Consider the following 123,574-nt stretch of genomic DNA (forward strand, 5'->3'; position numbering starts at 1 on the left):
CAGCATCTTGGTAAAAATGAAATGTCCAGTCACCATATTGTAAATTTAATTCCAACCAATTTTTATTAAGCCTTTTGGGGCTGGAGGACATGGGGATATAAACATTTTAAAACTCGGCTGCTCTCCAAGAGCCAGCACTCTAAAATGCAGCAGTTCTCTTTCCAATTGCAGGAAGGATAATGTCCTATTTTAGTCACATTTAAGTAACTTTAATTGAGCCATTAACTCCTTATTAGCTAGTTTTTCAATCAGGTAAAATCAAGATCTGTACAGGTATTTAAAACAACGGCTCCATTTTTGCTGAGTGTTGTTAGCCTTGCTTGATCATGAAACAGGATCCTCATAAAACAACAGCCCTTAGTTTAGGTCTCTGTACAAAGTAGACCACCAAAAAACATTATTGTTAAGGGATCAAGTTGAAATTCCAACATACTGCAAAGCCAACTTGAATTAAGGAAAATAATTAACATTTGTACACTGGAAAAATGTTAAGTCCTTAGCACTTCCATTATTATCATATAAGCCCCATTTTACCAGTGAGGAATCTGAGATTCACAGAGTTTAATTTGCTCAAGATCACATTTTCATGGCATCAATATTCCTCTACCTTGAACTTTAAATTCTGTGATTTTTTTGAAAGACCTGATGAAGTTAGATAACATGTAACCACAGATAACTGTATATAGATGTTGGCTTAAGCATGCAAGATTTCATGTACATAGAGGAATACGTTCAAGAGATCTGTTATACAGTTTGATGGCTAATAATGCATAGTATAATTGAAAAGTTCTGCAAGTAGATTTCAATAATTTTTTTAAATTTGTTTTATTTATTTGAAAGGCACAGAGACAGAGACAGAGATATAGAGATCTCCCTCTCTATATCTATATTTGGATTCCCTCCCTAGATGCCCACAACCGCCAGGGGCTGGGCCAGACTGAGGCCAGAAGTCAGGAACTCAATCCAGGTCTCCCATATGGTTGGCTGGGACACAAATACTTGAGCCATTACCTGTTGCTTCCCAGGGTGTTCATTTGCAGGAAGCTGGAATGGAGAGTGGAGCTGGGACTCAAACCCAAGAAATCTATGGGATGTGGGCTTCCCAAGTGGCGTCCTAACGGCTATACCAAATGCCCTCTTCCAAGAGTAGATTTTAAATGTTTCTATCACAAAAACAGTGAATCTGTGACATAATGAATGTTAATAGTCATTCTACAATGTATACAAAACATGTTGTATACCATAAATAAATAAACAGAGAATTTCTCCTAATAGCTTGTCATCCTTTGGAGGCAAAGAAACACAATTTATTTTCTGATTTTATTCTCCCCACCCTTTTCTAGGTGTTCATAGATCTTGGTTGTATGCACTGAGCTTTCCAAATATCAGACCCATGCATAAATTTAAGAAAAAGGCAAAAAGACACAACTGTAAAAATAGTTGAAATCCTTCAGTCCTTAAAGATTCCTTCTGGTGCCCAATGGGTGCTGACCGGACTTCTTAACTAGGGCTGGCACTGGCCTGTTTTTTATTTCCCTCTACTGCTATCTGCTGGCAGTAGATCTGCATACAGTGTTGTTCAGAACACAGTCCATGTAGCCACTCATGTTTCTCCATTCTGACTCTTTGCAGAAGTTAAATCAGTGCTTCTCAACGCTGGCTACATATTTGAATTAAATAGGACACTTTCTAAAGTCCTGATGCCCAGGTCTCACCCCTAGAGATTCTGATTCTATTTGATCTGAGAAGGGTCCTCATTTTTTTTTTTTTTAATAAACTCATCATAGAACTCTAATATGTAGCCAGAGTTGAAAAACACTGACCTAAGCAATAAAATCTCACCAGCACAGATAACAGGAAGGTTCATGTAACAGAAGAATCTGGATTCAATTTTGTTGTATCTATACAGTTCTCCAATTCATTTCATTCCTTCAGTACAACTCACTTGAACTTTATATGATTTTTATGGATTAAGAAAAATTGAAATCAATTATTTTCTCTGAAAACTGAGGATTTTCCTCAAGACTAAACAGGAATCCAGCCCAAAATAAGTCAGCTTTATTATTTCATCACATTTCTCATTAGAAGCTGTGATAGAAATGGATACTAAAAATAACATAAGTTATGAAAAATGTATAATTTGGAAAGAAGCAGGCTTGCATATCATATTAATGATACTGTAAACTCAGCATTCCTTTATCATGAGTTCTGTGTTAGACTAAGAAATTGGAGGCCTGCTTGCTTTCATAAGCAGGTTGATTGAAAAGACAATTTAGTTGAGGTTGAATTTCTGCCCAGTCATGAGGAAAAACTGAAAATTTACAGGAGAAAATAATATAAGCTTCACACACACACATGAACAGGCGCATGCATCATGTACAGATCTTATGTGTTTTCACATATGACAAATGGGTGGGAATAAAGGTTTGATTTTCTTGGAAGTGAGGTTAGCAAATGGTCCAAGGAACATCCGTTCAAATCAGCACATATCAATCCTGCACTCCCAGTAGATATTTTAGGTCTGCTGGTCAGTAAGCTCCTCCATTCCCCAGCAAACCCCAGATGAAAATGTGGCATGCTTATTCTTCCAGAGTATTTATTGGATGCTTGCTGTCTTGTGGTCACAGAACGTCAGTCTTTTTATCATCAGCTGTCCCTGACTGGTCCTGAACCTCTGACCGCTAGACCCTTTGGAATGAGAGAAACTGCAACTGTGGTGTGTTTATCTTAATTTTATGAGCTCTCTGAAAAAACGAAAAGTGATCAGCCAAAGGGGGGAAAAAACCACCTAGTATCTTTGGACTTCTAGACCTTTTCTTAGCTTTAAAGATTTTTAGAAACACTTGAAAAATGTACTATGATGTCATAGTCTAATGAGGGCGAACTGTCACAGTCTCAGTGTCAATTCTGTTGTGGGGTGGGGGGAATTAATAATGGAATATAACCCATCCCTCAGCAAAGTGGATCTGAAATTTTTACTGAAAACTTTTCCAATAAATACAATTCTTACAAAAATTAAAGAAATGTGAAAGAGAGAGTAAACTCAGTTATTTTTCATCTTATTTTCTGAGTCCAACCTGATCTAAGTTCTGGAAATATTGTGCAATCATTTACTTTCAGGGTTGAAGAAATGAGTTACAAAACTAGGGAAATCTGATCTTGAAATAATTTGAAAACAACCCACTTGCCCAGCTCTAACCCTCATTTTATCTAGAAGATTAAATTACTATCCTGTGACTCCCAATCTTTTACTTTTGGATTTAGCCAAGATTCCAATTCTGATTATTCAGAGCAGATCCTGGGTGGATAACATGATTTAGAAGTTTCTGTTTAAATTATCTTGCACATGGAAGGAAATCATTCCAGTGCCCTCTGATACTGAAAAGTAAGCATCCAGTTCTAAATTCCTGAGATCAGTGTCAGTAGCAACCAAAATGTTATCAACTATAGTGAATTTTTGCACCTGGTTCTATTTAAAACTAAGTGGGATTACTCACAGAGAACCAGTGGACTAGATGTAAACACTGTGAAATTGTTTGGGAGGGGAAACTCATTATTTGGAGGTCAGATGTAGGTTTCAAATGGAGAGAAGGTGGGGACCAAGAGAACTTACCTAGTTACGGCTTGATGACTTCAGTGAGTCAATGGTGAGGGTTGGGCTAAATCCAGATGTTTTGCTGATCGTCAACACCCCCACTGCCTTGGGAACCCCACTGTTGAATTCACTGGTGGCAGTCCGTTCTTTTTAGTTTTTTTGATAAATGCAAATGCCCACTTTTTATTTTTGCCAATTTCTTACCTTTTCCAAACAGTGCACTTTATCACTTGAATGTTAAAATCCAGAGCTTTTTATGTCTAAAAGATGTTGCTAGGGAATGTCTGAGCCATTCCAACTACCTTGCAGAAATGCAACAAATTTATGAAGTGAAAAATATTTGGGGCCTTTACAAGGGTGCACATGTGGGATTGCTATTTCTCAGGACAAAAACAAGTTATTCAAGAGATTACATTTGTCAGAAAGAGAAAGCCAAGATTATGTGAGGCAGCAGATACCATAACCCAGCAGGATTTTAGGAATAACAGAAAATCCACAAAAAGATTGTGATGTTGCCAGCATGTTAAGTATATTTAAGATATTTAAATGGTTAATTGAAAATATATGTACTTAATACACAGCATAGTTATACTTAATTTTAGTATAAGTACATTATTCATTTTTCAACTAAAGGTATAATTAACTTAAGTGGTAACCAGAACACATAATATTTTAATTTCAATACATACGTCAGTCAAAAAGAATCCCCTTAAAAGAACTGGCAGAAAATATATAGTCTCTAACATATAGTCTCTTACAGAAAGCAGATCTATTATCATAACTTGATGTTGAAAGTAATTTTTTTATCCAAATGTAAGCCCCTTGAGATCAGCAACTTTTGCTTCTTTGGTCTGGTGCTATCACACTGGTGCCCTGAAAAATACATGGAATGAAATGGTGCTAGAACTCCAAAGGGCTTCAAAAAGTTCGTGGGAAATAGAAATAAAAGATTTTTATATTGGTGTAAAATATTTTGAAAGCCAGGCATAGTTTTTTCATAATATACATTTTTACAAAGATCCCCTCATTCTCAAGAAGGTACAAATTGACTAGCAAGTAGATAAAACCAAAACTTTGTAGGGTTTACTAAAGTTAAAACGTCTGCTGTTCCGATCTTAGTCCCACTTGCAGGAGGAGGTTGGTTATTGGTTTGCGAGTAAGAAAGAGAGACTAGCTTTGGCCTTGATTTGTTATTTTCTAAATCTTTGACCCAAGTGTTAGCAGCCTCCTAATCACATTGACAGTTGGCAGTGCCAGAGTGACAACAGAGGGAAGGGTTATATTTAACCCATTTTTTGTGTCTGCATCTTTTTTTTTTTTTTTTTTTAACACCGTGAGTATTTAATGCATGCTGACGGAGTTACACTGGAATAGGCAAGTCCAGTGTTAAGTGTAGCTTTCTATTTTTCTGAGCAAATGTTAGTCTGGGAACTCATAACATAAGGACTCAACACATAGACATGTTGTTATCCAGCCCTTCCACAGTGATTAAATCTGGTTTCATTTCCAGATCTGAAATGGAAAAGCAGTTAACATATGGAAAAAATGCTCCACAATTCCTCTCCACCTGCCAGTCAGTTTCAAAGAAAGTGTTATTTGCATAGTTTTCCATGTGTTTTTACAGTGGAGGTGTATGTTGTTTTAAGATACTGTGGTTACTAAGTAATTCAACATGAGGTCTCTCCAGGTAGGGTGACACTTATGGGCTAAGCTTGCTCTGCACTGCCCCCGTCTAAGCAGGATTCACCTCCTGCCTGGCTGAACGTTCACTGAAGTTCACCACAGGGAGATGGGCACGCAAGGGGGAGGCACAGAGAATATGTCCCCACCGCCTCACTACACCTTCCTCTGTCAGTCCACGTTCTTCAGGGCAAACGCAGTGATTATTATTGAATGCTGATTTTCATCACACGTTGCTTCCTTTCTAAAGGGTAATCTTCATGTCTAGAGCAGGAAAGACTTCTGCTTTTGCTGGGATTTGCTTTAGTTTTTAACATTTGGCATCCCAAGAGAATCAATGCAGTATATCACCACAGCAGTTTCACCTGTTGATCCCTGAATCTTTAGGGACTGCTGGGGGCCCCACCTTGAAGGTCCAACATTTGTGCCATGAAGTTGGGTGACATGTGTACTGACTGTGTGCCATTATGGATGGACAAAACCAAGGTGGCTGCTTCAAGCACTGATGGTCATCTAAAGAATAGTTCTTTCTGGCCGGCGCCGCGGCTCACTAGGCTAATTCTTCACCTGCGGTGCTGGCACCCCGGGTTCTAGTCCCGGTCGGGGTGCCGGATTCTGTCCCGGTTGCTCCTCTTCCAGGCCAGCTCTCTGCAGTGGCCCGGGAGCTGGCCTCTTCCAGGCCAGCTCTCTGCAGTGGAGGATGGCCCAAGTGCTTGGGCCCTGCACCCACATGGGAGACCAGGAGAAGCACCTGGCTCCTGGCTTTGGATCAGCGTGGTACACCGGCCGCAGCAGCCATCGGGGGTGGTGGGGGTGGGGGTGAACCAACGGAAAAGGAAGACCTTTCTCTCTGTCTCTCTCTCTCTCACTGTCCATTCTGCCTGTCAAAAAAAATAGTTCTTTCCGACCCTTAATGACTCAGTTGACCAGAACTGGCTAATTTGAAGCCTGATCACATCTTACCAAACTCAACCTGTCACAGTGTTGGATTGTTGCATTTGTGGAGGTCAGTGAGGAAGTGACTTCTTCGTTCATGTATGTCATTTCTATAGAAGGCGTGTAGTTTTAAATTCTTGAACTGCTTAGAACACAAGGACTGACTATGGGACAGAATCAAAGCTTAGAAATGAAAGAATTGTATTGGTTGAAGGGCTCAAAGAGATGAGCAACAGGTTCAAAACCAGGGTGAATGATACAGAGGGGAGAAATATTAATAGGCACAAGAGAAAATTAGTCTAGAATAGTAATAAGAGAATTTGGAATTCTTTGTTAAGCATAATGAAACTAAAAGAACTATAGACTACAAATCAAAGAGTTGAGGAACTCTTCCGCTTAAGAATCCCCAGGAAATGTGTCTCTGGAAAGTACTCTGTGTACTTTCATGTGGCTGCAACCTATCAGCTGAAATTAAGGAAGTAAATCTTTGTATTCATTGACCAGCCAAGCTCTCATTATTGTTCTTTCAACATGGAAAAATGATAAATGATTAAGTTAAAAAGTTATCAGTTATTAATTTTAAGAAGAGAAGAAAGGTTAATTCACAAAACAGGAAGAAAAATAGGGACTGGAAACCACCTTGACTATGTTGGCACTGAGATATAACAAACAAAACAGGAAATCTATTGACACTGGCAAAAATGAAATGATGTGGCAAATACCCAAGAAAGGTCAAGTTAAATGGGATGGATATGTTGTTTCAACCAAGGACAGGAGCAGTTTTAGGAATCTGGGGCGGTGTATTTAAGCCATTGCATCTCTGAACATTTTGTGGAGAAAATTAGTTCACATAGACTGATGGTCCTAGTGACTTCTGAGGCCTCCTGGCTTTCCATACTCCTGTCTAAGTTCTCTCCAATGTGTGGCAATTTTCCTACTTAGTCAAGAGCATATTTTCAAACCTTAGTTCTACATCTTAGTAACTGTATGCCCCTGGCCGAATCGTGTTACCACTCTGAGACTTAGTTTTCCCATCATTAAAATGGAAATAATCCAACATAAAAATTGTTGGGAGGATTAAATGACGCAGTGCTAATGAAGCACTTGTCACGCTTCCTGCTGTACAGTCAGTACTCACTGGATGGTATTCGTCATCATCTTTAGATAAAGTGATGTCTTCACTGTCCTGCTCACTCTAAACTCTTCTCCCTTGCTCATTCTGCTCTCTCTCTTGCCTTTCCAAATGCTATTCACTTTTAGTTAGAACTTAAGTCCTGTCTGTTCTAAGGAACTCTCTGAGTACATTAGTTTGAATGCATGTTCTCTTCCTCTGAATCCCTGCATGACTTAATGGTTTATATAGATTTTGGCTCTTCAGTACTTCTTTCTTATTTTCCACAATACTTGTTTCTTTCAATTTAAAAAAATTATTTATTTACTTATTTGAAAGGCAGAAATATAGCGAAGGGAAGAGAGAAAGAGAGAGAGAGAGGAAGGAAGGAAGGAAGGAAGGAAGGAAGGAAGGAAGGAAGGAAGGAAGGAAGATCTTAATGGTTTATATAGCAGATTTTGGCACTTAAGTACTTCTTTCTTATTTTCCACAATACTTATTTCTTTCATTTAAAAAATATTTATTTATTTATTTGAAAGGCAGAAATACAGAGAAGGGGAGAGAGAGAGAGAGAGAGAAAGAGATCTGAATGGTTTATATAGTAGATTTTGGCATTTAAGTACTTCTTTCTAATTTTCCACAATACTTGCTTCTTTATCTTTTTTAAAGATTTATTTGAAAGGCAGAAATACAGAGAAAGGAAGAGAAAGAGAGAGATCTTCCATCTGCTGGTTCACTCCCCAGATGGCCACAATGTCAGGGGTAGGCCCTGCCAAAGCCAGGAGCTAGGAGCTTCCTCCGGGTCTCCAAAATGGGTGCAGGGGTCTAAGAGTTTGGGCCATCTTTTGCTGCTTTCCCAGGCATATTTGCAGCAAGCTGGACTGGAAGTAAAGCAGCCAGGACTTGAACTGGTGCCCATATGGGATGCCGACACTGCAGGCAGAGGCTTAACCTTCTACACCACAGTGCTGATCCTAGTACTCATTTCATGATAACTGGTCATACCTCCCTGACTGAGGGTTACAAGAGTTCCCTAAAATATTATCATTGTCAAAAAAATCCCATTTTACAAATGCAGTAATTGAGGCTCAAAGAGGTGAAATGAATTTACCAGGCCCAAGATCAAACTGCAACTAAGTAGTAGGTCAGGAGGGCTCCAAAGACCGTGCCTTATGTGGTGGTGCATGGACACTGGAGGCTGGCCAAGCTGACTTTGACTTTGTCACTTTGAGACAGTTTTATTGCCTCTCTGGGATTTATTTTTCTCACCTGTAGTTGATGTATGTATGTATTTGATGGTTCTTACCATTAGAATTGTTGAGAAGACTAAATGGAATAATATACATAGAGCTCTTGGGATAGTGCCTGCCACTGTTGAGTAGATGCTCCATTCGTTTCAACATCTTCAAGGAGAAAGAAGGTGTCTGGGATGGCTTACAACTTTGAACCTGAATGAAGCAGCACTGCACAAATGCTTGTGCTGTTGAGTCAGGAGCAACGTGGAGGACTTTTGCCAGTGGCAAAGGCTACAACTCCATTACCTCTAGAGTCTCAGAACCATACAGCTCTAAGAATTCATCTCTATGACCAATGCCCAGTGGAGGCTTAATGTGCCTCTGGGCATCATTGTGGCACTTGGGGGAAGGATTGGCGTTGTGAGATTGTGACCTTGTATTTCACTTTAATTTGATGTGCATTACTATTCTGGGCATTCTGAATGACTCATAAATATAAAAGTGACCAAAATAGGGCTTTGCCCACAAATGATCCTCAGACCTGTGGGGGATAACAGATACACTGGCAGATGACCTTAATAGAGTTGTGTGCTACAGGGGGAATGGATACAAAGTCATCTGAAAGCATAAGTAGGGCCCTCAATTTTGCCCCAAAGGAGAAGCTCGAAGAGTGGTAGAGAAGGGTGACATTTGAGCTGGATCCTGTGCGTTCAATGTCTTCCAAGGAAATAAACATTACATTAAGAGTGCTTACAGCATTGCGATTTGCTGCCCCCTTAGTTGTCCTATAATTCCTATATCAGAGAGAGGGAATCAGGCAATTCGGATATGCCTTGAATGGTGTGGGTGGTCTCCACTCTGAATTCCAGCAAATGGAGAAGGGAGTGTGATTGCAGGGGAGGAGGTTTGTGGACATGAAACCACGGTGAGGAAAATGAATCATGGGCAGATGCCCCGCAGCCAACAGAAGACCAAATGAAGGGAAGCCTCTCTCCTCAACCGCCGGTGACATAGTATCAAGTCTATTTATATTGCTCAGTAAATAAATACTGCATTAAAAATGTCCACAGCACTGCCTAATAAATCTACGGCCCCGCTCAAGTGTGGCTTATGTAAGCTGGGAGGAATTCTGGAGTTCTTTGCAGTTTCGCCCACTTTCCTTGGAAGCGTGAGATATTAATTAGAGAGAAGCTGGGTTACAGCATCCAGGCTGACTGGGGCTGGTAGCATCCTGCTGGTTATCTGTAATTGGTGAAGACTGATTTTTTTTTTTTTTTTTTTTCAAAATCTTTCCTCTTTGTGAGTTTGAACCCTAGGCCTCTCCCACTAAGTTTATTGCTGGAGCATCTGGTCTCCTCGCTAGGAATTTGGTCATGATTGAGACTTTTCCAAGACCATTTTTACTGCAGTGTTAAATTTTGTGTGGCAAGATAATGGGATTGATTACAAGACAGCCTATGAGAAATCAGGGTTGGATTAGCCTGTAAGACAAACACACTTGCGTGCATGTGTGCGCGCGCGCACACACACACACAAATCTGATCAAGGATTTAAACTTTCCTTAGAGCACAGGAGAATACTACCAGTCCTAAATATGCAAGAGTAGCCCCCATGTTTTCTCAATAGTTCCTGAAGGAGGAGGGGGTGTAGCTTCCAGCTAAAAAGATAGCTGTTGCTAAGTTGAGAAATGTGTTTATTGTCTTGTTGCTTTATTGATGTCTTTCCTGTTTGTCTACTTTCTTTCTGTGCACGCCCTGCCCTTCTAGGTGCTGAGTGCCTCCATCTCCTCTCTTGTCATCCTTTCACTCGAAGTTCAGGCATGTATAGTCATTTATACCTTAGTATAAATGAATCTTTAAGTAGAATCTCTAGTCGTTGGAAGTAATCTCATTTTGAGTGATGATTATAAGAATTATCATTTGTTGAAAGTTAAAGAGTCTCATTAGCAGTCAACTGCTTTCTTACACAGGGGTACACTTCCAGGTTCACCTCAAGGAATGTTTTAGAAAAGGCTAACTTAGAAAGGTAGCTGCTGTCTTTAGTCTTAGCCAACTGTGAATGAAGCTCAACTCCAAGGCTGAGGGGATGCCTTGATATCTAGTTTCTCTACCTGTTCCAATTTAGAGTCTAGTCCATGAAGAAAATTTGCCTTTTGTGTTTACTTGATATTTAATTTACATGCCATGAAATCCACCCTTGTAAAGTACACAACTCAATTGCTTTTAGAATTTCACAGTTATACATCCATCACCACCATCTAATTTCAGAACATTTTAATCATCCCAAAAGAAGCCATTAACACATTCTCTCCTTCCCTACTGCCAGCAGCCATTAATCTGCTTCCTGTCTCCATGGAATTTGTCTGTTCTATACATTTCATGTAGACAGGATCATACACTATGTGACCTTTTATGTCTCTTACTTAGGAGAGTGTTTTCAAGGTTCATCCACGTTACCGCATGTATCGGTACTTCATTCCTTTTTATGGCTAAATGATATTCCATTATATGAATATATAACATTTTATTTATTCATCATTTTCTGGACATTTCTACTCAGGCTATTATGAATAATGTTTCTATGAACATTCATGTACAAATTTTTATGTGGACATGTATTTCAATTTCATAAGGGAGAGTTTTACAACTACAATATTTTTACCTTCACATGCTTAACTAAACTAATCTCCTTTATGAGGAACGTGTTGTATTCTTGCTAATATCACCAGTGCTTGGCATGTGCCCTGATCCCATATGCTCAAAAAGTGCTGATGGGGACAACTGGAAGGAGTGAATGAGTTCTACAGGGTCCTTGAGAAATTTGACCCCTTCACTGAAGGTCTCTGAAAGCTGTGCACTATGGGGTTGGCCTGTTCTAGACTATCAAGCAAATTTTGTTCATCTTCCAAATGTAAGCTTCCCTCCCAACACTCCCTCCAAATTTGCTCCTCCCATGAAGTTTTTTCCAAACTTCCCAGCTAGGATTAGTCTTACTGTAAATCCTTTATGGTTGTAATTCTGAGGACTTCAGATAATCAGAGTTGTCTTATAGTTATCAGTGTGTGTGTTTGTATTACTCCCACTTGATGGGAAGGTTTACAAAGTCAGGGATTCTTTATAACTCATTTCCCATGCAGAGAACCAGCCTAACACCTTCATTATGCTTTGATTGTTCCTAAACTTGAATGCCATGTAGTGCCTCCTAAAAGGAAGGGTAGAAAACATCCTAATCAGTCACAACAGGAACGTCTGCAGAATTCCCCTGGTTCTTGGAGTATGAGGTGTGGACTTTTGTGGTTCTCCTGGGCGAGAGGCCCAGAGGGGAACGCACATCCCTGAAACTGGAGAGGCGTGAAAACGCTGAGTCATTCCCTACCTTCCTTGTTCTTCCTTGGAAAGTGCAGTCCGGCCTTGCTCCTGTCTTTGCCACTGTCCCTTGTTGGATTATTTTCTTCCAGAGCACAACTTCACCTCCCCTTCCAGAAGGGTGGGGTAGGAAGGTCTTGTGGGCTCCAAAGCCAGCCTGTCCAGTAGGAGTTCTGGCTGTGTCCTCCACTTGCCATATCCTTGAAGAAGTAGTTTTGCTTCTCTGTGCTCTGGTTTCCCATGCAGAAGTTGGGGGTGGTAACAGTCTTGGTCTCACAGGGTTGTTGCCGTATTCAGTAGTGTCTGATTCAAGCCTGGCACACAGAAGGTGCAGTATTAGTCATGAAAAGCTTTGCGCTCCATCATTATCTCTTTCCTTCCTGACCTCCCCTGTCACCGGTTTGGTAGTTAATTGTTCTCTAATTTTTCCTAGAGGATAATTTTAATTAGTCCCCAGGCATATTTCTGATGGTCTCATCTGTCCAGAGCACACATGAGAAACTAGAGGCAAGCAAACAACAGAGCTACCACCACTATCACCAAGCACCACAAATCGGTGTCGCAGAAGCTCTGTATTAAATTTTGAATGTCCTTTACTCATAAAATAAAACCTCTTGCCCGCAGGTGCACAGCCCTTCAACTCAGCATGTCCATGGTTAGAACATGCTGCATCGCCTGCTTCCTGAGCTCCTGGAGTAAGCAGAAGCATTCCAGGGCCAGTTGGCAAGGGGGAAGATGTCAGGACTCCTTAGGAAGTACTTAGAGCATGGTGAATACTGGAATGCTCAGAAGCATGGAGTTCAAGGATGCAAGAAAATGTTAACAAATTCTAGAAAGATTATGATTGACATAATTTAAAAATTCAACTTACAGAGTGGCACCTTCCCAGATGGCATCAGGTCAACAAAATATCACCAGAAGGTCATTTTTCCTTCCCATGTGCCAAGCTCTTTGTTAGAGAGCTTTAGACCTTATATTTCTTTTGTATCCTCATAACAGTTCCCAAGTGTATTGACTACATCACAGAAACTTGGTATTGTAGAGAAAACAGTTTACATTAAAAATGCCCAGGAGGAGGCAGTTGGTACACAGATAAAACACTGCCTGGGAACCTCACAGCCTGTACGAGAGTTTCTGGTTTGAGTCCTGGCTCTGCTTCTGCTTCCAGCTTCCTGCTAATGTGCATGCTGGGAGGCAGCAGACAATGGCCCAAGTATGTGGATCTCTGCCACCCACATGGGAGACCTACACTGAGTTCCCAACTCCTAGCTTCAGCCTGGCCTAGCCCTGGCCATTGTGGGCATTTCAGAAGTCACCAGCAGTCACTCTGTCTCTGTGTCTCTTTGCCTTTCAAATAAAGAGAAATAAATAGATAGGTTTGAAGGGCCAATACTTTGGATGGATCTGGGGGCTGATGCATCACTCACTTGGTTAATCCCCCACCTGTGGCATTGGCATCCCGTATGGGCACTGGGTTCTAGTCCCGGTTGCTCCTCTTCCAGTCCAGCTCTCTGCTGTGGCCCGGGAAGGCAGAGGAGGATGACCCAGGTGCTTGGGCCCCTGCACCTGCATGGGAGACCAGGAAGAAACACCTGACTCCTGGCTTCGGATCGGCACAGCTCTGGCTGTTGCGGCTATTTGGGGAGTGAACCAATTAAAGGAAGACTTTCTCTCTCTCTCTCTGTCTATATCTCTACCTGTCAAATAAAAAAAAAATGGATATGACCCCAGACTCTATTTCCCCCTGCTGCCAAATATGTTACCAGTCACTGATATGAATATTTTATCTGAAAACATTATCAAACTAGAATAATATTTATGAATCAATATTTAACACAAGTTTTAGTGATTCCTTTTCTCAGTATGTATTTATTGAGTGTTTGCTGTGATTTCTTCCTCATTGTATTTACGTGCTAGGAATATGGTAGTGATTTGTGAAATTATTTCCTTTTGGGGCTTGGGACTCCACAGCAAAGCTGTGTACTGGAATTTTCTATGACGATGGACATATTCCATATCTATGCTGCCCAACATGGTAGCCTCTTGCCACACAGAGCTATTGGACACTTCAAATGTAATCAGTGCCACTGAGAAGTTGAGTTTTTAAGTATTAGTTCATTTAAATTAGTATAAAGTTAAATAGCCACATGTGACTAGTGGAGGAGCAGTGCAGCCCAGAGATCAATACTCTGAGTGCAAGTTTTGCTTAAACCCTTAGTTTTCTAGAACCATTCAGCCAGCGCTGATACGGAACATGGCCCCCAAATCCAACTGGATCCTTGATCATTAGACAAAGATCTCGTAACCTCAGACATTTTAAAAAGCTTTTTCAATACAGCACATTTCTTGCATATCTGCAAATCCAGCTGAAGAACTTCTGAGTTAATCCATCTGAATCCAAAAGCCTGCTCCTTATGGGGCTGTTTAAAATGCTTGAAATTGTTAACATCCCAAATGTACGTCACTTGGCTCAGGTTCTGAAGAGAAAGGGGACATTGTGGGGTGGGGGAATCGTGAGACTTCTGGTTCTCGCTTATAAAAGAATTATTGTGACTCCCTATCTGTCTTCTCTGCCCCCCAGTATAGATTTAGGCATTCCTAATTCTACGGTGGAATACATATGCGTGTATGCTCACACACACAGGAGCATCCATTCAAGTGAGCAGTGGTTCACTGTGGAAACACGGGTGCCTTCTTGGGATCCCCATGCCACGTTGGTACCATTAAGTGAGAATGGATGTGGCCCCATGCATTCCTTCCCTAGCTGCCTTTTAGGTTTCACTCTGAATAGCTTGCATACTCAGTTGAGAGATCACTGTAGAAACTGTAATACAGACTCCCTCCAAGGCCTGTCCTAGAGACAAGAGGAAGCCTTAGGGAGAAGAAGCAGGCGAGGGAGGTGGAGCCTCCATACACCTTGCAGAAAATCACCAAGTGCAGAAATGGTGCTGGCCTGGGAGCTGGAGGCCTGGCATGGAGTAAGAGGTGCCCAGGGAAGTGTCTGCACATTTCTCAGCTCTGCATTCTTCTCCAGCAAGACTGAAGAGCTGCACCTGATTTGGGCTGAGTGTATGATGGCCAAGAATAGCTATTGTTCATTTTCATCACCTCCTTTCTTCCAGAACTAGGCCCATAGGAGAGCCAGGCCTCCCCGGGGGCAGCTGGGCCAGGCACTCTGCAGTCTCTACCCTCAGTGTGGCCGGAGGAGCATCAAGGGCAGCTCTGACCTGGGGACGGTCACGGACCCCTGCGCCGAGGCTGGGTGAGGCTGAGCTGCAGGTGCGTGGAGTGTGAGGAGCCATCCCGCCCTCAGCACTGGTGAACTGATGCACACACATGGAGGCATCAGTAGTGTTTCAGGGCCAACCTGCAGATCTTCTCCCAACTGCGTAGCCTCAGCCGGGTAACAGAGGAGGGCTCTGGGACAAAGGCTTGGCTACTGGTGGCCAGTTCTGTGAGGAACCATTGTTAGAAGAAAGAAGTTGTATCTTAGAGAAGTGTGGCAACCTCTGGTTCTGGAAAAAGGGGAGCACAAGGGACGATGAGGACCTAGACAAGGAGGCTCGCAGGCAGAGGCGACCTTGCCCAAAGCCTGAGCTGCAGGACACTCTACTGTCCAGCAGCTGGGGCGGCGGCCAGTCCAGGCAGGGCTGCTTCTCCCAGGACCTGGTTGCACTGTTCTCCAAGCTGCAGACAGACAGCCTGGAGCAGAAATTAAGCTTCTTCCTGGAGAACTGAGTTATTTTGGGAGTTGGGGAGGGGATGATGGTCGTTAGCCTGTTATAGAACCACTGAAACCAAAGGGTCACTCCACAAAGGACTTGTGTGCCCCTCCACAGACCCCCAGGCACGAGTTCACTCACAATGTCTATTCCCCAGTCCTCTAGTGGTGACTGTTAGGATGCAGATTCTAGGGCCCCACACTGGAGCTACCAAATCAGAATCTTTGGGCTTGGGGGCCATTAGCACCTGCCCTGAGATTTCCTCTTAGGAACGAACCCCACCCCCCCATGGGAGAAGCCCCCAGAGCAGACTCCTCCTCACAAATACCCTGGCTGGTTCTGCTGCGAGTGGAAAGTTCTGGGATCAGGAGAAGGTGGAGAGGAGCAGGCCGACTGCCCTCCCCGGGGTGTGCTGGGAAGAGCAAGGGGCGGGAGCCGGGAGTTCTGCGACCTTGTTCCAGCTCTTTAAGCCCCAGGCTCTTCTTTGCCCCAGAGAGGGGGTGGAAGGCCCCGATGACTGAGGTTTGTCCCCCATTTCCATTTAGCTTTTATTTGCATCGCAGTGTATTCTTCTGAGTATACCAGGGGAGGGATCTTTGGGCTTCAAAGTGGTGTATCCACGCATGATTGGCTCTCAAGTGGTTTTACCGCAATACTTTAAAAATTAACTAACTTTTTAAATTAACTAGACAGCCAGAGGGAGAGAGAGGTCTCATCTGTGGCTTCACTCCCCAAACACCTGTAACAGCCCAGGGGAAGCCAGGAGCCAAGAACTCAATCCAGGTCTCCCACATGGGGGGCAAGAGCCCAGTTACATGAGCCATCACCTGCTGCTTCCCAGGGTCTGCAATAGCAGGAAACTGGGGTCAGGAGCCAGAGCCAGGAATCAAACCCATGCACTCCAATGTGGGACGTGGGCGTCTTCACCACTAGGCCAGACACCTGCTCCCCTTGACATTTTTTTAATTCTTTCATTGAGGTAGCTTGATCTCTTGCTTATGAAGGTTTTGAAATACACACACACACACTTGTTTTATGTTTGTATATTTTTTATTATTAAAGTGACATGCTCATTGCAAAAAAAAAAATCAAAAATCACAGAAATGCCTCTCTTCTTCCATAGCCAACCCTTATCAAATTCCTGAGAGATAATTCCTAAACCCCTAAAGATGCATTATTCTACACGAAGAAAGAAAAGGATGTCAGAGCAGCAGCAGCACAAGTAATCCTGACTGTTAGGACATGGCAGGCGATGTATTTATTTATTTTTAAAAGTTTATGGCCGGCGCCGTGGCTCACTAGGCTAATCCTCTGCCTTGCGGCGCCAGCACACCGGGTTCTAGTTCCAGTCGAGGCACCGGATTCTGTCCCGGTTGCCCCTCTTTCAGGCCAGCTCTCTGCTGTGGCCCGGGAGTGCAGTGGAGGATGGCCCAAGTGCTTGGGCCCTGCACCCCATGGGAGACCAGGATAAGCACTTGGCTCCTGCCTTTGGATCAGCGTGGTGCGCCGGCCGCAGTGCACCACCCGTGGCGACCATTGGAGGGTGAACCAACGGCAAAAGGAAGACCTTTCTCTTTGTCTCTCTCTCTCACTATCCACTCTGCCTGTCAAAAAAAAAAAAAAAAAAGTTTATTTATTTGAAAGTCAGAGTTACACAGAGAGAGGAGGAGAGGCAGAGAGAGAGAGCTTCCACCTGCTGGTTCACTCCTCTTTGGCCTCAGTGGCTAGAGCTGTACCAATTCGAAGCCAGGAGCCAGGAGCCAGGAGCTTCTTCCAGGTCTCCCACGTGGGTGCAGGGGCCCAAGGATTTGGGTCATGTTCTACTGTTTTCCCAGGCCATAGCAGAGAGCTGGATTAGAAGTGGAGCAGCCAAGACTTGAACCGGTGCCCATATGGGATGCCAGCACTGCAGGTGGCAGCTTTACCTGCTATGGCACAGAGTTGGCCACGGACAATGTATTTAAACTTTACAACTGCCCTGTAAGGGATCTCTTTCCCTCATGGTGGTGGGGGAAATTTTATGAACATATTTACATTCAAGGGTACTTCAAAAAATTCATGGCAAGTTTGGTGGGCGTTTAGCCTAGTTTTTAAGACACCTATATCCTACATTGTGGTGCTTGGGTTCAGTTCCCAGCTCTGGTTCCTGATTTTAGGTTCCTGCCAATGGAGATCCTGGGAGGGCCTGGTGGTGGCAGAAGTGATCAGCTCACTGCCACCCACGGGGAGACCTGGATTGAGTTCCTGATTCCTGACTCTAGCCCAGCCCAGACCCTGCTTTGCCGGCATTTGGGGAGTGAGCCAGCAGTTGACAGCTGGTTCTGTCTGCCTCTCAAAAAAAAAAAAAAAAAAAAAAAAGAATAAAAATAAGTTTATTTTCATGCAAAAAAATTAGTATGAAATGCAGTTTTCCATAATACACATTTTTCATGAACTTTTTGAAAACCTTATATATTCATGGATTTCAATTATTTTTGCTACCAAATACATTTATCTTTTAATTCCATTTCCACCAATTTTCAGAAGCACCCTTGTATATACAAACACCAAAAATTTATTTTTTTATTTTATTTAAGTTATACAAGTTTCATGTATTACATATACAGAGATTTAGAAACATAATGCTACTTCCCACCCACCCACGCTCCAACCCTTCTTCCTCCTCCCTCTCCCATTCCCACTCATCATTTTTACAAAGATCTATTTTCAGTTTACTTAAGGTCTTAAAGTTAACACTATACTAAGTAAAAGAGATCAACAAACAGTATGAAGAAAAAAAAAAACAGTTCCTCAATGGAAGAGACAAGGGCTGTAAACAATCATCAGATCTTACAATGTCCATTCCACTCCAGTGCATTACATTTTAGGTACTCTATTAGTTACCTCAGATCAGGGAAAACATATGTCTTTTTGGGACTGGCTTATTTCACTAAGTATAATGGATTTTTATAAAAATAGGATAAAGCTATAACTATTGTACTGCAAATTCCTTTTTTAGTCTTAATATATCATGATGATTTTTTCCACAACTGTACATGTCAAATTTTTTAACATCTGTGGTGTTCAATTATATGAAATCATAATTAAGCAAAAGACATTTATAGAAATAATGTTACAAATAATGCCACAGTGCTGTACAGTACACTTTTTTTAGGTATCTTTGCATCATTGGATGAGCGTTTCTATTGCATACATTTTTAGAAGCATTCTTAGAGTACAGTAGGTTCAATAGAGCATGTCCGTGAGAATGTTGTACAATTTAGATGACAATGAACTACATTTGAGTGTCCCTTCTAAGTGCTGAAGGACTCTGCAAATCCAAATTGAAACACCTGATGAAGTTCAGGACGTTTGTTTCCTACAGCTGGCTTTAGATTCTCGGTTTTGCCCCTCCAAAACTCTGAAACTTGGAACTACCAGGAGGGCACATCACTCAACGTTGGGGGCCTTGATTTCTTCCGGGTGAAATGACAACACGGTAATTCACGCTCTCCAGGCTCAACCGCCCCCTGCTTTCGCTCTTTGCTTTTGCTCTCCTCCTTATGGAAAATGATCTGGTTCCCTTGGCCTGCCAGGATCCATTTGTTAATGCATCAGTGAGTTAAGAACTCCCCAACCTAGAGATGCTAAGTAATTTTCCTGTTACTTGGAAAGCAAGCAGGTCTTAGCAGGTTATGACCCAAAATGCTTAAACTTCTCAAACAGCGACTGGGTCTTTAAGAAAACCAGATCTTTCCTGATTCCAAGAGGCCACTTGGTGTCAGCATCCTGGCCCCTGGGGATGATAAGTCACAGGAGGGGTTTGAGAAGGCTGACAGGGTATCACATCCCTCTGGGGAATCTTGCTTTCCCGGAATGAGTACTTCCAACTGTACGGGCCCTGACAAAGAAAGGATTGTGTGGACCACGATCTGACAGAGCACGTAGCATGGATTAATCAGATGAGGGGCTGTACCCAATCTGTCAGTCGTGTTTGGGACAATGTCTTAGATAATAAGGCTTTCCATTTCCATGGTGTTCCCGAGTCATTATCCCACTTGACCCTCTCAACATCCCTGTTGCAACGGCCAGAAAGGGGATGGCCATACGCACTGTGGAGATGCAGACATGGGATTCAGGGAGATGTGCTGGCTTGTCTCACATCCCAGGGCAGCGCGTGGCCGAGGCAGGCACACAAGCTAGACTCCAGCCTGGTTCTGCCACAGTGGGTCCTTGGCAGGCTAATCTTCAGCTCCTTTTTGCTGGCCCTTTTTCAGGGCTGGACTCCTCTTTAGGATCCTTTCCAGATCAGACTTCTGTTGAAGAGCTGCAACTCCTTGGTATTTGAGGGAGCAGGTGCAGGCTAGACCATGAAATTTCTCGGAATTTGGGATCCGGCCGATGGTGAGTTTTACTTTCTAAAACATAAGAAGCAAGAAAACTAAATGATGCAAGATTGTCCCCAGGGTTTCTGTGTCTTGATCTGTCCTCAATGACACCCCTTGAAGATGTTTTGGAAGAAACTCCTTTAACGGATTCCAATATCCGGGCCTGAGGAGGCTGGGGTGACTTGCATATTCAGGTGGAAGATGGGTATTTATTTTTCTGCATCCACTGGGCTGAGTGTTTCGGGAAGATCCAGAGAGCATAGGTGGTGCTCTGAGAGGCTGACGGGCACCAGGATTAAAAGGGCCTCTTTTTTTTTTTTTAAATTTTTTTTGACAGGAAGAGTGGACAGTGAGAGAGAGAGATAGAGAGACAGAGAGCAAGGTCTTCCTTTACCGTTGGTTCACCCTCCAATGGCCGTTGTGGCCAGTGCACCACGCTGATCCGAAGCCAGGAGCCAGGTGCTTCTCCTGGTCTCCCATGGGGTGCAGGGCCCAAGCACTTGGGCCATCCTCCACTGCACTCCCTGGCCACAGCAGAGAGCTGGACTGGAAGAGGGGCAACCGGGACAGAATCTGGTGCCCTGATCGGGACTAGAACCCGGTGTGCCGGTGCCACAGGTGGAGGCTTAGCCTAGTGAGCCGCGGCGCTGGCCAAAAGGGCCTCTTGAAACCAGCAAAGAGACTACAAGGAGCAGCTCCAGATACAATGAGAGGAAATGGAAGTTGGCTGAATTTCTCCTGCTGTCTGGCAGGTCCTCCTTCACACCTACACCTGCCCCCTGCCTGTTCACGTCTGCCCCGTCTCCCTTCACTGTCTGCCCTTCAGCCCCACGCCAGCTCCGCATCCTTCTCAGCTGTGGCCCAAAGGAAGGGAAGGAAACCTCATGGACTCAGGTGCTGCTGAACATTAGGGATGATGGGCGCCCTCCTGTCCTCTACTCCCTCTTCCAGCCTCTGTTCCCTTCCCAGGACCAGGGGTCTGAATCTTAGAAGAGGGTTGAGTATCCATTTTAACACTAAGAAGTGAGCAAGGATGGTGGAGGGGACAGAGGGCCACTTCCTGATTTTCCAGCTGACCAAGTAGCGGAATCCCCCATCCCCCTTTATTTCTCCCTAACATCCAGTTAAAATTTCTTTTATTAATAAATTCTCCCTCCCCTGAAAACTTTCTCCCCGAAATAAATATTCCCTCCCTCTTTGGGGGCTGAGGAGATCTGAGTCTTAGAGCCAGCCCGCGTAGAAGGTCAGCCCCCTAGTGTTACCAGCAGGCTCCCTAACCCCCCAGGCTGGGGACTCCCCATGGTGGAATTTGAGGACATCAGAGTGGCTGGGGCCTAGGGCATTAGGGGAAGGGGGAGGCCCCCTTGTGCGAATGCTGCTTTTTCTTGCATCAGCAGTTTCCGTGAGCCACCAGGAGGCTGCTTTGCTGCAGGCCCTGTTTTCTCATTGAAAGAGGGGGGAGGTAGAATGAGCCAGCAGAAATGCCGGCGCCTCCTCCCCCTGCCTGTGACTAGAGAGGCAACCATGACAAAGTGCAGTCGTGAGCCCTCAGGTAGGGTTCCTGGATCTGCTATTCCCAGGCAAAACCTCTTCTCTTGGCTTCTGAGCCAATGGCTGGATCTCTGAGTCTGAGTATCACTTGCGAAATTTCAGAAGAGTACAAATGATGATGTTGACCGCTTGATTCCAATGTGAGTCCTTGGCTGAGGAAATGTATTACGGTTTCCAGCTGGTTGGATTGTGTCCCTAAAAGGTACTCCCTTTTCCCCACATAAACTCCTCTCCAGTCTTCAAAACCTAAGACAAACACCACCCCTCTGACACCTTTTTGACCTCTCAAATAGACCTCTCTCTTCATTCTTCCTCTCTGTTGTCTGCCACTTACTAGTTATGTGTCTTTGGTAACTCCCTCATCCTTACTGGTTTACCCACTTAGATAATATGAATAGTAAGTTTAATCCAACCCATAGGGATATTGTGTACTGGAGAGGAGATAAGACATATAGGCAGTATACACTTGACACTATGCATAAACCCTCAGAGCCAGAAGAAATCTGGGAGCCCATTCAGTTTAGTGGTTTTCCAAAAGTTTAAGCCAAGGAGCAGTTTCTTCAAGGAAGGCTAACAGGATAGAGCAGTATTGGAGGCTTATCCTTTCAAAGAAATGTGAATGATAAAGGTGGACTTCTCAAGTTGAATCCTTAGCACACTGTCTTCTTGTCCTCTCTCCCACCCCTAGCCCAGGGCTCCAAGAAGTACAGTTTGAAAATCAGCCCCTCACTTTAAAGAGAAGAAACTGAGACCCAGAAAAAGGCAGTGATTTTCCCATGACAGTGGGGCCCATGACAAATAAAATTAGATGAATGAAGGAAGAAGATGGAGACTGTCTCACTAGGCAAGATCATGACAAGCCTCCCCCCTTTTTAGATTTATTTTTTTATTTGAAAGGCAGAGCTAGAGAGAGAGAGAGAGAGAGAGAGAGAGAGGTCTTCCATCCTCTGGTTTGCTATCCAAATGGCTGCAATGGCTGGAACTGGGCCAGTCTGAAGCTAGGAGCAAGAGCTTCTTCTGGGTCTCCCACTTGGACTTGGGCCATACCCCACTGCTTTCTCAGGTGCATAAACAGAGAAATGAATCAGAAGTGGAGCAGCCAGGATTCGAACTGGCATGTATATGGGACACCATCATAGCAGGTGGCAGCTTTACCTGCTGTACCACAACATTGGCCCTGTGACAAGCCCTTTAAAAACATACACACCCAGGACATACCCACGTATTATAGCTGTGAACTCTCAGAGGAACATATGGCTATGTTGACTTCTTAGGAGAGGAAATGGGGGCTTGAAAAGGTGAACCTGTCCAAATTCCAGGACCTACAGAAATTGAAGTAAAAGTAGGGTGGATGCTGTGGCACAGCAGGATACTTGCATCCCACATGGCGTGCCTGGAATTGAGTCCTGCCCCTATTTCTGATCCAGCTTCCTGCTAATGTACACTTGGGAGGCAGCAGGTGATGGTTCAAGTATTTGGGTGTCTGCCACCAAGGAAGGAGTTCCCGCCTCCTGGTTTGACACTGGCTCAGGCTCAGTGGTTGTGGGCATCTGGGAAGTAAGCCAGTTGATGGAAGGGCTCTGGCCCCCCCACCCCACCCCCTTTCTTTCTCACTGTCACTCTACCTTTCAAATAAATAAACTCTACAAAAAGAATTAGAAGTGAAAATAATAGTAACTGTACCAAGCACCTAATACATGCCAGTCACTATTGTAAGCACATTACACGTATCATCTCATTTAATTCTCCAACAACTGGTACTGTTATCATCTCTAATTTCACATAAGAGAAAACTGAAGCGCGATTGACTAAAGGAGTCAATTTGGTTTGCAAACCCTGAGCCATTCTGAGTCTATGAAAGCCCTGTTTGCCACCTTGTGCTACTTCTGAGGTCCCAGACCCAGGTGCGCTCTCTCTCCTAGCCTGGTTCTTGTTCTAAATCTACTTGATAGGAAAGAATTTTGGAAGAGTACTAAAAGAACATCCCCAGTTATTCACACTTGATGGCAGAAGAAGGACAAGCCTCATCTGTATTCTGATACCTTTCAGGCTCAGTGTAAGACCTTGCTCTTGTTCCTCCTGGCATAGACCTACCTTGGCCAGAGTAGATCAGTAGGACTCACCTCCTTCTGGATGGAACGGGTGAGAAACAAGGAGACCTCCTCCAGGCTCTGGGGCTTCAGGTCATTCACTGCCAAAATATGATCTCCGTGGCAGAATAAGCACCCCAGGTGCGGGGGGCCTTCCCACCGAGCCACGCTGCAGAGGGAATACAGTGACCAACACCAGTGTGAGACCAAGCTCCCTGGGAGGGCAGGGCATAGGTGGGGCCTGGAGCCCAGCTATGTCTGTTTTCTACTCAGACTCGCTATTCCTCTCTCACTATGGCTGGAGCTTACCCTTTCTTCCAAGTCCAGATCAAATCACACCACCTCTACAAAGTCCTATGTTCCATTTCCTTTTCTATAATGAACCACCCCTGTCCTTGAATCTATTGTATTGTGGACATACCTCATTGTATTTATTTACATATATATATATGTCTTATATATCTTTATATATATATATATATCTTTACCTCTCTGTCTCTGTCTCTCTCTCTCTCTGTCTCTCTCTCTCTCTCTCTCTCTCTCTCTCTCTCTCTATATATATATATATATATATATATATGTCTTTAAATGCATTGCCAGACTATGTGATCCCAGAGGTATGGTATCACCTTTTTTTTTTTTTTTAATAAACCCGTAGTTCCAAATAAACAGATGGTACTCAGTAAGTGTTTGTTGGGAATTAGTACATAATGATTACACAATAAATACCTAATAATCAAATAAATGAACTAATGAAAGCCGAGCTCAGTGACAGAGAAGTCCACAGTCTTGGTCAAGCATTGATTGAGCCTTAGATTATGGGAAATTTGTAAACATGGAAGGTTGTGGTTCCTACTCACTTAGAATTGATAAGACAACTCATGTGTGGTATTTCCTCCCTTATGAAAGGGTAACCTCCCATCCAAAGGAATTGGAAAGTCATTTTTAAAATGTGATTTCCTTAATGATTAAGGAAATTCTCTGCCACATGACCTCTGCATCTGAGTCACCTGCCAGCAGATGTTTAGCTGGTATCTGGAAATCTGAGTCACTGGTAGGCCTGTTTCTGTTGGCCCTTTGATTCTCATTTCCCCCACTCTTGCTCATCATCGTGCCATGAGTGGGAGTGACGTCCTTGAACCATGTGTACTCCCTGCTATTCTTCCTTACCTTTGAGAAATCAGAATTCTGTTTCTTGGACTTTTGGGTCCTCTTCCACCCACTCACCTCCCAAACAACTCTCTGTGCAATACCCTTCCTTTTGCTTCCATCAAAGATTTGTGACAACAAAACACAACAGTCCAAGTTCCGTGGTCAGTCTTGTCAAACACAGTATTCCGAGCTGTAACTGATCTCTTTCTGTCCATAAAGCCCATTTATAAGCAGTAACAACCAGAACTCTGACCTACCATATTCGTCCTGCAGCTTCTATGAGAGCAAGATAGTTTATGATATCAGGAGGAGAAAGGAACACGTTCAGTTTCTCCACTTGGCTTTCATCAGGGATGTTACTATGAGACAAAACATTTGTAAAAGTCATATCAGGCAAATGGTCCCTGGCTCTGACCTGCACTTTCTGAGAAGACTTTTGGCCTCCGATTTCTGAAATGATATTTTCCAGTTCAATGTTGTCTGAAACATATTTGTAAGAAAATATGAATTCAACTCATCAACAAGTAATCACTGAAGTCCTCCCCCACCCCCTGGAGAGCCGTAGTGGATGACAGGCAATGGAAGGGAGGCAAAAACGGGCTCAATTGGTCAGTTTGCATATTTCTCTGATAGCAGTGATTCCAAGGAAGAAGGGACAGAGAAGAGCACCCCCCCCCAGTCTACACCCCAACCTCCTGTGACTTGCATACCTGTAATTGTGCTAATGTAAAACGTGGGTGATAGGCCATTCAGATGAGTGTATGTCCAAAGATACAGTACCCTAAAGACTAGCCAGGGAAATTTTTTTAAAATACCACCCCCAGCCCAGGGGACTGCTCTGCTTCTAGTTCTGCTAACTTCCTTGGCCACAGCATCAGTGACAGGGAAAAGCTGGTCAGATTTTTGGCTCGCCAGGAAATTTTTAGGAACTATTTTAAAATTTAAAAAAAAAAAAAAAAGGAAGACTGTCTTGCTCTTAGGGGCCATACAGTTTTAGAAAGAAGAGCTTTACTTGATTAAGATAGACAACTGCACAACAGTGAGTGAGGCCAACCCCTTTTTGTCATTTGTGGTCTGTGCTTCTGTATTGGCAGGTGTAAGACACGAGTCACTTCCCAAGCCTTGTTCCTGCAGGTGAAGTCCCCTGTCCTGGGTCTCTGGAAGAATCTGGAACTCCTTTTGGTTTTCAGCAGACTCCTGGGGTGTTTCCTCGAAAAAACTGGAGTATAAAAAGTTAAACCCCTTTTTTTTTTAGCATATCTACTTACAAAATTCTGTTGTGTGTGTCATTTAAGTAGCTAACAGCCATGTGAAAACTAACAAGGGCTTGAAGTATGTCCAACTATCAAAATCACAGCCACAGTTAGAATCAAATCCAATAAACTTTCCTTCTAAAAATGGATATGGACTCAAAATAACCCTTTGTAAGGTTTAGAGGACAGAGTGAAAGTGTGGGAGACAGAAATGCAAAATAGCAAACAGCTTCCCCAGATGGAGAATGTCCTGAATTTGTCACCAGCGGTTTTCTGTGGGTAGAAAAATCATTCCCACATTTTCTTGTTTTGAGAGTACAGGTTGAGCATTCCTAATCCACAAAGCTAAAATGCTTCAAAATCCAAAAGCTTTTCAGCACTGATATATCACCACAAATAGAAAATTCCACCTCTGATCTCATGCGACCAGGGTCGCAGTCAAAATGCAGGAGCATCCGGCGCCATAGCTCACTAGGCTAATCCTCTGCCTTGCGGCGCCAGCACACCAGGTTCTAGTCCCGGTCAGGGCGCCGGATTCTGTCCCAGTTGCCCCTCTTCCAGGCCAGCTCTCTGCTGTGGCCAGGGAGTGCAGTGGAGGATGGCCCAAGTGCTTGGGCCCTGCACCCCATGGGAGACCAGGAAAAGCTCCTGGCTCCTGCCATCGGATCAGCGCGGTGCACCGGCCGCAACGCGCTGGCCACAACGGCCATTGGAGGGTGAACCAACGGCAAAGGAAGACCTTTCTCTCTGTCTCTCTCTCTCACTGTCCACTCTGCCTGTCAAAAAATTTAAAAAAAAAATGCAGGAGCACTAAAGATTTGTATAAAATTACCTTCAGCCTATATGGAAAAGGGGTAAATAAACCATAAAGGAATTTGTTTTTAGACTTGGATCCCATCCCCAATATATCTCATTATGTATGTGGAAACATTCCAAAGTCCAAAACCTGAAATATTTCTGGTCCCAAGCAGTTCAGATCAGTGATACTCAGCCTATACTGAATAATGTCTCGAGCTTGGTCTGTGGTAATGTTTTGCATTTGTTTATCACCTACTAAAATGAATTGGCAGTAATTATTCCATCATAATAGATGAGTTAAATCTATTTTTAAGATGGCAGTTTTACTTACCAGGATTTCATTGACATGTAATGATGCTCAGATCTCATGGAGACCTGTTTTGGACAACCAGGTTTGATAGAGTCATCCGAACCAGCAGAATCAATATTGTCCAACTGAACAAGAGAAGCAGACGTAAGTAAGGGTTCAGGTCAGCCAGTCAGGCAGGCGCCTTCCTACCCTAACATTGTGGCTCTTGACTATGAAATAGGAAGTACGTCCACCACTGGGTGAACAGCGGTTCTCTTCCGGGGAGTACCAGCCAACCTTACCCACACTGGACAGACCAGCAAAGCCTCTGGCTGACCCAGAGTCCATTTTCTCCTCCTGGGTTCCCCCATGCTCCTGATAAAAGTCTTGTGTTGGGCTGAACTGCTGTTTTCCCCTTTGTCACTAGGCATTTCATGGCTTAAATGCTTTCACCCCATCAGTTATGCTACTGAATCACAGAACCTGGCTGTGTCAGAGACCCAGTGACGTTGCAGAGCTGGTCCCTGGGTACTGTGCTCATAAGTGCTTTAAATTCCTTCAGGAGGCTGTGAGAACCCCAGAAATGATTGCCTTTGGGAGGTACTCATCAACTCCTTAGAACCAAGAGGCATTTGCAGCAATGGTTGCTTAAAACCCCCAGGACCTGCCTACCAAGCTCATCATTAAGCCAATAACTGGACCAAACTTCCAGTCATGCACATCTTCCCCTACAGATGGTGCCCCTCTTGTCTCCGCATCCATGCTATTTCCTTCACTGGAATGCCCTTTACTCGTTTGCCAACTGAAATTGTTTGACTGAAGTGTCACAGCCGCCTCCGATCTACTTAGCCACACTGATCTTTCCTTGCTCTAAATTTCCATTGCTATTTTGTACTTTTTCCTTTTGTTCCTTAAGTTAGTTTTGTCTGCCTTGCTGGACTTTGCATTCTATAAAGTACCTAGCAAGCACCAGGCTTAGAACTGATGCTGAATATACATCTGTACCATTAAACTATACCTGAATATACATCTGTACCTGGAACCTAGTTGTTCCAGGGAACACTAGGAGGAAAATATTTTTGATAAAAGGAGGATTCTATATGCAAATGAGCATGGGGAATGCTGTATCTTGGACCTCTCTTAGCTGTTTGTAATACACCACTGTATACTAAAAGCTGTGAAAATTCTGCTGGTAAGAAGCATGTTGAACTCATTTTAACTTGTGTTTCCAGAACTTATGTGACTCAGAATACTTTTTGTGTGTGAACACAGTAGAAAGCCCCATTTTGGGGAATGATATACCTCCCTTCCCATTCTGCCTTCCTATCTCCCACTTCCAGTCTCTTCTTTCTAGACCACTGCGGACATAGGTACTGTGTTAATAATGACTGAAAGATAATCAGGGTTTTCCTGTGACAGAGTAACCACTGCCCCTGCACTGCCCACAGAATGAAGTCAACCCGGCATGCAAGACCTATCATGGGCTGGCGCTCTCTCTGTTTTATTTCCTACTGTGTGATTTACACACTCCAAGCTGCAGCCTAACTGAAGTATTCTTGCACATACCAAAGGCCATTCCATCTCTGAAGCCTTCTCTGGCTTCAGTGGAGAGAGAGAATCTGTCCCTTTCCTATTGCTTCCAGAGCACTTTGCGCATGCCCCATGTAGCATTATCGTATGGTAATGGAGAAGACTTGGAGCTCAGAGAGCAGGGAATGTCAGGTTCATTATTGCAGAGACCATGTAGATGCCTAACACCCAGAAGGAACTCAATAAGGGCCTCCAATTGATCCATAATAGACTAATCAATGAATACTACACAATTTATCACCCAAGCTCCTTTGCTTCTATTTTTCATTCTGTGAGAATGCATCCTGTTGACTCCCAGAGTCAGCCCTAAGTCCAAATTTTACCCAGCAAGGAAGATCAAGTATCATATACTCCATGAAACTTTCCATGGTCATCTTTATGGAAGTCAGCTCCCCCTTATCCCGCCCCTTATGCACTTCTGGGCATTGTATAAACATCTTCTGTTTAGCACGGAGCCATTTCTTTCCTGGACTCTGGTTACTCCTTTATGAGTGTCAGCGTCATGAGCTCATCAGCTATGTCTGATTTGCCTGTTCCCACTGACCCGGCATAGTGTCTCAGGAGTAGTGCGTGGCAGGTCTCAGTAGGCATGAGTGACTAATGGATGGAAGGGGTTACCTCTAAACGAATACTTCGAGGACTGAGGTAATAATTTTCTTCTTCTGCATCTTCTGTGGTCTTCGAGGAGAAATCATGTGATGGATAACTTTGCCTGTATCCTGGAGAACTGTTTTCCGTTAAATGCTAAATAGAAGAGATATTGAAGAAGGAGTTAGTGTTTTCTTTTTCTTTGCAAAAGAATCAAACCACATACTTTCTGGAAAAGCTATCTTAGATTAGATGAGTTGAAAAGATCAGAGGATCTGCCAGAGTTATATCCATGAAGCCCATTGAACTGATTCAGACCTTCTTCTCTACCACTCGGAGCTGGAACTTAGAGCACCTGGTTTCCTCCTGTGGGTGGGAGGCTAAGTCACCCAGCTGTGTTGTTGCGTCTTCTACCCTCATCTTTCTTCAGTTCCCACCCAGTGCCATCTGAGAAGATAATTGACCCAGAGTTAGGGCCCTGCACCTTTCCCCTCCCTGCTCGGTGTTCTTCAGTGTTTTGCTCACATGCTTCTGTTGTTTCCATAGCAATGCAATTAGGTAGTGTTGACCGTGTGACAGTATGAATTATAGGCTTCAAGGTTATCTAGGTTCAAGCAGTTATTGCCTTCCTTCCCCCAACAGGCACACGTGACACTACTAAAGTAGTAGTTGGAAGGAAAATCGTTATAAGTAAAACTTAAGTCTTCCAAAAACAATGCCTCAGGGGATAGAGTTTTCAAAAGACCCTGAATGGTCTCTAGTGAGTCCTTGAAGGAGGGGATTACAAATATCTGTGCGCAAATAATCTCTGACTTGTCAGAGTTCAGACGATGACATTTTGACTTTATGATGGTGTGAAAGTGATACACATTCAGTAGAAATCGTATTTCAAATTTTGACTTTCAATTTTTTAAAAAAAAATTATTTATTTATTTGAAAGGCAGAGTAACAGAGAGGCAGAGGCAGAGAAAGAGATCTTCCATCCTCTGGTTCACTCCCCAAATGGCCACAATGGCTGGAGCTGGGCTCATCTGAAGCCAGGAGCCAGAAGCTTCTGCCAGGTTTTCCACACAGGTGTAGGGGCTCAAGCACTTAGGCCATCTTCTACTGCTTTCCCAGGCCACAGCAAAGAGCTGGATTGGAAGTGGAGCAGCCAGGTCTCGAACTGGCACCCATTTAGAATGCTGGCACTGCAGGCAGAGGCTTTACCTACTATACCACAATGCTGGACACTGAGTTTTTATTTTTTCCCCCAGGTTAGCGAAATGTGGTATATTACTCTCTCATGATGCTGAGCTGTGGCTGTAAGGGGCATTTCCCAATTATTCCGACAGTCATACGGGTAAACACCTGGGACTCTAAAATGTTCTGTGCTGCTAAATGGGAATGCTAATAGGCTATATTCCATGAATTTTCAGTTTACCATATTTTCGATTTACAGTGGGTTTATTGGGACATAGACCAATTGTAAGTTGAGCAGCATCTGTATTTAAGTTGTATTTGTTTTTCTATTTCTAACCTTATTGCTGTGTTTTTTTGAATGCCACTTCTGAAACTCACACTGGAATTGCCATTTTAAGTTGAGGAGCACCTGTATTTAAGTTGTGTCTGTTCTTCTAGTTCTAAACTCATTGCTCTTTTGGCTGTCTCCTGCAAAACTCATGTGGAAATTTAATTGCCATTGTTACAGCATTAGATGAGGAGGTTGTGGGGGTTCTGCCCTCATGGATGGTAGAATGCCACTAACACAAGGGTGAGTTAGTTATCGAAGGGGTATGTTGAGTTCACCTGACGTCCTCTCTGTGTATGTAGCATTGGCTCAGCTGCCCTTCTGCCAAGTTAAGATTTAGCAAGGCCTTTGCCTATTGCAGCCTCTCAATCTTGGATATCCAGCCTCCAGACTTTGAGAGATAAATTCCTTTTCCTTATAAATTACCCAGTCTGTGGTATTCTATTGCAACAGCAGAAAATAGACTAAGACACTCTTAGAGCCAGATCAGCTGACTTGGGGTACAGAAAGGCATCTACTTCATTCAAACAGTAATGATATCAACACCCAGCAAGGCAAATGCTACTCTCAAACTGGTTGAAAACTCACTGGATGTGGATACATTGTGTGAAAAGACAGAATGACTAGTTCAATCTCTGGGGGCCAAAGGATATCATCAATGAAAATCTAGAGGCATTTGCTGAACACAGGCAGCCTTTCTAACCCTTTGTCATACCACTGTTTCTACTCACTGTATGAATAATGGGGATGAGGCGTTTGGCCCTGTGAATTTGATATGCTACAAAAAGCTCCACTTCTTTTTTCTTTTCTTTTCTTTTCTTTTTTTTTTTTTTTACAGGCAGAGTGGACAGTGAGACAGAGAGAAAGGTCCTCCTTTGCCGTTGGTTCACCCTCCAATGGCCGCCATGGCTGGTGCACCGCGCTGATCCGATGGCAGGAGCCAGGTACTTATCCTGGTCTCCCATGGGGTACAGGGCCCAAGCACTTGGGCCATCCTCCACTGCACTCCCTGGCCACAGCAGAGAGCTGGCCTGGAAGAGGGGCAACCGGGACAGAATCTGGCGCCCTGATCGGGACTAGAACCCGGTGTACCGGCGCCGCAAGGCGGAGGATTAGCCTAGTGAGCCACAGCGCTGGCCAAAGCTCCACTTCTGATCCAGCTCCCTGCCATGGGTCTGGGAAAGCAGTAGGAGGTGGCCCAAGTCCTTGGGCCCCTGCACCCGCGTGGGAGACCCCGAGGAGGCTCCTGGCTCCTGATGGCTTTGGATCGGCGTAGCTCTGGCCATTGCAGCCAACTGGAGAGTGAAGCAGTGGATGGGAGACCTCTCTCTCTCTGCCTCTCCTTCTCTCTCTGTGTAACTCTGACTTTCAAATAAATAAATAAATCTTTAAAAAAAAAGAAAAGCTTTTAAAATACTTGAAGAGCTACCAACTAGACAAAATAAACCAAGTCTTATTAACTGTGCTTGGTACCCACAGAGAGGGGAAAGTCAGTGACTATGTCTCTACCAGATGAACTAGTGTCTGTGCAGGAGAACAAAACCACTCAGACTGTTTGCTATTGATATCCAAAGCTGGAAACACCAGAAATCCAAGAAAAATGCAGTATACAAATATAAATCTTTTTTAAGAGGCAGATGTGTTGTATCCTACATCCTCAAATTACAAAGGAAGATGTAGTGATACGCAAGAGGACTTTAAAAAGTTCACGGAGAGATCGTTGCTGTGGCATAGAAGACTAAGCCTCTGCCTGCAGCTCGGCATCCCATGTGGGCACCAGTTTGAGTCCTGGCTGTTCCCCTTCCAATCCAACTCCCTGCTAATGAGCTTGGGAAAGCAGTGGAAGATGGCCCAACTACCTGGGCCCTGCCCCAATGTGGGAGCCTGGATGAAGCTGCTGGCTCCTGGCTTTGGCCTGACCGAGCCCCAGCCGTTGCATTGTGGCCATTTGGAGAGTAACCACCAGATGGAAGATCTCTCTCTCTCTCTCTCTCTCTCTCTCTCTTTCTCTAGCTCTGCATTCTGCATTTCAAATAAATAAATAATCTCTTTTTTAAAGTTCATGGAAAAATGTATTAAAAGATGCTTATTTTGATGAAAAGGAAGGTTTTGAAATCCACGCACAGTTCTTTTTCATAATACACATTTTCCATGAACATATTGAAAATCCTTATATTGAAGATATGATGAGAAGCAAGACGGATCAGGATAAATGAAGGAAATGAATAAGGGACTTGCCTTTGCCTGAGGAGTACAGACAGTGTGGCAGGAAATCAAATAGTGTTTGGGGATCCCTCTACAGAGGTCTCTGTGCCTTGTGTGTGAAAGGAAGGAAAACAGTGCCAGCCTGACTTAGCCTCGCACATGCAGACACACATCCAGAGAATCCAGAATGAATGAAAATGTTCAGAGATAGGCAGGGCAAGCAATAAGGTTCAACTGTGGTTTGGGAGACAAACTACATATAGGGTAAATATCAGGGCTGGTGCATTCTTATAGTGTATTACGCTTTGAGGAAGATAGGCAATGTCAAATCCAGCTGCTCCTTGGTAAGATTTTGAAGCATCAGCTGCCTCCCAGACATGGCGTTCCTGAGAAGGGAAGAAGTGAGTCTGATTACCATGCCTGGAAGGCTTTTCCTGGACGAGGTGGAGCCGACAGCATGCAGTGTGCTGGGAAGACCAAGGAGAGGGCTGGGGTCTGAAGTGGGCCTTTTCTCACCCATTGGGAGTTTCCTCTGCTTAGGAGAAAGGAGTGGTGTCATCAGGCATGGTTGATCTCTTGTCTGGAATGAAGCAACAGTCTCTCCTCTGGGTGTCCGTGCCTCTAGTCCCTCCCCACCCCAGCGTTTTCCCCACAGCACTAACGCTTGTGCTGCCAGCAAGCCAGTGTCATCTCTATAAGGCAAGAGCTGGTCTGGGCTCTCTCCTGTTCCCAAACCTTTGAGGAAGCTTGGCCTGGCCTTCAAAGATGCCAAGTTTCCCTCAGCCTGTCTTCTCGACTCTATCTCCATCTGCACTCCTTCCCTCTGCTCTCACCATTTGCATCTACGCTGGACATGCCTTGCTTTCTCCCTGGATTTTGCTTTTGCTGTAAGCATAGAAAAACCTAGAAAACTAGTCCAAAAAGATGCCTAGAGACCAAAGTTCCATTTCCAAAGATCCCCCTGGGAAAGGACTTAAAAGGGTAAATTAACAAAGGATCTCATGAGATCAACTAGAAATGTAAAGCTACTAGCACTGGCATGAAAAAGACATATTAAAAATTCAAGATAGTTGAAACAAATTGTATAGAAACTTCCCTAGAGTTAGTCACTGAAAAGGAAGCTTGTTATGCACCTTGAATAATAATGATGAAAAATACAGTAATTGTAGCTACTACGAAAAAACGCTACAGTTAACTTTCACTCCCCTACCACAGTGATGGGAAGCTGCAGTGACTGTATTTTAGCTCTTTTATAAAACATTAAAGTTTTTTTTTCTATTGTTAATCGTAAAAAATAACAAGGACATACTTTTCTCACTTATTTATTCCTTGTATTAAAACCAGTTGCTAAGGAGGGGGGAAGAAAAGAGCTACCATTATTTCCTGTTGAAAGAGGGTTGTGTTCAGGCGCCCTGTTATTTTATTAGTGATCATCACCTCTGCTCTCTGATGTGTGGCTTTTATATCCCGGCAAAATGATGACATGAAGGAGACCCAGTCTTTAATCTTCTCCCTGTTGGTAGGAGTAAACTTTCAGCTGGCATGTGGCAGCAATAGCATCTGCACTCCATTTGCTTCAGAGAAGGACTCTTTTATTAAGGTTAGAACAGCAGTGGGAGCAGGTACCAGGGAAATTAGGACCCACTGGCCCTCGCCACCTCCACATTTGCACACTAGAATTAACCCCGAGGCCACCTCTGTGAGGAAAGCGCAGAGGAACAGGAAGAAAAGTAGAAAGGCAGAGTCTTAATCACAGGGTTTAGGGCCCTTGACTTTGACACTGATTGCCTTTGTGTACTTAAGTGAGCCCCCTAACCTGTCACTGCATTTTTGTGCAAGTATCCCAGGTGTGCCTCCCCTTGGGGAATGGCTGCGTTGGCAAAGAGAGTGCTTGAATGAATTTGCATAAACCACACCTTCTTTTCTGTTGGCTCACAAGGTAAAAGAAAATTCTAGCTGAGGTTGATGTGAAGCAGATCAAGGTTCTCCATACTCTGGCTTTAGCATTTGCAGCCTTTGCTGCGTGGCCTCCATAGGTGGTCTCCCCACCATAGGTGGTACCCCCTCAACCAGAGCAACCTCTCGGTGCCTTTGCTGGCACCTGGTGCCCCTCTTAAAAACTGAAGTCTCCTTTAGGGTGAACTTAGTCCCTTCCGGACATATGTGTAGATGCTGCATTTGTACAGGTGTTGTGTATTGAGTTCTTTCGCATGGAATCCATCTAGGGTGACAGTGACTATTGTGGGTGAATTGTGTCCCTCCCAACATTCACTTATTCCAGTCCCAGATCCCAGTACCTCAGTGTGACCTTATCTGGAAATACTGTTGTGATTCCTTAAGATGAGGTCATAGTAGAGAGGGCTCCTGATCCAGTATGGCTGAATCCTTACAAAAAGGGTGATGTATGGACAGAGAGAGAGGACACAAGGAGAACATCGTGTGTAGACTGGAGTTCTGCTGCTGCGAACCAAGAAGCCACCAGAAGTTAGAAGAGTGGCTTGGAAAAGTCCTTTTCTAGCATGGAGAGAGAGAGAGTGTGGCCTTGCCAACTGCTAGCCTCAAGAACAGTGACACAATTGATTTCCTTGGTTTTAAGCCACTCAGCCCGAGGAAACTCATACAGGGACTTTTCAAGGTATTTTAACAAGTAATGAAGACTGGCAAGGTATGAGAGTGTGGCCCTCGGTTCCTGCTGAGTGTGTTTATCTGGTCACTGGTTTGCAGTATATCATTCTGGGTTGGTTTCTGTCTTGTGCATGGGAGATGGGCTGTGTTATCTCACTTCTCACCTGCTACTGCCGATGAGGAAGTATTCCCTATTTGTGGTTCTGATGGACATTACTTCATCAGGGTGGCACTTAAACATTTTCTGCACAGATTGCATCTTTTCCTGGCTGCTTATGCCAACTTCGACACTGGAATTTCTGTTAGATATAGACAGAAAGTATGAACACAGCATACACGCAGCATCAAGAAGACAAGTGACTGATGTTTTCTATTACGATTCAAATGGCATCAAGCTTTAGACATGCTTGATCCACGTTTTGAAGATTTTCCAATAATTTTAGAAAATAAGTTTGGATTTTGGATCTGGCTCATCATCAGTTGAAAATGCTTTGTTCAGCCTGACATTTAATTCCAAAATTCTGATTTCAGATGGATTCTTGTTTCCACAAGTCATGATCTTTTCCAATTTGAGGGGTACATAATTTCTTTAAGAGAAGACCAAAAAAAATCCAATTTAAATAATTTCTAAAAACCTGTCTTGATTTAATAAAAGAGTGATTTCAACTCATCTTTCTTGCCCATGAATTAAAGGACTCCAAATTCTTCTTAACTGAATGCTTGTTATTAATTAAAGATTTATAGACTGTACCATACACTGTGAGCTAAGGAACTGTCTTTTACTCAAAGTGCTCGCTATTTTAGCTCCTGTTCAGTTCCAAGTATCATGAATTTGAAGCCTTTCACTCTTCAAATCAATGATTCGAATTTCAGTTTGCATGCAACTTGTTAGCCTTTGACTTTACAGCATTTGTTGTTAGAAAAGTTTTCTTGCTTGGATACACACCGATCAAGTTCAATGGCACCACGACGATGATGGTCTTTGTAATAGGAAAGACTAAAGCCCTTTTCCCCACTCTTTGACAGGATGAAAAGCCGTTTCTTCCAAGAGGGCTGAAAAATGAAAAGGTTTTGCATCTCAGTTAAATCTCAGAGGATGAGAAAGGATTTTCAAAGAGCTCAGGAGGCTGGTGGGAGGCTTGTTAAATCCTTGTGAATCCTTACCACGGAGAAGAAAAGCTGAGGAGGTGGTGATTTGATAAAGTAGTCTTGTTTGTAGACTTCATTTTCATAATAAAATGTTAATTGTTTTCCTAATAAAAGAAAGTGAACAGAACTCAGTTTGTTCCCCCATAAATTTCTGACAAGAACTGCTTCCATTGGAAAACATTGTTCATCTCGGGAAGGGTCTGCTTCAGTTATTGAAAAGAGCATTTATAATAGCCCAAGAAAACAAAGGAGCAAGTGTGCGGTTCTTACTCATCCATCAGGGAGGCCTTCCTTCCGTGACATTTAGAAGCACCTGTATTCAGCTCACACTTGCTGCCTCGCTATTTCTGGAGTGTGTTGTTGACTCTGGATGTGTGCAGTGGGTTCTCTCCTTTCCCACTGCAGGAACAAGGAATTCCTCACTCACTGCCTTTGACTTAACAAACAAATGCAAAAGTACCTGCCATTAAAATGAGGTGACAGAGGTCTAGCACACCACTTGGGACGTCTGTATCCCGTACTGGAGTGCATGGGTTTAAGTCGTGGCTCTGCTTCCAATTCCACCTTCCTGCTAGTGCACATCCTTGAAAGTGGCAAGTGATGACTCAAGTAGTTGTGGGCACGTGGGCAGTGAACCTGCACATGGAAGATCTCTGCCTGTCTATCTTGCTTGTCTTTCTCTCTCTCTCTCTCTTAAATGAATAAAAGTAAAATAAATAGAAATTTAAAAATAAGTAAAATAAGGTGATAAGGCATTTGGGGGAAGGGCAAGGGGCAGGTGGAGTTGCTGGGGAAAGAGGGAAGGTAAGAAGAGCTAGAATTACTAGAATTTGCTAGAATTACTAGACCCTGACATAATTGATCCCAGCAGTTTTGCTATCAAATCTTGATTCTAATTTCACTTAATATAAAGAAAGTCTACTTTCCCTTTCCATCCCCCCCTCCCTCTCCTCCCCTCCCCTGCCCTACTCTGCCCTTCCCTTCTTTCCCCTTCCCATCCCATTCGAAAGGCAGAGAGACAGGGTAGCGGGGTGGAGAGAGAGAGATCTTCCATCTGCAGGTTCATTTCCCAAATGCCTGCAACAGTCCAGGGTAGACCAGGTCAAATTCAGGAGCCAGGAACTCAGTCTGGGTCTTCCATGTGGTTGATGGAGTCAAGTACTTGAGTGACACGAGCTGTCTCCTAAGGTGTGTGTTAGCAGAAGCTGGATCAGAATTGCAGTCAGGCCTTGAACAAGCTCTCTGATACGGGATGTGTGTGACCTAGTCAGTGACATAACCACTGTGTCATACACTGGCCTGGGAGCTCTAATTCTTTAGTAAAGGGAACCATTTCCAAAAAAAAGGACAAATTAGACCTAAAGCCTGAATGTGAAAACGAAGCAAACTCTTTTTTTAAAAATAAACTTTATTTTAATCGCATTAATTATTTTATTTCTAAATAACAAAGGTAGTAAATATTTCTTAGAGACAGTTTTGAAAATATGGAAAAGACTGGCTGGCGCTGCGGCTCACTAGGCTAATCCTCCACCTTGCGGTGCCGGCACACCGCATTCTAGTCCTGGTCAGGGCGCCGGATTCTGTTCTGGTTGCCCCTCTTCCAGGCCAGCTCTCTGCTATGGCCCGGGAGTGCAGTGGAGGATGGCCCAAGTGCTTGGGCCCTGTACCCCATGGGAGACCAGGAGAAGTACCTGGCTCCTGCCATCGGATCAGCGCGGTATGCTGGCCGCAGCGCGCCGGCCGCGCCGGCCATTGGAGGGTGAACCAATGGCAAAGGAAGACCTTTCTCTCTGTCTCTCTCACTGTCCACTCTGCCTGTCAAAAAAAAAAAAAAATATGGAAAAGACTAAAACTCCCTGTAATTCTAACACAAAGAAGCAGTTATCATTTGGGAAAATTCTCTTGAACACTTTTGCCATTTCATTTTCAATAGCATGTGGTTTTGCTTTTGTTTGCTAAGCCAAAGAGCCGTATATGCAACCACCTTCAGGTATTCAAAAATATTGATCAACAATATATATGTGTGCTGAAATTACCTGAGGTCAGAGAAATAACCATTAGAAAATATTAGAGAGAACTGTATTTAGTGTTTGCACAAGGCCAGAAAAAGTGCCTGTTCCCTCCAGCCGGACTGGAACCACTTATAATTTACAGGACATCAGGGAGAGTCTGTGTCAGTCATGAGGGATGGTAGGCCCTAGACGCAGACTGCTCCAGATCCACCTAACAAATCATAAAGGCAAAGCTTGAAAGAATCAAATTGTTTCCCAGAAACTGAACTGTATCCCAGAACAAAGCTCAAGATCATTAGGAATGCAAAAGTATCTGGCACTCAATAAGGTAAAATTGGCAAAGTCTGGTAATCAATTTAAGATGATCAGGCATGCAGTGAGCAGGAAAACAGGCCATATAATGAGGAGAACAATCAATCAACCAGGACAAATCTAGAACTGCCCAGATGTTAGAATTGGCAGAGAAAGTTATTGAAACAGTGATTATCACTGTATCTTAAAGAAATTAGATGAAGATATAGAAAGGAATCAAAGTGAATCATTATAGATGAAAACTAGTGTTATAGAGAAACAGGAGTAATGAGAGGTTCAGTATTGCAGTGGAAAAGATTCATTGCACTTGAAGACATAACAATAGGGATGTTCAAAATAAACAGAGAGTGAAAAATGAATTAAGGAGCAAAAAGAGTGCCAGGAGACTGTGGGCAATTGCCATATGAAAATAACTGGAATCCTTGAAGTGGGAGAAAGAGACAGAAACAATATCTGAAGAAATAAAAATTTTACAAATTTATAAACCCAAAGGTCCAAGACTTTCAATGAACCTCAAACACAGATCTGTGAAGAGAAGTGCACCAAGACACGTCATAATCAAATTGCTCAAAACCAGCCAGTGGGGAAAAAAATAGATACGTGCAGAACACAGATAGTGACAATGGTATTGATGTCTTGTCAGAAATGCACACAAGAAAAAGTGAAGTCATATATTTAAGATACTGAAGAAAACTATTATTCAGAATTCTGCATGGAGTAAAAAGTTTCTTTCAGAAATGAAGGCAATTTCAAGACATTTTCAGACATGCAGAAGTTGAAAGCGTTCATCATCTTGAAGCTTGCACTAAAGGAAGTCTTGGCCGGTGCTGCGGCTCACTAGGCTAATCCTCTGCCTGCGGCACCAGTACTCTGGGTTCTAGTCCTGGTTGGGGCGCCGGTTCTGTCCCAGTTGCTCCTCTTCCAGTCTAGCTCTCTGCTGTGGCCCGGGAAGGTAGTGGAGGATGGCCCAAGTGCTTGGGCCCTGCACCCCATGGGAGACCAGGAGGAAGCACCTGGCTCCTGGCTTCGGATTGGCGCAGTGTGCCGGCCATAGTGTCCATTTGGGGGATGAACCAATGGAAAAAAGGAAGACCTTTCTCTCTGTCTCTCTCTTTCACTGTCTAACTCTGCCTGTAAAAAAAAATTTAATAAAAAAAAGGAAGTCCTTTAGGCAGGAGGCAAGTGATGCCAGATGGAAACCTGAATTTATAAAAGGAATGAAAAACACTGAAATTGCAACTACATGTATAAATGTATCAGATATTTTTCTTATTATTTAAAACATTAAAGGGACCAGCGTTGTGGCGCAGCAGATAAAGCCACCGCCTGCAGTACCGGCTTCCCATATGGTGCCGGTTGAAGACCAGGATGCCCTACTTCTGATCCAGCTCTCTGCTATGGCCTGGGAAAGCAGTAGAAGATGGCACAAGTCCTTGGGCTCCTGTACCTGCATAGGAGACCTGAAGAAGCTCCTGTCTCCTGGCTTTGGATTGGCCCAGCTCCAGCTGTCGCGACCATTTGGGGAGTGAACCAGTGGGTGGAAGATCTCTCTGCCTCTGCCCCTGCCCCTCTGTAACTCTTCCTTTCAAATAAATAAATAAACTTTTTTTAAAAAAGAATTAAAAATGTTGATCAAGCAAAAATAATGACAGTGTATTGTGCAGATGATAACAGGTTTATAAATAAGATGATTTCTAACAGTAACATAGTGTGCAGGAGAGGAAAATGGAGATATATTTTTGTAAATATATTATATGTGAAATAATATAATATCACTGGAAGTTAGACTTTAATATGTTAATCTTTAACATCTATATAAACGCTAAGGCAATGATTAAAATAACAAAACAGAGTTAGAACTAAAAGCCAACAAGGAAGATAACATGAACTTATTTTAAAAACTGAATTACTTCAAAAGAAGGCAGAAACATTGGAAAGGAGGAGCAGATAACAAGTGAGACCACAGGACACAAATAACAATATGATACATTCAAACCTGACCATAGCAGTCATCACATTAAATATAAATGGTATGAACACTCCCAACTAAAAAGCAGAGATTGTCAGCTGGACAAAATACAAAAGCCAACTCTATGCTGCCTACAAGAAAAACACTTTAAATATAAAGACACAAATAGTTTAAAAGTAAAAGTTTAGAAAAAAAGATACATTATGCTAACACTAATCACAAGAAAGCTGGAATGGCTGCATTAACATAAATGTAGATTTCAAAGCAAAGAATATTACCGGGGGTAAGGAAGCTCTTTTCATAATAATAAAGAGATCCATTGATTCTAAGAAGCCATAGCGGTCCTAAATATACATGCACCTAATGACAGACCTTTAAAATATGTAAGGCAAAAACTAATAGAACTGCATGGAGAAATGGACAATCCACAATTACAACCAGAGATTTAAATACCTCTCTCTCAGTAACTAACAGAAAACATAGGTAGAAAATCAATGAGGATTTAGTAGACTTGAGCAAAACTATCAACAAACTTGACTTGATATTTCTAGAATAATCCATTTAATAGCAAGAGAATATACATCCTCTCAAAGAGACATGCAGCATTTATCAAGATAGGCCATATTCTGGACCATAATAACAAGTCTTAATAAATTAAAAGAAACTCAAGTCATATAAAGAATTTTGTCAGAGAATAATTTCAAGTCTAATTAAAAATCAATAATAAGGTTCCCTGCGGAGGAAAAATTTGTGAGATAAATGAATGCTGAATGAAAGAGGAAATTCAGGGGCCAGCACTGTAGAGTAGTAGGCTAAGACTCTGCTTGCGGCAGCAGAATCCCATATACGTGCTGGTTCATGTCCCGGCTGATCCACCTTCCAATCCAGCTCTCTGCTTATAGCCTGGGAAAGCAGCAGAAGATGGCCCAAGTGCTAGGGCTCCTGCACCCATGTGGAGACCTGGAAAAAGCTCCTGGCTTTGGATAGGCCTGGCTCCAGGCCATTTGACCATTTGGGGAGTGAACCAGCAAATGGAAGACCTCTCCCTGTCTCTCCCTCTCCGTAACTCTGCCTCTCATATAAATGAATACCAGGGGATTCCAATTCAATCCCATCAAGGTGGCATGTACCAATGCCATCTCACTAGTCCCAGTGATCAATTTCTGTTCACAATTGATCATAATGATAGGACTAAGAACCAAAGGGATCACAGAAACAAGACTAGTGTCTGCAAATACTAGCTGATAGAATCAAAAAGGGAGAGAATGATCCAACATGGGAAGTGAGATACACAGCAGACCCATAGAATGGCAGATGTCCTAAACAACACTCTGGCCTCAGAATCAGCCCTTAAGGCATGCGGATCCGGCTGAAAAGCCCATGAGAGTATTTCAGGCATGGAAAGCCAAGACACTCTGGGGAAAAAAAAAAAAAACCTAAATGAAAGATCTCCACGAGTGAGATCCCAGTGGAAAGAACGGGTCATCAAAGAAGGAGGTACCTTTCTCTGAAGGGAGGAGATAACTTCCACTTTGACCATGGCCTTGTCTAAATATGATCAGAGTCAGTGAACTCAGGGGGCTTCCATAGCCTTGACAGCTCATGACAAGAGCCTAGGGTGATTACTGATGCCATAAACAAGAGTGTCAATTTGTTAAGTCAACAACAGGAGTCACTGTGCACTTACTCCTCATGTAGGATCTTCGTCCTTAGTGTGCTGTACATTGAGATTTAATGCTATAACTAGTACTCAAACAGTATTTTTCACTTTATGTTTCTGTGTGGGAGCAAACTGTTGAAATCTTTACTTAATGTATGCTAAACTGATCTTCTGTATATAAAGAGAAACGAAAATGAATCTTGATGTGAATGGAAGGGGAGAGGGAGTGGGAAAGGGGAGGGTTGCGGGTGGGAGGGACGTTATGGGGGGGAAGCCATTGTAATCCATAAGCTGTACTTTGGAAATTTATATTCATTAAATAAAAGTTTGAAAGCAAAAAAAAAAAAAAAAAAGCAAAAAAAAAAAATGAATACATATATAAAAAAAGAAAGAAAAAACTCAAAGATAAATTAGAAAGTTATTCAAACTGGATGAAAACTAAAACCACAACATATAGGAACATGTTAGGCTGCAGGGCTTGAGAACTGTTTTTTTCTACCAAAGGCCATTTGAATATTTATAACATCATTCATGGGCCATGCAAAGTTATTAACTTCAACATTAGCCTGCTATATATTGAATTTCAAGTCCCACCTGTGGTTGCCTTGGAAGAGCCAGACCAGTTGATTTTGCAAGCATTATGGCCCTCAGGCTGGTTTTCCACCCCTGATAGAGGGAAATTTATTGTACTAAATGCCTATGTTGGAAAAGAAACAAGATTTTCAATCAGTTACCTCAACTTCCACCTTAAGGAACTGGAGAAAAAAGCAAATTAAATCTGAAATATAGAGGATATGAAATAACAGTAACTAAAGTGGAAGTCAATGAAATATAAAAGAGAAAAGCACTAGAGGAAAATCAATCAAACCAAACTTGATCCTTTGAAGAGACCAATAAAATTAATAAACCTCTATCTAGCCATACAGATTGGGAAAAATGAAAAGAAGACACAATTTTCCAATATTAGGAGACGCAGACAACTACCAATTCTATTGCTATTAAAAACTGTATTAATAATCTTGTTCCAATAAATTTATCTGCTTAGGTGAAATTGAAAGATTCCTTGAAATATACAAACTAACAGAGATCACTGAAGAAGAAATAGATAATTTGCATAGCCCCCTTAAACTACTAAAGAAATTGGAATTGTAGATAAAAATCTTCACATAGGGAAAGAAATGAAAATTATCTCTATTTAGAGAACATAATCCTACATATACAAAATCCTGAAGAATTCATAAAAAACTATTAGAGCTAGTAAACAAATTCAGCATCATACAGGATCAACATATAAACATTAGTCATATGTCTATGAGCCAGCAACAAATAATACAAAAATTAAATTAACAGTTCCCTTTAAAACAACACCCAAAGAATAAAATACCTAGGGATAAATTAAACCAAGGCAAAGTACACTGGAAACTACAAAAACATTACTGAAGAAATTAAAATAAAATAGAAAAAATATAACCCATAAATATTCATAGGTTGTAAAACTATTTTCAGATGTCAAAAGTACCTCAAACAATCTATAGCCTCTATATAATTTCTATCAAAATCCCAATAACTTCCTTGAAGAAATGGAAAATTCAAATTCATATAGAATTCCAAGGAAACCTTGTAATTGTAAGGAATAGCCAAAACAATCTTGAAGAACAAAAGTAAAATATTCAACACTTCTCAATTCTAAACCTTACTGCAAAGGTTCAATAACCAAGAATGTGATTCTATTATAAGGATAGAAAGATACATAGACTAATGGAATAGAATTTAAACCCATACATCAATGAACAAGGCCATTTAATGAAGAAAGGATAGTTGTTTCCAACAAGTAGTTCTGAGACCACAGAGTAGTTGCAGGTAAAGAATTGAAGTTGAACCCCTGCACCATACTGTATAAAAAAGTTAAGTCAAAATGAATCAGTGACCTTAATAGAAGAGCTAAAACAATACAACTCTTAGTAGAAAAACAGGGGCACAGTTTCATGATCCTGGATTTGACACGAATTTTTGGATTTGACAACAAAACACCACCACCAACAGCAACAAAAAATTAGGTATATTGGAGTCCATCAAAATTTAAAAGTTTGTGTATTAAAGGACATTATTTAAAAAGTGAAAAATAACCTACAGAGTGGGAAAAATATTTGTAAGTCCTGTATCTGACAGGGGCCTTGTATCCAGAATATGTAAAGAACTCTTACCATGTAATAACAAGAAGTCAAACAAAAAAGGACAAGGACTTGAGTAGACATTTTTCCAAAGGTATAAAAGTGGCCATTGAGCACGTGAAAAGTTGTACAACACCATTGTCACTAAGGAAATGTAGATTAGAATCACAATGAGAAACCATATTCACAAGGATGGCTATAATTTAAAAAGTGGAAAATAGCACGTGTTGATGAGGATGTGGAGAAACTGGAATGCTTTGCACTGATGGTGCAGTGTGAAATGGCTCAGCCACTGTAAGAAACTGTTTGTGGTTCCTCAAACAGGTAAATATAAAATCACCAGATGAGACCTCAATTCCAATCTAAGGTATATACCCAGATTTGAAACAGGTATTCAAAAAGAACACGTGCACACAAGTTCATACCAGCGTTGTTTACGGAAGCTTACATGGAAATAGACCAGTGTCCATCAATGGATGAATAGATAAACAAATTGTAGCCTATGCACACAGTGGAAAAACATTCAACTACATGATGGAGCGAAATAGTAATGTGTGCTCTAACTTGAATGAACTTCAAATGCTGAGTGAAAGAAATCTGACATAAAAGGCCACACATTGTATAATTCCATTTGTATGCAAAAGCTGGAATACAAACCCTAAAGGTGGAATGCGGATTGCTGATTGACAAGGGCTGTGGGATAGAGAACTGGGATAAACTGCTGAATGGGTTAGGGCTTTTACTCTTGAGTGAGGATAATGTCTTGGAACTGGATAGAAAAAGTGGTTCCTATCATCGTGAGTGCACCTGATGCCATCAAGTTGTTCACTTTAAAATGATGAATTTTAGTTTTCCTTAGGTGTATTTTAAAAAGTCAAGAGGCCATTTCAGTTTTCAGTAAAGGAATATTCAACCATATAAAGGTTTGTCCTAAATGGTTTCAGAGTTGCTTTACTTGTAACAGCCAAAGACTGGAAACAGCCCATAGATTCATCAACAGGGAAATGGAGTAGCTGATCATGATACATCCATACAATGGAGTACTACTCAGGAAGAAAAAAACAGTTTTCACATGCAGCAACATAGACGAATCTCAAAAGAATTATGCTGAGTGAAAGAAGCCAGACAAAAAGTTTTCATAATGTATGATTATATTTATGTAAATCATAATAAACCATAAGTCGTAATGTATGATTATATTTATATAAAATTCTAGAATTTCTCAAAATAGATCCGTGCTTGAATAGGGAAGTGTGAGTATATGGAAAGTGGGAGGCAGGGCAACAAGCAAACTTCTGAAGCCTATGAATATATTCTTTATCTGGATATGTGTAATGGTTTTAATTTGGTGCACACACTTATCAAAACTTATCGCATTGTCAACTTTAAACATGGTGGCCTATTGTGTGTCCTAATGCGTCAATAAAGCTTTAAAAAAAATCAGACACATTTGAAAAAAGTTAAACATACTCCTACTCTGTGATCCAGTCATTCTACTCTGAGGAAAAGTAAATAAAATATGTTTTTACAGAAATGTATGCACAGATGCTCATATCAGCTTTCTTTGTAATTCTGGAAACAACCTAGATATCCATCGCAGGTGAATGAATCCACCCATTGTAGCACATCCGTGTAAGGAGTTAGCACACAGCAACACAAGACACACATTTTTAAGATACAAAACAACAGTAATAAGTCTCAAAAGGATCAAGCTGAGTGGAAAAAAGTCAAGCAGTGCGTGCTGTGTGATTTTAGTGCTGAGAAATTCTGGTAAACACAAACTTAGAGTGACAGCAGAGCAACTGGGAAGTGGGGTCAGTGTTGGAGGGAGAGACTTACAAACAAGCATAAGAAAGTTTCCATGCGTGATAGATACGTACTGTGGTGATGGCTTCCCAGGTAAATGCAAATATCAAAGCTTGTACCATTGTCCACTTTCTGTGCAGTTTATTGTATGTCATTGGCTGAGAAACTACCATAAAGTCTCTAGAATGTATGACTGTGCACTCCACGCTCAAAAAGCTCCAAGGCTCACAGGTCTTAAGGGGTCAGTGCTGGCACAAAGGATGCCACTCTCCTGCGTCCTCGTCCTGCACCCGCGTGCCACCTCATCATCCTATTCTGCTCTGACAGTGCGCCTCCAAACTCCTCCAGCACCTTTGTTCCTGCCACCCCTTCGGCTGAGATGTGCTTTCACTTCTCACCTCTCTAAAAAATAGGTGCTGGGTGAATATTTTGGAGTTGAGTTGGATACTTCAGTTCCTAAATTACTTTGTCTTGGATTCATCTGCAAGGCATTGTGTCCATCAATATGAGCAAGGTTGTTTGAATCCTACACCTCGAGCTACCTTCATCGTAAGCCCCAATGAAATGTAAAGCAAGAATTTCATGTAAAATTAAGGAAAAAATCCCCACTCTTTTCTGAGTCAGGCTTTGTTATTGGCACCATCTGCAAGTGACAAATGGGCAATTTGGTCCATGGAATTCAGAGAAGGCTGAACTTCTAGACAGGTAAGCTGTTATGAATTACTGAACTGACTCCAACAGTTTCTGCCTCATTCTCCAGGTCAAGACTCATTGTTTCAGAAAGCCACCCGCTGTCCCCTTTAAAATCAATGTCTGTATCCTGGTTAGCTGGATGAGAATTATTTGTCATTTTCAATAAAAGATTTTTTTCTTCTAGGATTATGCCCCGTGGGTACCTGGACTCTTTTGAGGTCTGGGGTCCATTATGGCTGTCGGCTCTCACCTGTCAAAAGTCAGAGTTGAGCTTTAGTTAGCCTCAGACAACAGTATGAATCTTCGAATCATGACAGTATCGGCAGGTGCTCAGAGACACTGGTGAGGCAGATTGTGAGGTTCCTCCCTTTCCAGTCTGATGTTTCTCTCCACGCTCCTGAATCTGATGGTACCCATGGTAACAAGGATAAATCCAAGCAGCCTCTGCTCACCAAGTGCATGGAGATGTTGCAGAGACGCTTGAAGGAGCCATCTTCCCTGGGCTTTGCCTGTTTCTGCCCTCTAACGAGAGAGCCCTGGGCACATGGCAACACCACGGAAGAGAGAAAAGATCAGGGCAGAGAGCAGGGAGCTAAGGATAAAACAGAACCCAGGGACCTCTGCTGGCCCAGAGGAAGGATAGACAACGCCTGCTCCATGCCAAGGACATGCTATCTTCAGAGGGGCCTGTGAGGCCAGCACCAGGGACTCTCTTCTTCACTTGCATTGGCCAGCTACATGGCTTGTTCCTAAGGTTGCCTGATGCTGGGGGCTGACACTGGCACTGTGACACTGAATCTGAGAGGTAAAGGCCTTTCCTGGACAGCTGCTGGCAATCCCACGACCTACACATGGAATGATACATCGGACTGGGGGAGAAGGAACAGGTGACAGCTTTGGAATTAGCTTTGGAACTAGGGATGAGTTGGTGACCAACTTTTCCCTGGAATTAGTAAGACTCAAAATAGCAAGTCCTGAAAAGGAAGATGCCAGGGCAGCCCTGGATCAAGTGGGGAGGAGGCAGGGGGTCCTTTGTCTCCTGAGATGTTGTGATTCCTCCTCTTCTGCTTCCTCCCCTTTCTCAGCATAAACCCAATAATTCTTCCTCCAAAAGGATGCGTCTCCCAGCAATTCTTTAATCATATGCATATGAGTATATATGTATTTACACACGTACACACACACAGACATGCAAGAGGTCTTCAAAGAGTTTGCAAAAAATGAACATTATCTTTTAATTCCATTTTCTACAAATATTTTGAAGCATCCTCTAAAGGCTTCAAAAAGTTCATGGGAAAATATAACTACAAGATAATGAGAATTGTCCATGAATGTTTGGAACCCTGAATACATGCATATACACACATAGTTTAAACAGGGGTGAAAGCCTTACGATGGAGACCAGTTCTCAAAGCATACTTTGGTGGTTTATCATAAGTATGTGGTAGCTATTTGAAGATCAGTAGGGGAGCCATCCTGCACCCTGAAATCATCCCAACCCAGTCTAGGAAAACACGTTCTGCCTTGAGGAGTGCCTGCAGAATAGCAGAAGTGATGATGTGAGCAAATGGCAAGCTTTCTGGGACTTATTAAGGGCGTGTAGGAGAATTACTGCCCGCAGCCTCATCAGGTGCAGTGAGCCCTAATGCCTGGGAAAAGGGCCCAAAGGCCTTTGTTCCTTAAAGAGAGATTCTGTGCAAGACAGAGGACAATAGCCTACTTAAACTTTGCCCACCCCTCATAACATAGAGCCAATGTTAAAAAAAAATTAGCTCTAAATTTTTGAATCAAACCCATGGGATCCATCCTGGTTTCACCACCTGAAGGACGATTGGGATGCACCGTCTCCAGCTCATCACCCTGCCCCCCACTCCCCAGCTCAATCCTCGCAGGTGGGACTGGGCCGCTTCTCCCAGGCAGTATTTAGACTAGCTCCAAATCAGACCACAGGACTGTGCAGGAGAGATACACTGTGGGCGACATATTTCACAGTGCAGTGTTTACTAGAAGTTATTCATGGCTGTTCTTTGTCAAAAGGCCAAAATCATTTTTTTCTTGGTAAAAATACTGAAGAATTTGCAAAGCCTTTGCAGTTTATAAAATTCATTTACATACATTATTTCTTCGATGTGTCAGAACTATCCTATTGTGAGTTAGCTGGTTTTACACATAAAAAACTGCATTTAACAGAGGATGAGCCAGGTGGCTGGCCCCTGGATTCCCAGACAAGCCCCGGAGGACACCACACCGGTGCCCATGGTCACTTCCTTTTGATTGCTGTATGTAGAGGATGGTAAAGTGAGCTCCTGATCTTCCAGTCTCTGTGAAGGACCCCAAAGTCACAGATTGGGGACCGCTGTGCCCTCAGCTCCCCATCCACCATAAACCGAGATACTGGATAAGGAATAGGGTGTGGTGGTTCAGGGTGTTAGCGCTGGGTTCTGTCGGCTATGAGAGATGGCACTGTGAATCCATTATAATGCCTCTCGCTGCCCGTTTCTTCATGTATAAAATGGAGGTGAAAATATGACACTCCTCCACCTCAGAGGATTACGATGAGGGTTCCTTCTGATAAGCAGCACTCAGGGCATCATAGGAGTTCAGTAAATACCAGTTATTAAGTCCTTCCCAGGTTGACTATTCTGGGGTTCTATGGTTGTTCAACAATGGCTAGCATTTCTTGGGTATTTAACACATTCAAGGCAATTCTACATAATATGCAATTATGTACTCCAAAGGGTTTATGGAAATTGGAATTAGAATATAAGTTTATTTTGGTGCAAAAATTGTTGAAATCCGTGAAAATGAGAGGTTCTCAAAAAGCTCATGAAAAATATGTATTATGAAAAAATGATGCATGGACTTCAAAAATTTTTTGCACCAAAATAAACTTTTATTCCATTTTTCATGAACTTTTTGAAGGACCTTCCTATACATATATTTCATATATACCCATATGTATGAAATTCCTTAGATTCTCAAAACAATACCATAAAGCTCATATTATTTTTACAATGGCAAAATACTCAATTACAGACAAAGAAACAATTATTAGAGAGATTAATCAACTTGCCTTCGATCACATAATTAAAGAGGCAGAATTCTAACTTGAGAGTTGGCCTTAACCACTTTGCTCTTCCACCTATCTGAGAAAGAATAATGAAATCTTTTCAGAGTTCTGTTTACATTTATTATCATCACCTCCAAGCTAATAAACCTTTCCAATTTAGCTCTTTGATGTCACGCAGGAGAATCTCCTCACCATCGCTGTCTAGCCTGTTGGTTGTAATGCCATTTGGGATTTGATGAATATGATACTAAGTGATCCTATTTCGTTCTAATTATATAGCTTAAGAAGCTTAGGGAGAACAAGCCCAAGGCAGTAATAGGATTCCTCTGCAAAATTTTCAATTGCAAAAAAGCTTCTAAATCACCACAAACTTGCACACTCAGCCACACCATGCAGTGCTTACCGCAAGCCTGGAGGTTGTTTATCCGGTTCTTTCATAGGAAAGTGCCCTGTGCTGTGGTCTCCTGAACTCACCTGTTCTCTGTAAGCTCTGGTGCCAGGGTGAGGGTTAAGTACAAGTTCTACCTGAAATCTGAACCAGCAGGAAGTTCTCGAACGATAACCCTTGGGAGGATTTTGCTCCTGCCCCAAATTGGAATGGAAGCTGATGGCCTCCGGGGAAACCCTGGGCTTTCATTCCTCCTGTGGCTTGGCACAGAACTGCCCTTTGTATTCCAAGCATCTAGCACCAAAAACTGAAAGCAAACAAGTCATTAAAAAAAAATTCCTACTAGACTTTGGACAACTGCCGCAATAACTCTTACTGAGGACAGTACCAACCTGGCCTTGACCTTCTTCAGTGACTGCCATTGAAACCATTCCTTTGCTTCCCACCTATCCATATCTTACCAATATCCTCCTGGATAGCGTAGGAAGGAATCCTTGGTACCAGACGAGGAGACAAAAGCTGGCTTCTCCAACACCCTTGTACATGCCAATAGGTTCTAGGCAGAGTTTCTCATTCACCCCTAACAGAGCTATTGTCAACAACAGCAGGTGCGAGGTGTTCTCTCCTGCACAGCCACCCAAAGGCTCTTCAAAATAAGGTGTGTGAATGGCCACTTTTAGATCTACTGAGAAACATCTGGCCATCTAAGGGCCTTAGATATATTTTAATTTATATTACAAACTTTTAGGGGAGAAGAGGAAGTACTAATGAAATGTATCCCGTGGAAGTACAGAATTGTCGTCTTTATTCTCCCAGCTGTATTAGCTGGGCTTGGAATTAACTCTTCCATGTATTCATTGTATGGCCCTGGCAAGTTAAGTTCTCTGAGTCAGTTTCCTTGTCTGCAAAATGGGATGAATTTCTAGGATCTTTTTAAAAATTAAGTAAGAGTTCACATAAACGAGCATGCAGCACAGTGCTTGATCTATGGTTAGCAGTTACCAAGATTACTGCTGTTTTTCTCTTTTGTATCCCGTGGAGTTTGAAGGTGTTACTGGATCCTTCATTTAGCACACCTAGCTGGGCTTAAGGCATGCAGAAATGTATTGATTTGGTGTTCACTTCCTGCCCAAGACCAGTTTTGCTTGTCTTAGGAGAAATGATGGATTGTGATCTATTTCCTGGATGAATATCTTGGAAGCAATCTTTAGTATCTTTACATTTGATCTTTAACCAGATATTGCTAGTTACAGCTCTAAGTAGTTCATAGAAGGCTTGTGCTGATCGCCACAGACAAAGCTACCATTGTTGTGATACTGATACTTAGCCAAAAAGAAGAGGGAAAATTACTTTTAAGATTAATGTTCCTGGGGTAGGCATTGTGGCACCACCGTGGTCTGGAATCCCATGTGTAAGTTGCTCTGATAAAATCTTTTATTCTTTTTTTTTTTTTTTTTTTTTTAAGATTTACTTACTTATTTGCAAGGGGGAGAGAGAGAGAGAGAATCTTCCATCCACTGGTTCACTTTTCAAATGGCCACAACGGCTGTGGCTGAGTCAGGTAGAAGCCAGGCACTTCTTCCAGGTCTCCCATGTGAGTGTGAGTGCAGGGGCCCAAGCACATCAGCAGAGAACTGGATCAGAAGTGGAGCAGCCAGGACTCAGACCGGCTGGAGCTTCCTTGTTAACTTTTCAGTCTCGGGATTCCTTCTCAGTTCAGAAGGAGTGGTTTGACTGACACTCAGAGAAGGTGTCTAGGAAAGCTATCTGTACTGAAGATGCAACCTATAAAGTAAAAACTGGAAAGTAACAAAAATTGGCCTAGACATCAAATACTAAGCTTGTGAAGTGCTGACATGCCTAAAAAGGTAAGTCTGTCTTTCTTTATTAATTGTCTCTGACCTGTAAAGAAGACATAAGTCAAATGCCGTTGCAAATAAACAATCACCTGTTCATTTCAAATGCCACTCGAGTTATTCCATGGCTTGGCTATTTGTGCCTTTTTTTTTTTTTTTTTTTTGACAGGCAGAGTGGACAGTGAGAGAGAGAGACAGAGAGAAAGGTCTTCCTTTGCCGTTGGTTCACCCTCCAATGGCCACTGCGGCTGGCGCACTGCGCTGATCCGATGGCAGGAGCCAGGTGCTTCTCCTGGTCTCCCATGGGGTGCAGGGCCCAAGGATTTGGGCCATCCTCCACTGCACTCCCTGGCCACAGCAGAGAGCTGGCCTGGAAGAGGGGCAACCGGGACAGAATCCGGCGCCCTGACCGGGACTAGAACCCGGTGTGCTGGCGCCACAGGCGGAGGATTAGCCTATTGAACTGCAGCGCCGGCCTATTTGTGCTTCTTGCTCATAAAAGCGCTCTTTAGTTCTGCCACCCCTCACCCAAAACACAGCTGAACAGTATATTACATGACAATACGCAATACTCACTGAGAATTTTTACTTTACATAGAATATCTTATTCAATCCCAACAGTTTTGCAGTTTGCATATTATTATTATTCCTTAGTTTTAGGGAGATGAAATAACTCGCTAAAGATCATGCAGCTGGTATGTAGCCGACAGAACTGAAACTCTGATCTGTCCTGCTTTCCAGGCTGCAGGTGCTATTTCATTCCTTACACTAACTTTGTGAGACCTCGACTGGGGCCATTTGGTCTGTGCTGCTCATTGATAGTGTGACACTGCATAGGTTTCCAGATGTCTGGACATCATAATCCCTTCCTCAAAGAGCTCTAGTAACCCCTCAGCTCTATGATTGTGCCTTTGAATCAAAGCCAATGACTTATCTGTATGAAAGTTGTCTCACTGCATTTTACGTTCTCTGTCCAAGTGGGCAGTGACTATGTCCTTGTTGCTGTCACCAGTGAAGGAGAGACATGGATCGTATCAGCTTAGGGCATCCTTGCTGTGTCTCTTCTCTGGAGCAAAGTATTCACAGGAAGTGAAGAGAAAGCCATACACAGGAAAAAATAATAACAAAAGCATTATATAAGTTTTATTAAAATTATACTAGACCAAAATCTGAATCATATTATGTTTGTAAGGAGAAAGCAACAGATAATGTGAAATATTTTATGTGATCCTCTTTTACAAATCTGGAAATTACTGTATAAGTAGGATTGCTTTTGATTGCGAGTAAAAAAATAAAGCTACTCAACAGTGTTGGCTCATAACTTATCACTCGTTATGCATGATGTCTGTAACGAAGTAGTTCCAGAATTAGTTTAGCTAGTGATGTTAGATGACTGAGTTTATGTCTCTGTTTTTCTTGGCCTTTCCTATATGGTCATAAATTGGTGATCATATGCATCATGTTTTTCACAAGACAGCATCCCACGCAGCAGAGAAGGGCTGGAGGAAAGTGAGCACTCGCCCTATTTACCTTCCACATCAGGGACAAGAATCTTCCCTTGCATTAGATTGGGTGGGTCATATGTCATCTCAGGACCAATCGCTGGCCAAGAGGAAATGAGGTCTCATTGCCTTGGACCAATCATGATTCTTTTCCTGGTCATCTAAAGAAAAGTAGTGTTTTGCTGGCCAAGGAGATAGAGTGACTGTTGCAGGCATCATCATCTGGCCACCGTCTCCCTCTCCAAGATCATCTCTGAGAATTCCCATCCTTGGTGTCTGCCCTCCATGCACCTTGACCTTCACACATGCTGTTCCCTCTCCCTGGCTCACTCTTCTCCCATCTGTCACTCAAAGATCATTTCTCAGTGTGCACTTCTCGCCCCAAGACAAGTCCCAATTCTTTCTGCTACATCACACTGCTGTGTTAACTTCAGAACATATTTCCCTATTTGTAGTTTTGCATTCACTGGACTATTGGATTAATGTCTGTCTCTTCTTCCACAAGCTTGTATAATCCACAGGGATTAGTACTATGTCTATTTCTGCCAGACATTCTGTCCCCAGTAGCTAACTTAAATGTCTAGTACTGTATGCTACTATACTACCAAGTATTATGTTATGAATAAACAGATAAGTGAAAAGATGAGTAGCTCTTTTATAAGTGTTTATTTTCATTTTATTTATTAAAAAGGCAGAGAGGGGCTGGTGCTCTGGTATAGCTGGTAGGGCCGCTGCCTGCAGTGTCGGCATCCCATGTGGGCACCAGTTCATGTCTTGGCTACTCTTCTTCTGATCCAGCTCTCTGCGATGGCCTGGGAAATCAGTGGAAGATGGCCTAAGTCCTTGGGCCCCTGCACCTGCTTGGGAGACCTGGAAGAAACTCCTGGCTCCTGGCTTTGGATTGGTGTAGTTCTGGCCATTGCAGCCATTTGGGGAATGAACCAGCAGATGGAAGACCTCTCTCTCTCTGTCTCCCCTCTCTGTGTGTAACTCTGACTTTCAAATAAATAAATAAATCTTAAAAAAAAAAAAGGCAGAGAAAGAGAGACAGAGATTTCCCATCCACTGGATCACTATCCAAATGCTGACAATAGATGGAGCTGAGTTAGGCCAGGCCAAAGCCAGGAGCCTGGAACTCAAACCAAATCTTGCATGTGGGTGGCAGGGAACCGTCTACTTGAGCCATCACTGCCGCCTCCCAGAGTGTGCATCAGCAGGAAGCTGGAATCAGAACCATAGCCAGAACTGGAACTCAGATGCCGTGATATGGAGTTCATCTACTGCATCAAATGCTGTCCCCATGGTTAATTTTGACCTCCTCCTTATCGCGTCCTTCCTTGTGCTCCTCTGATAACGTGATTCCTCATTTTGTGGCCCTGGTTTTGGCGTGGCCCAGTCCTGGCTGTTGTGAGCATTTGGGAAATAAACCAATTGATTGGAGTTTCTGTTTATCTGTGTCTCTCTACCTTTCAAATAAAATGAAAATAAATTAGAAGATTTTTTTAAACTCAAAGATAAAGGAGAGAGCAAGGAGCTGGAGAAATCGAAGACTTACGGCAGGGAGGGAAGGAGGGAGAGGGTGGGGGAGAGGGGGAGGAGGGTGGGAGATGGTGCATGGGGAGAATGTGTTTGTTTATGTGATCTTAAATGGTGGGCAATGGCTGAGCTGGGTCGTGTAGAAGGAGGTCTTGGTGAAGTGTTCAAGGAACTGAGTAGTTTTTGTGGATGTGGCTGTCTAGTTTACGGAACAAAATCCTTCTGAAGTTCTTTAAAAGCATTTGAGACATGAGAAACAGATTACAGGTAACCATTTCTGCCTACCTCCCCCAAGGTCCATGCACAAGTGTCCTTTTTTTGTACTAGAATTCATTTACAAAAGCAAAATCTGGGGCTGGCGCTGTGCACAGTGGGTTAGAGCCCTGGCCTGAAGCACTGGTATCCCATATGGGTACTGTTTCGAGTCCTGGCTGCTCCACTTGCTATCCAGCTCTCTGCTGTGGCCTGGGAAAGCAGTAGAAGATGGTCCAAGTCCTTGGGCCCCTGCACCCACGTGGGAGACCCGGAGAAAGCTCCTGGCTCCTGGCTTCAGATCAGCGCACCTCCGGCCTTTGTGGCCATCTGGGGAGTGAATCAGCAGATGGAAGACCTCTCTCTTTCTCTCCCTCTCTCTCTGTGTAACTCTTTCAATCAAAATAAATAAATCTTTAAAAAAAAAAACCACAAAAACAAGCACAGATGTCAACAGAGGACTCAGTTTCCCCAGAGAACTGAAGTCAGACTCCTCTTTATGTCCACCCCCCCCCAAAAAAACACACTTGGGTCTAGTTTCTATGGATTAGGAATGTGTATAGGGGATAGAGCCTGGCTCAGCAATTTTGGACAGGGGAGATGGCCAAGACCAGCTCTAAGGTCAGGAGAGGGATGATGGGACCTTCCTCCTTTTTCTTCCTTTCTTTTCCCTTTGTTACTCTAAATCCTAACAGTGCCCATGTGGTTGGGGCTGGACTAATGGGGTCAGGGTTGGTAGCAAAAGGATACTAGAATGGTTCACAACAGTGGGTGCAGGGGGAAAGCAGAGTAGTAAGATCCCCCAAATTGGGGACTCCATATAGTAGCCTCTTTCCCAAATGCCTGTTAACATTTGTAGAGTGTGCTGCAACTTTGGGCACCTTATGTTGTCTAGATCCCCTTTGAGTCAATGAAGGGCTTTCCCTGGTGCCCTGAATCTCAGAGCAGCTCAATTTATTTGTAATTCAACTTTTGTCATAATATAAGTAGCTATGTTTTCTTTACAGGATCTAAGGCAGTGGAGGGAGGTGGAGAGTATGTCCAAAGGGTGGGCATTTAGCCTAGCTGCTAAGGCACCTGCTTTCACATCAGAGTGCCTGGGTTTGATTTCTGGCTCTGCCTGCTGACTCCAGCTTCCTGCTAATGCAGACACATTGGGAGGGAGCAGGGATGGCCCAGATGATTGGGTTCCTACCACCCTTGCGGAAGACCTGGATTGGGTTCCCAGCTCCTGGTTTTAGCCTCAGCCTAGCCCTGACCATTGTGGGCATTTGGGGTATGAGCCAGCAGAAAGGAGCTCTCTTTATCTCTAAGTCTCTGTCCCTCAAATAACATTTTAGAATTAAGAGTGTTTGGTAAGGATTTGTATGAATCATGAATTTGAGGAATCTGGCAAAGCCCATAGAATCAAACCACACAATCCATTTTATTTTATTTTTGTGCCTCTTTGTCCTGGGAGATATAAAAACAGTTGAAATTCACATATATGAAAGGTCTTGTAAAAGTTTATGGAAAATATATATTATGAAAAACCATGAGTGGATTTCAATTTTTTCACCAAAATTATCTTACATTTTAATTCAATTTTTCCTCAAGCTTTTTGAAATACCCTTATTCATATATATGATTAAATCTTATCCCTCTCACCTCCTATTTAAGTTGAAGTTAACTCATAAAAAAAGAATACTTTATGTCAACATTTATCAGTACCCATTGCTTGATAGGCACTGTGGGGATTTCAAAAAAGAAACACAAACCTTACACTTTGTGACCTTATTTGCTAGTATGGGAGATAAATCAGGTACAGAAATAATCAGGTGCCAGCCAGGGTCCCAGCAGGAAGCAGCCTGCTCCGAGGATTTATGAGTTATGGAACCTGCGCAGGTATAGGCTGGGTTATGGGAACCAACAAGGGGTGGCAAAGCAGCATCAAACAGTAGTGGGGAGTCTTTACTACCTGTAGGCCTGCTGGGATTAAAGGGGGGAGATGTGTTGACAGATTCTGATGAGAGCTACGGCTATGGAAGAAGCACCACACTACAGGGGCATCTGTGGCCACAGTGAAACCATGGTCTAGCAGGAGTAGGTGGGGTAGGGTTAGAATGAAGAGAAACCAGCAAAGCAGTCACAGGAGTACATGGAAAAGACAGGAGTTCTGGCATCCAGCAGGAGAGGCAAGTGTTTGGAAAGAGAGAGGGGTCATCCATGTCCAGTGTGGGATGAGGATGGGAATGGACCATGGGATTTGGCAACAGGGTGGTCGTCATGGCTTTGGTGAGAACGGTTTTGATGGAGTGGAGAGTCTGATTGGAGTGAGTTATAAGAGAAAGAATCAAGTTCTGAGGTCCTTTAAAGTACAGAAAAATGGAAGACAGTGGAGGAGCAACTGGACATGGCCCACAAAGAGTAACGTGGGAGGTGTGAGTGGTGTGTGCCATCAGTGCGGATTCGGAGTTGTGGGAATTCACAGGAAAGGGTTGCTCCCCCAAAGGGAAGAGGAAGAGATGAGAGAGGTCTCAGGGAGGAGGTGACATCTCTGCTGGGTCTCCCAGGCTGGTGTGGGTGACAGTTTCCACTCCCCTCTACACACTCGTCCACGTCCCATTGCCCCTGGGACCCATGGGACTCTTGACCATGGGACACACTGTTGACCCCAGCATTAGCTATGGCCACTGGTTCATGGGCAGAAGGAATCTGAGGACCTGTACTTTGGATGCTGAGTCACAGACTCCCTCTCTTCCTCTGGATGGTGGGGTGTGGATGGAGGAGCAACTCCATGAGGGGAACAAATGCAGTAATGAAGATGACCCGGGGAAAGGCAGGCCTGAACGAATGACAGAGCTCTAGAGCAGCCGTCTCGACGACCGGGGAAACTTTGGACCAAACAAGGTTGGGTCCTTCCCTTCCTCTGGACTGCCCATGATGAGAGAGATTCTCCTGACCGTTCAAGTCAGTTTTCATGAAATTGTTTTGTCCAGTGGAAAGCCTCTTGATTGGAGCTGCTATGACTTGAATTTAGGAAATTCGCCCAGTGGTGGGGATGCCGGGAGGGGATTTGGAAGGAGAAGAAGGAAGGCAGCTCAACCCAGCCTAGTATTTGCTATCATAGAGTCAGACTTCTGGGTTAATTACTGTGCACTGAGAACTTGAAGGAGTCACTGAACAATCGTGGGCCTCCATCAAAGAAGGAGGTACCTTTCTCTGAAGAGAGGAGAGAACTTCCACTTTGACTATGACCCTGTAGGAATAAGATCGAAGTCGGTGAACTCAAGAGGCTTCCATAGCCTTGGCAACTCATGACTAGAGCCTAGGGAGATTACTGACGCCATAAACAAGAGTGTCCAATTGTTAAGTCAATAACAGGAGTCACTGTGTACTTACTTCTCATGTGGGATCTGTCCTTAATGTGTTGTCCAATGTGAAGTAATGCTATAACTAGTACTGAAACAGTATTTTACACTTTGTGTTTCTGTGTGGGTGCAAACTGATGAAATCTTTACTTAATATATACTGAATTGCTCTTCTGTATATAAAGATAATTGAAAATGAATCTTGATGTGAATGGAATGGGAGAGGGAGCAGGAGATGGGAGGGATGTGAGTGGGAGGGAAATTGTGTGGGGGGGAGCCATTGTAATCCATTAACTGTACTTTAAAAATTTGTATTTACTAAATAAAAATAAAAAAATTAAAAAAATCGTGGGCCTCCATTTCCTCATCTTTTTTTTTTTTTTTTAGATTTATTTTATTTATTTGAAAGACAGAGTTACAGAGAGAGGTAGAGACAGAGAGAGATCTTCCATTTGCTGTTTTACTCCCCAGATGGCCACAATGGCTGGAGCTGTGCCGATCCAAAGCCAGGAGCCAGGAGCTTCCTCCAGGTTCCCCATGCATGTGCAGAGGCCCAAGGACTTGGGCCATCTTCTACTGCTTTCCCAGGCCATAGCAGAGAGCTGGATCGGAAGAGGAGCAGCCGGGACTAGAACCGGCGTCCATGTGGGATGCTGGCACTTCAGGTCAGGGCTTTAACCCGCTGCGCCACAGCGCCGGCCCCTCCTCATCTTTAAAATGGGAATGATGACATCCTACCTGATAGACTTGTCAGGAAAGAGAAAGTGAGCTGATATCTGTAAAGAACTTAGGGCAGTACCGGTAAATGAAGGGCATTGTGACTGTAATTGACAACCATGTGTGCAAGAGCCCCCCGCCCCCCCCCCCCCCCCGAGAGAGGGGCTGAGCCCCCTTCAGAGTCTAAGAGTCTCCGAGTACTTTCTGTGGGAGTAGTGGGTGTCAGGCTGCTATTTTCATATTTCACATGAATAGAGACACCCCCCAACCCCACCCCAGCCCCAACCCCGCCACCAGGAGGATCAAAATCGCCTAGGAGAGAATCTGGTCAGAAATACCCGGATGGACTTAGAGCCCAGCAGACCAAGAAGTAGGAGGCTGAGTTTATGCTTCTGTGGTGCCTCAAGTCACTGGAGACCTTAGGCCTGTCCCCTTCTCCCCTCTTTGCGGGGGATAGGCTGGTGGTGACCAGATGACCTCCAGGTATGTGACAGGCCTAACATCTACAAGTCTTAGAAGAACCCCCCCTGGTTCTACAGTTTAGCACCGACAGAGCGTTTGCACAGCAGCTCCTTCTGCTTGCACCAAACACCTTGACGGCGTGGCAGCACGGCTATTGTTTTCCCTGCTGTAGTCAAGAAGGGAAGCCAGCTGATAAAAAGGTTTATATCAGGCGAGTCATCAGAGGGTAACAGGAGCTGAATCCAGCTTTGAAACTGGCAGCCGGTATAGAACACCTGCCCCAGAGCTGTGCCATCTGGGGGCAAGGGAACAAGAGGGATTTACGCACCAACTTCCACCAGTCATCTGGGGGCCGTTAATTTACTGGCACTTCTCACCTGTCCTGCTTGTAACAGATGGGGTTTAGGAGGTCAGAATAAACCCTCGGGTAGAAACACGTGGGTGCTGGCGGTTTAGAGTAGGAATGGAGGGACCGGCATGCAGGGACGTCGGTGGCTACCATCAGCATCTGGTCACGCCTCCTTGGGCAAGATGTTGTCACCCTTGCTTGCAGAAATGTCTCTGCCATGTGGCTGGGCACATGGCTATTCTGAACCCAATCAGAGTTAGGAGGCTAAAGAAATAGGGATGTGTAGTAGGATACATAAAGCCTCCTCCCCCAAGATGTCTACATTCTAATCTCTAGAATTTGGGAGTCTATCACCTTTCATGGAAATGGGACTTGGCTGATGTGAGGAAATTAGGGATCTTGAGATCAGAAGATGAGAGCAGCTTACCCAGGTGGGGCCTGATACCATTAGTGGGGCCTTTATAAGGGGCTGGGGAGTGGAGACGGGAGGTCAGAGGAGAGAGAGGAGAGTGACTTTAATGACTCTGAAGATGGAGAAGGTCCAAGCACCATGGAATGTGGGGACTTAGAAACTGGGACGGGCAAGGAAATTACTCCCAGAGGCTGCGGAAGGAGCCGGCCCTGCTGACATTTAAGCTTTAAACTTCTGACCTCTGGAAGTCAAGCAGAAAAATGCTTGCTGCTTTAAGCCACTGGATTAGTAGGAATTTGTTGCAACAGCCATTGGAAAGTAATACAGGGGACATGGACGTTGGGTGGGTTAATAGAAGAGTCTACGACAGATACTTCTATCTAACGGGCGTTGTGAACAACTTGTGCAAAACAGGGCTCTGGATCTCCATCTTCCTTAGCCCTCCTGCCGAATCTGTTCCCAGTCCCAGGAAACAGCACCGTTCCTCCACCTGTGCAGCTCAGAGGCCTAGGAGTGGTCCTGGATTTCTAGCTTTTTCTCACATCCCCACTTCAGACTTGTATGCAGATCAAACCGTGATGGTGTCTATGAGAGGATCCTTCTGACTGTTCATGGAAGGGTGGGCATTTGGTGGACCAGTTAAGCCACCACTTGGGATACTTACATCCCATGTTGGAGAGCCTGCATGCCTGATTCCAGCTTCCTGCTAAGGTGCGCTCTGGGAAGCAGCAGGTGGTGGCTCAAATACTTGGGTCCCTGCCACCCATGTTGAGAGAACCAGAAGTTTCAGGCTCCTGACTTCAGCCTGGCCCAGCTCTGGCTCTTGCAGGCTTTTGGGGAGGGAACCTGAGCCAGCAAATGGAAGATCTTTATCCCTCTGTCTTTTAAACAAATAATGAATCAATAGAAAATGTTTAAATGTTTGTGGAAAAGAAAATGGAATAAAAAAACACTTCATTTAGGCCAAAAAATTTAAATCTATGCATAGGATTCTTTTTTTTAAGATTTTTATTTATTTATTTGAGAGGTAGAGTTACAGTTGTGAGAGGGAGAGACAGAGAGAAAGGTCTTCCATCTGCTGGTTCTCTTTCCAAATGGCTGCAGTAGCCAGAGTTGGGCCAATCTGAGCCAGGAGCCAGGAGTTTCTTCCGGGTTGCCCACACGGGTCCAAGGGCCCAAATACTTGAGCCATCTTCTACTGCTTTCCTACACCACAGCAGAGAGCTGGATCAGAAGAGGAGCAATTGGGACTTGAACTGGTGTGTGGGGAGCAATCCGGACTGGACTAAGTTACTGGAATTAAGACTTATTCTATGCATCTGCTCTCCTGTGGGGAGCAGCCCGGACTGGACTAAGTTACTGGAATTAAGACTTATTCTATGCATCTGCTCTCCCACAATATGGCGCTGGGAGAGAAGTAAACAGCTTCCGCACAGCTGCCTCCAGTTCAACCAATAAACTGTAGGACTTGCTCCTGATTGGAGAGCGGCGTACTCGGCGTGTGGGCAGCCGAGTTGGGATTGGCGGAGGAGGACTATAAAGGAGGAGAGAGACGGCATGCACCAGGAACATCTATGGGGAACATCTAAGGGAACCCGTGCAGCCCCCGAGAAAGCCGGCCGGCGGTGTGCCGCTCCCCTGCGGAAGTGGGGAATGCGGCCAGGGGGAACTGCCCTTCCACGGAGGTGGAAGGGATAGTAGCCAACCCGGGAGGAACCAGCGGCAAACCCGGGGAGGGCCGAGCAGACGAAAGAACAGCGCAGGGTCCTGTGTCGTTCCTCCACGAAGACGGGGAGCAACACTGGTGCCCACATGGGACACTGGCACTGCAGGCAGAGGCTTTAGCCCACTGTGCCACAGCACCGGCCCCGCATAGGATTCTTAAGAAAGTTCATTCTTGGGGCAGGTGCTGTGGTGCAGTGGATTAAGACCTCAGCCTGTAGCGCCAGCATCTCATATGGGCACCGGTTCGAGTCCTGGCTGCTCCTCTTTTGATCCAGCTCTCTGCTATGGCCTGCGGGGGCACTGGAGGATGGCCCAAGTCCTTGGGCCCCTGCACCTGCATAGGAGACCTGGGGGAAGCTCCTGGCTCCCAGCTTCAGATCAGCGCAGCTCTGGCCATTGAGGTCATTTGGGGAGTAAACCAGTCGGATGGAAGACCTCTCTCTCTCTGGCTCTACCTCTATCTGTAACTCTGCCTTTCAAATAAATAAATTCTTTTTTTAAAAAAAAAGTTCATTCCTAAGAGAAAATTATGCATGGATTTCCATTTTTTTGCACCAATATAAACATTTTTTAATTCTGTTGTTTCATGACCATTTTGAAGTCCCCTTGTACTTATCCATACACTCATCAAGTTCTATACATTAAATATATGTTGCTTTTTAGATATCAATCATATCTTCAAGTGGTTTTTGTTCTTTTCTCTTTTTTTAAAATAAAGCCTAAAGTTGATGCCTTCTTATCTACCTCTTCCCCCATTGAGGTCTGCTGTACCCTCCCATCATCTCCCACCCAGCCTCCCACCTGGGCTCCCCCACCTCCTTTCTCTCAGCAGTCCGTCTCCAGAGTATCTTTCACAGTAGCACGTGGGATCCTACCCCTCCCCTGTTCAAGTCCCTGCAGCAGTTTTCCATTGCGTTAGAATGAAATTCAATGCGCTCACCACGCCTGAAAACCCAGCAGGATCTGACTATGCCTGCCTTTCACCCTGGTTCCCAGCACCCTGCTCTGCAGCACCGGTTTCTGGATGGTTCTCAAAAGGGCCCAGGTAGTAGCTGCCTCAGGGTCTTTGTACTTGCTGCTTGTTCTTCCTAACACCGTCTTCTTTCACATAGCCACACAGCCTACACCCTCACCCCAGCAGGTTCTGCTCAGATGTGGCCTCGTCATCCATTGTACCTGGCAGCCTACTTCTCTCCCCTGCGTTGTCTCTGAGCTCCTTATTTTACTTTTTTTTTTTTTCCAGAACGCTTTGTGCTATGTGAAATTTTACTCTCTGTCTTCCCCAATTAAGATATAAATTCTGTGAGGGCTGACATTGATTTGTTACTGCTCTATCCAATGCCAAGACCAGTTTTATTTGTTGATTGAAAAGATTGTATCTACAGTTGTATCACTGTATATCTGGTTATTTCCTTTTAGGTGTCATGGACATAAGGACAAATAGTGACGTCCCACATAGCTGTGGTTTACTGAGACTGTAGGTTACTGCATTTTTACATAACCACCCACATATTCTATATACTCATGCGTGAAAGAGAACTTGGTCTTCAACTCCTACAGTCCTGTCAAACTAGAATAGAAATCATGAACCAACTCTGTGATTTCATTAAAAGCACAAATCTGACACGGCCCTTTTCAATCTCAAATGAGAGGACCATTGTTCCTGTGGGCATTGTTGGGTGCTAGTTGATTAATTACAGCAAATTCTTACCCACTCCACTAGCTCCTTCCAGATCCCCTGTTTATTAAAATGGCCATGTTCTTTTGCCCTTGCTTGCTTATTACGTGTTTTAAAATGCTTTAAAATACAAGTCTTTTTAAAACGCTGATCAAATATATCTGTGTTAACACACTTGTCCTACCTTGTTCTTTTCTGTTTCCTCTTCACTCGCCCCTTTTACACCAAAGGTGGAGCCATCTCTTAGGACCTTCCGCAGGCTCCCAGGTGTCTAAACGGTTCTACTCGCCCTTTCCCGGGGTTTGACCACGTCGTTAGCTTGACTGCAGTCAGACCCCCTCGGGGGGCATGTAAGCATGCATTTGCACATCTTCGCGTCCGGGATCCTGACTTGGTTGGTGTGGGTGCTGCCTGGGCTCTGTAGAAATGCTCTCCGGAACACTGAGGCATGGTTGTGGCTGAGAGCCATCACATCTGGTCCTTCTCACTGGGGTCCTTGGAACCCCCCTTAAGAAAAAACTCCCAGACTCCTTGACGGCTTCCACACAGTTCCTTCAATTCCCAAAGACTTGGCCTTGGTCGATGACTCAGCGTTTTCCTGCCCACACTCGCCCAAGGGAACATCGCCTTTCTTGGCTTTATAGTTCTTTGGTGTCTGCAAAGCCTTTTCTTTGTGTTATTTCTCTGGCTCCTTGCCACCTCCCTGCAAGGTGAGCATTCAGGGCGAAGGTGAGACAAGAGACCTGGAGCAGTGGTCTGCAGAGGTGGGGTGAGAGCTGCTAGATTCAGCCACACACACGCAACCAAAGTGAACCCCACCCAAATAGAATGCCCATTTGAACTGCAATTTCAGATAAACAACCAATACTTTTTTAGTACCAATATGTTCCATGTAATATTTGGGATATACCCATGCCACAGAAGAGTACACTTTTGTCTGGAATTCCAACCTAACTGGGCATCAGGTGTTTAATATGGAACTTTCCACTGAGCGACCTTTCCCCTCTGTAGCTCAGGTGGTTGGCTTGTGCCATTCTCCTGGCATCCGCTGACCTCCCAGGAGCTTGGCAAGGTGGTTCTGGGCCCACATTCGTCCTATCCTCTGTGTGGATAGCCATTGCCCTCAGAAAGAGCCTCTGTGGTGTTTTAGAATCCATTTGCCCCTCTTCCCCACACCCCTCCTTTCTGTGGCCTGAACTATTTATCAGGTCAGATTGGTCCAGAAGACACAACTGAACATTTACTAAATACTTTGTGGGTGCTGGGCATTATGCTAATAGCTCTGTGCTCATTATTTCCTTTATTTTCCACACAATCCTTGGAGCTAGGCACTATTTCCTAGGTGTCTGCACAGGACTGTTTCTATTTCAAGTCTGAAAAGCAGGGGCCAGTGTTGTGCAGTCCACTAAGCTGCTGCTTGCCGTGTCAGCATCCCATGATCAGAGTGCCCGTTTGAGTCTTGGCTGCTCTGCTTCTGACCCGGCTTCTTCTTGCTGTGCCCAGGTGGATAACGGTCCGCGTGTTCGGGTCGGTATCACCTGGGTAGGAGACCCCCAGTGGAGTTCCAGGAGCTTCAGTCTGTTGTGGCCATTTGGGGAGTGAACCAACAGATACAAGATGTATCTCTGTCTCTCCCCCACCTCCCCACTCCCCATGCTCTGCCTTTCAAATAAATAAATAAATAAATCCTTATTTTAAAAATACAGATGGAAACACAGACTTTGGGGAGGCTGAGAGATCCCCCAAGGTCATAAAACTTGGAATTTCCAAAGCTGGGATTTGAACCCTTCTGACCCCAGAGTCTTCTCTTGACTAGCATGTAGGCAAACAGAGAAGACGTTGCTGGAGAGCCCTGTGGCTTTGCTGTGCATGCTTTCCAGTGTGTGTGGTTTGGCTCTCCGAAGCCCCTGGGATTTGGGATCACCACTGGATAAGACTTTTCCATTCCATGTGGGTGGCTAGGCAGATTAAAAGTGTTGACAATATAGCAATCCATAAGATGCACCCATATTCTTGGAAACCTTATTTTTAACGCTGAGCAAAAGAGAAGTGTCCCCACAAGGCTGAAGAAGGACTTGTGCTAGCCACTGCCAGCAGAATGACACCTAATCAACCCAGGCACAATGTTCCTCAAACGCATTAGCTGAGACTAAGGGGCAAATAGTTTATGTTGACTCTGAGTAACCAGCCACACATATATATCAAAGAGGCCTTTCTTCCCCCAAGCGTTCCTTATCTTTTTTGGTATAAGCCACTCTTGTACTTAAGCATTTTGTAAATATTTGTGCAATTAATGCATGCTGGCAACTGTCTCAAGAGGAAAGCAGGCTTGGTAATGCCAAGCAAAATTGTAATTAGCCACACAAAAGAAAAGAGAATATGTCTCTTTCATCCCAATGCTTAAAAGCTGTCAGCACTTAATACAGCTGGAAGCTTCAGAAACGATAATTTGCAAAAGCTGATTTTCCTAAGCTTTTGGGAGTTGGTCCTATACCCTAGGATAAAAAAAAAATTCACTTGGGAATTATTTGTTCTCTTCCCTACTTAACATTCATCCAGTTAATATGAATTATGAAAGGTGTTACAGAGGAAGCTTCCTTGAAAAATGTCAGTGTTGTTATTAGGGGGGAGATGTTGCGACGTGGGATGTAGGAGATACCGGAAGGGAAGGAAAACCCGAGCGGCCCATCTCGTGGAGAAGTGATTGCCTAAGTGGTTTGTTCAAGAGCAGCAGGAACTGCAAGAGCCGGTGCACCTGCACGCACACAGTGACCGCTTCCTGCTGGTCAGCTCTCCCCTTACACCTCACGAGTGTTCAAAAAAACACCCTGTTTTTTCCCCTCAAAAAGTTGCCTTGGGGTGAAGTTCCTGCACAGTCCCAGAAGCTCCTGGGCAAGAGTGCTCTAACTCTGGGCACATTTGTGCCCCAAACCTTTGCCATTCAGTCTGGGAGCAGGATGGCTAAGGCCGTTTTTCCACCAGTGTTATGAAGTGTCTGTGTATTTCTGCAGCCATAAATCCACGTGCCTCCCAAATTTAAATCCTCTGACATAGTTTGGCTTTAAACGCTTAAAACAGATCTATTAGAAAACTGCAGTGCCATAAATATTTATAGTGCCTTGTGAGCTAAGACTACACCAAAGCCAAGTCGTCATATATGGCTGTTGGGTTGTTAAGCGTCGGTCACGTGGTTTTAGAGGGTGTTCATGCCTGAAGCTGCAGCTGATGGAGTTTGTGTCCACATCATGACGCTGCAGTGGTGGCCAGGTCTTTCCAAATACGTCCTTGGTGTGTTTGTGTTAATGGTTTACGAATCGAAGAATTATTTGCCATCCCAAAGCCCAGAAGACTATCAAAAACTGATCTGTGGTCGGAGAGCCCACTGGCAAGGAGAAAGAGTAATTCTCCCGGTAGGTACCCCCTGGGCTCTGAGGACAGTGTGGGAGGACACAAGCCCCCAGGATTCAGCACACACAGCGCCTGCCCCCAATGAAAACATGTGGCTGGCAGGGACCCAAGCACTTGAGCCATCACTGCCGCCTCCCACTGCGTGTAACAGCAGGAAGTTGGAATTGGGAGCGTGGCCGGGACTCAAACCCAGACACTCTTGGTATGGGATGTGTGTGTTCCAAATGCCTGCCCCTGTTTATATAAGCATTTTAAAGGCTGCAATTCACATACCCAATCTTGTTCTATCTCTCAGCAAAACTATTTAAAATGGAGCCCAGTATGTAAAGTAAAAAGGATAGCGCGTATCTTAAGGGTATGCTGTGGTCAAGAGGCATCCTCCAAAATCCACAAGTCGGAGATGGTGGAGACTTAATCTCCACGTTCATTTGGTAATGGTATTTGGAGGTAGGACTTTGGGAAGTAACGTGGACCAGGTGAAGTTATGTGGGTGGGGAAGGGGGTGGCAGGATGGCTTTCTAAGAGGAAGAGAGACCGGATCTTCTCGCTCGTTGCTTGGTCTCTTTGTGTGACGCCCTCTGCCATGTTAGGATGCAGCATGAGGCCTTCACCAGAGGCTGAGCAGATGCTGGTGCCAGGAGCCTGGACGCCCCAGCCTCCAGAACTGTGGGTTTCTTTGCTGATTTTGTTCTGTGCCCCATGTTCAGTGGAGAGGGGCAAGAAAAGCTCAGAAAACTGGGCTTTGTCCTCACAACAGAGCTTCTCACTGTCCTGAGCACGGACCATGTTGGGAACTGGTTAAAATGCAGATCCTTGGAGAGTAGGTCTGGGATGGGGCATGAGAGTCTCCATTTCCTACAAGCTCCTGGAGGGTGCTGACGCCGCCAGTTCATGCTCATGCCCAGCCCAACTTCTACAAAGTGCACGGGAAGAGAACCCTTCGATCTGCCTATCTTTGAAGAACTCAAGGATGGCGTTTCTCCAGAAAGGAGGGGTTCCAGTGCTGCTGCCCGCTGCGGGGCACTGCTCTGTTGGAGCTGGAGCTCCACACCCAAGAGTTCCTGTCCCTGGATTCAACTGATTACGGATCAAAACTATTTGAAAGAAAAACTACATCTGCACTGAACAAGTACAGAATATTTCTTTCTCCTCATTCCCTGGATAAAACAGTAAACACTTTTTACATAGAATTTGAATTATAGTGATATTACGGGAGGATGTGTGTAGGCTATATGGAAATACCATGCCATTGTTATATGAGGGGCTTGAACAATTGCTGACTTTGGTATCTGTGAGGGTCCTGGAACCAATTCCCTCCCTCCCTCCCTTTATCCCTCCTTCCCTTCCCTCCCTCCTTCCTTTCTTTTCTTTCTTTCTCTCTTAAGATTTATTTATTTATTTGAGAGGCAGAGTTACAGAGAGAGGGAGAGAGAAAGGTCTTCCATCTTCTGGTTGTCTTCCCAAATAGCCACAATGGTTGGAGCTGGGCTGATCCAAAGCCAGGAGCCAGGAGCTTCTTCCGGGTCTCCCACAAGGGTGCAGGGGCTCAAACACTTGGGCTACCTTCTACTGCTTTCCCAGGCCATAGCAGAGAGTGGATCAGAAGTGGAGCAGCTGGGACACAAGCTACCGCCCATATGGGATGCCAGTGCTGCAGGCGGAGCCTTAGCCTACTGTGCGACAGCACTGGCCCCACCAATTCACTATAGATACAAAGGGATGACTGCACTACAGCAGAATCCTTGCCACAACCCAGGGCCCACCCTAGCTTCCCAGCTGGCCAAATATGTTCTCGAAAAGGGCCTGAAAGATGAACAGCCAGAAGGAAGGTGTGTTCCCAGGAAATCAGAAGGCAGTCCTTGGTCGGGGTAGCCAGGGATGAGATTTGAGGAGACAGAGACAGGACCAAACAAGGGACCGCCAGCCAGTCTGTGACCTCACAGAGGGGTCTTGGTCTTCTCCAGGTTTCACATCCTGAACACAATGAACCCAGCAATGTTATTTTGAGCAATTCACAAACATAATGGGTTTAGGATGGTTGTGAGTTTATTATCAGCTAACTTAAAACATGCCAGTGGCACCTTAAAGAAAAAAGCCAAAACACACAGACACTCAAGGTCGAGTGCATTTTGCCAATGAAGACATCCTCCTGTGATGAGGGCAGAGCTCCAGCAGAGACTCCTGCAGGGGGAACTGGGTTCTGAGTAGCAACTGGGATGTACACTCCCCAGGACTGATGGTAACTTGCCATCAGGGTTGGAATGGAAGTGTGATGAACACATATCCAACCTGGAATAAACAGGATTTGGCACTTTATTAAACAAGAGTATCTACTCATAGAAGCACTTAAGATGAAAGACTCTTTTTAAAGATTTATTTTATTTATTTTGAAAGAGGGAGTTACAGAGCGAGGCAGAGACAGAGAGAGGTCTTCCATCCGCTGGTTCACTCCCCAGATGGCCACAATGGCCGGAGCTGCGCCGATCCAAAGCCAGGAGCCAGGAGCTTCTTCTGGGTCTCCCACACGGGTGCAGGGACCCAAGGACGTGGGCCATCTTCTATGCTATCCCAAGCCATAGCAGAGAGCTGGATCGGAAGAGGAGCAGCCGGGACTAGAACAGGTTCCCATATGGGATGCTGGTGCTTCAGGCCAGGGCTTTAACCCGCTGCGACACAGTGCGGGCCCCAAGATGAAAGACTCTTAACAGTGATTTATATCTACACTTCAGGGCTAAAGGTAATATTAATTTATAAACTATAATTTGTGAAAGAATTAAAAGGTGGGGGGGCCGATGTTGTGGCGTTGCTGGTAAAGCTGCTACCTATGATGCTGGCATCCCATATGGGCACGGTTTGTGTCTGGGCTGCTCTACTTCCGATCCAGGTCCCTGCTAATGTGCCTGGGAAAAGCAATGGAAGATGGCCCAAGTACTTGGGCCCCCGCCACCCACATGGGAGACGAGGAAGAAGCTCCTGGCTCCTGACTTAGCCCTGGCCATTGTGGCCGTTTAGGAAGTGAACCAGTGGATAGAAGATCTCTCTGTTTCTCACTCTGTCTTCTGTAACTCTTCCTTTCAAATAAATAAATCTTTAAGAAAAAAAAAAAGAAATCTTGGGGTGGGTGTTGAGCCCGGTAGTTAAGACACCTGTGTCCCACACTGGAACATCTGTGTACTGCGTCCTCTCTGCTCTGATTCCAGGTTCTTGCTAATGCAGACCCTGGGAGGCAGCAGGCAATGGCTCAAGTGGTTGTGTTCCTGCCACCCGTGTTGAAGGTTTGGATTGAGTTCTCAGTTCCTGGCTTTGGTCTGGCCAGACCAGGCCATTGCAGCATGTGGGGGCATGAACCAGTAGATGGGAACTCATAGTTAATAAACAATGAGGCGGACATTGTGGTGTAGCAGATGAAACCCTGTTGTCAGCATCCTGTTTCAGTGTCAGTGCAAGCATTAGCTACTCGACGTCCTACCCAAGTGGAGGATTAGGACAGCTCAAGTACTTGGGCCCCTTCCAACCATGTGGGAGACCAGGATGCAGTTTGTTGCTCCTGGCTTTGGCCTGGCCCAGACCTAGCAGTTGCAGTCTTTGGGGAGTGAACCAGGGGATGGAAGATCTCTCTTTCCCCATCTCTGTTGCTCTGCCTTTCAAATAAATAGATAAATGAATGAATGGATATTTAAAAACAAAATAAAACCCTGAAACTCGGGATCATGTCCTTCCCTTTAATCATGCTTACAAGGGAAATAACTAGAATGCTACAGTTTTTACCTCAAATTGCAATGCATGCAGGTACATTTATGTCTATGGTAGGACTTTAACAGGACAGGCTATTTTTCAAAGAACAGCCTGTGAACAGTAGGATAGATGCTTGTTTTTGATTCTAGACTCCCGATCTCCATTTCAATTTTGAACATTTGGTCTATTTCAGATGGCAGGAAACCAGAGACAAGTCTAACAACCTGGCTCCAAATTAGCTTTCTTAATGTGAAAGAAGATAACTTCTACCCATATTGTTAGATATTTTTTGCCAAATTAATAAATGGCAGGTTATCAAAACAGCTTTCATAAATTGATGAACCCTTTGTATGGAGTATCCTGGCTTCCCAAATGATGATTTGTTTACTTTATTAGTGTCCTAGCTTCAAAAGCAAGTCTTCTTTTGTGTTGAGGTCACATCAGTAGGAGCAGTTCTTATCCCATCTTCTCCTTTCTTTACTGCTGTAAATAACTTCAAAAGGAAGAAAACTGAGCTGGTTAGGAATTAAGCAATCACATTTTAATCAATAAATATTAACATCTGTTACCAGTTATTAGGCAGGAAAAAAAAGTCATTTACCAAGAATCCAAAAGATAACAGCACCTTGAAAACAAAGTGTCAAAAATCTTTGCCATAAATTCTTCCCCACTTAAAGAATTAGAAGTAACAGATTTACTTAGAATAAGGTTTGGAATAGTCTAAAAAGTTCCAAATATATTTTAAAGATCAAACAGAGCATTTTGCACATGAAGCAGGAACAGACTATTTTGCACGTATGTAGATTGTATCTGACAACTCAGTGACTAAATGGATGCATTGATGAACATCAGGGAATAGGATTACTATGTTCACATGACGGGCCGGGCTTCCAACCATTTTTGCTCCCCTTCTCCCTCCTATACCTTGCTCTGCTTTGTATCATGGAAAATCAGACTCCCCAGGAACCTCTTCAGCTGGTGAGCAGGTAGGGCTGGAATGGTCAGGTGCTGGTGGAAGACTCCAGTGTAGGGGAGCCAAGGCCAGGGCGTTTCTCCTTATCTGGCTCAGCTCTTGCCTTGCCTCCCTCTCAGGCAGTGGTTTTGGCCTTGCTCTATGGGTCAATTTCTCACAATTCCTCGGTGGTCTCAGATCCTATCAGGCACCCCCCTCCTTGGTTCTAGGTCCTGTGGATAATCCCAGCTTTGGACACCTTTTCCCATTTCCCCCATAGCCCTAGGTGTGGTAGCAGCTTCTGGCTGTTTGGCTTCCATTTTATCATCCACCTAAGTGAATCCTGTATTAAGTCCCCTCTGTTGACCCACCAAGCACAGGTTCTATTTGCTGAACTGGATTCTGACTGATACAAATTAGAATCATTAAGCTCCCTCCCCACCTCTAACTTAACTGGGAATGTCTGCACGAGAATCCGCCCTAATCCAGCGAAAACTCACTCACACCACACTCCTTACCCACTTCCTGCAATAGAGCCAATGAACATTCCCCTTAGCTGTTTTCTGTTAAGCACTGGGATTCTCTTTGCCAAGTACAGACAGGAGAGAGGGCTGACTCTCCACCAGTGTCACACCCAGGGAGCCACAGCCAAGACTCTTCTCCAGAGGTCATGTTTGCTGCACGAAGTAAGTGTCATGACAAGGTGCCAGAAACACAAACAGAAAACTCATCTCAAGAAGAAATTACAAAGTCATCCAATGAATAACATGGTTGTAAAAAGTCTCTGAAAACTCAGAGAACATGACAGCACCAGAAAGTTCCCTGATGGACCTGAAATTAAAATCCCAATGAATTTATATGGATATTTTAAGAGCGTAAAAAAAAACAAAAACAAAACAAAAAAAAAAAAAAAAAAAACCACCAAATGGGATCTGTCAATGCATGACGCGGTGGGTTCCGAGCTAGAAGGCAGCCCGGGATGGTCAGCGGCAGAAGTAGAGTTCTTTGGTGAGCATGGAGACCACGCAGGGGATCTGCTTCTTCTCGTTGAAGCGCGGGTCATCCGACTGAGACTCGAAGTGCCTGGCCACCCTGTCGTTCACCCTGGTGAGGATCTGCATGACCTCCAGCTCTTTGCCGTGCTCGTCCAGGATGGAGCAGAGGGCCTGCACAAACCACGAGCCCCTGCCAGGGTTCCTCCAGGAATAATAGCCTTCAATGGGAGAGAAACGAGAGGAGGGCGTCAGCCACTGTGGCACTGCGTGCGTGTGTCCTACACCGGCTCTCAGCACTGATTTCCCTGCAGTCTGCGCAGACATCCCTCAGAGAGTGACGCCAGGTGTGCTCAGCAGTACCGGAGGGAGAGGACTGCAGGAGGACACCCAGAATGCTTTGGGTGTTCCAGCAAGGAAATCCAGGATCAGGTACCACCACGCAGGGCCAGTGTGGGCGGATGTTGCTGGGCAACCCCCCTGTACCGGTTTTGCTGGAGATCCCCCTGTGACACACGTCAGCTATGTGAGCAAGCGTGGGCCCAATCTGCAGCGGAAGACCACGCCGTAACCCTGGACTCCTCACCGCCCCCCTGGGATGAGTGCTCCTTCCTAATCCAAGCCCAGAGAAAGGTTCAGAAGGGAACCCCAGGCAACTCGGAGATGTGTTCCCCCTGCTGGAGGCCACAGAACCGGAACTGGGTCTGGCTGAGGAACCCTGGACGCAACAGGTGGCTGAATGAGCCCTGGGGGCTGCCCGGGCAGGGCACACGCCTCTTGTGAACCACACGTGGTCTGCAGGAGGAAAGCCGGCCCTGGGGTTGTCCTGGGTCCTGTCCAGAGGGTCTTCTTGTAGGGCCCAGGAGACCCCCACAGAAAGAAGACACACAAGCACTCTGGAGCACTCCTGAGCCTGGGAGCTGAGGAAGGAAACGCAACACCTAACCAGGAACAGAGATGCACACCGAAAGGCCGAGAAGGAGCAGGGGCCCGCAAAGCACCCAGCAGGAGTCACCCAACTGGTCCAGGACACAAAAGGTCAGATGACCACAGGACACACGTCTCACCTCTTTCTCTACCCTCTCTTTCCCTGTCTCACCCCCCCGCCCCGCTCCGCCTTTGACCCTGGAAGACTCTAGAAAGGAATCTTCAAGTGGGAGGGGCGGGGAGAGAGCTAGAGATGGAGGCTCCCGTAGCACCTGACCCCCACAGAAGGGCTGAGCTACAGTGAGAAGGAATGTGAAACCCAGGCAGGTTTGGGGTTTCAGTTACTTCCTCACACTGGACATTCTGGCTACAGTATTATTGTGACTGCTTGTGACTTCGTTCCCTCCACTTTGATGAGAACAAGGTCACTTATCATTGCCACGTATACAGTGTTAGGGAATAAAGGTACATACAATAAGCAGAAATAACCCGTCTGTGTAAAGTGACTGAGCCGCACCAGCACTGGCAGCCACAAGCATGACGCTTGTGGTCAACAGTGTCAGCGGATGACAATGCATCTCATTCATGCGGTGGGTGGGGGGAGAAGGTCACGCCCGGTATCTCATTCTTTACAGTCTGGTGAGGCTGGGCACAGACTGTCTCCTCCCTGGGCTCGTAGCCTCTGACCCCTGTCCTAGTAGGGTCTCCGGGGTTTTTAATCTCAATTAAAAATGCAAATCTCATCCTGTGAGTCTCTAATCTAGAACAGTTCCCTTGCACCTCTTTATTGGGGTAAAACTGGGGTAACTTAGCACAACACACAGAGCCTGCTATGCTAGGGCCCCTTATCTACCTGTCTAGGTTTTTTTTTTTTTTAAAGATTTATTTATTTACTTGAAAGAGTTACACAGAAAGAGGAGAGGCAGAGAGAGAGAGAGAGGATTCTTGCCAGTTGGCTGCAATGGCCGGAGCTGTGCCAATCTGAAGCCAGGAGCCAGGTCTATGTCTCCCGTGCGGGTGCAGGGGCCCACGGACTTGGGCCATCTTCTACTGCTTTCCCAGGCCACAGCAGAGAGCTGGATCAGAAGTGGAGCAGCTGGGACTCAAACTGGCACCCATATGGGATGCCAGCACTGCAGGCAGTGGCTTTACCCACTACCCCACAGCACTGGCCCCTGTCTGGATTTGATCTTGCCATTCCCTGTCACAGCCTGTGCTATGGGCTAAACTGTTTCCCCTTCCCTATTCCTATGTTGAAGCCTCAACACCCAGTGTGACTGCATTTGAGCCTTCACGGAGTAATTAAGGTTAAATAAGGTCACAGAGGTGGGCTGCTTTTCCAACCGTATTTGTGTCCCTATAAGAGGAGGCTTCTCTCTCTACCTGGGAGGACAACACAGGCTGTTTTCTGTTTAAAAACCCAGGAAGGGAGCCCTCATCAGAAAACACATGAGCTAGCACCTTGAACTTGGATTTGCCAGCTAGGAGACATAAGCGCTGTTTACACCACCCAGCAGATGGTATTTTGTTACAGCAGCCTGACTGATTGATACTCCCTGTGATCCAGCCCTGAGTTTCACCAAGCGTATTGGGCTTTTGCCTGGAACTGTCTGATAAGCCGTCCATCTCCGTTCCCTGCTGTTGAACTCTTCCAGACTCAGTTACAGCAGCTCCTTTGTGGGAGAGCCTCTCACCTCCCTCCCTAGATGAGGTCACCCTTCCTCCATGAACTCCTCCAAACGGCGCTGGGAGCGCCCACAACCCTACCACTGGTCACAGACATGGGGTCCCCCTCACGTTGCCTCCCTTTCTGACACCGAGAAGACCAAATTATTTTCTATGTTATCCCATCCTTAGCACTTGCAAAGTTATCCTCTCAAAATCCCACCTGTAGATCCTGCCAGAGCTGGTTTTCTGAACATACTGACCTGCTTACTGTAACCAACATCTTTGCACCGAGCACTTGATAAAAACACTGTTGCAGCTGGGAGAGTTATTCTAACTTAGCGATGGGTTGTACTCAAAACAGAGGAAGCACTTTCAGTGCACAGACCTGGACAAACATGTTTTTTGGTAAATAACGAGTAGGTTTGCACATTACTGACTGTCTGGCACCAGAGCACACGTGTGAAGGAGTCCTGGTTGGAGCTACAGCTCTACCATGAACTCAGCTCTCCATCTGACCTTGGCACATCCCTTAGGTTCAATCACCCTCAATGAGGACAGCAGTGACGCTTTTCCTCACTACCTACAAGCATTGTGAAGATATCAAGGAAAAGATGTGAACACACTCTACAGCATAAAACACAAGAAATGCTTGCTCTCACAATGACCAATAGTAGTGAAAACAAATGAGAGAAAAGTGAACTCATCCCTGTGCCAGAGAGAATGATGGTCCCCACAGATGTCCAGGCCCTGACCCCAGAACCTGCGCATACTTACCTTATGTGGCAAAACGGACTTTGCAGGTGTGATTATGGTTACAGAACTGAGAAGGGGAGATGATCCTAAGTTATCCAAGTGGGCCCAGCCAAATCACAGGGGTCCTTTCCTGGCTGTGCTTAGAGAGAGAGAGAGATGAGAGGACAGGGAAAAGGTCAAAGAGATGTGAGGCTGCCGGGTTGGAAGAGGGAGGAAAGGGCCACACGCCAGGGAATGGACGAGATTCTCACCTGCTGGGAAAAGGCAAGGCAGCGCATACCCCCCGGGTCTCCAGAGCAACGCGGCCCTGGGTTCTGACTTGCAGGGCTGCAAGGTTCCCGCAACTGAAGCTATGGTGTTTGTACTACAAGTTGTGTATTCCATCCCATATCCACACTGCCTAGGATCAGATGTGTTTCACATTTTGGAGCTTTTCCGATTTTGGATCACCTGTATTGACTTTTCTGGCTGAGCATCTGAAATCTGAAACACTGCAAAATTCAAACTTTCAAGCATCAAGTTGGCACTCGACAAGTCATGGATTCAGGGGCATTTTGGAATCGGGATGCACACCATGCAATTTGTAACTGCAGCAAAGAGAAAGGAACACAGCCCTCAAGCCTGCCTTCTGATAGTGCAATGGACCAGTAAGGTTAGCAGACAGTGAACTTGATACCTGGAACTGTGGAATAAGCGAAGAGAAAGTCAGCTTCCACCGGGATCTTATGGCGGGGGTTGGCGTCTGTGTCATTGATGGGCCCCGAGTCGGCCTGGATTCCATCATCGAGCTCCGTCCCTCGGCAAGCCTGGGTGTCAGAGCAGAGATCACTCCATGGAGCTCGCAACAGAAATGGGTGTGCTGTTCCCTGCTGCATGCCAGGGCCCAGAGCCACGCCTGGCATAGGCGCTCCACAATCACGTAATGGATGGTGAAATATGAATGCTGTGTTGAATGACTAAGCAAAGCAAACAAACACATTGCAACATCTAAAAGAAACCCTCTTATGTGGGATCCAATGGAGACACACGTGCCAACCATCCAGAGCTTGAAAAATAAAACTCAAATTTGCATATCACAGTGGCAACAGCTCCCAGATTTGTAACAATGTTCCCAGTGACTCTGAAGTATTTTCCCATTTTCAACTGGACTGGCTTGGGAAAGCAGTTACCTGGATGAAGAAGAGTTTGGGTTTCTCTAACAGGGTTTTGCAGCGGTCCCCCCTAAAGTGGGCTGTCAAATCCTTTATGGGAATCACACCATCTTTTCCATAAATCAGATTTTCTTCTCCATGGCTCAGTAAGATGCAGGCAAAGCAGGCAGAATTTGTGTGGTCTTCCTCAGAAGCTACAAGCAATTCAGACACAGCAAAGGTAAAATGTTAAGTCCTGGGCAACCTCAAAAGTGTGTCCCAGGGGCAGCCTGGGAGGCACAAAGCAGGAACATGCGAGGCAGGGCAGTTGGGACCGGGCTCCTGCACCCCCCCCCCCCCCCCCGAGGGGAATGAGGATCGAAGGAGATGAGTCAGAGACAGGGAGTGTTCTGGAATTCCCGGTCTGAAAGCAGAATGCGGCTATGCGGCTGTCTCGCGAGGAAATGAGCCCTGAGCACTGCAGGTTCACGGGGAGCTGTTGGGAGCAGCATCCTGGGGGAGAGGAAGAGCCTGGCCCTGCCACCTGCCGGCGCTATGCCCTTAGACAGGTCACTTAGCCTTTGTGCGCCTTGGTTACCTATCTGTAAGAAGAGATGCTAGCACTTATGGGAGTTAATCTTCGGGAAGCAAGGGGACTGGCACTGGCTGCAGAGGGTTAAGCTGCCAGCTGCAATGCTGGCATCCCATACCAAGGTGCTGGTTGGAGTTCTGGCTGCTCCACTTCCTATCCAGCTCCCTGCTACTGAGACTGGGAAGGCAGTGGAAGAACAGCCCAGTATTTGGGCCCCTGTACCCATGTGGATGGAGTTCCAGGCTCCTGGCTTTGGCCTTGCCCAGTCCCAGCCACTGGGGTCATTTGGGGAGTGAACCAGTAGATGCAGGATCTCCCTCTCTTTCTGTGCCTTTCCCTCTCTGTCACTATGCCTTTCAAATAAAGAAGTAAATCTTTTAAAATCAAAACAGTGTTCTGAAAGTGGGCCACATAATTAGCATCATGCAAGTATTTGTCCAAGAAAATGAAACATGCTACGTGAGATAAGCCAGTCATGAACGGACTTGCCTGTGTGAGTCCACTTTCATGGGACACCTAGAGTAGTCAAGTTCAAAGAGAGGAAGGAGATGGGGGTACCGGGAGCTAAGGGAAGGGAAAATAGGGACTCAGCATCTGACAGATACAGAGTCTGAGTTACAAACGACGCAGAGAGTTCTGGGGCTGGCTGGAGGGGATGGCTGCACAGCACTGCATGTCCTGAATGGTTAAAATGGTAAATCTTAACATCATGGGCACCTTGCCACGATTAACAAGCAAACAAAGTTAAAGAAAAAGAAAAAATGCAAAGCAATGCCAAGACTGCCTGCCGATTTAGGAAGCTTAGAGCAGGCAGCCAATTGGCCCAGCGGAAACTCTTCTAATAGTCTGTGATTCTACCCAGCTAACATAACCTTCTGTGTTCTCTACGATCAAACGTAGGGGAAGAGTGAGGTTCAGAAATTTTGCACACCTGCTAGATGGAGACACGGCTCCAGGTACTTTACATGAGTGGTTCAATCCAACCAGGAAGCCCTGGAGGCGGGCCTCATTCTTTTGACTTCTCTGATGAAAAATGGAACCTCAGAGCGGCTTCCTAACCTTGCCCGCGGTGGCTGGGGCCAAGCCTAAGCCTAAGCTGCCTACAGCTCTGCGACCTCCCTGGTTCCACACCGTGCAGCCTCTTCCCCTGTGATCGGCGAGAGCTTGGCATCAATCGGCAGCGATTTTTTAAAAATTAGTTTTGATAATAGAGGCAGAGGGGGTGATGATGACAGTTCAAATTCTTAGTTTAAGATTAGATGAATTAGGGCAGCTGGAAAATAGAATTGTTGTCCTCAGTGGAATCTATTACACGTACACTCAGAAAAGCAACCACTTCACTGTTCTGAATGGGAAATGAACAAGAATTCTCCGGCCGTGACACGTTCAGAGCTTGGATGGCATCATGCACCTGTTACTAGATCGACTACCACGGGGACAAACTCTCTGCCTTTTTAGGCCGTGATGCTTCATAAAGCACACTCACAACTTTTCTCACTCCAGCTGCCAGACACAGAAGGAGCTGGTGGCATGATCTGCATTTTAGGAAAACAAACAAAAAAACAGGAAGATCAGGCTGTCTTGCCTGGGCTGCCTGAATGCTGGAGCCTGCGCCAGACCCTGGACTTTGGCCCCTGATTTCTAGTCTGCTCCGTCAGGTGACCTACAAGGGTACACAGGTCAGCTAGAAGATTCAAGTTTAAAGAAACTAGAAAAAGATGCCTAGTTTAAAAAATAAGCAAATAAGGGGCTGGCGCTGTGGCACAGCAGGTTAAGCCAATGGATGGTTAAGCCATCTGTGATACTGGCATCCTATATGGGTGCTGGTTCGAGTCCCAGCTGTGCCACTTCTGATCCAGCTCCCTGCTAATGTGCCTGGGAAAGCAGCAGATGACGGCTTATTGCACTTGGGCCCCTGCACGCACGTGGACAGCCTGGACGAAGTTCCTGACTCCTGCAGCCATTTGGGGAGTGAACCAGAGGATGGAAGCTCCTTTCTCTCTCTCTCTCTCTCTCTCTCTCTCTCTCTAACTCTACCTGTCAAACAAATAAATATTTTTAAAAAAATCCATATAGCTAAGAAAAGCAGCACTGATTTGAACTGCATTCCTATCTACTACCTGTGGGTCCCTGTCTAGTGAGTTAGTGGGATATTACTTTTGCTTTAAATTTAAATTATTTTTTATTTATGTGAGTGACAGATAAAGTTCCCATCTGCTGGTTTACTCCTCAAATGCCAGCAGGAGCCCGGAGCTGGGAACACATTCCAGGACTCCCATGCTGGTGGCAGCGATCCAATTAGTTGAGCCATCAGTGCTGCCTCCCGGAATACACATTAGCAGGAAGCTGGAGCCGGGAATCAAATCACTAGGCTAAAAAATGCCCACCTCGAGGCCGGCGCCGTGGCTCACTTGGTTAATCCTCCGCCTGCGGCGCCGGCATCCCATATGGGCGCTGGGTTCTAGTCCCGGTTGCTCCTCTTCCAGTCCAGCTCTCTGCTGTGGCCCGGGAAGGCAGATGACCCAAGTGCTTGGGACCCTGCACCCGCAGGGGAGACCAGGAAGAAGCACCCGGCTCCTGGCTTCGGATCAGCGTAGTTCCGGACGTGGTGGCCATTTGGAGAGTGAACCAACAGAAGGAGGACCTTTCTCTCTGTCTCTCTATCTCACTAACTCTATCTGTCAAAAAAAAAAAAAAAAAAAAAGCCCACCTCACATATAACTTTCAAATGCTTGCCCTCAAAATGCTGGCATGTCCTGGCTGCCATCTGTCAGATAGTGAGGTTTCATAGGAAACGCATTTGTCCTGGAGTTGAAAATCCAGAGCTTTGATATATTTTTTTAAGATGTACTTATTTATTTTGAAAGGCAGAGTTACAGAGAGAGAGAGAGAGAGAGAAAGAGAGAGAGAGAGAGAGAAGGGGAGACAGATCTTCCATTTTCTGGCTCACTCCCCAAATGGCTGCAATGGCTAGGGCTGGGCCAGACTAAAAGCCAGGAGCCTGGAACTCCATCCGGGTCTCCCACATGGGTCACAAGGGCCCAAGCACTTGGGGCCTCTTCCACCGATTTCCTAGGCACATTAGCAGGGAGCTGGATCAGAAGTGGAGCAGTCAGGACTTTAACTGGTGCTCATATAGGATAGTGGTATCACAGGCTGCAGCTTAACCCACTGTGCCATAATACTTCCCCCTGCCCCTTTAAAAAAAAAAAAAAAAGAAGAAGAAAAGCTTGGATTTTGGTTCTGCCTATACTAACATACCCTCTGGCACGTCACCCATACTCTCAACAGTAACCCCCATTTATAAACGGGGCATGATAATATCCCATGGACCACCACTGCGGGGGCTGTGTTAAAGATGTAATAAAGCAGTTTTGTGAGTTTGCTATAGAGAAAACGGAGGCTGTTCTGAAGTATTCGGGAACTATTACTCTCTCTATGCCACCGAGGCAAGGCTCAGACCTGAACTCCATTCCAGGCAGGACGGTGCCTGTGTGTTACCGCCCTCAGAATCGGCCTTTTGAAACTGCATGCACATAGCCGGCGGCACCATGGCTCACTAGGCTAATCCTCTGCCTGCAGCGCCAGCACCTCGGGTTCTAGTCCCGGTTGGGGTGTCAGGTACTAGTCCTGGTTGCTCCTCTTCCAGTCCAGCTCTCTGCTGTGGCCCTGGAGGGCAGCAGAGGATGGCTCAAGTGCTTGGGTCCCTGCACCCGCATGGGAGACCGGGAGGAAGCACCCAGCTCCTGGCTTCGGATCGGTGCAGTGCCAGCCATAGCGGCCATTAGGGGAGTGAACCAACGGAAGAAAGACCATTCTCTCTGTCTCTCTCACTGTCTAACTCTGCCTGGGAAAAAATTAAAAAAGAAAAGAAACTGTATGCACAGAGCTCATTTCTTGTGCTGGGATTTCAGCTATTCATGATGGATCATGATGGAAGATTCCTGAAAGAGACCTGCCTCCCCCAGGACAGTACAGGCCAGGCTAAAACTGCCCTGTCCACAAAGGCATCCTCCCGGGGCCAGCCTGCGCCCTGTTCTCCCAGGTGCGGGAAGAAGACGGCCAGAGGAGGCGGGAGCAGTCACCTCGTTTAAGCAGGTCTTGCATCCTGGCGCAGGAGCAGTCATTGTAGACCATCACATCAAAGCCCAGGCTCCGGAAGCACTTGAAAAGGGCCTCGGCATCTTTGTCTGTGCCATTCCGGACGCCCATACCTGCGGGAAGCAAGCGACCCCGGCTGAATACCGCGTGCAGGCGTCAGGAGGCTGGGCGCTCGCTGCTGCTGACCCAGCTGCAATGCAAACACTCTGAGAATATAGCACGAGCAAATGACACGAGACGCACTCCAAGGAGAAGGGACCCAGCTGCCTCGTGGCAACTCTCAGTTCCCAGCAAAGCCACGCAGCTGCCTCAACTTGCAGCCCTTTGGTCAATGTCCCCTGTCAGTTAATGGACATGCATGGTGTGGGACCTTCGACCGTCAGGGCCTGTTCTCCCCGCATCCCTATTCCACCTTCGGAGGGGCTGTCGGCTGCAGCTGATGGGCCCTGCCCTTCTCTCATCCATGTCTGATATAAATGGGGGAAGTGCAGGGGACGGGAGAGGCGAGCCCAGGCCCCCAGCACCCACCTGTGACTTTATCGAAGTTCTTGTTGTTTATGATGATGCATTTGCCCATCTTGTCAAAATTCATGTTGTACTGGTACGAAGGCACCTGGTCCCGGGTGGCCTTGGCTGATTGCTTTGGGCCATTTTTCTTCTTCTTACTGAGGAGACATAAAGGCCGTCAGGGCTGTGGATGAGGGCTGGATGGCAACAGGCTTGTGGTTTTTCTAGTTGCCAAAAGGGCAGCACCAACTGTGCACAGAAGACCCGGGGTGGGCAGAGAGCTCTGTGATTGTCATGTTGAACTGCAGCAGGGCCCCCTGGTAGACTGGTTGAGATGCCAGAGAAATGCACATTAAACCAGCACGTGATGCCAGCAGCATGGCTACAGTGTAAAGGAAGCAGAGCATCGGGCACCTGGAGCCATCACACACCTTGCTGGTGGAGGTCTCTGTACACCCATCGTGGAAAGCTAGTGAGATCTGCTTAAAGAGCACTCCCACGTCTCCCATGACAGAGCAGCTGCCCTGGGTAAGGCGGACATGCCCACCGGAAGCCAGACCTACCCATGGTCATTGTGGCCTGTTTTACAACCCCGAGCAGGAGATGATGCAATGTCCACAGCAGACTGGACCGACTGCTGAGTCTCCATATAGTGAGATGCTAACAATGAGAATGAGTGAGCCATGAATGAAGCTCTCAAATAGAACACGGAGTGAAAGGTGCAGCACATAAAAGGATACAAAGGTTTAAAAACCGAATGCCTGGTGCCAGAAGCCTCGAGATGGTTTGCCTCATGGTGTAGGATTACAGACTAGGGGCAAGAAGGGATACAGGAAGTTGGGTCACATTCTGTCTATCGGTCCAGGTGCTGGTTATATATGTGTGTCAGTTAGCAAGAATTTCTAAATGTAGACACTTTTCTAAGTGGGTGTTATGATAATATCGAGATTCAAAAAGGAACCAGGCAAATGAAGAAAGCGGGGCCTTCCAACCTCCACCTGCCCTCCCCGCCGTCCCCCCTCCCATGGTCAGTCTGCTGAAGTCTGGCTGCAGCCCCGCGGCAGGGGGACAGGGCATCCTGGCAGGGGAGCAGGAGGTGGCCTTGCTGGTCTCCTCCCCAGAGGGAGCTGCAGGAGGCAAGGGGTTTGATCTGTGCTAAAAATTGCTGAGTCCTCAACAGCCATAATGATGCCTGGGACACACCTGCTCTATGAATGGATGGAGTCTTATCCCCGCTTCCGACGGCTATGGGGTGGGGGGGTAGGGAGGAGGGGGACGTGGTCCAGGTCACCCAGCTGGAAACCTTAGACTTGCAGGGCACATCTCTAGAACCCCCATGCCTGAGGGCTGATTAGAGTGACCCGGGCCCTTATCGCATAGCGCTCCCCCAAGATTGGAAAAGCAAAGAGGAAGCTCAGCTGGTTCCAGACCCATGAGGGTCCCTGGGGTCTTTCATCAGGGTTCCACTGACTCCTTTCTTGGAGCTTCTCAGAATCCCCGAGTGGACTTGGCCTTGCCCCTGCCCCTGCCCCAGCTCAGTCCAAACTCTGATTCTTGGGCTCCTTTTCCACTTCAGTATGACTTCATCCTGCACCCTTGAAGGTCGCATTTCTCCCGTGATGCCACGTTATTGTTAGGAGAGAAATATTCCCAGTCGGTTCTTCTGCCTCACCCAGGCCCCTCCCTGCCTGTGTATGGTGCCAGGCGTGGCTTCACATCTCTGTCCCCAGCCAGCCAGAACCAAGGAGGGCTGGACGTGCAGGCACACAGAGCTCTGCATCCATCCCGCCCGGAGACCTGGGCTGCTGAGTCACTGCCCCTTGTACAGTGCCAACTTCCTCTCCTGTGAAATGGAGCCAGTGGCATGCAGTGGGCACAGCCTTCTGTGACTGTCACAAAATGAGATGTGGTGGCAGCCGGTCCTCTGAGGATAAGTGTATGAGCAAAGCAGATATCTCCCTCTGCAATGTCAAGGACACGCCGTGCAGGCAGGACTAGGCCTCATTTCCTTACACCACCAACGTCCTCTGTGCCTGTGCCTCTCAGGGCCACAGGTACCCTGGTCTTCAACAGACGCCTCTGACGGAGGGGGCAGGGGGCACAATCATACCCTTTTCCCCTCGAGTGGCGATAATGATTAGTATTCTTAGACGCTTACTACAAACTTGTTAAAATTTTCACCCACTTGTTTTTCATCGAACCCAAAGAGGGAGGCAGAAGTCATTGCAGTCCCCTTTAAAGCTGAGCAACCGTAGCTGGGGGCAGGGGCCAGTGGGGGGCAGTGGGGAGGGAGGAGGAGTAAGTGGGCAAGGCAGCCAAATCCAGGCAGTGGAGGGCTGGCCAGCATCTGGTTCCCATCTCTACTCCTCCACTCCTGATCCAGCTCCCTGCTAATGAATCTAGGAAGACGGCAGAAGATGGTCCAAGTGCTTGGGCCTCTGCCACTGAAATGGGAGACTTGGAGGGAGCTGCAGGCTCCCAGCTGCAGACTGGCTGGGCATTTGGGGAGTGAACTGGTGGATGGAAGATCTCTCTCTCTCTCTCTCTTGCTCTATTTTAAAAAAAATACTCAGGCAGTGGGGGCCTCAGAACCCATTCTTTTACTCATTAGGAAGTGGTGATCCCTAAGATAGGTTTATGGCTGAAGACAACTGTGACAAGCAACTTGCCCCAAGACACCATGACAGTGCCCAGGTGACCCGCCAGGGAAGTCCACTGAGCGATCCACCCCAGAATCTGTCTCTCCATGGGGACCTCCTGAATGTGCCGGTTCCTAGGCTGCACTGGCAGTGGGCTTGGGAAAACAAAGGAATACTGGACAAGCCAAAACCCCAGTAGACCACAGCTGCGGTTTGCTCCTCAACAAAAATGGGCCTAGGCTGGGCTTCTTCTGAGCCACTGGTTTTTGTCCAAAATCCACCACGAACCATGCCAATGAGGTTTTCCTGTCTGCCTTGGCCACTAGGTAGCTCAGTCAGGTTTGCACCCAGGGACCTCTGGCATTCACTTTCTTTCTTTCTTTTTCTTTCTTAGAAAGTTTTTAGTTACTAAATATAAATTTCATAGTTACAGCTTTTGGAATATAGCGGTTCTTCCCCCCATACCTGCCCTCCCATCCCCAAACCATCCCACCTCCTACTCCTTCGCCCATTCCATTCTTCATTAAAATTCATTTTTAATTATCTTTATATACAGAAAGTCAACTCTATACTAAGTAAAGATTTCAACAGTTTGCACCCACACAGCCACACAAAATATAAAGTACAGTTTGAAGACTAGTTTTACCATTAATTCTCATAGTGCAACTTATTAAGGACAGAGGTCCCACATGGGGAACAAGTGCACAGTGACTCCTGGTGTTGATTTAACAACTGACATTCTTATATATGACGTCAGTGATCACCCGAGGCTCTTGTCATGAGCTGCCAAGGCTATGGAAGCCTCTTGAGTCCATAAACTCTGACCTTATTTAGACAGGGCCATAAGCAAAGTGGAAGTTCTCTCCTCCCTTCAGAGAAAAGTTAACTCCCTCTTTGATGAACCATTCTTTCCACAGGGATCTCACTTACAGAGATCTTTCATGTAGGCCATTTTTTGCCACAGTGTCTTGGCTCTCCATGCCTGAGAGACTCTCATGGGCTTTTTAGCCAGATCTGAATGTCTTAAGGGCTGATTCTGAGGCCAGAGTGCTGTTTAGGGCATTTGCCATTCTATGAGTCTGCTGTGTGGCCTGGCATATACTTTCTATATTAACCTTACTTCTAGCTCATAACATTGTTTTTTATTTTTATTTATTTGAGAGGCAGAGAGAGAGAGAGAGAGAGAGAAAGAGAGAGAGAGAGAGAGTGCTCCCATGACTGATTCACTCCCCAAATGCCCACCATGGCCAGGGCTAGGCCAGACAAAGCCAGGAGCCAGGAACTCAGCCTTGGTCTCCACCATGGGTAGCAGGGACTCAACTACTTGAGTGCTCACCTGCTGCCCCTCACGAGGAGCGTTAGCAGGACACTGGCATCGACAGGGGACCCAGGACTTGCACCCAGGCACTTGGATGTAGAATGTGGGCCTTGCTGTTCTCGTGCTGTCTGGCCAGATAGCCTGTTCTCAGATCTGACTACAGAATGTGTACCACATTTCCTCCCAGTTCTAAACTTTACTGTGATTATACTCCTGTAGCCAAATCTTTGTCTTTATCCTATTTCCTTTTACTTTTTTATACTGTGAAATCCCTCTGTAAGGGGATAAATTCTTTAAAATTCTGGGGGAAAAATGGTCCTAGTTATCACTGTTAGGAAGCAGTGTGTGGAAGTACTCTGAATCTATGGGATTCACAATACAGGAGCGTACTCTGTAGCTATTCCTGATTAGCACCTGCCACCTACGGGCCAGGAACTTCATAAAGCACTCCCCTGTCCTCACAGCCGTGCTGCCTACGTGCAGATAAGGAAGCTCAAGTTCACAGCTGCGGTGTGATCCCTGCAGAGCCAGACGCATGGTGCGTGCTTCCTCCACTATACTGTTTGTTTTCTGAACAAACATGTCATCAGTGATAAGTTCAGAACGGGACTTCACGTATCTTCTAGGTCACTTTTGGGGAAGTCGGAATATAATCCACGACCTTTTTTAGTCTGTGTGCCCTGAGTCCCTGAAGCACACCCCGAAGACAGCTTCAGGACGGGCTTCATCCAGTGTTCTTGGCAGCTCTCCAAGAAAACGCTAGAATGGGATGAAAGCAGAGAAAATCGAATAGGCAGAGTTTTCAACATATCAGCTGATCTCAAGCATTAGAGAAAGACTTCTGGGTCCTGCAGTCAGGTAAGCCCATAAGAGAGGCAGTTAAGTCTGGCAAGTTTGAGGTCACAGCTTAAGCACTAAAAACCTCTGAGAGGTAGAAGTGTATCTTTTGCTCACGGGTCTCCACAATGATATTCAAGTCATACACAAGCTGTATTTTTTTTTTTTTTTTGCATTTTAGCTGCCATCAGTTCATCCTCAGTGAAGAGCAAAACAAAAGCACCGAGTATCTTTCATAAGAAAGACAGGCTTGGATATAAGTTATTGGAAAAATAAAAAGACCTGGCTTCTATCAGAATAAAATCTGGAAAAGTTAACAGGTTCAAAAAATACCAGAACACAATTGGGGAATAAAGACATACACATTAAAGAAAACAGGGCTGGTGGTTATGAAAAGTACTTTAAAACTGAATGCAAAATGTGACTCTTATTCCTGGTAAATATCTCAACAGGGTGTGAGGACCATCTCCCTCACTAGCCTGCCCCTACACTGAACTCTTATTTTGCAAAATGAATTTAGTATCTGCTTCCTCTTTCTGGACTTGAGGCACTCAATATTAATCCTTCCTTCCAACAAAAATAGCTTTTTGTTAATCTCAGGTCTTTCCAGATACACATTAGAGAGTGATTATCAACACAATCCCACTGAATTTAATTCCTAAAAAGAGCCCTGGCCCCGGGAAACCCCTTCCACAGCTTCACTTGGGGCAAACCAGCCCCAAGGATCAGCCTAAAGTTAACTGGAGAGAGAAGAAGAGGAGGAAATGCCTGCGGAGAAGACGTCAGGAAGAAAGAGCCAGAAAGAAAAAGGGGCTTGGGGAACTCAAGTGTGCTACACGTGGGCATCTTCTGCAGATCAGCCTGCCCCCTAACAACATGAGGCTTGGGCTGCTTCTCGCTCCTGGGCATCATCTCCCTTCCACTGTCACTCTCCTTTACAGACTACAGCCAGAGCCATCTCATTGGTAGAAACCGATTTCCTATCCCACCTCCCTAACCCTGTGGCCATTACGGATTGGTCCACAGGCTTCTGATCCCCACAGGCTAGGCCAATCAGTCCCCTTCCCTGGGAATTTGAGCACTGGAATTGAGAGAAAGATCCAGTCTCCCCAGGGCAGCTGAAAGAGAGCTATTGGTAGTCACGTTTGTCGCTCCCCGTCTTCGTGGAGGAACGACACAGGACCCTGCGCTGTTCTTTTGTCTGCTCGGCCCTCCCTGGGTTTGCTGCTGGTTCTTCCCGGGTTGGCTACTGTCCCTTCCACCTCCGTGGAAGGGCGGTTCCCCCTGCCACATTCCCCACTTCGGGGGAGCGGCACACCGCCGGCCGGCTCTCTCGGGGGCTGCACAGGTGTTCCTTCAGATGTTCCCCTTAGATGTTCCTGGTGCATGTTGTCTCTCTCCTCCTTTATAGTCCTCTTCCACCAATCCCAACTCTGCTACCCACACGCTGGGTACGCTGCTCTCCTCCAATCAGGAGCAGGTCCCACAGTTTATTGGTTGAACTGGAGGCAGCTGTGTAGAAGCTGTTTTCCTTCTCAGCGCCATATTGTGGGAGAGCAGATGCATAGAATAAGTCTTAATTCCAGTAACTTAGTCTAGTCCGAGTTGCTCCCAGTTGCTCCCCACAACGTTGCACCACGTGGCCTGAGGAGCAAGACCACAGGTTGATAAGAATGGCAAAGAAAGCCAACGGGTGAGAGAAACGCACGTGGGACAGACAAGGAGAGCAGGCAATGTTGAGATTCCTGTGTTCTGCCTTTTCCTGTAAAAATACAAATCCACTCCCAACCCTGCAACTTAAAATTCCATTCTGGAGTGCCCCAGGGCTCTGTGTTCTCCCCAGGCCTCCCTGACCCTGTTGCTGGCACAGGGCTCCCCTGTGCGGGCTCAGACCTGCTAGCACTGCTCATGGAAGGTCAAGGGCATGGCAGGACCCACCCCCACCCTGCTGAGCTGGCAGCTGTCGAAGGGGCCTGTGTACACAACAATCCCACTTCACTGGGCTCACTAGTGGCTCAGGCCAGGACCCCAGAAGACCCAAGCCACATCATCTCCTGACCTGAAGTCTCCCATCTCCTCCTCGCCAGCCTCCAGCTTCTTGCCTTGCCCTTAAGTTCTCTTCCAACATGAACTTTAAATAAATAAAAAGGATTAACCCAAGTAACATCAGTTCCTTGCTCAGAGCCGCCCAGTGGCTTCCCCATGTGCTAAGAATTCCAGAGTCCCGAGCACAGCCCACAGGGACTATACGACCGGCTGCCCCCCATCACTTCCCACTCTTTATTTCCCTGGCTCATCCCACGTCCAGAAAACCTTGCACTTGTCCAGCTTTGTGCATGCCTCAGGGCCTTTGCTCTTACTATTCCCTCGGCCGGGCCTTCCCACAGCTCCAAGAATGATGTCTCCCTCCTTCACCTGCATCTCCACCTTACACTTCTGCTCCCTGCCCTGTCCCTGATTTAACTTTAATCACACCTTAGCACCTGGCCTCAAATTACAGAGCTATGGTCCAGTGTCTCCTGCTGGAATGCAAACTCTGGTTCAGCTGCGAGACCAGTGCCTGGCACCCAGGAGGTTCTCAAGAGCAGTCCATGAGTGGAGGAAGAGTCTTTCATCCCGAGAGAATAGCACAGCGCAGCCCAGGGCAGATCAGCCTCAGCAGAGCTGCCGGGACCAGCAGGGCGCTTCAGGGGCTGGCGACAGAAGGGGCACGTGGTGCGCCACCTCGACTTTGCCAATTCTGGTTGTGAAGCTGCTGCAGACAGGAATTAGACACAATCTCCAGCTCAAAGATCACATCAGAGGGAACTGACTTCTTTTTAATATGTATTTCCTTAGGGGCTGGCACTGTGGCACAGTATGCTAAGCCTCCCTATGTGGCACCAGCATCCCATATGGGCACAGGTTCACGTCCTGGCTGCTCCACTTCTGATCCAGCTCTCTGTCTATGGCCTGGGCAATCAGTAGATGATGGCCCAAGTGCCTGGGCCCCTGCACCCATGTGGGAGACCTGGAGTAAGCTCCTGGCTCCTGGCTTTGGATCAGCCCCACTCTGGCCATTGTGGCCATTTGGGGAAGACCTTTTTTGTCTTTGATGGAAGTTGATGGAAGACCTTTTTCTCTGTCTGTAACTCTACCTTTCAAATAAGTAAAATCTTTTTTTTTTAAGCCTTTCCTTTTGTTTACTTGAATAGCAAGGAGAGACACAGAAAAAGAGAGAGACATCTTGTATCCACTTGCTCACTCCCCAAATGCCTATGACCGTCCTGACCGGGCCAGGAGCCAGGAACTCCATGTGAGTGGCAGAAAGACAAGTACTTGGGCTGTCTGCTGCCTCCCAGGATGCACCTGGCAGGAAGCTGGATCAGACGCAGAGGTGGGACTCGCTCCCAGGCACGCGGATACAGGCTGCAGGCAGCCTAAGGGGCAGCTGAACCCTCTGTGCCACAGGGCCCACCTGCCGCAGGCCCTGACGAGCCTGGAGGCAGCCCTCCCTGGAGGCCCTGCAGGACGCAGCGCAGGTGTCCTGCCCGAGTGCTCCTTCCATGGATGGCCTCATGCTACTTGGGGACAGTCTGGGGCTTCCGCGTTTCCTTCCCTTTCTCTCCCTGCCTCTTTCACTTCCACCTGTGAACCTCACACCTTAATTCAAAGAGCTGACTGGCAGAAGATCATCCAATCAGCGAGCAGGACTTGGGTGCACAGTGCCGGGTGGATGGGCCAGAAAGGGCCTTTAACAGGAATCACAAAATCACACAGGGACACTCTCTCTCCATGTTCCGTTGTGGGTCATCTCCACAAATTGCGACAAGTATGAAAGAAAACACATGCTACCTTCTAAGGGAAACTGAGAGGGAAAAAACGAGTCTTTAGGCTGGCTCATAGTTACAGAATGAGGCACTTGAAGGACAGTGTCACACTCAAATCCAGGGACTGTGGGGCGGGGCCTCATGGGTCCAGACCCCCCCCCCCCCCACATAGCTGTGTGACCACGGGAAAGTGACCTAACCTCTCTTTGCTTTTGGTTTCCTCCTTTGTAGGAACAACAAAATACCAGCATACACCTCGCAGTCTGTAGACAAGCGGATATTCACAATGCACTTAGAGCCCTGTGAGGCACGCCAGTGTCATGGCCGTTACTGACGTTGTCATTAATATTATCACTAAAGTGGTGACGTGGGCGACGGGGGCTGGAAGCAGGCGGCAGGCCAGAGTGGGGCTGTGAACTGTGACTGTGGATCTTCTTCCGTATGTGGGAATAAATGAGATTTTCAAAATCTTAAACTAAAAACAAAAAAGTACCACTTAACAGTTAAAAGTTGCTTGCTGCAAACACATTTCACCTCTATCCTACTTAGAAGAGTGCCGGATTGCCGGCGCCGTGGCTTACTAGGCTAATCTCCGCCTTGTGGCACCGGCACACCGGGTTCTAGTCCCAGTCGGGGCACCGGATTCTGTCCCGGTTGCCCCTCTTCCAGGCCAGCTCTCTGCTGTGGCCAGGGAGTGCAGTGGAGGATGGCCCAGGTGCTTGGGCCCTGCACCCCATGGGAGACCAGAAGAAGCACCTGGCTCCTGGCTCCTGCCATCGGATCAGCGGATCAGCGCGGTGCGCAGGCCGCAGTGCACCGGCCGCGGCGGCCATTGGAGGGTGAACCAACGGCAAAGGAAGACCTTTCTCTCTCTCTCTCTCACTGTCCACTCTGCCTGTCAAAAAAAAAAAAAAAAAAAAAAAAAAGAAGAAGAAGAAGAAGAGTGCCGGATTCTGATGTTTTTTGTGCTAGTGAAAAAGTCTCCCTGCACACCTCATTTTCCTGTTGTCCATGGTGACTTTCCCCAGCCTTTCAAGCCTCTACGTCTCAATAATCGCAGTAAACACGGCCATCGTCCATGCCACCTTCCAGTCACTTGCTTCTGCAACATGTATTATCTCACTTAAACTCCACGCGCCTCCTGTGAGGTACCAACCCCATTCCACAGCGAAAGATTACATCAGCTGGTCCAAGATCAGAGCCAGAAAGGGCAAGAGCCTGGCTTGGAGATCTGAAGCCAGCTCTCCTATGCTTTGGCATCTCTGTTAAAATTCAGATTCCCAGGTCTTACCCTTGACCTAGAGAATGAGAGTCCCAGGCCCGGCCCGGGCATCTTCCTTGAGATGCTCTGATGCTCTTAAGTCTGGGGGCCCTGGCCTGTGTGCCCGAGGTCTGGGCCCTCTTGGCGAGGACCTCCTGCTGCTGTCACTGCTCTCGTTTCAAGCCCCTTGGGCACGTGCAGAGGCCATGGAAGCAGAGGAGATGTAGTCGCACACCCCCGTGCAGGGCAGAGAGCTCCAGCTCCCTCCACTGTGCCACACACGGCCCCACCAGGCCCCGGGCCAGAAGGTCAATGAGACTTAGGGCTCTCAGGTCTCCAGGACCGACAGCTGAGTGTTAAAACTCCAATGACCGCCACACCACCGCAGGCCATGTCCTCCTGCACAGGGAGACCCCTTGTGCACGCAGTTAACTCCCTCAGGGCACAGGGTGAGGTCAGCTGCTTTGTGCCTGCCCAGCAACTAATAAAGAGTTCCTGTCTGTTTGGAAACCAACCCCTGGAGCCAAGCAGATCACCAGACAAACAAGTGCTAGTGGGCGGGGCCAGGGCTCCAGGGAGCCCGTGCTAATTAATTAGCCCACTGCAGAGGCGGCTGGCAAGGGTCCTTGGCCGAGGCTCAGCCCTGCAGGGTCTCCCAGAGACCTAAGCAGCTTTCCCAGATCCAGATTACAAACTTCTTCAGCTGGGATCATCTGCCAGCGACCAGACGTTCTCAAAGCGGCTGCTCCCAAGTGCCTGTGACCTTTCTGCAGAAGATGCTGGAAGCGGTGACAACTGCGCTCACTCAGGCCCCACCAGGGCGGCTGAGGGTGTCAGGTGCAGGCCAAGGGCCACGCGGCTTCCTCCCGCATCTGAGGGCGGCCCGCAGGGTGCAGGACCCCTGTCCGCTATTTCTTTGGCCGCCATGAACAAGGATCCTGGACGGCTTGAGAACCCTGTGTTCCGGATTCGCAGTCTTCATCCCACGCATCCCGCCCAGTATGGAGGAGAAGCAAAGACAAAGCCGACACAGCTGGCCAGGCAGTTTTTCAGCCAGATTGTGCCAGCTCCCCTTCCCAGCCCCGCTGGTTTCTGCCTCTGGTACTCCTCCGAGGCTGAACCTGGCCTTGGCAAAGGCCTTTTGATTCCTCAATGAAAAGAAACACAAAATTCCCATCTTGGGACCCGCCATCAAGCGCAAAGCCCGCGATAAGCCAGACCAGTGAAGTCAAAAGTGCTCAATCCTCTTAAGAGCTCGTGTGTCCCCCGACTGGCTGCAGATTAAAAAAATTAATAAACGAATGAAGCTGGCCACCGACTCCCTGTACTTACAGCCTAGCAAGAGCTCAGCAAACTCTCATCTCCAGGTGACACGGCTCAGGCACTGCACCCAAGTGTTCACTGAAGCGCAATGGGCAGGTAACCGGCGGAGCAAGCCGAACTCGCCGCTTCCCACCCCTCCTTACTGCTTCTCGGTGTCTACTTCCTCGCAAGTGTCGTTCCCAGGTGCGTGCAGATAAATGCAAATCTCTGCTAGGAACACAGGGAGCGGCCGCACTATCGTCAGGAAGGAGCCCGATGCATCTCTCAGGCACACGGTCATTTCTTGCAACCTCCAGTTTCACCGCAGCAGAGCCGAGAGTGAAAAACTGGCAGCCGAGGGCCAGGGCTCACTTGGTTAACCCTCCGCCTGCGGCGCCAGCATCTCATATGGGCGCCAGTTCTAGTCCCGGTTGCCCCTCTTCCAGTCCAGCTCTCTGCTGTGGCTCAGGAGGACAGTGGAGGATGGCCCAAGTGCTTGGGCCCTGCACCCCATGGGAGACCAGGAGGAAGCACCTGGCTCCTGCCTTCGGATCGGCACAGTGCCGGCCGTAGCGGCCATTTGGGGAGTGAACCAATGGAAGGAAGACCTTTCTCTCTGTCTCTCTCTCTCTCATTGTCTATAACTCTACCTGTCAAATAAAAAAAAAAATTATAATAAAAAAGAAAAACTGGCAGCCAACTAGATCCACTCATCATATGCAAAAACCAACTCAAGATGGATCAAAAGACTTACGTGTGAAGCTGGAATCTACTAGAAGACAACAGAGGGGAAATGCTTCGGGACACTGACTTGGGTACAGGTTTTGTGACTGTGATCCCGAAAGCACAGAAAACAAAAGTGCAAAGTGACAGGGGCTGGCTCTATCAGACTAGGAAGCTGCACAGCAAAGGGGACAACACAGGGGAGAGACAGCCTGCGGATGGGAGAAAACACCTGCTAGCCACTCAGCTGACAAGGGGTTAATATTCAGATTATATAAGGAACTCGAACAGCTCAACAGCAAAACATCCCTAAGTCATCCAATTTAAAAATGGGCAAATGATCTGAACAGTGCGCAAAAGGAAATAGAACAGGGCCCACAAGCACCCGAAACAGGCTCACAGTCACCGATCATCAGGGAAATGCAAATCAAAACACAGCCAGGCATCCAAACCGCCCAGCTAGAATGGTTATTATCAAGATACAAAATAACAAACGCTGGTGAGGATGTGAGGCAAAGGGACCCTGCATACACACATCAGTACAGCCACCATGCAAAACCGAGTTGGGCGTCCTCCAGAAAAGTAGCACTAGACCTGTGGTATGACCCAGCTGTGCCACTACTGATATGCAGCCAAAGGAAATGCAATCAGTATGCCAAAGAGACATCTGCCTTGCAGCCCTAGTCAGCCAAGCTCTGGAATCCACTCTGGGTGGACGGACACAGGAAATGTGGTCTCTGTACACAACGCAATATCAATCAGCCCAAAAAAGAAAGAAATTCTGTCATTCCCAGCGACAAGGACGGAACTGGAGAAGTAAATGAAGTCAGCCAGGCACAGAAAGGCAAAAAAACCCTCAAGTTCTCACTTTTAGGTGGGAGCTAAACTCTTAATCTCATAGAAATAAATAGAGTTGAGACCAGAACTATGGTTACCAGAGCCTGGCTGGGGAGGGGGGGGCACAGAGAGAAGATGGGGACGCGGCCCAGAACGAGGAAGACGAGCTTCTGATGTCCTACAGCACTAACTGAACCTTTTACAACAGTGAGGAGAGAGGACTTTTAAGTATTTCCAGCACAGAGAAATGACAAATATCTAAGGCAACAGATGGTCCTAGTACCTTGATTTGATCATTACACACAGTATATAATGTACTGAAATGCCACGCTGTATCCCATAAATACATACAGTTATTGTGTGTCAGCTGAAAATTAAATAAAAATAAAAATGACAACTAGGCTCCCAGGCAAGTTATACAAAAAGGCCTCCTTAAGAAGCTACAGCAACAGGTACCTGAAAACAGGATAGGAGAAAACCATTCTGCCTGCTCCACAAGGAAGTGCAAAGGCACACAAAGGACTTGGGCATTCCACTCGGTGCAAGTGTAATTTTCCCCATCACTGGAGTGGATAAATACAGGTTTTATCCTCTTACAGATCCCCTGGGCTGCTGGAAACGTGAATTATGCCGTTCTATATTTGGGAGGGAAGAGAAGCCTGCAAGCCCACTCCTATTTATTTCTAGAATGTCTCTATGAATAGGATTCCCAGTAGCCCTCTGTGCCTGCAGACATTCATCAGCACCAAAGTAAACACAGCACCAGGCACACAGCTCCCCAGGGCTATGTCATTTGGAACCAGAGCTCTAGTTTTCGTAGCTGCTTTGTCTAAATATTTTCGGCATGATTCATTCATGGTTTCCGCGTCGCCGCAGAGGGCATCCCCACAGTCCTAACATACCAAAGCACGGGGTGAGACAGGGAGGAAAAGAAAGGGTAGGGGCAGTACCTAGGGTCTCCATCGGAAAGCAGCCCCCTGTGCAGCAGAACCAGGCTTCGCCCTGTGACGACGGGGAGTGAGTTTCCTTCTTCTCTGTAATAATAAAAACTCAACATGCTTGGCGCTCCGCGGGGCCCAGAACACTGGCACAGGCCACAGGCCCTGAGGCCCGGGACTGAATCAGCAAGTGAGCTGCACGCTGGAGTTTTCCATAGGACCATTCAAACTCGCTGGGACGGTCACACTGGCCTCCCCTTCTCTGCTGACCGGCAGAAATTCCCAGGCTCCACAGTGTGGCATCCCCCAACCCCAGGTCGGCTCCCTGGGGTCCAAGGGAAAGAAAAAATAAAAAACAACCCAGCTACTTTCTACAAATGCACAGCCAGCAGCACAATCTTTAAGGGTGACACAGTGGAAAGAACAGGTGAATAGCTACACCCGGCACCCCGAGCCCAGGGGAACAGCCTGTCACACAGCTGTGGAAAGTTGATGAGCACGCACACACGGCCCACCGACCAGAGGGCCTAGTCTACAAAAGGCGGCCGGACAGCTCACACAGGGGCGGGAAAGTCACATGTAAGCAAATAACAAAGAGGAAGTGGAGTTCGTGGTGGATCGCACGGTTCAGGTTCACCGGGTTATTATTATTATTTTTTCCACCTAAAGGTACTCAAACTAGCAACACAAATATGTGAAGTAGTAACACAAATATGCGAAGACAGAAGAGGGAAAGGCAGCAAGGCCCATACTTTTCAAATGAGACACAGCACCAGTGTTGCAGGAGCCCTGCTTCAGCGCGTGCGTGAACAGCAGTTCCTCCCCTTCCCCACCCCAGGGCTCCCGGGGCAACAAGGAAAACGTGAGCCCGCAGCAACCGAATCGCTCAGCAAACCGCGCAGGCGCAGCAACGCGTTCCTGCTTCCACATTTCCTTCTCCCCTTTAAAAAACAAATAGAAAGGTAAAGCGAGACCTCTATAATGAACATTGACAAGTGATTTTTTTTATAGCATCCAGGAGAAATAAAGTGCAGAATTCTTAAAACACGTTAGGGTGGGCCGGCACTGAGGCATAGTGGGTATGGGTGCCGTTTTGATACTCAGTTGCTTCACTTCCGATCCAGTTCTCTGCTATGGCCTGGGAAAGCAGTAGAGGACGGCCCAAGCGCTTGGGCCCCTGCACCTGCATGGGAGACCCGGAAGAAACTCCTGGCTCCTGGCTTCAGATTGGCCCAGCTCCAGCCGTTGTGGCCATTTGGGGAGTGAACCAGCGATAGAAGACCTTTCTCCTTCTCCCTCTCTCTGTCTGTAACTCTGCATCTCAAATAAATAAATAAATCTTTAAATAAATATATCTATATACACACACACTAATTAAAAAAAAAAAAAGCCTTAGCTGACGGAGCTGAAGACGCAGTGACTTGTGTGTATTGTGGCTGCAGGGTCCAGTCTTCCTTCTTCTTCTTCTTTTTTTTTTTTTTTTTTTTTTTTTTTTGACAGAGTGGACAGTGAGAGAGAGAGACAGAGAGAAAGGTCTTCCTTTTTACGTTGGTTCACCCTCCAATGGCTGCTGCAGCCGCTGATCCAAAGCCAGGAGGCAGGTGCTTATCCTGGTCTCTCATGGGGTGCAGGGCCCAAGCACTTGGGCCATCCTCCACTGCCTTCCCTGGCCACAGCAGAGAGCTGGCCTGGAAGAGGGGCAACCGGGACAGAATCCGGCACCCCGACCGGGACTAGAACCTGGTGTGCCGGCGCCACAAGGTGGAGGATTAGCCTGTTGAGCCGCGGCGCCGGCTAGTCTTCCTTCTCACACAAGCATCCCGTCCATCTTTCCCACGTCCTACCTGCAGCCTTGAAAGCTCACCACCACAGATCCTTGCAGACACAAAGCACCAAGCTCTGGGTGCAAACAGGCAGTGCCACACCACAGGCTCCTTACTGTGATCACAGGATCGCGTGAGAACAGGCTGCATCTCCACACTACTCTCGGGGACTGGGCTGCCTTTTTACACCAAGTGTTTGAATTTGCCACGTGCTGCGGTCTGTCCCCGCCAACACTCACGTGGGTGTTTACTTGCCAAGGTGGTGGGGCCACGAAGAGGCACGTGCTGGGGAACGGACTAATGTAGCTCTGGAGGGACAAAGTTAGATCTCACGGGGGAGGGGGGGAGAAGGCAGGTCACCAGACTCCCCTCCTCTCCATGCTCCCCTGCTTTCTGCCAGAGGAAGCGGCTGCGGGCCCTCTCCGGAAGACGAGAAGAGGGGGCAATGGTTCAGATGTCACTTGGGACCCCTGCATCCCACAGCAGAGTGCCGGGATTCAAGTCCCAGCTCCGCGTCCAATTCCAGCTTCCTGCCAGTGTGCGCCCTGGGAGGCAGCAGGTGACGACTCAAGTAGGTGGATCCCTGCCACCCACGCAGGAGACCTGGACTGGGTTCTGGGGATCCCTGCCACCCACGCAGGAGACCTGGACTGAGTTCTAGGCTCCCAACTTTGCCCTGGCCATCGTGACAGTGAAGCAGAGGACAGGAGCTCTGTCTGTTTCTCTTTCTAAAAGAAATAAAACAAAAATAAATGGGTAAAATGCAATGAGAAAAGGAGCTAACATATACTGACTTTAAAAAAAAAATGCCGGCCGGCGCCGCGGCTCACTAGGCTAATCCTCCGCCTTGTGGCGCCGGCACACCAGGTTCTAGTCCTGGTCAGGGCACCAGATTCTGTCCCGGTTGCCCCTCTTCCAGGCCAGCTCTCTGCTGTGGCCCAGGAGTGCAGTGGAGAATGGCCCAAGTGCTTGGGCCCTGCACCCCATGGGAGACCAGGAGAAGCACCTGGCTCCTGCCTTCGGATCAGTGTGCTGTGCCGGCCGCGGCGGCCATTGGAGGGTGAACCAACGGCAAAAGGAAGACCTTTCTCTCTGTCTCTCTCACTGTCCACTCTGCCTGGCAAAAAAAAAAAAAAAAAAAAGCCAAGAAGACGCTACTGCTCTTTTCTCGGACTTCCCAGCTTTCAAACCACAGTCAAAATAGAACGCCACTCTTCCTGAGTCACCCAGTCTCAGGCACCGAGTTACAAGGACAGAAAACACATGTGCTCCACTAACACCTGCTTACTGACCTCGCTCCCACACCTTTTCTTTTCATCTCAGTGTTTCCCCCCTGGGAGGGCCGGCACCTGCCAACAACCACAGGTAGCAGCTACTGCCTCATCCGGGCGGGACCATCTGCATGGTGCACGGGTCCCCGCTCCCGCAGCCTGCATGTGGCCCCGTTCGTCAGCAAGTTCACGGCCAGCCCTGCCGGTGCAGCCAGAGCTGTGCACGTGCAACCTCTCGGGAAGCGCGAAATCTACTGACCCACGTGGTGGAAGAAACCTCCGGCTCCTTGGGTGGACTGAAGTGGCTGAACAACTCGGTGCCACCACAGCTGTGGGTGGCGGCGGATGCAGAGAGGGGAGCCCAGGACTGGGTGACTGCAGGTAGGCACTTTACCTCTCTGGTCTTTGCTCTCCTTGATCACGGTAGAGGGGAATTAGATCCACTACATTTTAGGGGGTCTTCCAGGCTTCCCATTACGATGCTACGATTTCATCCTCAGGGGCACTGTGCAGAGTGCTGGAAGCAGTCACTGTGATTCTCACGGCAATCCACTGGACAGGTGCCAATCTCCCCATCACGCAGGTGCAGACAGGGGCTCACACAGTCACGTGACTCTGCTTTCAACTCTAGAGTGGGAGGCAGGGCCAGGATCCGAACCCAGGGACGCAACTCTGCCGCTGCTGTCACCCTGCCTCAAGTGCAGTGCCTTGGCGCCTTCCTCTCGGGGCCAGGCAGCCAGGCCCCTGGAGGCGGGCCGTGAAGCCTCCCTTCACTGCAAAGGGAGCATCGTGGGAATGTGCTAACGTCGCTGCTCTGTTCTTGTTCCAAACGCTGCTTCCTCTGAAACACTTGCCTGGCCTCCCCGGATGCACGGGCAGGCCACCCGATCCTTCGCGCAGCTACACACACGAGCCATGTTTCCTAGGGACCGCTCTCCCCGTGGTGCGCACGGGTGGGGGAGCTCCAGCTGCAACCCAGGAGAGAGCCGGACGACCCAGAGTCGTGTGTTAGACGCCCTCCCGGGGACGACGGCCACGGCTGGGAAACAGACGCAGCCCAGGATGAAACCCGTGCATCTGAGCCGGTGCCCGGGAAGTAAGGGGCCGAGCACATTTTGAGAAGGAGCCTTTCCTCCCACCCCCTTCCCTCGAGGAACCCGAGGATAAACCCAGCCCCAGGCCGGACGCACCGGCCCCGCAGAGGCCCTGCGGGAATCCGAGCCGGTGTGAAATCTCTTCCCTATTTTCTCAAATTCTGACCTTGAGCAGAGATCAGAAGGAGCCCCATCTCACAGCTTCCAGGCTGCTGGGCAGGGCTCCTGCTGTCCTGTGCCGTGAAGACCAAACCTCCCCCACCCAGGGGCTTCCACTCACCGTCCCAGCCGGCCCTGGCCTGACCACCTGGCCCCAACCCCCCCTCCCCATCCCCGCGGCCTGTTCAACAATTCAACTGCTCCTCTGGTCTTTTCTTATCCTCCCAGCCCCTCCCCCAACCTTGCACAGTGCCAAGGCTATATTCTACAATTCAGAAATCAGTTATTATTTTCTATGGCTGCGTCTAGGCATTTGATTAAAAACTTGACTTTATGTCCCGGGGCAGGGACCACAAGGCTAACTCAGGTGGCGGGGAACCTGTGCCAGGTGCTGGAAGGGTCCTTTTACGTGCAGAGCGCGCCCTCTGCAGGTGCACCCATGACATGACACCTCAATAAACAACGGCTGGTGGTCAACGTGGACTGTGCTCAAACTGCTCATCTAAAAAAATCTAAATACTAATTTCAAACCACCTTGCATATTTTCTTTTGTGACTGCCCGTGTTTTCCAAATGCTCTTCAGTAATCATAAAATTAAAGCATTTTAATACACACACACACGGTCTTCATAACGTTCATGAAACATTGGTATCACGACAAAATTATGCATGCACTTCAAAAATTTTTTGCAACAAAACTTGCCTCTTAACCCCATCTTTCATGAGCACCCTCATATGATTAAGAAAGGTGAATTAATGAGCAGGAACCCTCTGCGACCTTCCGGCGGCTGAATGGCAATCAGACGATGCTGCCCTGCCACCTAGTGGCAGTGAGACAACAGGCCAGGACCAGACAACACTTGCAATGCCTGGGGCTTCGGCGGAGACTGACGTCCGTTTCTCAGAATCTTGACTCGCAGCCGGCTCCATCAGAGACCGGCAGAGGGCGCTGCTGCCTCCTCCACTGGGTCCCACGCACACCGCATTTCTGGTTGCGGGACTCGATGTGCCCGAGACCGCATCCCCTCCCGGACAGGCAGGAAACAGGGGGCCGTCAGTGCCTCAATTCGGGTCACCCCAGTGAGCTGCACTGCTGTGCGCACCCAGGTCCAGGCGTTGTTACATGGGCGGGGCGCCCGACCGGCTGGGGCGCGGGCCATGCTGTGGCTCGGTAACCGCCCACTGGTCGCCCACTGGAAACCCGAAACCCGGCTAACCTGGTTTCCAGCTGCAGCCCTGGGCCCTAGCACCTGGGACACAGAGGCGGCGGCATCAGGGTGGCCACAGCTCGGCGGGACAGGCAGGCGAAGGCAGGTGCAAGTCCTGGCTCGAAGGCCTCACCCGCCGCCGTGTGTCAGACACAGACATTTAGCACATGAATGATGCAGTGAACTAGTGCCCAAAGACCACATCTGGAGCCAGGGACACTTTACGGGTTGGCAGAACCTTTCGTCTCGCTGGAGTTAAAACATGGAAGGGGATCAGTACCCTACATTGTAAGGGTTTGCCCCTAATGCTCACTGAACTTTATGCAGACTGATTTCCTCAGGTGGGAGGCTAGGCCACCCTTGATTCATGGAGAGTCAGACGCCTGGAGAAGGCAGAGGAAATAAGCCCGGAACACTTCACAAGATATTAAGTTGCCAGTTATAGCTCATCATTGTTCAGCAGTTCAACAAGCATGCCTCATACATCAAATACCTTTAAACAATTCCAGAAAGCGGAATTCAACAAATAGTTTGCAGGGCTACCTACTGTTTAGTTTGTAAAGATCTATTCATTTATTTCAAAGGCAGAATGAGACACAGAGAGAGAGAGAGAGAATGAGAATCTTTGATCCACTGGTTCACTCCCAAATGGCCTCAACAGCTGGAGCTGGACCAGGCCAAAGCCAGGAGCCAGGAGCTCCCTGCCAGTCTCCCACGTGGGTGCAGGGGCCCAAGCACTTGGGTCACCTTCTGCTGCCTCCCGGGCCATGAGCAGGAAGCTGGATTGGAAGTGGAGCAGCCGGGACTTGAACACAAGCTCCCATATGGGATGTGGGTGTTGCCAACGGAGGCCTCACCTGCTGCACAGCGCCAGCCCCTTACTGTTTACTTTGAAAATGTGAAACTTCATGTGGACATCAACCAGGCCGTGAAAAGGGAACCAAAGGGAGGAGATCAGCCCGGCTCAACTAACTTCCCGAAGAAGGTAAAGGGGGAGGGGCAGGGGCTGGGTGCAGCGATCAAGATGCAGCATGGGACCCCCACACCCTGTATTGGAGCACCTGGGTTTGGGTGCTGGCTCCCAGCTCCCACTGGGAGGCAGCGGGTGATGGCTCAAGTACCTGAGTCCCTGCCAGCCCTGTGGGAGACATGTTTTGTTTTTTAAAGCTTTATTTATCTGATTGAAAGGCAGAGAGTTACAGAGAGGCAGAGGCAGAGGGAGAGAGAAGTCTTCCATCCCTGGTTCACTCCCCCAGATGGCCACCACATCCAACGCTGCGCGGATCCAAAGCCAGGAGCCAGGAGCTTTTTCCAGGTCTCCCACGTGGGTGCTGAGGCCCAAGCACTTCTTCTACTGCTTTCTCAGGCCATAACAGAGAGCTGGATTGGAATAGGAGCAGCCAGGACTAGAACTAGCACCTATAGGGGAGGCCGGCACTGCAGGTGGTGGCTTTACCTGCTGTGCCACAGTGCTGGCCCTGGAGACCTGGTTTTGACCTAGCCCAACCCTGGCTGTTGCAGGCTTATGAGAGTAAAGCAGTAGGTGGGATCTCTCTGTCTCTTTGCTTTTCAAATAAATAACATTTTAAAAAGAAAGGATTTAAAGTGGACCAAAAAAAAAAAAAAAAAAACCCACACAACAAACCGTGCCACAGCCTGTATCTAATGTTTGTGAAATACTGGGTCTTTGAGGCTGTGGTCTTCAAGCAGGGTACTCAAGGACTTTCCACGGGGTACAGACACACACGGCTTGAAGGGAACAAATGAGCAGACCCTCAACTTCCATTTTAATTTTTTCCTAAAACTGGTCTGAGACACACATCCACTTCCCATTCTCCCATCTCTTCCTGTGCACAAGGAAGGCAGACTTTTGTACCTGCCCCGCACCTGACCCATGCGGTCCCCAGACCACAGGTCATGTAACCTGGTCAGGTGAGAGGTCCTGAGTCCCCCGGAGTCAGGCACTGCGGGCCTTCCTGTCTGAGGAGGAGGAGTATGGTACATGTGGGCACAGGTGTGCCACACAGGGCTGTTCCCAATTCAGTTACTTACATGTGTGTGTACGTGTATATATACACACACATGCACATGCCTTCCAGAATGGAATGGGAGTGAGGATGGTGTTCGTGTAATGACCTTGATCTTCATCCCGACGATTCCCAATCTTTTATTTCATTGCTGCTTAGCTAGAGAACCGTGATGACAACACGAACACGACTCCAGGGGGTAAATCAGGGCTGTGTTTTTGCCCCTCTGGCCCTCCCTCCCTGCTCTCTCATCCGTCCACCCATCCAGCCAAGAATGAGGACTTGGAATCTGGAAACAAGGCGAGGGACACAGGACGTCCGATCACACGTTTCTGGAACTGCAACGCGCAATCAGACCTTGCCTGGGAGAAAGCACTGGGGCGGCCCAGAGGCTCCACACGGGGGCTCTGCCGACCAGACCACACAGCCGACAGCAGCTGGGAGTGCGAGGTCTCGACAGAAGCACAGAAAGGCTATCGGCAAATGATGACTACTGCCACTTCAGTGATCCTCCTCCGGGGCTGTTTTAAGTGACACAGGTTGCCTCTAAGTAAAAGGGCAACAGGTATAACAAACTATTGGTTCAAAGTCTGCGTATAGCCTTTATGGTGTCCTTCTCAGAATCTGAAAAAATTAACATCTTTAAGGGCTGAACAGCAGTCCCTTTTGTAAGTCTGGTGATTTCCAAGTCTTGGGGCCGGCGCTGTGGCGCAAGGGGCTAAGGTGCCTCCTGCAACACTGGCCTCCCGTATCTGAGCGGCTGTTTCGAGTCCCAGCTGCTCCGCTTCTGATCCAGCTCCCTGCTAAAGCGTCCCTGGGAGGCAGCGAGGATGGTCCAAGTCCTTGGACTCCTGCCACTCACACGGGAGACCCAGGTGGAGTCCAGGGCTCCTGGCTGCGGCCTGGACCAGCCCCGGATGTTGCAGCCATTTGAGCAGTGAACCAGCAGAGAGAAGGGTGGTTCTGCAGCTTCCTAACATTCTGCCTTTCACATAAATAAATCTTAAAACAGTTTCCCAAGTCTCTACTTTCAATACAACTGAAAAAGGACATACTTGAGTTGTTATTCTTGGTACAAAATGCAGGAGGAATTTCTTTCTTTCTTTTTCTTTTTTTTTACAGGCAGAGTGGACAGTGAGAGAGAGAGACAGAGAGAAAGGTCTTCCTTTTGCCGTTGGTTCACCCTCCAATGGCAGTTGTGGCCGGTGCACCACGCTGATCCAAAGCCAGGAGCCAGGTTCTTATCCTGTTCTCCCATGGGGTGCAGGGCCCAAGCACTTGGGCTATCCTCCACTGCACTCCCGGGCCACAGCAGAGAGCTGGCCTGGAAGAGGGGCAACCAGGACAGAATCCGGCGCCCCGATGGGGACTAGAACCCGGTGTGCCGGTGCCGCAAGGCAGAGGATTAGCCTAGTGAGCCACAGCGCCGGCCGCAGAAGGAATTTAGGGAACTAAGTGACATTATAACAAAACTCCTACCTACCATCCCATGAATTAATTAATGATTTCTCAGTGCTTTTATCTCTAAAAATGAGAAACTGAAAAAAAAAAAAAAAAAGAGCCAGTATTGGACTCTTTCTCATTCCAGCAATAAGAATTATTGTTCATTTATTTAAAAACTTCCTAAAAGCCCATTCTTTCCATTATTAGTTGTAATTTCAATTAAAAAATTTTTCAAGATGTATTTATTTATTTATTTATTTGAGACACAGAGTTAGAGACGGAGAGAGGGAGAGACAGAGAGAGAGGTCTTCCATCTGCTGGTTCTCTCCCCTGATGGCCACAAAGACCAGACAGAGCTGGGCCAATCTGAAGCCAGGAGCCAGGAGTTTCTTCCTGGACTCCCACGTGGGCACAGGAGCCCAAGGACCTGGGCCATCTTCCACTGCTCTCCCAGGCCATTAGCAGAGAGCTGGATCAGAAGAAGAGCAGCCAAGACACGAACTCGTGCCCATGTGGGATGCTGACGCCATAGGTGGAGGCTTAGCCTACTACACCACAGCACCAGCCCTACCATTAGAAAAAATTTATACCAGTGATTGATTAATGTTTATTTACATTAGCTGTGAATTAACAACAGCTGAAAGAGTACCTTAGACCAGGGGAAACTGAACACTTATGATACCTGGGAAAATGCCTTACAATGTATAGACGCCCACATTCACGTGTGACTATGTTACAGAGCTGTATGAGAGGTGATCAAAGAAAGGCTTTCAAATAACTCAACCCATAACATTAGAAGAAAATAAATAAAATAATAGAACAAAAAACCAAAATGAGCTCCGGGGAGAAAAGAGACAAAATAAAACTTTCAGCGGTTAAAGGAGAGTTCTTTGTGTATTTTCTTTTAAATTATTTTTCATTTGAGATGGGGGGAGGGGGCCCAAATGACCAGGAGTTGGGAACTCAATCCAGGCTCCCATGTGAGTGGCAGGGATCCAACTAGTTGAGCTACGACCTGCTGCCTCCCAGGGTGTGTGTTAAGCCGGAACCTGTCTCTGGACAGCACCTGGATCCGGAACCCAGGGACTCCTCCCTGGGACGTGGGCCACTCCCTTGATGTCTTAGTGGCTGTGCCAAATGCCAGCACCTCATGTGCTTTTTGCAGTTGCTTTCTTTTTTTTTTTTTTTAAAGGTGGTTATAAAATCACGATGGACTTAGAGTCCACAGAAAACATTTAAAGAAATGATTTGTCAGTGTCAGTGTTCATATCACACCATTCATTTTCCCAGTTTCTGGAAAGCATGAAAAACTCTTTTCCTGACTTAGGAAATCTCTCTCCAACAGTTTCTGTTTCTCTTTTACTTAGGGATGACTTGGCTCAACCCGGGTACTCAACAAGGGCCGGGAGAAATGAAACACGACACCCTCTGGCACCCGATCGCAGCTTGATTCCTGGAAATTGTGCCACCTTCAGACCCACAAGGGAGGCAGAGTTTTACCGCCCAGGTCCTGGGCTGTGTAGGCCGAGAATCGTCAAGACCATGGCTCCCAGGGGCTTTTCCTGGGCAGTGGATTGGCCTGGCCCAGCTGAGCTCGTGGTACTAGAAAGTTCCAGGAGTTGAAACGTATTTTCTGGTCATTTCACTCGATATTCTTGGCCCTAAGTGGCTCAAGACCCTAAATGGAACCCAGTGGAATTTTGGTTGTTGGAGTCTTCCGCTTTTCTAAGTCCTACCTGGGATGATACGGCCCAAGGGGCTCCTCCCACCTGGAGCACTGCTGGGAGCACTCCTCCTCCCACGGCCCCTCGCTGTCTGTCTCTGTCGTGTGGGACTTGGTTAGGAAACACTGCAGTCCCCAGGGGATGTGCACGCAGGGAAACCAGTGAGGAAACCAAACCCTATCACGTTACAATGCCTTCCCCACGGCGTCAAAGCACTTAGCCCGCCCTGCAGCCATGACTTCTGCATTGTATGGTGCGACGGCAAAACTCGCACGAGCTTCCTTCACATCTTCACAATTTCACGGATGGAAGACTCCCTTCTTTCTGTAGCTCCCAGCACCCTCAGCGCGGGCGCGTCTGTCTTTCCTAAGTGGAGCATTCTGCCTTTTCACTTAAAGGGTGCGTGTTGTGGCTTCTCTTCGGCCTATCTGAATTGCCACCATCGCCACCCTGGCACTCTGGGGCCATTGTGAAGACAAGGGGTCCTTGAACACAAGGCCCATGACACCTGACAATGGATCTGAGAGCTGGGATGGCTGCTAGGTGACAAATGGGCCATGTATCAGTAGGCTTGTTATAACCAAACACCCGAGGCAGGCTAACCTGACAAAGAGAAGAGCTTTACTCTGGCTGACAGTTCTGCAGGTGCAAGGTCTGGGGGCCTCACCTGGTGGTGGGCTCCTTGCAGGCACAGTCCTGAGCCAGCACAAAGCATCACAAGGCAAGAGGCAGGGAGCATGCATCTGTCTCTGTCGATGCAGCCTCTTGTAAATCCACCAGCCTGTAATCACGGAGCTCCATCCTAACAACCCCATCACCTCCCAAAGGCCCCCCGATGAACACCACAACCGGATGATGCGTCCACCTTCTTGTATCACTAACCTAAGCCTTTGGGACCAAACTCCCTGGGTCCGACAGTAAAATGCTCAGACCACAGCGGGCAGGTAGTGTATACAGCGTGGACACGTGAACAAAGGGAGAATTCACATCCCAGGCAGGACAGAGCCGATGGCACGAGATTCCGCCATGCTACTAAGTGCAGTGAGAAATTTAAAACTCACGGATTGTTAATTTCTGGAATTTTCCATTTAGTATTTTTGCACTGTGGTTGACTTCGAGTAACTGAGATGGCAGGAGGCAAAACCACAGATAAGGGAGGGGACCACGGCACAAAGAAGTCTGATGCTTCGGACCCTAGACGGCTCCTGCATCGTCAGGAGGTTCCACTCACTGCCCACGCGTGATCAAGGTTAAGGGGAGTTATGGGATGCCGCCACGTCCTCACAGCCCTACTTCAAATGGAATGCACCCTGCCTCCATCACTGGAGATCCTCGGCCGACTCACAGGTGGGAATGAGTCAACCTAAAACCTGCCCTTGGCTCCCAGAGTCCGCCTTTAGTCAAGCCTGGTCCCGACAGGCAGCAGCAGCAGCAGCCCAGGCCCTGCTCTGAAGCTCCCTGCAAATCACCTCTGGGGAGAACAGCCCCACACACCTGGGAACTGCCACCCACACCCACTGCGGCCGGGCCAGAGCCCTGCAGCGTGGCTCCCCATTCCTGGGCCAACCTCAGAGAGAAGAGGGAGGGCACGAGAAGCCCAGTGTGCTCGCATGCAGCCAGCAAAACCCTATGCCTGCTGCCCACACAGCACAGAGCCCCTGCCCTGACCGGCCCCTTCCCCACGGGTGGGTGGCTGCAGTGACTCAGGGTCCCCGGTTGCCCCTGGCAGGAAGCAAACCCACCTGAAGAGTGCTGGTACAAACGACGACCGGTCTGGCTTAGCGTCCACCGCGTCTGCACTCGCGGAGTCCCCGGCTCCCAGCTCCCCAGCATGGGCCTGATCATCCGCCATCTGGGAGGAGGAGAAGCAAACCGGAAAGCTGACATTCAGTGGCATCGCTGGCTGAGTGACATTTCCACATGACACTTGTCCGGGCGACACTGCTTTCACCCAAGCTAGGGGTGAGCTGTCTTGTACAGCTGGCGCCAGGGGCGCTGCACCATCACCACATTTAAATACACCAGTGCCAACCGGCCCCCAGCATCACGTCAGAGCCCGGACATAAGGCAGTGCAGAAACCAAGTCCTGGCCCTTGGGGAGCTCCTAACCCGGCACCCGTGGTCCAGTTTAAGTGGTAAGCTATGGGAAGTCTGCCATGTTTTGTTACAACCAGTGTCTCCCTCTAAATTCCCAACCCAACCCCTCCTCACTTGCTCACCTCTGCCTGGCCGAGCTCAAACCCAGCCCGGGGAAGCAGTGACCAGGGCCTTTAAGTTCTCTCTGTCTTCCCGATGACTGTGCACGGCCCTATGGTTAACAGGTATTGATGAACTTGAATCTTCCAGATAGCCCCACTATCTTCAAGGCCATTCTCCCTGGACTTTAAGCGTTCCCCGATCTGACAGGAGTCAGCAAACTATGGCTACAGCCTGATGGGTAGATGTCTACGGTTCTTCTCCCCTGATGCGAACGCTTGAGTAATCATGCTCCCCAAAGCCAAAAATACTTAACCACCCGGCCCTCTACCCCATCCGCGCTCCCTACACGGCCCCTGTGGTTGCTGCTGTATTTGCATTCTAATTCTCAGGCGCCAAGGGGCAACGCAAGTTCATCATGGCAGAGGCCCCGGCACACAGAAGGCGCTTATTAAAGAAATATGGAGTGCAGGGCTGGGAGGAGCTAACGGATGCCCCTGGTCTGACGCAGAGCCAGCACCAGGATCCTTTGTGCTAAACCAGGTTCCGTTTCTTTCCATCGAGGGGCTCAGGGACCACCTCTCCGCAACAGGGGGGTGGGAGCTCTCTAGACTCCAGTTTCTACCGGTCTCTGTCTCTGACTGCACCCGTGAGGCACAGCCCTGAATCGTGTCAGGGCCCGTCCAGGGTTGTTGTCACCAGGCTGGACACTAGGAAGGTGGCGATTTTCTACAACATTCTAGAGAACTGGGGGAAGTGGGAGGAGGAGGAGGCCTCTGGCTCAGAGTTAGGCGTCCAAGGAGGCAAAGCCATGGTCTTGTGGCCTGAACCCCAAACGGCACGACTGTAGCTTCCAGCTAACCACAGGCTGAGCTGGGCCAAGGGGGAGAGAGCTGAAGGGAGGGAGAGCCCACGGCTGGACGTGTACCATGACCGTGAGCAGTCTCACGCTCAGGCTGCTTCTCCACACCTTGCCAGCCTCCCAGCCAAGGCCCCAGAGCAGCTTCTGGTTAGGGGGCAGATTTCTCCAGTAGGACCCCAGGTGCTTCTCAAACACGGGACAGCCCTGTTCACAGAGGTGATGAGTGAGCGTCAGGCAGGCGGAAAACACTCAGCAGTCGGGGTCTCTCTCCTTCCTGTGGACTTCGTTGCTTTTCAGCGAACATTGAAAGCAACAAGACACAACTATTATCAAAATGAACAAGGCAGCGTTTTACCAAGTCCATCAGGAAAACCCAGCCCATGCCACAGGTGGTTTTGAGCCTTGCCTGTTTTGTGGCCAGGGTGCAGGGAGACGGAGGAGACAGGGGCGGGATTACTCGCTGTCTCCCTCCCTGGGGATTTTTATACATCCATGTTATAAGCAGCTTTTATGGAGACTGGAAAAAACAAACTTTCTTCAGTGATCATTCCTAAGCCTGCTTCACAGCGGTCCACGAGCCGGGACAACCGAGCTGGGCAGAACATCACTTCCCAGCCATTGTCTTAACTTGCCCCCCACCCCCCCGCCCCAGGGCAGCTGCTTCCCCTGAAAAGTGACATCACACAGTGTGCCCCAATCTCCCACAGGAAGATAGACAATTCTCAAGAGCTCAGGAGTGGTCCTGATGACCTGGGCCTCTCATCTCCTGCACCTGGGGGCGGGGGCAAACACGGGGGGGGGGGTTCCCCACGGAGCCATCTACGCAGTCGGGACAATGGGGGCTGTGCCGCTGCCTTGCGAGCTGCCCAAGGCCACCGGGATGGCACACAGGGGATTTCCACGCGGAGGTCGAGGGTCAGGCTGGCCAGCCTCGAAAGAGGAAACAAAGGCCAGGGCCAGGAGTTCAAGGTTAAAGGAAAGACCTCACCCGGCGCTCCTACAGTCTCACTGCTCCATAAAGCCAGCAAGCTCAACCCCAGGTGAGGGCCACCTGGAGCCTGCAAGTCCACGCGACCAATGTCGCCCGCCCTGGTACCTCCAGGTACCTCCAAGAGCCCCGCAGCAACGAGTCCCCGACAACTACGGCCCTGGCTCCAGCGGACACGGCCTCGATGGGGCCGCCGCTGCACCTGCCATCACCGCCATCCCCCGCGCAGTAACCGTGCGCCCGGGACCCCGGCTGCACAGACGGCCAAGGGCGCCCAGCCGCCGGAGCCCCGCCCGTCTGGCCAGGGGCTGGGCCAGATAGGCGCCCTCCTTCCCGTCTAAATCCGAGCCAGCGACCGGTCCAGCGCCAGCCGTCGGGGCCGCTCTGCCCGCCCGAGCCGGCTCCCTGGACGCCGCCGCCCCGGCACGGAAGGAGGGCGGGGAAGGCGGCGGGAAGCGCATGGCGGAACGCGGGAAAGGCGCGCGCCGCGGTCCGAATTACCGTGCCCACGCGGCTCCGTCGCTCCCTCCGCGGCGTGGGTCCGGGTCCGCAGTAGAGAAAGCGAAAGCAAAAGTCCTAGCGCTGTGGGGCGGGGAGGAGCCGGCCGGGCTGCGGGCACCGCCCCCGGCCCGGGACGGGGCGAGTCAGGCGGCCGGCACCGCCCCGCGCATCCCCGCCCGAGAGCCCTCGGCAAAGTCGCCCTCCGACCCGCAAAGTTGGCCGCGCGCGCGGTGTCCCGACGGCGCGCGAGGCGAAGTCCGCGGAGCTGGAAGGGACCCCCGCCCCGGGGGAGCAGGGTCTGCGGGGGTGGCCACCCAGCGGCGCGCCCCGCAGGCTTCGCACAGGGGCGCTGGTCAAGTCGCCCTGTGTTCTGTCCTCCGTCTAGACTTGGGCCGCGGTGGCCCCACCAACTCGGGGACCCACCCACTCCCACGGCCAGCAGGCTCTTCCCCAGGGCCCCTACCCACTGGGCACAGTTCGCTCCCCTGGGGGCAGGGGCTGGGGGCTCTGTGCCTGCGTCTGCAGCGTTACCCCCCCCCAAGCCCCCTCGGGCCAGCCTTGGGGCCCGCGGAGCTCTCCTGGCCTCCCCCGGGCCGTCTGTACCTCCGCGCGTGGGCGTGGGACGCTAACTCGGCCCTCTCTGCAGCCAAGTTCACGGGCGGCCCATCCTAAGGTTGCGTCAGACTCCTCCAGACACGGTCCGCGAGCGCCCCCAGGTGTCGGGCACTGGCTCTGCGGCCGAGGGGGAGAGCGCGCGCTTTGGGCCCGGGATCGCCCCGCCGCCCCGCCGCAGCCCTACACTACGGGGCCTCCGGCGTCTCTGCCCACTCCCACACCGAGGGCTCCGCGTCCGAGAAGAAATGGCAGTTTTATTCAGGCCGTAGAGCCTTGCTTCCAGAACCGACAAAGCCTGCAACCTCCGGCGGGCGCGGCGTCATCTGCTGGCTCGCTTTGCAGACTGACTGGGAGCAAGTTTGAGGGAACAGTTGGAATCGCTGACCTTCCCTAAAAACTCTGACTTCAGGTTATAGGGCTGGCAGTGTGGACACACTACTCTTGATTTAATACCCGCTCTCCTGAAATGCTGGGAGAAAGTAAGCCGTGTTACACACTAGGATAATTCGCCTTTTTTTTTTCTTTTAAGATTTATTTATTTATTTATTTGAAAGGCAGAGTTACAGAGAGAGAGAAAGAGAGAGAGAGATCTTCCATCCGCTGGTTCTCTCCCCAAATGGCCACAATGGCAAGAGCTGGGCCGATTTGAAGCCAGGAGCCAGGAGCTTCTTCCAGGTCTCCCACGCAGGTTCAGGGGCCCAAGCACTTGGGCCATCTTTCACTGCCTTCCCAGGCCACAGCAGAGAGCTGGATCAGAAGTGGAGCGGCCAGGACTAGAACTGGGGCCCATATGGATGCCTGCATTGCAGGCGGAGGATTAGCTCACTAAGCCACAGCGCCCCAATGGAATAATTTGCTTTTCAAAAGACTCAATTGAAATGAAGAACTCCATTAGTAATGCAAATAAGCCACTCTCTGATTTGTAAATCTAGAGTTCTGTGTTATTCCTGAAACAGTGAACTGTGGAGATAGAAGAGGTCTTGACCATGAATTTGTACTCATTTTATAGGAAAAAGAATCCAAGGCTCAGAGAAGTTGCCCCCACCACCATCTTACTACCAGCAGAACCAAGATCAAGTTCATAGGGAAAATGGTGAGTTTTCCATCCACAAGAAGGCTGCATCATAAATGATACCAAGCAAACCACAATGAGTTGGCACAGAGGGCTTTGTCGTCGGCTCAGATGGGGAGACAGTTTGAAGGGAAACTTTCATTTTCAGTTCTTTATCATGAACTTGAATGAGTAACTACTAACGGATGGCTCTGGGAAGGGATTATAGTATCAGCAAATAAAATCATGCAAATGGGGAAAGGAAAGAAACCGTTTTTGAACTTTGCTCTCTGTCCTAAGTGTGCTGACACTTCGGATCCGAATGATAGTCTCTGGTGACTGTGTCTACATTTGCACCATGAAATTATTTTGTGTGTCCTTTCTGTCATCACAAGGTTCTAGCAATAAGCCTTCCCTCTTGCTCCAGAAAAAAAAAATCTCTCAGTCTTGCTGTGATGGTTTGAATGTGCTTTGTCCACACCAAAATTCCTGTTGCGTTTTGCTCTCTAAGGTAATCGTGCTGAGAAGTGGAGAAGCCTTCAGGAGTGCTTGTGGTCACAGGGTTCTGCCTTGGCATGAGGATTAGTGGCATAATGAAGGGGCGAATTCTTGCTGTCGCAGGACTGGACGAGTTATGGCAAGAGCAGGTTGTGATGAAGCAATGCGGCCCGTCAGGGTTCGCCTCTCTTGCACCTGCCTGCTTGCCCCTCTGCCTTCTGCCATGAGCTGAAGCAGCACAAGGCCCTCACCAGCACCAGGCATTTGGCTTTCTCAGCCTCCAGATCTGTGCGCGGAAAGACACTTGGCGGTTACCAGTCTCAGGTATTTTGTGATAGTGACAGGAAACAGACTAAGACACCCCCCCTTTGGAGGCTTTCCCCAGGACTGGCTCATGGGTCCTTCTGGTCCTTGTCTCCAGCCCTGTCCTCTGGTCCCCTGATGGCTGTCACCAGGGATTGCTTCTCCAACTCTACCTGTTAGTTCTGGCCAGACCAGGAGCTTACACAGGACTCCCCTGAGAGTGTCTCAAGCTGAACAGAAACGCCAGTCTCAACACCCACACTCCCAGACCCAAACTCTGGCTCCTGCCAGGTAGCAAGAGTGGGAAGCTCGGGCTGAAGGCTGAATCCTTTTCTTTCCTGAAAAGAGGACTTCGGAGTGTACCTGCTGTCAATCAATCACTTCTCAACTCCAAGTTTACCTTCTAAGTCTTGTTCTGTGAAAACGGAGCTGGACCCTTTAAATGGCTGTGGCCTGATGTCAGATTTAGTCAGTAGTAGGGGGCGCTAGAGAGACCATGCAGGATGGCAAGTGTTCTGCTTTCTCCTTCCGGGGTTTCCTGTGTGCTCCTGCAGAGGGGTGGGCCTCTCAGAACTGCGCGTATCCTGTGGCCAGAGCACCCACTAGCCAGCAGCACCCCTAGTTACCCCTCTCAGGTGCTTTTGTCACACCGTGCCTCTGCTGAGACACCTCCCTATGAACAGCTGTTCTAGCACCTAGAACTTTTCCCCAGAACGTTCTAGAGGACAAATTGCCAGAACATTCCATGGGTGCAGGGCCACAGTGACTTTTCTGCCATCTAGGGAGCCATACCTGTGCTCTCTTCAACACGTTTTGGGTTTGAGCCCTGGGGAGGCACTGGGGAGGGGAGTGAGGTGGGGGGACCTTCCTCAGCCCTGCTGACTCCAGCTCTAGGGGGCACTGACCAGGAATGTCTGCTATGTTATGTTTGTACTGGCGTAACTGGGTTCCCCCCAATTCGTACGTTGATCTGTTGACCTTGCAGTACCTCAGGGCCACTGGATTTGGGACAGGCCTTTGAAGAGGTGATGTGAAGTTGTCAGGGTGGGTCTGAAGCCACCATGACTGGGGTCACAGATCCACATGGGGGAAAGAAGACGTGAAGACACAGGGAGAAATGGCCACGTGCAGACGGACAGAGGCCCCGGAAGACGGCAGCTCTGCTGACACCTTGAACCCTGAGAGAACATCTCTAAGCTGTTTCTAGTTTGGGCAGCCTGAGCAAAGCACTGTTAGCGTTATTTGCAAGGATGTCTGCAGTTGCTCTAGTTTTTAGAATTTCCGTTTTAAAAGTCAATTTATTTGAAAGGCAGAGTGACAGAAAAGTGGGTGGATGAGAGAGAGATAAAGAGAGAGAGGGAGAATCCTTCATGTGGTGGTTCACTCTCCAATGGCTGCAATAGCATGGGCTGGGCCAACCCAAAGTCAGAGACAGGAACTCCACCCACCTGTCCCACGTGGGTGGCAGGGGCCCAGTACCCGGGCTGTATTTTGCTGTTCTCCCAGACGCATGAACAGGCAGCTGGGTCAGAAGTGGAGCATTTGGCACTTGAACTGGCGCTCTGATATGGGATGCTGGGGTCTGCAGTGGTAGCTTAACTTGCTGTGCCGTAATGCCAGCCCCTGTTAGAATTTTCATTACTTCTTCCTAGCCAATCTCTTGACATTCTGATTCCCCGTTACCATTTATAGTTTGTTGCATTAACTTTTCCCTTTGAGATTTTTGTGTGATTTCTCTCTCCTGACTGGACCCAGATGGATACATCTGTGTCTCCCCAGGCCAAGGGCTGCCTTAGTTCTGATTCTGCGGTAGTCAGCTACTTGGTGTGTTACGTTTGTGTGTTGCTGGTCCCTGACCCAGGGAAGGGCAACCCCAGCCATTGCTTCCAATGTTCTGTGAGCCAGAGATGGCATACCTGTCGCCTAAGGTCACTTGTGGTCTGTTTCTTTTCTTTTTTTTATAGAAAGCTTTTAATAAATAAAAGTTTCATAAGTACGACTTTTGGATTATAGTGGTTCCCCATACCACACTCCCACCCTCAAACCACCCCACCTCCTACTCCCTCTCCCATCCTATTCATTAAAATTCATTTTGAATTGTCTTTATATACAGAAGATCAACTCTATACTAAGTAAAGATTTCAACAGTTTGCACCCACCCAGGCACACAAAGTATAAAGTACTGTTTGAAGACTACCGTTAATTCTCATAGTACAACTCATTAAGGACAGAGGTCCTACATGGGGAGCAAGTGCACAGTGACTCCTGTTGTTGATTTAACAATTCATACTCTTATTTATGATGTCAGTAATCACCCGAAGCTCTTGTCATGAGTTGCCAAGGCCATGGAAGAACACTTTTTTTTTTAAATTTTTATTTATTTATTTGAAAGGTAGAGTTACAGACAGTCAGAGGAAGAGACAGAGAGAAAAGTCTTCCATCTGCTGGTTCACTCCCCAGATGGCCACAATGGCTGGAGCTGCTCCGATCTGAAGCCAGGAGCCAGGAGCTTCTTCCAGGTCTCCCATGTGGGCCATCTTCTACTGCTTTCCCAGGCCATAGCAGAGAGCTGGATTGGAAGAGGAGCAGCTGGGACCAGAACAGGGATTAACCTGTGCCACGGCGCTGGCCCTGGAAGAAACCTTTTGAGTCCACAAACTCTGACCTTATTTAGACAAGGCCATAATCAAAGTGGAAGTTCTCTACTCCCTTCAGAGAAAGGAACCTCCTTCTTTGATGACCCCTTCTTTCCACGGGGATCTCATGCACAGAGATCTTTCGTGTAGGTCATTTTTTTCACAGTGTCTTGGCTTTCTGTGCCTGAAATACTCTCAGGGGCTTTTTAGCCAGATCCGAATGTCTTAAGGGCTATTTCTGAGGCCAGAGTGCTGTTTAGGGCATTTGTCGTTCTATGAGTCTGCTGTGTGGTGGTGTTTGTACAGCACACAAGCTAAGAATGGATGTCACATTTTTAAAGAGTTGGAGGGAATAAAAGAAAAGAAAAAGAAGTATATAAAGATAATTGAAAATGAATCTTGATGTGAATGGAATGGGAGAGGGAGTGGGAGATGGGAGGGTTGTGGGTGGGAGGGAAGTTATGGGGGGGGGGAGCCACTGTAATCCAAAAGCTATACTTTGGAAATTTATATTTATTAAATAAGTTTAAAAAAAAGAAAAAGAAGATCAGTAGAGATGGAGTGTATATGGCTTGCATAGCCTGAAATATTTAGGATCTGAATTTAAAAAAATGTATATCTCAGAGAGAGAGAGAAAAAGAGAGCGAGCTAGAACTCTACTGGCTTGTTCCCTCTCAGGTACCCTCAGTGGATCCAGGAGCTGGGAGTCAGGAGCTCAATCCAGGTCTCCCACATGGGTGGCAGGGACTCAGTTGCTTGAGCCACCTCCACAGCCTCCCAGGGTGCACATTAGCACTCAGGTGCAGAGCCAGGTGTCGACACCCTGGTATGGGGTGCAGGTCCAGTGCCTGCCCCCATAGGCTGACCATTTATAGAAGTTTACAGCCCCATCTGGGTTCAATGTACAGCCCCATCTCCAAAGCAAACTTTTGGCTACAGAATGGCCTCAAACCAGATTTATGTTTGAGGAAAGCCAAAGGATTTCTCTAGTTTTCCCGGGCATGGTACTTCATGAACCCAACAACAGAAGCCAACAGATCTCTTGCTCAGCCTCTCCGGGAGGGCATTAGGTCACCGCATCAACGTTGAGGCTTCCCTGGGGTGATCAGAGCCACGTGCCTAACCCAGGTCACCACCACCTAGTGCTCAGCCCTTACGATGGCCCAGAGAAATTTTGCTCTGAAGTCACTGATGCCCACCCCACCCCCCATCAGCCAGTTCCTATGAGGCTTTACCCTGCCCCTTCTAACCCCAACAACTGCCCCCCTCCCCGGGCACCTGAAGGCCCCAGTAATGGGGGGTAGGGCGAGATGGGATGGCTGGGAGAGGATGAGAGCTAGGGACAGGCATGCCCTGACTTCTCCACCTCCAGGGTACGGCCACTGCACTGTGCAGTGCAGAGGCGCAGGTGGATGGAACAGCACTCACACCGTCAGCTCAGATCAGGAGAGAGGGGCTTCAGCTACATCTCAGTAAGGACAGTCTTACTTGGATAGCCAAGGGAGACCGGTTCCAGGACACAAGGCCCTTACCTTATAGGAAATGGCACAGTATTTCCATGGAACCTGTACACATCCTCCTATATGCTTTAAATCACCTGTGGATTACTTACAAGGTCCAGGACAATGTAAATGCTAAGTGAATAGTTGCTATGCTGTATTGAATTATGACAAGAAAAAACATCTGTCCGTGTCCAGTACAGCTGCAATCTTCTTTTGGTGTTTTGAATACCAATTGGATGATTCTGAGCATATGGAAGCCATGGACACAGAGGGTCAGCTGCACTTCCCCCTGCCCACAGCTAGTTTCCTTGAGTGACAGCTCACGAGATACCCTGTGCCACCTCCCCTCTGCTCAGTGGTGGGTGTTAGCTCCATGTCCCCAGCCCCTCCTTAAGCTTCTATAACATGGTCCCTCTGCTTCCCTGCCTCTGGGATTTCTCCAAAGGTACAGTGTCCCTTCAGCTGGCACAGATAAGTGTACTTAAAAGGTACAGGGGAATGGTTTGGGTAATAGTTTAGTTGTGCCCTCAAATCCCATGAGTTAAGGTTTGATTTCCAGAGTCTTACGTTAATGGATTAAGCATAGAACTTGGTCCAATTAATGTGTCTGAAAGTGGGGCCTTTGGGATGTGATTGGGTTGGATTTCACTGCTGGGTGGGGCCCCGTGATCAGATCATGGTGACATTATAAAGAGAGGCATGTGGATGTGGAGAAGAGCCTGTTCCCTGCGTCTCTGCTTCCTAGGGGGGAGGGATCCCACTCTACACATCCCATCATCCACTGCCCTGTCACATGCTAGACTAATGCAGCCACCTGATCTTGGACTGCGCACCTCCAGAACTGTGAATCAAAGCAAACCATGGGTAGCTTCTCTCTGGCATTGTAGTTGCGGTAGTGAAATGTTGAGTAATACACAGGGAGTTAACGCACCCGGAGATAACCCTCAATCCGTATGGGATGAGAGTTGAGCAGGTGAGTGTCCCAGTCCCCATCCTTCTGTGGGACAGTTCTGAGGCACGTTCTAAACTAGTCCCCGAGGGAGCCCCAGCTGCCCACGGCGGCAATGAGCTCAGAACATACCCATTAGTGACTCATTGATGCAAAGTCTCACTCCTGCCTCATGGGACCACGCCCCCCAAAACAACCAAGCTGTACCCAGATCCTCACTGCAAACTCTGCTTTGGGGAATCTAAAGGGGAGGGACACAAACGCATGGCATGAGAGGAGCGACTGTGACCTAACCTGAGCGACAGTGACAGAATGAAGATCAGTCTGCCTTACTTCACACTTGTCACCACTCTGTAACTTCAAAACGCGTTCATGTGTGCAGCCCTGGGTGTCCCTGGGCATGACTCAGAGCTGAGAAGAGTTGCTTCATATCCTGGATGACACAATCAAGATACAAAAAGATGGTGACCCAGTGAAGTAAGGGACTGCCATCAGCAGGATGAAAGTTAGAGCAGATGAATAAGGAGAGTAGCCCTGACTTCCAGACAGCAAACCGACCGCCCACATTCTGAATGCAGCAGTCATTCGTGTGAAACAAAAGGCCGAGGTTGATCGCACGCTCCCCATGAGTCTTAAAGCAGCCAAGGCAACATGGGGGGGCCTGCCCAGAAGCGTCCAGAGCAAGGACCCTCCAAGCTCTCTGTCATCTGGCTCTGGCTCACCACCACCGTCCCTGAGTCCTGACTGCTGATTGGACAGATGCCTCTTAGTGGTGCCGCTTGGGGTCCATTTGGCCTCACCTGTCGTGGGGCTGTTGCCTACTTGTTCTGGTCCAGGCTCAGTGGTGTGGACTCTGGCCATCTTCACGTGGGCATAGCCAGTGGTGTCTTTGGCCTTCTGCTGTCCTGGGGATCTTTCTGTTGGTACTGAGGTAGGGGAGTTAGCACCCAAACCTTTCACCAGTGGGAGACAGGGGCCAGCAGGTGATTTCTTCCCACTTCCTTTCTCTAGTGGATGTTCCTGATTAGTGGTCATTTACATGACCCCACGACGATGGCGATCAAGTGACCCCATACACTTTAGACCAGGTGGTGGCCACTTTAAGAACAACCCTCGGCCAGCGCTGCGGCTCACTAGGCTAATCCCCCGCCTGTGGTGCCGGTACCCCGGGCTCTAGTCCTGGTTGGGGCGCTGGATTCTGTCCTGGTCGCTCCTCTTCCAGTCCAGCTCTCTGCTGTGGCCCAGGAAAGCAGTGAAGGATGGCCCAAGTGCTTGGGCCCTGCACCCGCATGGGAGACCAGGGGGAAGCACCTGGCTCCTGGCTTCGGATCTGCGCAGTGCACTGGCCATGGTGGAAGGAAGACCTTTCTCTCTGTCTCTCTCTCTAACTCTGCCTGTCAAAAAAAAAAAAAAAAAAAAGAACAACTCTCCTACTACTAAGACATCCCCTCTCTTCTTTTCTGCCCTCCTTACTCCTGCTCCCTGGGTAACATTCTTTAATAAAGATCTTGCAGGCAGTTAGCCTCAGATTCTGTTTATTGGAACCCAGGCTAAGACTGACTGAGGTTGTCTTACTAGGTTCCTAAGGCCATTATATAAGGAATATTATGCACCACTCACTGGTTTGGCCTCGGATGGCCTGATATAATTGTTGTGTGAAGGGAGAGGGACTTAGAACCAGGGATGAGGAGGGGCTGTGCAGAATGTGAGAGGGGCAGGGGAAACCAGCCCCAGCATCTGCCGTCTCGGGCTGTGTCTGGTGCGCTATTGGAATACCTAGGGCCGGGCGATTTATCATGAATATAAATCTATTTATCTCACTGTCCTGGAGGCCAAGAAGTCCAAGATCGTGGCATTGGCAGCTGATGAGGGACTTCCTTCTGCATCATCTCATGGCAGTAGGTGGAAGTGCAGGAAAGGACAAGGGTAAGAAAGTGAGGGGGTCCCAACTTGCTTTTATAACTACCCACTCCCCGGATAACAGACTTGCTTTCTCCATAACAGTGTCAGTTCACCAATCACTTCTTATTAGGGCTCACCTCCGAACACAGTTGCACTGGGGATAAACTTTGGAGGACACATTCAAACCACTGCATCTCAAGCCGATGAGAGCTTTGTCTGTCTTGCCCCAGCAATGATGGGGGGAGATAGGGAGAGAAAGAAGAGAGCGCTACCATCCATCTGCTGGTTCCTTTACCAAATGCCTGCAACAGCTGCGGCTGGACCAGGCTGAAACCAGGAGCCAGGAACTCAGTCTGGACCTCCCATGTGAGTATCAGGGATCCGAGTACTGAAGACATCACCACTGCCTCCTAGCTTGTGTGACGTCAGGGAGCTGGGATGGGACGCAGAGCTGGGACTTGAACCCAGGCTCCTTGATACAGAATGTGGGTATCCCAGGCCATGTCTTAACCCTTGGGCCAAATGCCTGCCCCTCCTTCCAGTTTCTTAAACTGTCCCATTTCCAGTTCAATGGACTGTTTCTCCTCACAGTCAATATTGGTGGTGGTACAGGGCACATCTATCATCTTTCAATTCGGCAGCCCTCATTTCCCCAAGTTTGCCGCCAAGTTGTGACAGCTGTAGACTGCAGTCACCACCTTTGGCTGGGAAGAAAAGTTCTGTAGCCTTTTCTTTAAACGCAGCCATCCTGACCCCTTCAACCCTGCAGGCAGGGAGGAAGCGGTTTCTCGGCGATCACTGGGACCCCCTCCCACTGCCGAGGGAGCCCTGAGCAGTCTGGCCACAGGGCCCTGCAGGTCTGTGCTCCGTGCTGGTGGTTGTTCCGTTGGCTCAGCTCATGTTTCAGAGTGGGAGTGAGCAGCCTGGTGCCCCTGTGGGAGAGACCCCACCCTCCCCCTGGTCTCCTGTCCTGCTACTGTTTGTTACTGCTTTATAGCTTCTTCTACCCTCTTGGCTTTCCCCCCAAAACACAAGAATATTACTGATCTCCTTCCACCCTCCCTGAGGACACCCCGACCCATCTCAGAGCACTGAGGTCAAAGGTCACAAATCGGGAGTCCGCTAGTCCCATTCTGCCCAGAACCTAGTTAAATGATTACCGGTATTTTGTGTAACAGAGCATTTTATGTGTAAATGCAGATTTCTAGCTTTGCTGGAAAAATCAGAATATTTGGCAATGCTGAGTACTGATTCCCTCTTGATGGCTACTGGCTGGGACTCAGGATGGGGGTGTGTGCTCATCTCTACTGATTCCTATGGTGTCACACCCAGCTTCCATAGGCATCCTGGTGTGAATTTAAATGTATTTCATTCTTTCAGTAAATACTTTTTAAGGACCAGGGCCGGCTCTGGGTGCCAGGGGGGCAGAAGTGACAACAACATCCATGTTTTATATGTCAGAGGGTGATATCTGCTATGAAGCTGACAGAGCAGGCTAAGGGAATAGAAGGTGGTGGGCCAGGGATGGGAATGAGCAACCTGCCATTCTATGGAAGATCTTTCTAGATGATAAGGAGACATGTAGGCAGAGACTGAAGGCCAGGAGGAGCTTCACAAAGCCAGGAACTTTATTTTCCAGCCACCCTATGAGACAGGGCATTAG

General features: G+C 47.4%; 2 protein-coding genes across 20 annotated transcripts; both read right to left on the minus strand.

The window, feature by feature from the left end:
* Positions 1-4,303: 4,303 nt before the first annotated feature.
* Positions 4,304-51,043, minus strand: PLEKHS1 (pleckstrin homology domain containing S1). 14 transcript variants are annotated; one of them, XR_011382253.1, is made up of 14 exons: positions 50,908-51,036; positions 47,638-47,684; positions 36,827-36,915; positions 36,609-36,715; positions 35,827-35,961; positions 34,475-34,550; positions 33,453-33,617; positions 29,353-29,478; positions 27,187-27,290; positions 25,817-26,023; positions 25,062-25,163; positions 23,686-23,821; positions 11,933-12,236; positions 4,304-4,468 (listed from the first exon to the last, which is right to left on the minus strand). XR_011382253.1 is itself a non-coding variant. In XM_070057199.1 (14 exons), exons 2-13 carry the CDS (start codon positions 47,663-47,665, stop codon positions 22,804-22,806), a joined length of 1,356 nt encoding a protein of 451 aa, XP_069913300.1. In that variant the 5' UTR covers positions 47,666-47,684; positions 50,908-51,040; the 3' UTR covers positions 10,698-12,236; positions 22,781-22,803. The 14 variants fall into 14 exon arrangements, 13 of the variants coding, with proteins under 13 accessions (XP_069913300.1, XP_069913293.1, XP_069913294.1 ...); XM_070057199.1 differs by lacking the exon at positions 4,304-4,468 and adding an exon at positions 22,781-22,884 and having other exon boundaries at positions 10,698-12,236; positions 50,908-51,040; XM_070057192.1 differs by lacking the exons at positions 4,304-4,468; positions 11,933-12,236 and adding exons at positions 17,852-20,041; positions 50,508-50,580 and having other exon boundaries at positions 50,908-51,039.
* A 21,350-nt stretch (positions 51,044-72,393) lies between these two features.
* On the minus strand, positions 72,394-113,156 carry CASP7 (caspase 7). 6 transcript variants are annotated; one of them, XR_011382255.1, is made up of 7 exons: positions 97,173-97,431; positions 83,518-83,654; positions 82,974-83,102; positions 78,336-78,511; positions 77,418-77,972; positions 77,188-77,300; positions 72,394-74,039 (listed from the first exon to the last, which is right to left on the minus strand). XR_011382255.1 is itself a non-coding variant. In XM_008270531.4 (7 exons), exons 2-7 carry the CDS (start codon positions 109,758-109,760, stop codon positions 73,810-73,812), a joined length of 912 nt encoding a protein of 303 aa, XP_008268753.2. In that variant the 5' UTR covers positions 113,059-113,156; the 3' UTR covers positions 72,394-73,809. The 6 variants fall into 6 exon arrangements, 4 of the variants coding, with proteins under 4 accessions (XP_008268753.2, XP_002718761.2, XP_017204061.2 ...); XM_008270531.4 differs by lacking the exons at positions 77,188-77,300; positions 97,173-97,431 and adding exons at positions 109,651-109,760; positions 113,059-113,156 and having other exon boundaries at positions 77,843-77,972; XM_002718715.5 differs by lacking the exons at positions 77,188-77,300; positions 97,173-97,431 and adding exons at positions 109,651-109,760; positions 112,456-112,596 and having other exon boundaries at positions 77,843-77,972.
* Between the last annotated feature and the right edge of the window lie 10,418 nt (positions 113,157-123,574).

The sequence above is a fragment of the Oryctolagus cuniculus genome, chromosome 15 (assembly GCF_964237555.1).
Source record: "Oryctolagus cuniculus chromosome 15, mOryCun1.1, whole genome shotgun sequence".
Lineage (NCBI taxonomy): Eukaryota > Metazoa > Chordata > Mammalia > Lagomorpha > Leporidae > Oryctolagus > Oryctolagus cuniculus.

Coding starts and splice junctions, on each gene's coding strand:
- PLEKHS1 (XM_070057194.1), bottom strand. CDS start 47,665: ATGGACCCCAGACCTCAAAAGAGTCCAG. Junction 29,479..33,452: donor GGAAAAGCCTTCCAGGCATG/GTAATCAGACTC, acceptor TCTTCTATTTAG/CATTTAACGGAAAACAGTTC. Junction 20,042..23,685: donor CCCGTTCCATCCAGAAGGAG/GTGAGTCCTACT, acceptor CTTATGTTTTAG/AAAGTAAAACTCACCATCGG.
- CASP7 (XM_070057203.1), bottom strand. CDS start 97,384: ATGGTCCTATGGAAAACTCCAGCGTGCAGCTCACTTGCTGATTCAGTC. Junction 83,103..83,517: donor GAACTTCGATAAAGTCACAG/GTGGGTGCTGGG, acceptor TGCTTCCCGCAG/GTATGGGCGTCCGGAATGGC. Junction 77,973..78,335: donor CCAAACTCTTCTTCATCCAG/GTAACTGCTTTC, acceptor TCTGACACCCAG/GCTTGCCGAGGGACGGAGCT.